This window comes from Lynx canadensis, chromosome D3 (assembly GCF_007474595.2).
Source record: "Lynx canadensis isolate LIC74 chromosome D3, mLynCan4.pri.v2, whole genome shotgun sequence".
NCBI lineage: Eukaryota > Metazoa > Chordata > Mammalia > Carnivora > Felidae > Lynx > Lynx canadensis.
The window spans coordinates 93,363,183-93,507,361 of record NC_044314.2 but is presented as its reverse complement, the minus strand read 5'-3'; the positions used below and the strand labels follow the sequence as shown (position 1 = coordinate 93,507,361).

The 144,179-nt window shown below is 42.3% G+C and overlaps 3 protein-coding genes and 1 pseudogene across 5 annotated transcripts in view; 1 reads left to right on the top strand and 3 right to left on the bottom strand.

The window, feature by feature from the left end:
- The window catches only part of ANHX (anomalous homeobox), a 13,822-nt gene extending 8,861 nt beyond the window's left edge, over positions 1 to 4,961 (bottom strand). For both annotated transcript variants that reach the window (XM_032595308.1, XM_030335686.1), the window contains exons 1-3: positions 4,713 to 4,961; positions 2,333 to 2,460; positions 119 to 242 (exon numbers count right to left, since the gene is read on the bottom strand). In XM_032595308.1, the coding sequence (XP_032451199.1) occupies positions 119 to 242; positions 2,333 to 2,460; positions 4,713 to 4,961 (501 nt within the window). The remainder of the gene's footprint in view (positions 1 to 118; positions 243 to 2,332; positions 2,461 to 4,712) is intronic.
- A 19,659-nt stretch (positions 4,962 to 24,620) lies between these two features.
- On the bottom strand, positions 24,621 to 56,113 carry ZNF268 (zinc finger protein 268). Of its 2 annotated transcripts, XM_030336470.2 has the most exons (6): positions 55,899 to 56,113; positions 55,522 to 55,603; positions 35,795 to 35,968; positions 32,461 to 32,587; positions 32,078 to 32,173; positions 24,621 to 28,023 (listed from the first exon to the last, which is right to left on the bottom strand). In XM_030336470.2, exons 2-6 carry the CDS (start codon positions 55,552 to 55,554, stop codon positions 25,586 to 25,588), a joined length of 2,868 nt encoding a protein of 955 aa, XP_030192330.1. In that variant the 5' UTR covers positions 55,555 to 55,603; positions 55,899 to 56,113; the 3' UTR covers positions 24,621 to 25,585. The 2 variants fall into 2 exon arrangements, with proteins under 2 accessions (XP_030192330.1, XP_030192329.1); XM_030336469.2 differs by having other exon boundaries at positions 55,522 to 56,113.
- A 5,977-nt stretch (positions 56,114 to 62,090) lies between these two features.
- Positions 62,091 to 128,392, bottom strand: ZNF10 (zinc finger protein 10). Its single transcript, XM_032595354.1, has 11 exons — positions 126,958 to 128,392; positions 124,892 to 124,987; positions 110,730 to 111,885; positions 104,222 to 104,328; positions 89,839 to 90,189; positions 84,406 to 85,069; positions 80,466 to 80,541; positions 73,081 to 73,203; positions 70,954 to 71,080; positions 70,443 to 70,538; positions 62,091 to 66,113 (listed from the first exon to the last, which is right to left on the bottom strand). The coding sequence occupies exons 1-11, from the start codon at positions 127,163 to 127,165 to the stop codon at positions 64,648 to 64,650; spliced, it is 4,470 nt and encodes a 1,489-aa protein (XP_032451245.1). The 5' UTR covers positions 127,166 to 128,392; the 3' UTR covers positions 62,091 to 64,647.
- LOC115498867 lies at positions 122,816 to 122,925 on the top strand (annotated as a pseudogene).
- Positions 128,393 to 144,179: the final 15,787 nt, after the last annotated feature.

The window sequence follows — 144,179 nt, the reverse complement described above, 5'->3', positions numbered from 1 at the left end:
CCGGAGGAGGAGAGGGTAAAGGTGTGAGTCATCTAAGGGTGGTGGCGTCGCCTAAGGTCGGGGGGGGGGGGGGGGGCTAAACGGGGGGCTGTCGAGCCTCGATCTCCTGGGTTCTTACCCGCTCAGCCTTGCTGGGGTTGGTGCTCACGCTCGAGGCAAAGTCGTGCAGCTTCCGGCGAACCTCTCTGGGAAAGTTTCGGCTCTTCAGGCCATCAGGGCAGAGGGAGAGGGGTGGTGGGTTTCTGGATAAAGACAGTGAAGTGGTGGTTACAGACACCCGTTCTCCTGGATGCACCTCGTGTGCTCTCAAACACTGCAACCCCAGACATCCTCTCATCTCACTGGCTGCTCCTCCTCTCTAAGCTGCAGAGTCCCAAGCGTCCATCCCCTGAAGAAGGGAGGGGCCCACATTTCACGGCACAACCTCAGAGGGGTGTCACCAGGGTTTCCACTACCGCTCACTGAGATGCCACAGCTGACCAATGGCTGGTAACTACTGAAAGTGGATGATGAAGACATTGAGGTGGGCTATGCTACTCTTTACGGTGTATATACACAAGTTTTTCCAAAAGGAAAAAGTGATATATAAACAAATACTACCTGTGGGGAACACCCAAGGTACCCAAACACCAAATGAACAAATCACCATGGATGTCAAAAATGCATCCCACACATACCAAATGGAGCTCGATCCTTTGCTCTCGAATCTTCCCCCAGTTCTGTGCATCTCAGTGAGAAACCATCATGTTCCAGTCAATCAGACCAAGAGCCCTGGAGTCCAGCTTTATTCTCTTTACCTCCTCCAACACATCTCACTCGTCAGCAAATCCTCCAAAATCTGCCCTGACACAACCTTTTCTACAATCACTCCCAAAGATTCCCAAGAACCTCTTGCCCCTGCTCCTGTACTAACCACCTTTAGGAGACCCTGCCACACTTAGGCAGCGTACCAACCATGATGGCTGTAACCCCAATATCATCCCCTCCTTACACATCTAGGGATTGCTGTCCCAGAGCTCAGGCCTCCAAGCCACGGCTTAGGTGAGCCTGCCTGCAACCTCCAACCCACAGCAAAGAACAAAGGCAGGATAGTCCTCTACTAAGCACATTTCCTGTCTAGTACTCCCCACTCTGACTATGGAATCCACAGTGTTTCCTCATCTACCACCCATTGTCCATACCCAACGTCAGCCCAGGAGAGTAGGGCCCAAGCATTACCCCCAGCACCTCCAATAGCACCCAGCAATCAGGGGCCCCTTCCAAATACTGCATACTGATCCCCAAATCATTTACTTCATTGCACTGGACTCTGGCAGGCCATTAGCACCTATATGGAGGGACATGACTGCTTTCCTGAAGACCCCAAGGCTGATTAACTGCTGGGTTTTGAGGGCATATCTCACTCTTTTGTGGGCACTGGGAAAATAATTCTCTCTGATCCAGAAGGAATCCATCTCTTCTTCCAGTAACCAGGCCAGTAACCAGGCCCTGTGGGACAGGAACCCCCTGTCACTTGGGCTGGCAGGAGCTCAGAGCGAGATCTGCAGCTCCTCCTGGTCAGAGAGGAACACGCAAGATGAAGAACAAAGGCTGTGCAGCCTCAGTGTCTCTCCTGGAAGCCTAGCTTTGCATCTCTCTCATGTGTAACCCTGGGCAAGTTGCTGACCTTTCTGTGCCTCAGTTTCCTCATCTGTGAATGGTGATGACAGTAATAATAATTAGCACTTGTAATGTTTACTTGGTGCTGAGGATGGGCCCAGCATCTCTCACGTGCCAGGCAATCTTCTAAGCACCACACGTATCTCCTCTAATGCTTGCATCACTCTCCTCTTTATTCTCCTTAAAATGTCCTGCAGCCCTAAGGGATGGCACTGAGATCCAGGCCATGGCACCTGCAGAGCCTGTCTGCGAGAATCAGATGACCTAAGACACAGGGCTGGAAATTTCCCAAGGGAGAAGAAGAGGAGAGGAAGAGAGTAAGATCAGGGTGCCCACCTGCTGCCCCCTTCTCTGCAGAGCCCTCCCCAGAAGGCAGCGTCTCCTGCCGCAACTAGAACTCTCTGCCTGGGTTCTGGAAAAGGCTCCCTCTCCTTACCCTGCAAGCATAAATGGGAATGCACCCCTCCCCCAGCTGCGCAGGTAGGTGGAGAGTGTGGCTCAGTGTGGGGCACAATGGCTGACGTAGAGCCTATGATCTTTTGACTACTACCGCTTCTTCTGACTTCTGCATTTATCTCCCTGCCTCTATTTCACCTCGGCCCCCCTGAGGTTTTAGAAGGCACAGCCCTCGGGAGTCCTAGGGAATAAGCACAAAGACAGACCAGCAGTATACCTCTTTCTGCAGCGGAACTTCTGCACTGGGGTCAGCACAGCCACGCCCAGCCGCTTCATGACCAGATGGTAGTGAATGTCGTTCCAGAGCTGGACCAGCTCCTGGCTGCCCCCGGGCACACGGCAACCCTGCCGAGAAAAGCCTGCTGAGACCTGGCTGCCCTGGCCCTGCCTGGAGCACTGCCATCTGACCCGACCTGATCCCTGAGAAGAGCTGCCTGTTGATGTGCCAAGCAATGAGGGCATGAACCCAGCACTCCAATCACCAGCAGGCTCTGTCCCTGGTGGCCCAGCCAGCCACTCAGGTCACGTCAGCCCTTCAACCCTCCCACACAACACATGAGGTGAACACAGCTCTCAGTCACTGCTTACAGATGAAGAGCAGGAAGCAAGGAGAACACAAATGACTGGCCTGGGGCCACACAACACGCAAGAGGCAGAGCCACAGTTAGAACCACATGGGGATTCCAAGGCTTGACCCACATCTTGCATGAAAGACCTTTCTCTCCCACCCAGCAGAGCTGGCCCCTCCAGTGCCCAGCGAGTGCATTCTGAGTCAAGTGGGATGAAGTCCTGGTCTGTGCCCCGTGACAGCTCACTAACCCAGTGGGACTTGATCACATAACCAGACTCTGGAGATGGCCAAGGATACCTGCGGTTGGCCTCCCCCAGAACCCAGCTGCTGTAGTCAGTGTGTGGGGTTCTTGCATTTAACTCCAATGTCCTCAGGACCATCTTGGTAAGGGAGGTGCTGACAATCATTTAGCTTTCTCTCCACAGCATCAGAAAAGCCCACTTTTCTGTGCTGTGACTTTCACTGGCCGAGGGCACAGCCGTCCAGGAATGTATATGGGAAACTTGCTACCTGCAGGATGTGGCCCTGGGCAGGAAACATCCTTTCTTGGCGTGGTGTCCCCATCCTCTCTCTCAGGTCTCAGCTATACATCACCTTCTCAGAGACCTTTCTGGACCATCCAGACTGTGTTTATAATCCCTCTATTGGGAGTTTTTCACTACTGGTGTCACTCACACATTTCATCACTGAAATGCCTTAACAGACACTATTACAACTCTGTGTTTTCCCTTGTTTGTTTACCAGATCCATTTTGACAGATTTGGAAAAACTTAGCCCCTCTTACTTACAGGTGTTATGTTCCGTGCCGTGGGTCCTGTAACAAGCAGAACCAAGGCAGCCCCTCTCTTATGGGGCCTGCAGTGCAGCAAGGGAAGGCAGACAAAATGAATACCAACAAATAATTCTTCTAATTAGGAACTGAGGAAGGAGCTATAGGGTGAACAAGATTCTCCACTGGAGAATAAAGTGGGCACTGCTTAGACAGGGTGACATCGACAGCAGAAACCAGAGAAGAAGAAAGACACCAGGCACACAAAGAGCCAGGCTCCGGCCTCTGGCACAGGCGAGAACACATGCAAAGGTCCCGAGACACAGAAAGATCTCAGGAGTTGTAGGGACAGCAGGAAGCAGCATGGCTACATGAAGGAAGCAGGGGGAGAGTCCAAAAGAGAGACTAAAAAGCAGGCAATCTCAGATGGCAGGCTCCTGAGCCACCTGCAGACTCATGCAGACCACGGCCCATCTGCAGTTTTCAAACTCCCTGTGGCTGCTACAGGAACAAATCAAGGGGACAGGAGGGGACATTAGGGGAGCAACCAGGAGGACCCCACACAGCCTGTGGCAGAAGGAGTGGAAACGGAAAGAACTGGAAAGAAGTGAGGATTTCCAAGGTAAACTCAGCATGAACCAGGCATGAACTGTATCTGGGGGTGAAAGAGGGAAAAGGATGCCTCCAAATCCCTTACATGAAGCCCTTCGAGCCAGATGTACTTTGGAATTCAGAATGTCTCAGATTTTAGGGAGTAACACAGGCATATGCTCCGTAATATGCACCACCCTAGTGTCATCTGGGGCAGGCAGCACGTTAGAATCAAACATACCGGTATTTAGGCAGCAGAATGCACCACGGTCACATTAAGTGGCTACAGACCATAAATGGCTTCACCTCGGTGCAGGTCAGGTCACATCAATGCCAAATGAGTCAGCATCCAAGTATCACCGGAGGAGTGACAACGATACTTTCGGTTTGCGTTCTCGACTGCACACCTGTGGCTCAAGGACCGAAAGCCTGGCTCTGTTTGACCGTCTCACCCCCTGGGAGCCCCGCTCCCCGAGCCAGGACCACCACTCAGAATGGATCTCATAAAGGGACAGCGTTGGCTCAGATTACAAGGTAGCTAGAATCTGTGAAGCAGAGTGGACCATCCTGGCTCCGTTTACAAAAAAATCTCCCCACATCTCCGCTGTGTTCGGGACGGTGGTGGCCATTGAACCTCTCTGCGCCCCCCTCACAGATCCATCCTACCTCCAGCACCCGGCAGGCAGCCTGGTGCTGCTCTTGCTGGTCCAGCACCCGGGCACACACGAAGGCCACGTCCGCATTGTCCAAGAGGTGCAGGCGGAGCTGACTGTCCAACACGGCTGTGACCAAGGGCTGCGCCTGGGCGGGGTCATCCTGGAGGTCTCGGCACAGCCTGCCTGCAAGAGTCACCAGCTCCGCCAGGGGTGGCCCAGCGCCCCCACTCTCCCTCAGCAGCTTCAGGAAGCTCTGCATCCCACGTTGGGTCGGCCCCTCTGCGAACAACACAACAGTCGTCATGATGGCCACATGCCCGCTGCACCTCAATCCTCAACTCTGCGAGGCCCCTCTAGCCACAGGCATTTTTAACATGGTTATGAGAGCTCCCCAGGGGAAGGCAGAGGGGTGTAGATGCCGGCTAGTTTCCTTTCTTTAGTCCTTTGCTGTGCACTAGGTACTGTCACTGCGATGGCGCATCTCATGCCCGCGAACCTTTTGTCTTTGTCCCGTCCACAGGCCCCACCCTGGTCTTCTCCTATCTCCTCCTCTCTGTGTCCCCCACATTCTTCATTTTCTTTTGAATTTTATTTTAGAGAGGGAGGGAGAGAGACCACATGTATGAGCACGGGAAAGGGGCAGAGAGAGAGAATCCCAAACAGGCTCCACACAGCACAGAGCCCGACACAGGGCTGGATCCCACAATCCCGGGATCATGACCTGAAGTCAGACACTCAACCGACTGAGCCCCCGAGGTGCCCCTCCCCTGCTTTCTTATACACAGAAGGTAATGGTGGGGTTTTTTCCCCCTCCGTTTCTGACCTCAATCAGGGCACGGACCATGTGTGTTGGGGTCATTAGAGTTCCCCGTATCTGTGCAATGGATGCCAAGGCCTCTTGAAGCAGTAAGGAGGTACCCTGGGCCAGGGGCTGGGCAGACACTGCTTACACTCTACAAAGAGGAGCCATGGGACCTTCCAGAGGCAGGACTAGCACCATCTGCTTTTTATTTTGATTTTGAAAACAACAACAAAAAAAAGCCAACATATTTGAAAAACACAAAGTTTTAAATATTGTCCTAATCCCACACGTTAAACATATACACAAAGGAGCGAACATCTGCAAGGCCTCCCTGTGCCCAGTCCATCTACTCCGCAACCTCCCCCCGTCGCCCCCCCCACACACACACAGGTAAGCTATGGCAAGTTGGATCGGAAGGCTTTGTGAATTTTCTTTTTTATAAAAATCTCCATATACATACAGCAGTTTTACCAACAGAGACAGATTGCTCGTGATTAATCTCCTGGTCCATATGAACGGACCTGTCAAGTGGCCCACGACGGTAGGGGCCAGGCTTCTTTCCACATCTCTCCACTCCTGGACACTTAGGCAGCATGACAACCCTAACACCTTGGGCTCAGGATTACTCTTCTACCGAACAGACTCACGTAAGCAAGGTTAAAGGGGAGCGCTATGTGGCAGCTGTGTTTTCTGTAGATGCCACCAAACCGCTTTCCACAAATGTGGTGACGACGTGCGTGCCCAGAACTGCAGCCAACAGGCCTGTGTGCGCGCTCCCTGAAGGAGGGTCTAGCAGCAGTTTCTAGTTCTTTCGGCCCAGCACCGCCTCTTGGGTCCTCCTGGCGCCTGGGGCCGCCCACTAGGGGGAAGAGCTCTACGCCACGGCTTCGGGCTTCACCAGATCCTACCTTGGAGCCCAGTGTTTCTCCCCATCGCGAAGGGCAGTAGGCCTCGGATCCCGCGTCCCCCCAGGGAGCCGAGGCTCCGGGGCTTCGGCAGGGACGGTAAGGGGAGGGCTCCTCTCAAGACCCCAGGTTCTTCCGGCGCAAACCCCCGCCCTCCCCTCCCCGCACCGGCTCTAGGAAGAGAGGACAGGAGGCTAAGGGCCAGGCTCCTGCAGGCGGGACCTCGGGCTTCAAGAACAAAGTGTCTTCCTGGGGGGTACCTCCAGGGGACACTGAGGGGACCCGGCCCCGGGCAGGGATGGAGGGGACCCGGGGGGCTGTGGCTCTGCCAGGTGCCCAGACCTGGGCACCCTCCCCGAAGCCTGGCTGAGGCCGCACCCCCACCCCGTACCTTTCGGGGCGTGCTGCTCCCCCGCAAAGGCCGCGATTGCTGCCCAGCGCCCCCACTCTCGGCGCCGCAGGGCCGGCGCAGCGCCCCCCCCCCCCCAGGCAGGCCGCCCGCCCGGCCGCCCCTCCGCCGGGACTCACCGCGCCCGGCCGTCCGCGCCCCACTTCCGCTCCAGCGCACGTGCTCTGCCCACAGGTCCGCGGAAGGCGCGGCTGCGACAAAGTATCGAGGCCGCGGCCAATCCGCGCGAGGGCTCCGCCCGACGACCGCGGGCCTCTGGGCCTGCGCCCCTGCGTGAAGGAGGTCTCCCCTGAGTTCGTGCGGGTTCTCGGTTGGGGGAGGGGGGCGCCGACAAGTTCTGGGGGCCTTGGGCGTTCTGGAAGAACTAGGACTTTCTGGGGGATCACAGGGGCAGTGAAGCCTGGCTCTGCGCGTCCTCAGACGCAGGAAGGAGCGGGACCAGGGTCTTGGGGGTCGTGGGCTGTAGAGAGCCCTGCTCGGCGGTGTAGGGGAAAGGCGCCAGGATCCTCGTGCCCCTGCGGCGGGAGCAGGAGAAAGCTGTGACCTTTGACTGACCCCCACACCAGGCACCCCGTGGCGGAGCCAAAGCCCAGCTGAGGGCGCAGTTCTTGGGGCAGACATTCCCCTCCCGCATCCCCACCCTGACCCCTGCTGGAGGAGGGCACCTTTCAAATCCAGACCCCCCCAGGAGATGAGGTCGAGACAGAGGTCCCTGTAGAGGGTGCGGGGTCTGCGGCGCAGTGAGGGACTCCTGTAGCCGGGCTCCAAGAGCGGCCACCGGGGACAGCCCCTTGCGCCTCCGACCCCGGGATCTCCTGCCGACCTCAACCCAGAGACCTTCCGACCTAGGATGGCCCCGGGCGGGTCATCTAACATTCTCTGACGCCAAAGCTTAAAAGCTTATGCAAAAGACTTTGGCGGGAACATAAACATTTCAGCGTTTGATCGAGTGAAAATCTGGAAACAACCCAAGTGTCTGGTGAAAGATTTGCTAAACAAATCACACTTCAGAAAGAGAACGGGCTCCTGGTAGGTTATTAGTAATTCTGCTGCAGAAGAATGTATATCGGCCTGACCCTGTCATGATACATTGTACAATAAAAAAGGGGTGTTACAAGACAGAGTGAGATGAGCCGATTTGAAAGGTACAAGCATAGAATGATATAGGCCACGTTGTTAAACTCTGCTTGAACGTAGGCATGGAATTACTATTCTACTTCATTATTTTTATTAGGCGTTTTAATTTTCTTTTTACTTACCACGTTTTCTATTTTTTATAAAAAGAAGAGTCTATATTTCCATTTTTAAGGTTCTTTTCAAGGAATGGGAAGAGAAAACAACAGGGTTGTAGGAAGCAGTCCTGACTGACCAAGTACAGATGACCTTTGAACAAAAGGGGGTAAATTACAGGGTCTAAAGGCACCTGAGTGGCTAGGTCAGTTGAGCAGCAAACTCTTGATTTCGGCCCAGGTCATGATTCCAGGGTGGTGGGATGCAGCCCAGCATGGGCTCCAAGGTGAGCATAAAGCCTGCTTAAGATTTTCTCTCTCCCCCGTCCTCCTTCCCCACTCACGTGTGCTCTCTCTCTTCTCTCTCTCTCTCTCTCTCTCTCTCTCAAATAAAGAAACAAATAAATAACTATACAAGTCCATTTATACCTGGATTTTAAAAAAGCAAATACAGTACCTTAAATATATTTTCTCTTCCATATGATTTTCTTAATAATACTTCTAAGAATACAATATAAAATACATATAACATATAAAATATATGTTAATTAGCTATGTCATCAGTAAGGCTTCTGGCCAACAGTAGCTTATTAGTAGTTAAGATTTGGGGAAGTTGAAGTGATGGGGTTCTTGAGCAAACAGCCAAGAAAGAATTCTTGAGACGTCTTTGGTGCAAAAAGGTGATTTTATTAAAGCACAGGAGAGGACCCATGGACAGAAAGTTGCACTGGGGTTGTGAGGAGTGACTGATTATATACTTTTAAGTGAGGGTTAGGGATAGCGTAAGACTCTGCGGAATTTGGAAGCAAGGCTTTCGGGACCTTGAGGGGCGAGCTGCTGTTAAGATGAGGTTACTTTTAGTCTTTGATAAAACAAGAACATTGAGGAAGTAAGGCAGCCATGAGTTCCTCGAGGAAGGTGACGCTCTGCGTATTTCAGGTGTCTGTCATTGGGCTGCAAGCTGCAAGGAGATTTAATTTATGCTACATTTCTCTTGCCTTTGTTTCCCTCATCAAAAGCTCATACATGGATTTCCAACTGCATGTGGCTGGTGTCCCTAACCCCACGTGTTCAAGAGTCAACTGTATAGTGAGGCTGGAGCATCCCTGATATGGGTGAACACAGGGGGAATTAGGGATTTGCTACAGCATACCCTCGCATTTACAGTGAAATCTTGCTGTTAGTGCTGTTAGTCTTTTTCTCTAGGACCCACTAGATGCTCAATGAAAATATTCCTGATTGCTCTCCAATGAATTAAAAAGTCAATGGAGGGGTGCCTGGGTGGCTCAGTCGGTTGAGCTTCCGACTTCGGCTCAGGTCATGATCTCACAGTCTGTGAGTTCAAGCCCCGCGTCGGGCTCTGTGCTGACAGCTCAGAGCCTGGAGCCTGCTTCAGATTCTGTGTCTCCCTCTCTCTGACCCTCCCCTTTCGTGCTCTGTCTCTCTCTGTCTCAAATAAACATTAAAAAAATTTTTTTTAATTTTAAAAAAGTCAGTGGAACCTAAAATGTAAATCTACATTATTGAATTAAATTCAAATGTAATTCAACAAATTACACGATCCTAATTCACTAAAAAACATCAGTTACTTTTTTTGGTTGCCATTTGCTGAACACTCAGTATGTCCCAAGGAAGATATTATTATATGAGCCTCCCACCCCCACACCCGAACTAAGACTATGTTCCCTTGTTACTGATCAGGAAATAGGTCCAGTGAATATTAAAACACCTTCCAGAGGTCCTGCACCAATAACAGACAAGGAAACTTCTGTTCTTAACTTCAGCACATAACTATTTCTAAGCTTTCTAAATCGGGACAAACACTTCATAAGCTGCACTTTTAATAGAGGTTTGATCTCCCAACAAAAGATAGTGCCAAAATGTGGCTGACCTGTGCCCATTGTAAATAAGGACTGCCTCTCTTCCATGCTTTCTAATGTAGATGAAATCATTAGCACATAACACATTCTAAAGAATACTACTCCTTCCAGATTTTCTGTTCTCTCCAAGACACAGGCTACCTGGGGTGGACTCTCAGTTCAATTACTTGACAACTATATGAACTCGGCCAAATTATTGGTCATCTGCACGTTCTTTCATCTTTGGTAATATGGAGATAATAACAGAACCCTTCATGGGATTGAGATAATTAGTCAATATTCAAAAAGTGCTGTCTTCATCATCATCATTTTGTTTCTTATGTATACTATTTATTTTTAACACATTTAAAATCTGGCAAGGTAGTTTCCTGCATATTACTTTTGCTTTTTAGAAAATCTCTGGTGGGGCACTTCACCAGCTCAGTTGGAGGAACATATGACTTGATCTTGGGGTCATGGGTTTGAGGTCCCACACTGGACATGGAGACTTGGGGAAAACCCTGCGGGGAAAAAAGTTTTTGGTGATTCATGCACTTTCCCGTCATGATTCGTTGAACACAATTTTTAAAATCCCTGATCCACAGAAGGCTGGGAGGCAATCTAGATCAGCCTGCTAGGAACCTCTGCTTCACCCTGAAGCCCTCTTCTCTGCAGGGAATATCACCTTCATTACCATGGGTTCCCCTGAGGGGATTCAGGTCCCATTTCTCACTGCCTTCTCAGTGGTCCCAGGGTAAGTACCTCTCGGGAGATCTGTTAGATTTTTTCATGTCTGTTTGCATATTAGATGGTTTGTAGCTGTTGGAGACCAGTCCTTTGGACCCCTTCACTGCGTTCGCACAACTATAGCGAGCTGGTCTCCTGGGAAACATCCTAGGAAGAAGATGCCTGACAGAAAAGAGAGATAGGGGACTTGATGTCCTGGGTAAAATTCTGTAAAGGACTGAGGGAACATAAACAAGAGCTTAAGAGTGGTCATGGAAGTAGGCAGATGTGGATGGGGGACAGGCAACAGGAAAGCAGGACCTCAACTTAAAGCACCGTCCCAGAGGGCATTAGAAATGGCTCCCTGTTCTGCTATGACAGAAACAGTTCAGACTAGCAGCGCTGCTAGAGGGTTGAACCCTTTTCTTTCACAAACTTGATGAGTCTGACAAGATGCACCTCTACATGAAGATCTTCTGATGGGTCAAAGCATTGCAGTGTCCTCTTCTGGGTCATGGTCCAGCACCCCACTCCCAACACCACGATGGCATGCCTCCTTCATGACTCTGGGTTCCAGCTTTAGGGCAATGACTCAGCAGGTGGGGAGACCAACACTCCCTGGAGTCTAGATCTGTAAGTTTTGGGACCTGTTACAGATGCCCACCCAAGAGGGTAACTCACTGGTGTATAGTTACAGAACTGGTAGAAGGGTTGAGGTTAACTCACATCCATCTGATTACAAAGTATGTGGATTTCTTTCTGACATGAACCACTGCCTGTTGGACACAGGCTTTCTGCCACGAGTATGCCCCCTGGGAGCAGAGGGATGTGATGTCTACCAAGCTTACTGAGATGGAGGGTGGGAGAGAAGGAGGGGAGTGTCCGTGTAACCTGCATTCTATCATTACTCAGCAAACTTTCTGATGCTTCTCATACTGCAGGCCTATGCTGGGCACTGACATCAGAAATGAATGTGTATTCCTGCACCTGAGGAATCCATCCCCTCAAAAAAGAGTTGTTGATTGCCTACCCTGAGTAGAGCAGGAAGGAAAAAATGATTTGTGTATTTTTGTTGTTGAAAAACAGGTATAAAAAGATGTTTAACCAAAAGCATTTGCTTAAATTAGCTTAATATTACATGTAAATAGTTGAATGAAAATATAAGTGCAAAACCATGAAAATACATTTTGCCATGGTGAAAATTCTTAATGATTTTGATTCTGTGTTTTTTCTATTGAGAAATGACTTCCATGAAGTGCACAAATCTCAAGGGTATACCTCTGATTTTTTTAATATATGTATATACTTGTGCCGCCATGTCTCCAGCACACTGTGGGGTCTCCTGTGCTCATTTCCAGTCACTATCCCCCCAGAGTAACCACTTTTCTGACTTAAGTCTGCACAGATCAGCCTTGCCTGTTTTTGTACTTCACATAAATAGAAAACCAACACCCAAATCAAGATAGGGCATACTTTAGCATGCTAACAGGCATCATTGGTGCCCATTGGCACCATTGGCATCATTGGGTCAGTATATCCCAAAGACAGTCACCGTTTTGGCTTCCATTGCCACAGGTAAGTTTTGCCTTTTCTTAAACTTCATATAAGTGAAATTGTATAGTATATATTCCTTTGAGTTTGGCTTCTTTTACTTCACAATGTTTTAAGATTCATCCATGCTGTTGCATGTATCAATAGTTCATTACTTCTTTTTTTTTTTTTTTAATTTTTTTTTTCAACGTTTATTTATTTTTGGGACAGAGAGAGACAGAGTATGAACGGGGGAGGGGCAGAGAGAGAGGGAGACACAGAATCGGAAACAGGCTCCAGGCTCTGAGCCATCAGCCCAGAGCCCGATGCGGGGCTCGAACTCACGGACCGCGAGATCATGACCTGGCTGAAGTCGGACGCTCAACCAACTGCGCCACCCAGGCGCCCCAATAGTTCATTACTTCTTACTGTGGTGTAGAATTCTGTGGTTTCATTATACCACAAACTGTTTCTCCCTTCAACTGTTGGAATTTTAAGTGTTTGCAGTTCATATATTATCGATGAGATGCCACAAACATTCTTGTGACATTTCAGAGTGAACACATGCGCTCATTTCCCTTGGGTATACAACCAGGAGAAGAAAAGCTGAGTTATCTTATAGGCGTATGTTTAGTCTTGGAAGAAACTGCCCAACCATTTTCCAAAGAAGCTGTACACATGTACCTTCCCACCAGCTAGGTATGAGGCCAGTTTTTCCACTTCCTTGCCAATACTTGTTGGATGTTGTGAGTCTGATCTATTCTGGAGGGTGTGTGGTGAAATACCACCGCAGTTTGTATTCCCTAATGACTAATGGGGATGAGCATACGTGATGTGCATATGTCTATTTGGTTATCTTTTTGTGACATGCTCAAGTTCTTTGCCCATTTGCCTTCAGTTTTCTTACTGGTTTGTAGCAGTTCTTTATAAAACTTGGAACTATGTTCTTTTCATATGTGTGTAATGAAAATACTTTTTCCCAGCCAGTAGCTCTTCTTTTCATTTTCTTAAAGATGCGTTTAGGAAAAAATGCTTGGTGTAATGCAATCTTTTATGGTTGATACTTTTATATTCTATTTGCTAAATCTGCCTCCTCAAATGCCACATGTCCCCCCACTGTAACCTAGAGGCTCTACTTTCTTCCCTTTACTTTTAGGTATACAACTCATCTGGAAATCATTTTAACTTCTAGAGTGAACTATGTCGTGTCAATTTTTTTTTCCATATGGATATCCAATTGGCCTAGCCCATTTGACCTTTTACTGTATTCCAGTGGCACTTTTCTCTTAAATCAGATGCTGATACAAGTGTGGGTCTGTTTCTGGGTTCTCTGATCTGTTCCACTGGTTTATTTGTCTAGCTTTACACAAAACCATACTATTTTAATCTTGGTGTAAGTCTTGATACTCAGTGTGTACCCTTCAGTGTTCTTCCTCTTTGGGCTATTCTTTACTCTTTGCATTTCCACATAAATTTGATAATCAGTTCATTAATTTTCACAGAAGTATATGTACTAGGACCTTACTTGAGATTGCATTGAATCTATAGACCAATTAGGAAATGTTTGAGAAAAATATTGGGTCTTCTGATCCGTGATTATGAAATAGATCTCAATTTATTGAATTTCATGCAATATTTAGTAGTTTTCTGTGTATAAACTTTTCACACTTCCCTTCAGATTTATGTCTATCACTTAATGTTTTTGATTATGTTGTCAATGGTACTTTTAGTCCCATTTCTGTTTTTGCAATATAGAGAAATACAGTTGTTTTTTATTTTTTTTTTAATTTTTTTTTCAACGTTTATTTATTTTTGGGACAGAGAGAGACAGAGCATGAACGGGGGAGGGGCAGAGAGAGAGGGAGACACAGAATGGGAAACAGGCTCCAGGCTCTGAGCCATCAGCCCAGAGCCCGACGCGGGGCTCGAACTCATGGACCGCGAGATCGTGACCTGGCTGAAGTCGGACGCTTAACCGACTGCGCCACCCAGGCGCCCCTACAGTTGTTTTTTAAATGTTTATTTATTTTTGAGAGAGAGAGCACGAGCAGGGGAGGGGCAGAGAGAGAGGGAGACACAGAATCTGAAGCAGGCTCCAGGCTCTGAGCTGTCAGCACAGAGCCCCACACAGGACTTGAACTCAACAAACTGTGAGATCATGACCTGAGCCAAACTCGGATGCCTAACTGACTGAGCCACCCAGGTGTCCCAGTTGATTTTTTTATATTGGCCTTCTATCTAGCAATTTTGCTAGATTCTCATTAATTCTAACAGTTAATTTTTAGATTATTTTGGATTTTTCTAACTACACAAACATGTTGTTTTTCATTTCTTTCTTTCTAATCTTTACACTTTTTAAAGTTTATATATTTATTTTGAGAGAGAGAACAAGCTGAGGAGGAGCGGAGTGAGACGGGGACAAAGGATCTGAAGCGGCTCTGTGATGACAGCAGAGAGCCCGATGAGGGGCTCAAACTCAAGAACCGTGAGATCAACACCTGAACTGAGATCAACAGTTGGACACTTAACTGACTGAGCCACCCAGGCGCCCCAGTTATCTTTACACTCAAAAAAAAATTTTTTTAATTGCAGGGGCACCTGGCTGGCTCAGTTAAGTGTCCAGCTGTTGATCTCAGCTCAGGTCTTGATCTCAGGATCTTGAGTTCAAGCCCTGCATTGGGCTCCGCTCTGGGCACGCAGCCTACTTAAAAATAAAAATTAAAACAAATATATTGCATTGACTAGGACCACCAATCTTCAATGTTGTCAGTTTTCTATTCTTGTAGGAGAGGAGAAGGCATTAAATATTTCACTATGAAAAGCAATCATGATGTGTTTACATCATGAAGTATTTTGCAGATTTCTTTTGTAGATACCCTTTATCAGATTAAGGAAGTTCCTCTCTAATACTATTTTTAAAACACTGCTATGAACATCTGTTTATCAACTTTCTTTCTACATCTCATACTATTTTTCTCCTTTATTCTGTAAATGTGGTATATTACAGTGGTTGTTTTTTTTTTTTTTTTTGAAAAATTTTTTTTTTACTTTAAAGCATCTTTGCATGGATAGGCTAAACCATACTTGACTGTGATGTAATTTTTATAAGTCACTAGATACAGGCCAGTTTCTGTAGTGTAGTGGTTATCGTGTTTGCCTCACAAAAAAACCAGATACATTCTGCTAATTTTTTGTTTAGGACTTATACATCACTGTTTTTGAGAAAAAGATAGGTCTACAGTTTCATTTCATCCCATGTGTCTGTGGCATCAAAGTTACACTGGTCTCCTAAAAAGTATTGGGAAGTATTCTCTGGAAATTTTTATAGTATTGAAATTATGTCTGCATTAAATGTCAGGAATAATTCACTAGTGAAGTTATCTAGGCCTCAAGCTTTTTTTGTAGAAAGGTTTTAAATTTGGAATTCAATTTCTTCAACAGATTCAGGACTAACTCATTTTACTTCTTTTTGTGTCAGTTTTAAGTTGTGATTTTCAAGGAATTTATCCATATCATCAAAACTATCAAATGTGTTTCCCTATTATATAACCTTCTTTGACTTGCATTTATCTTTTATATTTATTCATTATTTGTTTATTCATGATTCACTATTTATTTTCATGTAAAATCCATTATGATATTCCCATTTTCATTCTGGATATTGGCAGTGTCTCTTTTCTCTTTCTCGCCTTTTCTTTATTGGAAATGAATTTTATCAGTCTTACTAAGGACCAACTTTTGGTGATACATTTTTCTCCCAGTACATTTTTTTTGGTTGTTGTTATTCAATCATTTTCTGCTCTTTGCTATTGCCTTCCTAATCTGGGCTTAATTTGCTTTGCTTTTCTAGCTTCATTAAATAAAGGGCTAGAAAATAAATTTTTAATCTTTTTCTCTTCTAATATGTTCATTTAAAGCTAAACATTTTCCTTTAAATACTGTTTAGCATTGTATTTTGCTATCATTTATGTAAAAGTGTTTCCTATTTCTTCAAATTTCTCAGTCTAAAGTTACTATTTTTTCCATTAATTAGTATCTAGGAGGAAGAGACTTTGAGACTGTAATATTTGTTTCTCATTAAATTTTTGCTCACAAGTTTTAACATCCATTGATAATTCCTGACTGAAACAATCTTTACTATAATGGTTGCCAAATGGTGACTTTCTAATTTCGTCATTTTTTCTACATTTATCAGTTTGAATTCTATTGTCACAAAGAGTTTTCCTCCTTCTTTTCATCCGTTATTTCAGTGCAATGTATTTTTATTGTTGTTGTTTTATTTGGCCCTTTGTTCTTCCAAATGATTTCTTTTGTGATTTAGAAAGTTTTCTATTTTGGGGGGAGGGGGAAATGTTACTTTTATAACTTCTTATGGTGCCCTGAATCTCATTTTTCTCAATCTTTTATAATCAGCCTATCAGTTGAGATAGTATCCTTTGGTTTTCTAGTATCAATGACATTACTTCCCCCATCCCTCTCTCTCCTCTTCCCAAGCTTACTCACATTCTTCCTACTTTATAAGCAAATATATTTATATGGCATTCTTCCATCTTTGCTCAACCCTGATTTAGCTTTCTGTTGAGGGTTTTTGCATCTATGTTCATGACGACCATTTGCAGTTTTGCCTATTTGTAATATCTTCGTCAGGTTTTGTTATCAGTGTAATGCTGACCACATAAAATGGGTTAAGAAGTATTCTTCCTCTTCTATATTCTAGAAGAATTTGTATAGAGCTGGTATTATTTCATCCTGAAATGTTTGGTAGAATTCACCGTGAAATGATATGAGCTTGGATTTTTCTTTGTGGGAAGGTTTTTAACTATAAATTCAATTTCTTTAGTAGTTATAGGGCTATTCAGGTTTACCCATTTATGCATAAGTGACTTTTGATAGTTTGTCTGTCAAGAATTTTAGTCCACCTCCACCAACAGGTACGTGAAAAGATGCTTAACATCATTCATCATTAGGGAAATGCAAATCAAAACTAAAATGAGATATCACGTCACACCTGTCAGAATGGCTAAAATAAAAAACACAAGGGGTGCCTGGGTGGCTCAGTTAAGCAGCTGACTTCGCTCAGGTCATGAACTAGTGGTTCGTGGGTTCAAGCCCCATGTCGGGCTCTGTGCTGACAGCTCAGAGCCTGGAGCCTGCTTCAGATTCTGTCTCTCTCTCTGCCCCTCCCCTGCTCATGCTCTGCCTCTTTCCATCTCTCACAAATAAACGTTAAAAAAAAACAAACACAAGAAACAAGTGTTGGCAAGGATGTGAAGTGAAAGGAGCCCTCTTATTAGTAGGCGTGTGAACTGGTGCAGCCACTGTGGAAAATAGCATAGACGTTCCTCAAAAAATTAAAAATAGAACTACACTGTGATGCAGTAATTATACTACTGGGTATTTGCCCCCAAAATACAAAACAAACAAACAAACAAACACGAAGTCAAAGGGATATATGCACCCCTATGTTTATAGCAGCATTATTTACAATAGCCAAGAAATGGAAGCAGCCAAGTGTCCACTGATAGGTGAATGGATAAAGAAGACATAGCATATACATACAATGGACTATTAGCCATAAAAAAGAATGAAATCTTGCCATTTGCAATGACATGGATAGAGCTAGAGAGTATAATGCTAAGCAAAATAAGTCAGAAAAAGACAAATACCATATGGTTTCACTCATGTGTGTAATTTAAGAAACAAATGAGCAAAGGAGAGAGAGGGAGAGAGGAAGGAAGGGAGGGAGGGAGAGAGAGAGAGACTCTTAACTGTAGAGAACACACTGTTACCTGAAGACAAGTGGATGGGGGGGGGGGGTTGGGCGAAAGAGGTTGATGAGGATTAAGAAGTGTACTTGGCGTGATGAGCACTGGGTGATGTAGGGAGTTGTTGAATCACTATACTGCGTATCTGAAACTACTATAACACCATATGTTAACTACACTGGAATTAAATTTAAAAACAAAAAACAAGGGGCGCCTGGGTGGCGCAGTCGGTTGAGCGTCCGACTTCAGCCAGGTCACGATCTCGCGGTCCGTGAGTTCGAGCCCCGCGTCAGGTTCTGGGCTGATGGCTCGGAGCCTGGAGCCTGTTTCCGATTCTGTGTCTCCCTCTCTCTCTGCCCCTCCCCCGTTCATGCTCTGTCTCTCTCTGTCCCAAAAATAAATAAAAACGTTGAAAAAAAAATTTAAAAACAAAAAACAAAAACAAAAAAAAATAATTTAGTGCATCTCATCACAGTTGTCAGATTTATATGTGTAGTGGTTTTTTGGGGGGAGGGTTACTTCATTGCTTTTTGGTCTTATTTTCATTATTTTATTTGTATTTACTTTCAGCTTATTTTACTGTTCTTTTTCTAGTTTCTTAAGGTAACAGTTTAGGTTATTGATGTGAGATCTTTATTTTTTTCTAATATGAGCATTTAATGTTACAAATCCTCTATAAGCACTGCTTTTTTATCTCACAATTTTTGATTTGCAGTATTTTTTTTGTTCAGTTCAAAAAAAAAATATATATATATATATAATTTTTTTGAGATTTCTCTGGTCCATGGGTTATTTGGAATTGTGTTGCTTAATTTTCAAGTATTTGGATATTTTACGGTTCTTTTTGCTATTGGTTTCTTATTAAATTGCATTATAGTCTGAAGACAATTTGCATGATTTTTTTCTTAAGTTCCAGTTTATGACCAAAGACATGACCCACATTGCTAAATGCTTCATGAACAATTGAAAAGAATGTGTATTCTACTGTTGGATGTTCTAGAAATGCCTATTGGATCCCGTTTGTTGATAGCAGTATTCAGTTAATTTTATAGCCTTGCTGAATTTTGGTCCCCACATTTTGTTACCCAGAAATAAATGTTGGGACACCTGGGTGGTGCAGTTGGTTAAATGTCCAACTCTTGATGTCTCTCAGGTCATGATCTTGCAGTTTGTGAGTTTGAGCCCGCATTGGGCTCCACGTGGAGCCTGCTTTGGATTCTCTCCTTCTCTCTGCCCTTCCCCCACTTGTTCTTGTTCTCTCTCTCTCCCTCCCTCTCTCTCTCAAAATAAATATTTAAAAAGAAAAAAAGGGAAAGAAAGAATTGTTGCAATGCCCAATTACAATGGTGGAGTGTATTTCTCCTTCCAGTAGTTTTTGAATGATTTTGAAGCTTTGATGTGAAATGCGTGCACATTTAGGATTGTCTGGTGGAATTACTTTTTTATCATTATACAATATCCCTCTTTATTTCTGGTGATTTTCTTGGCTCTTAATACATATTTACCTAGAGAAAGGGGTACATATTTTCTAGTGTCAGCTGTGAGATTGGGAAATGGGGTGTAGGTCAGAATCAATTTAATCTGGTATTAAGCTGTGTCTGGGCTTTGTTTCAGCTTCTCATTTAGTGCACAACTGCTTTCAAATATTCTGAGGACAGGATCAGGATATTTTCCTCAGAGAGCCTAGGATCTCAGCATGAGCATATTCTAGACACTTGCTTGTGCTCACAGCCAAGCCGCCAGCTTTCGGTGAACTACTTACCTCCTTGCCTTACTGTCTGACTGCTTTCTGGGTTGCTAAGGTCTCTTTGCTTTCCCATTCTTAGGATTTCCAGGCTCCCAGAGATGTTTCATGCTGCTGCCTAGTCTCTGGGTCCTCTGAGGACAGCAGCCCTGCACTCTGGGAAGGCCTACAAGATCTTGGGAGTCTCTCAGCTCTCCTGACCCTTCTCCAGTCTTTTGTAATAGATTTTAATGCCTGGGGGTGGTTTTCATATATGTGTGTTCTCAGTTCTCTGCCCACCCCTCAGCCTAAAAGTCCGGAGTGCTTCTAATGGATTTCTCTCAACTGTTGCCCTGTCACCTTCCTTCAGATAGTATCTGCCTTCCACTTAAAGGAAAACCCGGGCATCTCAACAGGATTTTTAAAAATTCTTCTCTATCTGGGAATGCAAGCTGGTGCAGCCAGTCTGGAAAACAGTATGGAGGTTCCTCAAAAAACTAAAAATAGAACTACCCTACGAGCCAGCAATTGCACAACTAGGCATTTATCCACAGGATACAGGCGAGCTGTTTCGAAGGGACACATGCACCCCCATGTTTATAGCAGCACTATCAACAATAGCCAAAGTATGGAAAGAACCCAAATGTCCATCGATGGATGAATGGATAAAGAAAATGTGGTATATATACACACCCACAATGGAGTGTTACTCGGCAATCAAAAAGAATGAAATCTTGCCATTTGCAACTACGTGGATGGAACTGGAGGGTATTATGCTAAGTGAAATTAGTCAGAGAAAGACAAAAATCATATGACTTCACTCATATGAGGACTTTAAGAGACAAAACAGATGAACATAAGGGAAGGGAAACAAAAATAATACAAAAACAGGGAGGGGAACAAAACAGAAGAGACTCATAAATATGGAGAACTGAGGGTTACTGGAGGGGTTGTGGGAGGAGGGATGGGCTAAATGGGTAAAGGGCATTAAGGAATCTACTGCTGAGATCATTGTTTCACTATATGCTAACTAATTTGGATGCAAATTTTAAAAAATAAAATTAAAATATTTTTCTCTATCAATATCGCACTTGTCATACTATCTCTGAGGGTTCCAGGAAGACCCATGGGAAAGAGTTGCCCGGATGCTCCTTCGTGGGGGGGGGGGGGGGGGGCACTTTGGGATTCTGGTGTGTCACGCCAGTCCACAGGCAACTGCCTGCTTGTCTTGCTTTCCCTTTTGCTACGTGGGCCCTCTCCTCTTCCTGCAGTTTCACCGAGGATGAGAGCAGAAACTCTCTTTTCTTATAGAAAGTGCTTTCTACTTCCTACTGCCATGCTCACTGGGGTTTGTGCTCTCAGTTTCTAAGATGTCGTAGCTTGCCCAGTCTAACCAGAAGCAGAGCAACACAACTGATACGCATCCAGTAGAGATCCTACTCTATTTGCAACTCTCTGTATTCGCCTGAGGTTTATTTTGGTTTTCCTAAATAGACAACCACACCTCCAAACAATGGAAGTTTTTTTTTTCCTGCCCTCACCCCCAATTCCTTGTTTCCACACATTGGCTAGAATTATCACACACTGTTCAATAAAAGTGATGGCCATTCTTGTAATTTTCTTAATATAATGGCATATATCTACCAATAAGTACATATGTCCAGTTTTGGAACATTCTGTTTCCAAAGTTAAAGGATTTAATTTCCATTCCTAATTTAATAATATTTAAAAATCATCTAGGGTATTACATTCCATCAAATGTGTTATCTACACATACTGAGATAATCACATGGCCTTTCTTTTATCTGGTAGTGTGATTAATTTTATGAAGATTTTCTAAATATTAAATCTCCCAAACATCATAATGTATTTTTATAGGGTGACATTCAGCTGCATATAACAGATCCAACACTCTTCCTACCTAAAAAAGAAAAGGTGGCTTAAACAAGGCAGTTCATGCACCCTTGTGTAAAAGATATTCAGATGTTAGTAGTGTAGAGCTGGTATAGCAGCCCCGTCATTACCAGAAAGCACGGACGCAGGTGGCTTCTGTCCTTGAGATGAATCCAGGTTCCACAATGGATGCTCAATCTCCAACCATCATGTGTGCTGTGTATTAAAGTGGGAAATGATTCCAGAACACTAGGGGGCTTTCCCCATTGTTTTCTTTACAGCCTTTCCATTAGACACTGTCAGCAACCTCTACTTCATTACTCAGAATTTAGTAGCAAGATACTTCACTACAAGAACAATGGAGAAATGTAACTTTTTGGCTGAGCTCATTGTCAGTATGAAAACTACAGTGACTGGGCACCTGGGTCGCTCAGTCAGTTGAGTGGGTCCGGCTCTTGATTTCAGCTCAGGTCATGATCTCACTGGTTCATGGGTTCAGGCCCCGTGTCGGCAGTGCAGAGCCTGCTTGGGATTCTCTCCCTCCCTCTCTCTCTGCCCCTCCCCTGCCTCAATATAAATAAATCAACTTTAAAATAAAAAGGCACAGTGACTCTGTTGGTAATGAAGGGACATTGGGTTCATGACTAGTAGTCTGCTACACGTATTGTCATGGCTTTAAAAAAAAAAAAAACCTCCACATTGTTGAATTAATTTTGCTATTAGATTTAGTACATTTTAACCTATGTTCATAAATACGAATCATGAATTATCCCCCCCCCATGTCGATTTTTTGGAAAAACCATAAAATGCTCGATTATCTTTCCTTGAATTTTCCTGAGAATAATCAGCTATTACTAAAAGTCTGGGGCTGGGGCAGGGTTAGAAGGGCTAGACAGATTTCAAGCCAGAGATTCAATTTTTTACTTTTTCTTATTGTTTGTTGGTTGTAAATCTATTCATTCTGTTAAATTTCATTTATCTGATAGATTTTCTTTTTTTAAAGATTTTATTTTATTATTTTATTTTTTTAATGTTTGAGAGAGAAAGACCGTGAGTGGGGGAGAGGCAGAGAGAGGAAGACATAGAATCCGAAACAGACTCCAGGCTCTGAGCTGTCAGCACAAAGCCCAATGCAGGGCTCGAACCCATGAATCGTGAGATCATGACCTGAGCCAAAGTCAGACACTTAACCAACTGAGCCACCCAGGCACCCCTATTTTATTTTTAAGCAATCTCTACGTGCAACATGGGGTTCAAACTCACAACCCTGTGATCAAGAGTTGCACACTCTACACTGACCAGTTGCCCCAAATTTTCTTTTTAAGATTAAGAACTTAATGTTAGCATTAGCCTTTCCCACAGTATTTGATTTCAACGTTGTTGAAACATTATAATGTTGTCAACATTATATCAACATTTCTACTGGGCAAGGTTGCATGTGGATTTGCATCACACGATACATTCACACAATTCATTATTATGTGTGAATCTTCCTTGGAACATCTATGACAGAACACATACTCATTATATTTTCCAGATTTAGGGAATACACTTGATCAAGTATCTGACATTCTTCCCTCATGCAAACTTTCTCTTCTCTTCTGTGAATCATCCTTCTTTACTCCAGGTATCTTTAGATTGCATCCTGTGTAATGAGCTGAACACAGGAAGGACCAGGCATTCAGAAATCATTAAACACCTCCTTCAAAGGAGGGTAAATGGTGGGATTCCCTCCTCAAGTACAGAGGACAAAGTGGGAGGGGATTCAGGAGTATCTGTGGCTTGAGGGGCGCCTGGGCAGCTCAGTCGGTGGAACGTCCGACGTGATCTCAGGGTTCATGGGTTCAAGCTGCACGTCAGGCTCTGTGCTGACAGCTCAGAGCCTCCAAGCAGGTTAGAACCTGCTTCAGGTTCTGTGGCTCCACCTCTCTCTGCTCCTTTCCTGTGCACACTCTGTCTCTCTCTCAAAATAAGTAAACATTTTTTAAAAATTTAAAAAGAGAAACATCTGTGGTTTGCAATACGCTACTCCTGAAGCGTAGCCGAGATTGCCAGAGTCCCAACCCTCTTCAGGTTAATGTTCATTCACATAAAGAAACTGGAGAGGAAAACTGACCTTGTAAGAAGGAAGCTGGCACAGTGACTTTTCCCCATCCTCACTCTACAGCTACACGTACACACGTACCTCAGACAACTGCAGGCTTGGTTCCAGACTACCATAGTGAAGCAAATGTGGCAATAAACCGAGTCAAATGAAGTTTTGTTTCTTAACGCATATAAAAGCTATATTTACACTACACTGTAGTCTATTAAATGTACAATAGCATTATGTCTAAAAAAAGCAATGTACATACTTTAATTTAAATACATTGCTAAACCATGCTGAGTTTTCAGCAAATCATAATCACTGACCACAGATCACCATAACAAATAATGGCAAGTTTGGAATATTGCAAGAATTAGTGAAATGTGACAGAGACATGAAGTAAGCAAATGCTATTGGAAAAATGAAGCCAATACATTTGCTCAGTGCAGGGTCACCACATGCCTTCAATTTGGGAAACAGCATTGCCTGCGAAGGACAATAAAATGAGGTGTGCCTGAACACATTTCAGCAGTGCCACTAAATGTGTCATTTAAATACGTTAAAAGCACACCAGATAACTCATACAAAGATAAGTGAATTAGAATTTTAAAATGACAATAACTAAAGCTATCCTGGGTAATCTATACAGAAAGAACTAATTAATAATTGCAGGAAAATGTTACCAGAAAACAAAAGCTCAGTTTGCTTTTTGGTACTTTAGGAGTCCATGAGAAATTCAAAGTCTGGAATATCTCAGCCTACTTTGACGATCATGTCAAGTCCTTGGTAGGGCACCTTGAATGATGGCCCCATCAGGACCTCACACACTGTGAGAGATTATCTTAGTGAAAATCAAGATGTTCTAACTAGTGAGGGCAGAATAGATTCCAGCTACACAAACACATCAATTATGCACTATAATAATGTACATAACTAAAGAAGTAGCCACCAGGCCCACTTACAAAAGGTACAAAACAGTAGAAAAGGTTTGTAGTATTGAAATGTATTTTTAATAAATCATATTATTCTAGAAACAAGTTGTATCTCTTACAAAGAATAAGTCCCTGGGCAATGGCATGTATCTAACTTATCTCTCATATGTGACATTCACAAGTGGAATGCCAAACTACACATAACTCCTATAGTAAAAGGAAGATAACATCTAAATATCCCTGTAGGTCTTATGATGTATTTCTGGTTATCCTGATTATATTTATTTACGTTGTAAAAAAAAAGACAAAACAAAACCACTTTATATTCCATTATGAACATGCCTATCATTTATAGTTGAATATTTTCTCCAATATTTTCCTAACAATCTGGAACATCTGGAACATAATTTCCCTTACAATAATTCTTAAATTATCTTCCAAATTAAAATCACAGTGAAGGGAACCTTTCTACTGAGGCTTTACCCCTTCTGACACATCCATAGATCTTCATTCATAATATATTTTTTTAAATAGAAGTTTGTCTTTCCTAGATGAAGAATTTCCCCTAATTTATAGCATGATTTCTCCAAGGTATGATTTTCTGATACCTAAAGAGTGTGCAATTTTGATAATTCTGCCATTGATTGCCTTTACACATTCTGTCATTAAAATCCTACGGTTTAAAATTAATTTCAAAGGAGTGTGCTCCATATTTACTTGCTTTATGAAACTTCCTTTGCAAATTTTATCACAGTAAAAAAATAACTTTCCAAAATTCACTTCATTGATATGGCTCCTCACCTGTACAAACTTTAACAAAGGATGACCTACCGGGCTCACTGAATTCATGACATTCCGTGTGCATTTACTGTTTTTATTTTATATGCAAAAAGCAGCTTTCTGTGGGTGCCCTGCCACATGCTGTGCGTTCATAAGGTTTCTATTCAGTATTAGTTTTTTCTGGTGTACAATGAGATTACTTCAGTTACAGAGTTTCTCTTCTGTATGAATTTGCTGGAGTTTCCTATGAGTTGACTTTTGGAAGAAAGTTTCTTACATTTAATTCATCAATATGTTTTTCATCCGCATGAGTTCTCTGATGCATAATGAGCTGAGACTTCCAACAAAAGGCTTTCCCACATTCAGTGCATTTACAGGGTTTCTCTCCTGTATGAGTCCTCTGGTGTGCACTGAGAATTGACTTCTGAGAGAAGGTTTTTCCACATTCGTTGCATCCATAGGGTTTCTCCCCTGAATGAGTTCTCTGATGTACAATGAGCTGAGATTTCCTAATGAAGGCTTTCTCACATTCACTGCACTCATAGGGTTTCTCTCTTGTGTGCATTCTCTGATGTACAATGAGCCGTAATTTTCCACTGAAGGATTTCTCACACTGACTACATTTATAAGGGCTTTCCCCTGCGTGAGTTCGCTCATGTACAATGAGTAGTGACTTCCAAATGAAGGCCTTCCCACATTGGTTACATTCATGTGGTTTCTCTCCTGAATGAGTTCTCATGTGTATAATGAGGTAGGACTTGCTACTAAAGGCTTTCCCACAGTCACTGCATCCATAAGGTTTTTCCCCTGCATGAGTTCTCTGATGAGAAATGAGCTGATCTTTCCTATTAAAAGCTTTTCCACATTCACTGCATTCATAGGGATTTTCTCCTGTGTGAATTCTCTGATGTACAATGAGCTGTGAATTGAAACTGAAGGATTTTCCACATTCACTGCATTCATGTGGTTTCTCTCCTGTGTGAGTCCTCATGTGTATAATGAGGTAGGACTTGCTCCTGAAGGCTTTTCCACATTCGCTGCATCCGTAGGGTTTCACTCCTGTGTGACTTCTCTGATGCACAATGAGCTGGGACTTCAAACTAAAGGCTTTTCCACACTGATTACATCCATAGGGTTTTACCCCAGTGTGAACCCCCTGATGTACAATGAGCTGTGACTTGAAAGTAAAGGCTTTTCCACATTCACTACAACTGTAGGGTTTCTCCCCTGTATGGGTCCTCTGATGCACAATAAGGTTCGACTTTGTGTTAAAGGCTTTGCTACATTCGCTGCATTCAAAGGGTTTCTCGCCTGTATGAGTTCTCTGATGTATAATGAGCTGTGACTTTAAGCCAAAAGTTTTCCCACAGTCACTGCATTCATAGGGCTTCTCCCCAGCATGGGTTCTCTGGTGTGAAATGAGCTGGTATTTCCGACTGAAGGCTTTCCCACATTCATGGCATTCATATGGACTCTCTCCTGTGTGAATCCGCTGATGTATAACGAGTTGTGAATTAAAACTGAAGGCTTTCCCACAGTCACCGCATTCGTGGAGTTTCTCTCCTGTGTGAGTCCTCATGTGTATAATGAGGTAGGACTTGCTCCTGAAGGCTTTGCCACATTCGCTACATACAAAAGGTTTCATTCCTGTGTGACTTCTCTGATGCACAATGAGCTGTGACTTCAAACTGAAGGCTTTCCCACACTGAATGCACCCATAGGGCTTTACTCCTGTGTGAACCCCCTGATGTACAATGAGCTGCGACTTGAAAGTAAAGGCTTTTCCACACTCAGTACAACCATACGGTTTCTCCCCTGTATGTGTTCTCTGATGTACCATAAGGTTTGACTTTGTATTAAAGGCTTTCTGACATTCACTGCATTCAAAGGGTTTCTCTCCTGTATGAATTCTTTGATGTATAATGAGCTGTGACTTCAAACCAAAAGCCTTACCACATTCATTACAACCATAGGGTTTCTGCCCCGAATGAGTTCTCTGGTGTGAAACGAGCTGGTCTTTTCTACTGAATACTTTTCCACATTCACAGCATTCATAGGGATTCTCACCTGTGTGAATTCTTTGATGTATAACGAGTTGTGAATTGAAACTGAAGGCTTTCCCACATTCACTGCATTCATGGAGTTTCTCTCCTGTGTGAGTTCTCTGATGGACAGTGAGGTAGGATTTGCTGCTAAAGTCCTTCCCACATCCCTTACATTTGTAGGGTTTCTCTTCTGCGTGAGTTCGCTGATGCACTGCAAGGTATGACTTGCTGCTGAAGGCCTTCCCACAAAAACCACATTCAAAGGGTTTTCCACCCACATACACCTGTTGGCATGTGAGTGGTGACTTCTTGTTGACAGTTTTACCAGATTCATTACTTTCACAGTATTTTATTCCAGTAACAGTTTGCTCGTGTTTAGAATGATGGAATGGTTCCCTGTATGCATGAAACTCATTAGGATTCTTTCCAGCAAAACCACTATTGAAATCTATATTATATTTAAAACTCATTCCATGAGTGATGTATTTATGAAGCTTTTGTCCTGAAGAATCATAATTTGTACTAAGAAGACATAGTTTTCCAAATGCAGTACATTCATAGTTTTTTGCCATACTTTCCAGCTTGCCTTGATTTTCCTGATGCCAGTCCATATGATCATCAATTTCCAGGACTTTTTCTAGAAATGAGAAAATAGTTATATGTTAAAAATAATAACACGATCCTGGCAGAACATAAAATCATCTTAAAAATGCCATGTCATGAGATTATACTTTTAGTTTCATATATCGGATCTGAATATAAATAAAACCTCAAGTATAAACGTAATGAAACTCCTGGCCATTGGGGAGAACAATCAAAACTAAAAATGAAGGGGCACCTGGGTGGCTCAGTCAGTTAAATGTCCAACTTCAGCTCAGGTCATGATCTCACGGCTCCTGAGTTTGAGCCTCGCCTTGGGCTCGGTGCTAACTGCTCAGAGCCTGGAGCCTGCTTCGGATTCTGTGTCTCCCTCTCTCTCTCTCTCTCTCTGCCCCTCCCCCACTCGCACTCTGTCTCTCTCAAAAATAAATAAAAATTAAAAAAAAAAAAACTAAAAATGAAGATAGGCATAGAAAACTGACAATGCATACAGATGGTTTTAAGTCTTGAAATTTTGCATAGTGAGTAAAGAAAACAAAATAGGTACAAGGAAAAATAAGGAAAATATAAAGCAGTTGGAAGGGATCTCAGCATTATATTCTTTCAATAAATAATTGGATCAAAATTTAGAATGGCATCTGACTTCTCATTAGCATCACTAGAGGACAAAAAGCAGAGCATTCAGGAGTAAAATATAAACATTTTTGGAGGCACAGGTCTCAAAATTTGTATCACATGCACTCTTTCACAGGAAGGTACGTGAAGAATGCTCTAATAAAACCAATCAAGAAAACAGATGACACAAAACAGATATAGAAAATAAAACCTGAGACTCCAGGATAAAAAATGGTACACCCAGGATATGAGAAAAACTAGGTTATAATGGAGAAAGTCAAAAAGAAGTGATGTCATCAGGAAGAGACTGACAGAATTACTAAATTGGTTGACTGTACCACAGGAATATTTAGACATGTGAAGAAAAGTCTGGGGTTAATGATAAATACATTAATGATGAGAACAGGGAAGACTTGGCAGACAAATAAAACAACTCAAAAGAAAATAAATGATCTATGAACAAAAATTAACACCATTGCGTATTTGCATGATTTACCTGTGAACAGAACTTACATAGTCATAAAGATGTAAGAACTGAAGACCGATCTAACCCAAATGAAGTAACTTTATTAAGACGACTGGGGTATAAGAAGACAGTGTGTGTATCATGGGGAGTATGAAGGAAGGAGGGTGAAAGAGAATTAAATCATTACACTTTTATACTGAAAAATCATTATTAAGGGGGAAAATCAAGATGCACTACAATAGGCTGGTTATTTACAAATATGCAAGCAAGTGGAGCCAAAAGGGATGAAAGTGGCTGAATCTGGGGGAACAGAAAACTGAGAGGGGGCAGGCTGAACAGAATGCTGTTTACAACAAAACAAAAGCCAACGACAGAACGCAGACAGGGAACGAAACACGGGACTAAATCCTCAGGCACAATGACAAATATCTGGAGGCTGAACAGAAGAGAATGGGTAGACCTGATCTAGATGCCAAAATGAGAATCAGATCTGGTCATGTGTTTGGCTAACAGTCTTATCCGTGCAGACTTTCAGAGTTCGTGGACACCGAACCTATCCTAATACACTACCCTTGCAACCCTTCTCTGACTGGCGCCATACCCGTCCTTACCGCTCTTGGTTAGCACAGCTCTGACTTCCTTCCTTTGACTTCCCGAGAAACCTAATGCATTTTTGGTGGGGCATTCTCTTTGCAACAATAATGGCAGAAAATGATATTATGGTTGGTTGTCACAGGGAAAGTTCAAAGAATTCAAGAAACAGGAAACAATACCAGAGCCGATGAATGGAAGACAGAAATTCCTGAGCTTAAATATTACTTAAACGTAACTGAAGATGATTCCTGGCTGTCCCTGGAAGGTAGTCCCTGGAAACTCAACTTGCACCAACAGAATTCAGACACTGAAGCTACAGAAAAACATTCTCCTGAACGACCATCTTGAGTGTAGCCACAGAAGACAACAGCAAGAGAATTATGCTCAGAGAGCAGAACCAAGGACTCGTGAGGCCACTGCCACACCAGGGAGTCCTGGCCCCGACCAGGGTTTCAACGCACTGCAAACCAGGGACTTGTGTGTGGCACTCACTGCAGTGGCTCTGTTTTACCTACTCTGCAATTCTCTGGCTGGTTGAATATGAATAACTTATCTTCAACTGCAAGCCACCAGACCATGAAGAACTACCACCAGGTCTGACTGGGAACAAGGATCCAGGACTTGGGTTAATACAGTATTAGAAGGAAAACAGGGGTGGCGGAATATTTTTGAAGATGGATGTGACTAGAAGCTACCTCTCCAAAGAGGTGGACGAAGGTAGACAGTGCTGCCTACCCAACAATCTTTCCTCCCTTTTCCTGCCTGGCAGAAACCTGATTTTTTCCCCAAACCCATCCTTAAGGCCACGTGCTTCAGTCAGGGAAATGGGGACCTGTCTCCATTGCTACCTCTACCCCTCTCCCCAGAAGGTGAAGCATCATTTAAATGAGTCAACACTGGGACGCCCACTTCCCTTGCCAGAGCCTTCTTCAGACAGGGGCTGTGATAAAAACCTAACCCACGGAGTATGGCAAGTTTGAGGAGATTTCTTGGAATAGGCTTTACCACCTCATAAAAACAGCCCTGTGGAAAAAGCAGTTTTTCTTCTACTGGGGCTAGCATATCTGCAGGCGTTGGCTGGAACTGTAAGAGCCATCTGGTGACCATGGGGAAGATAACCTGGGAAAATGCCGACACACTGAGAATGGCAGGGAACATCCAGACTTTCGGGGATTTACTGAGTCAATCACTTAGCCAACCCTACAGCTGCCCTCCCTCAGGACTTCTTGTGATGTGTACTAATAAATAGCTTCTGCTTAATAGGTCGATTTCGGATTGATGAGAAATTACAGCTGAAACAATCCTAACGATACAAACACCAACGTGATTCATATGGCCCTGCCTGTGACAGATTAAACTCGCGTAGGGAAACATACCTGATAGTAACACGAAGACGAACTAACACAAAAGGACCAAGATGAATCCATTTGATTAATAAATACAATGACCAAAAATGAGATATTGGCCTTGGTGTTGGTGGGAAATGGGAATATGGGAAATTTAAAAGACTTCTCTATAGAGAACCAAAATATTAACAGATTTCAGCAACACTAGTGAAGAAAATGGCACATAAAAGAGATTTAAGCTGACTCCCCAGTGGCCAGAGAAAGAGCTGGAAGCGCAGCAGAATGAATAAACAATCAGAAGGTGAGAAGAAAGTATGATGTAGATACGGAGCAAACCAATGGACAATTCCAGTTCCTGAAAATGAGACTGGGGGGGGACACATGCAGGGAAGATGCCCTATGGACCAACCTCAGTACCAAAAAGCAGATGAAAGACAGACGGGCTGTCAGTTACCAAAAAGAAAAACAGTTTAAATCTTCAGAATGGGTATCTTTTAAAGGTTATAATAAAGAAGAAAAGTAGTGACTATAAAAAGACCCCTTGGACTCAGAAGGAAAAACAAGCGAAGCCAGTAAAGCATGAAAAGAATAAGTGCTTCCCCATGTAGTGTGTGAGTGGGTTCAGTGGGGTGTCACCTGGGTAAGGGGGGAAAGGGGCTCCAGGTGGAGTAACTAATATCCAGGACTGTAGGAATGCACTTAGAAATGACAGTGACAACTTATCCTAATAGATTTCAAGGACAAGGAAGAAGGTTGGGACTGTGGTTGTTGATTTAAAAATATAATTAAAAAAATATAAAAAAGAGATATAAAAATATAATTAAAAAAAAAAGAAAGTAGAAGGGTGTGTGACAGCCACACTGAGTAAGATAAAGAGGAAGCTTGTTTAAATGGATAACAAAATGAGTCTAACTTGGGAAAGTAGAAAAAAGAACAGAAGAGAACGGAAAGGAAATGGAGAAAAAACGGTAACAAATGAGACAAAAGGCACAAACGTGAGTTGTACGTCAATCAGAATTCACATCAACTCTGAGTAAGGAGGAAAAGATCCAAGTATCTTGATCACTCACCTGGATGGCCTTGACTTGGGATTTGGGCCTGCAACATCCACAGTTCTTCTCCTTGCTCCAATTTGAAGATGATATCCGGTTTGGTGTCTTGATAACCTGTGAATGGAAAATCACAGACAACCTGGGCCAAAACTACCACAGACCCTGAAGAATAGGGAAGATTTAGCGTGGAGGCAGCATGTCGAAGCTGCCCTATGCCCACAGCAAAGTGGAGACCGTTCCACTACCATATTCTGATGCCAAAGGGAGACTAAGAAAATCTGGCCTTTAAATATAAGTCTAAAATCACAAGTAATTTCTTTGCAAAAGCCACCCAAGTTTCAGCACCCAAGAAGGGGAAGCTTGGAGATCACACACAGTCCTTACAGGGAGGGAGCGCCTACCCAGGGACACCAGGTGGCTGTAGTTCTCCAACATCACACTCCTGTACAGGTGCTTCTGAGCTGGGTCCAGCAGCCGCCACTCTTCCCAGGTAAAGTCCACAAACACATCCACAAATGACAATGGTCCCTGAAAGAGCACATTCCTATTGAATCTCAAATCATTTTACTGAGCTTGTGGGAAACAACAAGCTGCCTAGAATGTCCATTGTTCATATTCTACTTTGTGAGAAAAGCTAGAATTTATTGAAAGCATCCCTTCGATGTGTATTAAATCACTCAGCCTTTCACTCAACATATGAGAATACCTGGTGCCAGATAACCAGTGAGGTGCAGGTGATATAAACTTGAATGAAACACAACTCTGTGCACAAGAAGTATTCACCACTACATAGGAAAGCAAAGTTAAACATCTGTGGACATATCTGGGAGTCAAAGAAACTAAGATGAACGAACATACAGAGCACAACAGGGGCACAAAGGAGGAAGCTGGCAAAGTCATTTGAAAGTGTCAGGCTGAATCTATAAAAGGGTAATGCTGGGGCAGCCACTGTGAGAGAAGGCATGTCACAACTTAGGTGGAATAAAAGGGGAACAGCTCTAAGGAGCGGCCAGTTTGTGAGGCACATGATCTGAACAAGAAGATACACAGATGGCAATTAAGCATATGATAAGATGTTCAACATCATACATCATTAAAGAATTACAAATTAACAATAAGACGCCATTACACACAATTAGAATGGCTAATATTAAAAAAACTAGTCATAACAACACCAAATTTCATGAAAGATGTGAATATAAACACCCAAGAAGCTTGACAGACACCAACAAATATGAGCTCAAAGAAACCGACGTCGAGACCTATTATAATCCAATTTTCTACAAAGAATCTTGAAAGCATCAAGAAACAATTGGTCCCACACGAGGATCCTCAGTAAGATTATAAGCAGATTTCTCATCAGCACCTTTGAAGACGTGAAGGCAATGACCTGATATATTCAAAGCGCTGAAACAAACCAAATTGTCAACCAAAAACCCTGTATCTGTCAAAACTGACCTTCAAAAGTAGAGGGGGAAATTAAGGCATTCCCAGAAAACAAATGGGAGTTCATTTGTTAGACTTTCCTGACAGAAATGCTCCAGAGAGCAGGTGAAATAAAAGTAGAAAATAACTCGAAACTGTATGAAGAAATAAAGATCTTAATAAAGGTTGATAAATGAATAATTGCAAGAGGCAGTGTTATTTTAACTTCAGTTTGTAACTCCACAGTTTGTTTCCTACATATTATAAGAAACTAATGCATTTAAAATAATTATTAGTGGGGCGCCTGGGTGGCGCAGTCGGTTAGGCGTCCGACTTCAGCCAGGTCACCATCTCGCGCTCTGTGAGTTCGAGCCCCGCGTCAGGCTCTGGGCTGATGGCTCAGAACCTGGAGCCTGTTTCCGATTCTGTGTCTCCCTCTCTCTCTGCCCCTCCCCCGTTCATGCTCTGTCTCTCTCTGTCCCAAAAATAAATAAATGTTGAAAAAAAAAATTCTTTAAAATAATTATTAGTCTGTGCATGGGGTCATGCAGTGCATAAAGATGTAATTCTGTGACATCAATAACCAAAAGGGGTGACGACAGAGCTGTAAAGGAGCAGAGTCCTTGCACAGTAACAAAGTTAAGCTGGTGTAATTTCAAATCAGCTCTGTGCTGACAACTCAGAGCCTGGAGCCTGCTTCAGATTCTGTGTCTTCCTCTCTCTCTCTCTCTCTCTCTCTCTATCTGTCTCTGTCTCTCTCTCTCTCCACCTCTCCTGCTCACCCTCTGTCTCTGTCTTTCAAAAATAAATAAATGTTAAAAAAAAAAGTAAAACAAAACAAAACACCTTGCTCTATGATTGCATAAAGCTGACACAACTCACGTGTGCCTCTTCAGAGTGTGCTCGTGACACCCGTGAAACAGAATCAAGAGTTATGAAAGCAAACCACACACACGGACACCTGACAGATGACAAGGGAGGCAGGCATAGGAAAAAGTCAATCACGTCATGGGCCTGGGACAATGGATAACTCTATGAAAAAATAAATCTTGCCTCCCACCCACACCAAACAAAAATTCATTCGAGATGTATTACAAACCTAAATGTGAAAGGTAAAATAATGAAGAAAATGTCTTCATGAGCTTCAGATAGCAAAAAAAGTACTTAAATTGGACACAAAAAGCACAAGCAATAAAAAATTATGAATCAGAATAAATTAAAATTAGAAATACCTGTTCATCAAGATAGCATTAACAGAATGAAAGGCAAGCAAAAAAAAAAAAAAAAAAAATTGAACAACAGTTCATGCTATTCATACTGAAGTATTTAAAGGAGGCATGATGGTTTCTGAACTATATTAAGAAACGTACCCCAAACAACATGGTTTAATGGATGCATAGAGAGATAAAAACACGGATAATCCGACAAAGCAAGTATGGTAAAATGTTAATGGTAACTTTTAGGTGACGGGAACACAGAAGTTCACTAACATCTTTCAACTTTGCCCTCTGCCTGAAAATTTCTGCAACAAAATACTGGAGGTAAAGGAAGCACCCCGGGTCGGGTAAAATTTGAATATGGATTTGGTATCAAGTTAGTTTTAAACTTTCATGTACGCGGATCACTGGATCTCGTTAAAATGAAGAGGGTTGTGGGGTGTCACATTCTGCATTTCTAACAAGCTTCCAGGATATTAAAAATTCATTTAAACTAAGAAAAAAGAAAATCCAAAAGGCAACAAACTATCAAATATGCATGACAGAAGGTACTCATCCTCTTTAGCCAGGAGGAAATGCAAATTAAACAGATAGATGCCATCATACAATCACCAGAATGACCAAAATCAAAAGAGTAACAATAGAAATTGTTGGCTGAGAAAGTGAGGCAAACGGATGTTCACGCACTGCTCTCCGTAGCAAGAGCTGGTAAATATAATCAAAGTGCTTACTGCAAAATATAACCAATACAGCAAGACACATGTGCACACACCATTAACAAAAATTAAAAACACATACACAGCAATAACAATACATATTTTGTGAATACATATAAGCAAAAGAAATCCACAAAAAACAAAGTAATTTTTAGAGGTGGGGAAGGAGACAGAAATGGAGTTTGGGGAAATCAGACAGTATGTAAATAAAGGTATAGGGACCTTACACAGACCAGTGATGCTAAACAGGGCATGAACTGAGAAGTGACTAACTTAACTCTTTGACCCAAGGATCCCCATCCCTCTCCCAACCAAAAAAAAAAAAAGGAGACAAGTACTATAGAAGAGAAGCGGGAATAAATAAACACACAACTCACCCGAGACTGGGTGGGTTTTGGCTGCTCGTGGGAAATAAACAGCCACTCTAGAACCTGCTCTGTCCTGTGATTCCTATGTCTTTGCCGAGGTGCACCAGGGCCAAGGATGGATTCCTGATCTCGGAACTCTCTGATTCTGTTGCACGAACTCTCTTGCTCCTGGAGAGGCGGAACCTGCGGATGTAACAGCAAACTCGCTTTAATGGCCAGAATTCCCCTAAGCCCCAACCTCGGTCTTTTTGGCTGGTGAACGCACTCACGTGAGGCTAGGCTGGGTGTTCTGTGCTCTGTATTCAGTGTTGCCGTGGGGCAGACACGAGACAAATGCACATGGCAAGCCCAGCACACTGACAAAAGTCCCCTCCCCTCACTCTGCACAGACACCCAGGAACCCTGAAGACGCAGCAAGCACCTAAGAGTTGAAAAATGTCAGGCAGCCACTTCAATGAGAACACAATGCTGGACGCTAAAGACTAACAACTCTGTTGTAGGCCGGGTGTATACAAGCAATAGATTTGGAATGAGCCAGTCTGTTTCAGTCAGAATTTCTTCCCTCACTATTTGGATGCTGATGGACAATTTAGTTAAACTCTCTCACCAGGTTTCACATTTTGTTGTTATAAAAACATTGGGGTACGATAACATCAGGGTATCAATGCAGGTTTTAACCTTCCCCCAACTCCCAATGAACACAGAAGAGACTACCATCATAGTGCAAGAAAAAGCCCAAAGACGTCTACACCAAACAAGGGTCTCCTCACAAATGTTAAGGTATATACACAGATGTGACCCAAGAGCAGAGGCGTAGATCCTAGTGCAGTAAGAGTGAGCAATGAAGGAAGATTCTGATAGGCTACACACTGCACATCCCCAAAGTCACCAATGTGTCCCCCAATGGGAGAGTAATCCCAAAGTCACTAAGTGGCCTGACAGCACTGTGACCACCTAAGAAAGTGGGGATTTGAAAAATAATTGGCAGATAGTCTCTTCCAGGCACACATATTTTTGCTCGAGGGAAAAACAATAAAAATAGTGCCCAGATCAACCCACACAGAAAAATATTCAGGCAGTGAAAGGAACAAGAGAGAGACAGAAAGAAACAGGCAAAGAAGGGGAGGGGAGAGGGGAAGGGGAGACAGGGGAGGGGGGAACATGGGGAAGGGAGTCGGGGGTGGAGGGAAGAGAGGAGAAGAGAGGAGAGATCCAGACTAGAAGGAAAGGAGAGAAAAGGGAGAAAGGCTATTAGATAGTAAAAGAAAAGGGTTCAGATCTTGTTTCAGAAATTAACCACAAAACACAAGATGTACATCTGACAGAAATGCGTGAAAAGACAGGGCATGCTGAACTCGAGGAAGCACAGGGCTAGAGGCAGAAAAAAAGGGCTTCCTGATAAGCCTTAGCACATAAGTATGTGTTTGCTATACTTCCAAAAGAATCACTGAAAAGATGAAGCAGGAACTGTAAAACTGGTGACCCAGGAGGAAGCAAAGAACAGGCCAGAAGGGATGAAGCAAGTCAGTGTCTACTTTTGAATTAGGTAAATATTTTAGAGAATCAAAAAGATGGAGGGCAATCCCCAAATTGCAAGTAAGTGTCAACACGCGCATATGTTTATCACTTTTGGAAACAAAACTACAAGAACATAATTTTTCTAGCTGATCTTAACATGTAGTATTTGGCTGTGTATTCTTTGGATAAAATGAGCTACGAGGACATACTGAACTTCATTCAGTATCCTTGTTAATAATAACAAATTGTAATTTTAAAACCATTTTATGCACACTGTAAGATATGACAGTTATATTGCTATTATTAAGAACCAAGGTATCTGGATTGAACAGACATTTTCATAACATTCCATCATAAAACAATACACATTATTTTCAAATACACACAGAACATTATCCAGAATAGATCACATATTAAGCCACAAAACAAATTTCAACAAAGTCAAAAACATCAAAGTCATACCATGCATGTTTTCTGATGACAACACTATGAAACTAGAAATCAACCACAAGAAAAACCTGGAAAAAACAAATATACACAAGTTAAATCACATACTATTAAAATAATGAATGGGTCATCCAAGAAGCCAAAGAGAAAATTAAAAAATACACAGAGAAAAATGAAAATGAAAACACAATGGTCCAAAATCTTTGGGATACAGCAAAAGCTGTTCTAAGACAGAAGTTGATAGAAATACAGGTCTACCACAAGAAGCAAGAAAAGTCTCAAACAACTGACCTTGTACCCAAAGAACTAGAAAAAGAACAAACAAAACCCAAAACCAGTAGAAGGAAAGAATTATTAGATCAGAAATAAATGAAATAAAACTAAGAACACAAAAGAACAGATCAATGAAACCAGGAACTGGTTCTCTGAAAAGATCAACAAAATCGATAAACCTTTAGCTACACTCTTCAGAAAGGGGTTGGGGGACAGACAGAGACTCAAATAAACAAATCCAGAACAGAAGACAAATAACAACTAACACCACAGAAATACAAAGGACTATGAGAATATTATGAAAAGGTATATGCCAACAAATTGGACAACCTGGAAGAAACAGATAAATCCCTAGAGACATAATAACCTCCCCAAACTGAAAAAGAAACAAATAGAAAATTTGAACAAGACTGATCACCAGTAATGAAATTGAATCACCAATCAAAAAACTCCCAACAGACAAAAGTCTGGGACCAGATGGCTTCACAGGTTAAGTTCTACTGAACATTTAAAGGAGAGTTAGTAGCTATTCTTCTCAAACTATTCCAAAAAACAGAAGAGGAAGGAAAACCTCCAAATTTATCCTATGAGGCCTGCATTACCCTGATCCCAAAACCAGATAAGTACACTACAAAAAAAGGAGACTACAGGCCACTATCTTTGATGAACATAGATGCAAAAATCGTCAACAAAATAACAGCAAACTGAGTCCAACAATACATTAAAAAAATCATTCACCACAATCAAGGGAGATTAATTCCTGAGTTGCCAAGGGTGGTTCAATATTCACAAATCAATCAACATGACAGATCACAACAAGAGAAAGAATAAAAACCATATGATCATTTCACAGATGCAGAAAAAGCATTTCACAAAGTACAACTCATTCATGATAAAAACCCTTAACAAAGTAGGATTAGAGGTAATATACCACAACATAAAAAAGGCTATATACAAAAACCCCACAGAAACATCATACTCAATGGTGAAAAATTGAAAACTTTCCCCCTAAGATCAGGAACAAGACAAGGATGTCCACTCTCACCACTTTAATTCAACATAGTACTCCAAGTCCTAGCCACAGCAATCAGACAAGAAAAAGGAACAAAAGGCATACAAATTGGTAAGGAAGAAGTAAAACTCACTATTTGCAGATGACATGATACTATATAGAGGAAACCCCAATGACTCCACAAAAAAACTACTAGAACCGATAAATGAATTCAATAAGGCTGCAGGCTACAAAATCAATGCACAGAAATCCATTGCATCTTTATACACTAATAATGAAGTAGGAGAAAGAGAAATTAAGAGAACAAACCCATTTACAAATGCACCCAAAATAATAAAATACCTGGGAATAAACTTAATGAAGGAGGTAAAAGACCTGTACCCTGTAAACTATAAAACACTGAGGAAAGAAATTGAAGGGGTACTTGGGTGGCCCAGTCAGTTGAACATCCAACTCTTGATTTTGGCTTAGGTCATGATCCCAGGGTAGGGGGATCAAGCCCCCCCATCTCTCTCTCTTTCTCTCTCTTTCTCCCTCTCCCTCTGTGCCTCTCCCCTGCTCATGCTCACTGTCTCTGAAAGAAAGAAAGAAAGAAAGAAAGAAAGAAAGAAAGAAAGAAAGAAAGAAAGAAAAGAAAGAAATTGAAGATGATACAAACAAATGAAAAGATATCCCATGCTCAGAGACTAGAAGAATAAATACTATTAAAATGTCCATATTACCCAAAGTAATCTACAGATTTAATGCAGTCCTTATCAAAATACCAACACCATGTTTCACAGAACTAGAACAAACAACCCTAAAATTTGTATGAAACCACAAAATATTCCAAATAGCCAAAATAATCATGAAAAGAAAAACACATCTGGAGGTATAATTCGAGATTTCAAGTTATACGACAAAGCTGTATTAATCAAAACAGTATGGTACTGGCACAAAAATAAACACATAGATCAACAGAAGAAGACAGAAAGCCCAGAGACAAACTCACAATTATATGATCAATTAATCTTCAACAAAGCAGGAAAGAATATCCAGTAGGAGAAAGACAGTCTCTTCAACAAATGGCGTTGGGAAAATTGGACAGCAACATGCAAAAGAATGAAACTGGACCACTTTCTTACACCATATACAAAAATAAACTCAAAATGGATTAAAGACCTAAATGTGAGACCTGAAACCGTAAAAATCCTAGAAGAGAACACACAGTAATTCCTCTGATGTCAGCCATCGCAACATTTTTCTCAATATGCCTCCTGCAGCAAGGGAAATATAAACAAAAATAAACTATTAAGACTAAATCAAAATAAAAAGCCCCTACATAGTGAAGTAAACAACAAAACTAAAAGACAGCCTATGGAATGGGAGAAGATACTTGAAAATGACATACCTGATAAAGAATTAGTATCCAAAATACATAAAGAACTTATACAACTCAACACCCAAAAAACAAATAACCTAATTACAAAATGGGCAGAAGACATGAACAGACATTTCTCCCAAGAAGAATACAGATGGCCACAGACACAGGAAAAGATGCTCCACATCACTCATTATCCATGAAATACACATCAAAACTACAATGAGATATCACCTCACATCTGTCAGAATGGCTAAAATCAACAACACAAGAAACAACAAGCGTTCGCAAAGATGTGGACAAAAAGGAACCTTCGTGACTGTTAGTGGGAATGCAAACTTGTTCAGCTACAATGGAAAACACTATGGAGTTTCCTCAAAAAGTGAAAAATAGAATTGCCCTATGATCCAGTAATTGCACTAATGAGTATTTACCCAAAGAATACAAAAAAACTAATTTGAAAGGATATATGCACCCTTATGCAGCATTATCTACAATAGCCAAATTATGGAAGCAGCCCAAGTGTCCACTGACTGATAATGAATGGTTAAAGAAGTTGTGGTACCTACACACATACACTGGAATATTATTCAGCCATTAAAAAGAATGAGATCTTGCCATTTGCAATGACATGGATGGAGCTACAGTGTATTATGCTAAGTAAAATAAGTCAGAGAGAGAGAGACAAATACCGTATGATTTCACTCATAGGATTCAAGAAATAGAACAAAGAAAAAAAAGAGAGAGAAACCAAGAAACAGACTCTTAACTATAGAAAACTGATGGTTACCAGAGGGGGTGGAGGGTGGAGAATGAGTGAACTAGGTGATGGGGATTAAGAGTACACTTGTGATGAGCACTGAGTAATGTACAGAATTGTTCAATCACTACATTGTACACCCAAAACTAATATAACACTGTATGTTAACTACAGAATTAAAATTAAAAACTTAATGAAATTAAAAAAAAAAAGATATCTAGCACAAGACAAAAAATGCAACAGTAAGCTTTTTTTTCAATATATGAAATTTATTGTCAAATTGGTTTCCATACAACACCCAATGCTCATCCCAAAAGGTGCCCTCCTCAATACCCATCACCCACCCTCCCCTCCCTCCCACCCCCCATCAACCCTCAGTTTGTTCTCAGTTTTTAAGAGTCTCTTATGCTTTGGCTCTCTCCCACTCTAACCTCTTTTTTTTTTTTCCTTCCCCTCCCCCATGGGTTTCTGTTAAGTTTCTCAGGATCCACATAAGAGTGAAAACATACGGTATCTGTCTTTCTCTGTATGGCTTATTTCACTTAGCATCACACTCTCCAGTTCCATCCACGTTGCTACAAAGGGCCAGATTTCGTTCTTTCTCATTGCCACGTAGTACTCCATTGTGTATATAAACCACAGTTTCTTTATCCATTCATCAGTTGATGGACATTTAGGCTCGCTCCATAATTTGGCTATGCAACAGTAAGTTTTTTAAAAGCCCTCATACATTGCTGTTGAGAATGTAAAATGGAGCAACCACTTTGTTCCTCAAAATGTTAAACACAGAATTACCGTATTACCCAGCAATTCCATTTCTAGGTATCTGCCCTAGAAAGTTAAAAGCATATGACCATGAAAACACTTGTACGCAAGTGTTTGTCATAATAGTCAAAAAGTGGAAACAACCCGAATGTCCATCAATGGATGCATGGATAAACAAAATGTGGCGTATCTATACAAAAGTTATTCTGCCATAAAAAGGAACTAAGTACTGATAAATGCCACCACATGGATGAATTTTTGTAGAAGTGTCTGACAATTGGCTTTCTTGACTATAATGTAAGTGCCTGACAGTAAGTTTTTCGTTGTCAAGGCATCCATTTCAAAGACATTCACCTTGGACAAACACATTGTGGGCTATATAAACAGGCAAAGAAACAGGCCCTCTCAATGAAGTTCCCATTTCCAAAAGTCCTGAGTGACCTACATAACTACTTGCTTGAATAACCCTGCTTTTCCCTTTCTGTGCTTTTTTTGCTTTGTTTTGTTTCAATTTTTCAATGAAATTCTAGTTGGTTAACATATAGTGTAATATGGGTTTCAGAAGTAGAATTTAGTGATTCGTCACTAACATACAACACCCAGTGTTTGTCACAAGAAGTGCCCTCAATACTCATCACGCATTTAACCCATCCCCCGCCCACCCCCACCCCCAGCCCCAGCAACCCTTAGTTTGTTCTCTATAGTTGAGTCTCCTATGGTTTGCCTCCCTCTTTTTTTCCCTTCCCCTATGTTCATCTGTAATGTTTTTCTTTTTCTTTTTTTAGCGAGAGAGAAAGAGAGAGGGCGAGCATGTGAGTAAGGGAGAGAGAGAGAGGGCAGGGGAGGGAGGGAGGGAGGGAGGGAGGGAGGGAGGGAGGGAGGGAGAGAGAGAGAGAGAGAGAGAGAGCTTAAGCAGGCTCCACCCATAGAGCCCCATGCAGTGCTCGATCCCATGACCCTGGGATCATGACCTGAGCCCAAATAAAGAGTCAAACGCTCAACTGACTGAGCCACCCAGGCACCCCCATCTATAATGTTTCATAAATTCCACATATGAGTGAAATCATATGGTATTTGTTTTTCTCTGACTATTTCTCTTAGCATAATACACTCTAGCTCCATCCACATCATTGCAAATGCCAAGATTTCATTCCTTTTGATTGTTAAGTAATATTCCATTGTGTGTGTGTGTGTACATATATATTCTGTCCTCTGAAAACTATAGAATGCTTATGAAAGAAATTGAAGATGACACAAAGAAATGGAAAAACATTCCATGCTTGTGGATTAGAACAAATATTGTAAAATATCTATTACCCAAAGCAATCTACACATTTAACACAATCCCTATCAAAATGCCACCAGGATTTTTCACAGAGCTAGAACAAACAATCCCAAAATTTGTATGGAACCAGAAAAGACCCCAAATTTCCAAAGCAATCCTGAAAAAGAAAAACAAAGCTATAGGCATCACAATTCCAGACTTCAAGCTGCATTACAAAGCTGTGATCATCAAGACACTATGGTACTGGCACAAGAGCAGACACTCAAATCAACTGAACAGAATAGAAAACCCAGAAATGGAACCACAAATGTATGGCCAACAAAGCAACAAAAAGCAAGCAAAGAAAGAAAGAATATCCAATGGGAAAAAGACAGTCTCTTCAGCAAATGGCATTGGGAAAACCGGACAGCAACATGCAGAAGAATGAACCTGGACCACTTTCTTACATCAGACACAAAAATAACTTCAAAATGCATGAGAGACCTAAATGTGACAGGAAACCATCAAACATCTAGATGAGAACATAGGCAGCAAACTCTTTGATATCATCCATGGCAACTTCTTACTAGATCTGTCTCCGGAGGCAAGGAAAACAAAAGCAAAAATGAACTATTGGGACATCATCAAGATAAATAACTTCTGCACAATGAAGGAAACAGTCGGCAAAACTAAAAGGCAACCTAGGGAATGGGAGAAGATATTTGCAAATGACATGTCTGATAAAGGGTTAATATCCAAAATCTATAAAGAATTTATCAAACTTGACACCTAAAAAATAAATAATCCAGGTAAGAAATGGGTGCCTCGGTGGCTCAGTCAGTTAAGTGCCTGACTTCAGCTCAGGTCATGATCTCACAGTTCGTGAGTTTGGGCCCTACATTGTGTTGACAGCTCAGAGCCTGGAGTCTGCTTTGAATTCTGTGCCTCCCTTTCTCTCTGCCCTCCCCCACTCACGCTCACGCTCACTGGCTCTCTCTCTTTCAAAAATAAACATTAACAAATTTTTTTTAAAGAAATGGGCAGAAGACATGAACAGACACTTTTCCAAAGAAGACATCCATATGGCCAACGGACACAGGAAAAAATGCTCCACATCACTCATCATCGGGGAAATACAAATCCAAACCACAATGAGATACCACCTCACAACTGTCAGAATGGCTAAAATGAGTAATTCGGAGGGGGCCTGGGTTGCTCAGTCGGTTAAGCATCCAACTCTTAATCTCAGCTCAGGTCATGATCTCAGAGTTCATGAGTTCAAGCCCTGAGTCGGGCTCTGCACTGACAGCACAAAGCCTGCTTGTGATTCTCTCTCCCTCTCTCTCTGCCCCTCCCCGCTTGTGCTTGCTCTCTCTCAAAATAAGTAAATAAACATTAAAAACACACACAGGAAACAACAGACTTTGGTAAGGGTATAGAAAAAGGGGAGCCCTCTTGCACTGTTGGTGGGAATGCAAACTGGTGCAGCCACTCTGGAAAACAGTGTGGAGGTTCCTCAAAAACTTAAAAATAGAACCACCCTACAACCCAGCAATTGCACTACTAGGTTATTTGCACAAAGGATACAAAATACTGATTTGAAGGAGTACATGCACCCTTTCTGTGCTTTAATTCCCACCTTTATATTTCATTTTTTAAAATACACTTATTTTTCAGAGAAAGAGAGCACAAACAGGGAAGGGACAGAGAAAGAGGGAGACACAGAATCCGAAGCAGGCTCCAGGCTCCGAGCTGTCAGCACAGAGCCCGACACAGGGCCCAGACCCACGAACCGTGAGATCATGACCTGAACTGAAGTTGGACAGTCAACCAACTGAGCCACCCAGGTGCCCCTTCGCCCTTGTATTTTAAATTCACCAATAAAGAGTGAACCTGCAAAACACGGGCACTCCACCTTCAGCCCCCAAAAAGCAGAACCCCAGGCCTGAGCTCAAGCTTTCCCTTCCCATGCCCTTGCTGTGTGGCATACCACATACACTCCAGGACTTGTGAGTTATAAACCTTGTTTTTTCAAAGTTCCCTGCTGGCTGTTGCTGAGATGCATCTTGCAATCATAGAACTTCAAATGCTGGTCTATCCACAACTCTGATTCCAGTCAGGAAATGTCTGAAGGCTCACCACAGGGGCCCCGGTGAGGGCCACAGGCACTGCTAATCACTACATCACTACCGATGGGCTGGAACCAACACAAAGTAACCTTGAAAACATGCTGAAAGAAAGAAGCCAGATATAAAAGGCCACATATGGTAGAACTATATGAAATGTCCAGAATTGGTAAATTCATAAAAATACAAAGTAGATTCATGGTTGCCAGGGAAAAGGGGAAAAGAGGGAATGGAGAGTGGCTGCAGATGGGGGGACAGAGTTTCTTTTTAGAGTGATGAAAATGTTCTGGAATTAGATACCGGTGATATTTGTACAACTACGAATACTAACAATGACTGCATGGGACACTTTGAGTGAATTTTATGGTCTATAAATCATGCCACAATAAAACGTGTATAAAAAGAAGAGTATTTAACTTCAATGGTTTTTATTAAATTGATGGCTTTGCAAAAATCCTCTCATCCAGGTTTAAATTCACGTTGTTTCAGACACTCATTGTGCTGCACTGAAGCCAGGGCACTCTCACCAACCCCCAGGCAACCGCTGCCCTGCTTTCTCTGGGCATTTCATATAAATGGGGTCATGCTATATATTGTGCATGGCGTGTTTCACTTAGTATCATGCCTTTGAGGTTTATTCGTTATGGCATGTACCAATAGTTTGTCCCCTTTATTGCTGAACAGTATTCCACTTTGTCAATATATCCATCGGTTAACATTTAGATTACAGTTTGGGCTACTAAGAATAATCCTGCCATGAACATTCACATACGAGTCTTTGCGTAAACAATTTTTCCTTTATCTTGGATAAATTCCTAGAAGATGAACTGATGCGTTATACGGTAAGTTTATTTTTAACTTTTTATTTCTTTTTTTTTTTTTAATTTTTTTTTCAACGTTTATTTATTTTTGGGACAGAGAGAGACAGAGCATGAACGGGGGAGGGGCAGAGAGAGAGGGAGACACAGAATCGGAAACAGGCTCCAGGCTCTGAGCCATCAGCCCAGAGCCTGACGCGGGGCTCGAACTCACGGATAGCGAGATCGTGACCTGGCTGAAGTCGGACGCTTAACCGACTGCGCCACCCAGGCGCCCCTAACTTTTTATTTCAAGCAGGATCTACACCCAACGTGGGGCTTGAACTCATGACCCAGAGATCAAGAGTCAGATGCTCTACTGACTGAGGCAGCTAGGAGCCCCTATATTTAACTTTTTAAAGAAATTGCCAAAATCCTTTCAAAGTGACTGTACCACTTTATATTCCCACCAGCAGTCTGTAAAGGTTCTAATTTCTCTAACTTTCATTGTCTGCCTTTCTGCCTACAGCCATTCTAGTGGGTATAGAGTGATCCCTCATCATGATGAAATTTCTATTTCCCTAATGACTAATGATGGTAAGCATCTTTTCATGTCCTTATTTGCCATCTATGCATCTTCTGTGGTGAAATGTCTGCTCAAATCCTTTGCCCATTTTTAAATTGGATTGTCTTCATACTGACTTTATATATTCTGAGTTTACATATTCTGAATACATTCCTGTACTGGACATATGATTTGCAGATATTATCTCAGAGTCTGTGACTTGTCTTTTCATTTGCTGAAAGAAGGGACTTTGAAGTGCAAAAGCTTTTTATTTTGATGTAGCAGTCCAATTTATAACTTCAAAGCACAATCTATATAATAGTTTTCTCTTTTTTTGTAGACTGTGGTAATGGAGGTATAGCTAAGACCTATGGCCTAACCCAAGGTCATAAATATTTTCCTATGTGTTTTCTTCCAGAAGTGGTACAGCATTAGCTCTTACAGGTAAGTCTATTTTCCATTTTGAATTCATTTTTTGGTACTGTGTAAGGTTAAGAGTCAAAGTTCACCTTTTTAAAAAAAATTTTAATTGTGGTAAAATACACATAACATAAAACTTATCTTAACCATTTCTAATGTACAGTTTCGTGGAAGTAAGTACATTCACAGTGTTACATAATCATTACCACCTTCCTCTCCAGAACCCTTCTCATCTGTAAAACTGAAACTGTATCCTCTGAACATAACTCCCCCCTCTCCCCTCCCCCAGCCCCTGACGACCATCACTCTACATTCTGTTCGATTTTGACAACTCTGGGAACCTCACATTAACTAGAATCATGTAATATTTGTCCCTCCATGACTGGCTTATTGCACTAAACACAGTACCCTCAAGGCTCATCCATGTTGCAGCAGGTGTCAGAATTTCCTTTCTTTTTAAGGCTGAATCATGTTCCATGTGCATCTGTATCAGCCCGTGCGTACACACACACACAATTTGGTTTATCCATTTCTCTTTCAGTGAACACTTGAGTTACTTCCACCAAAGAGAGAGTAATTAGCAATTTTTAAAAAGGGAAAACTCTAATTTAAATTGGAAATACCAGTACGAACCATGCTTTTTTTCCTTTCCAAAGATTCCTAAGTCTGCCTAGTGAAACAGCCTAGAAGCAATGACACCCAGGATCAGTTGTGGTCTCGGAGCATATTAACCTACCAAAAGGTATTAGGTTCCCAGGAGGAAAGGTTGATTCCAGATCTGGGACAGGAAATAATCAGATGAGCCTAGGATGTCTTGTTGGGCCCAAAAGTGAGGAAGCCAGACTAACAGACTAACAGAGTCATTTCAAAAGAGCTCAGGACCAAGCTGAAGAGGCTTCCTCTGGCCAAAGCTGGGGCAATGTAACCCTCTAAAAGAATAAGGACTGCAACTGACTGAAACTAACTGAATATATTAAGATTTATGAATTTCTTAATCATACTCAAATTAACAATAAGAAAACCAAACAAAAAACTCCTTGTAGTCAGCAATGCAGGTAACCATGATACAACTCCTGAGGGAACCCTGGGAAAGAATTAAGCATGTACCTGGCCATTCCTTACAAATTCAGGACAAGAGTGAAGCAGCTGTCCTTGACAGTGCTCAAAAGCAGATGGGGGGGGGGGGGCGGGGTACTCTGATGGCTCAGTCAGTTAATCATCCAAATCTTGATATCGGCTCAGGTCATGACTTCATAGTGTGAGGTTGTGGGATCAAGCCCTGCATCAGGCTCCCATGCTGAGCCTGGAGGCTGCCCGGAATTCTCTCCGTCCCGCTCTCTCTTCCCCTTCCCTGCTCGTATGCACTCTCTCTTTCTCTCTCAAAATAAACTTAAAAAAAAAAAAAAAAGCAGATGGGGAAAAAAGCAAAACTATATGCACATCTAGAGTAAGGTACCTTCATCCTGTACCTTAACCTTTTCCTTAAAAGAATTTTTCAAGCACAGTGACCAGCACACAAAATAATGAAACTTTCAGAAAACAAGATGACAGAAACAAAACTAACAAAAGTCAACAAACAACAGAAAGAAACAATCAAAGCCAATGGACACTGGAATCAATGGACACTGACTGTAAAGCAAACATCGTATTATATTCAAGGAGACAAAGGCAAACTTTCCAATTTGGCCAGGAATCAGATGATGATTTAGCAAGCATATCTGAAAAAGAAAAAGAGTTACTAGAAATGGAAAAAATATATTAACCAAAGTGTGTTTAAATTTTTTTTGTTTATTTATTTTTGAGAGACGGAGAGTGAGACAGAGTGAGAGTCGAGGGAGGGGCAGAGAGAGAGGGAGACACAGAATCTGAAGCAGGCTTCAGGTTGTCAGCACAGAGCCCGACATGGGGCTCAAACCCACGAACTGCAAGATCATGACCTGAGCCAAAGTCGGACACTGAACCGACTGAGCCACCCAGGAGCTCTGACCAAAATATGTTTAATAGCAGGTTAGAATGAATTAGTCAAGTGAAAGACAAATTAGAAGAAATTATCCAGAAAGTAGCCATTAAGTGTTTTCTTTAATTTTAAAGCAATAAATTGTATGTATAACTCCCAAACCTCTATGGAAAGGGAAAAGAATAAAGGCAAGACAGAAGAAGAAAAAACAAAAAGTTAGAAAACCCAGATCAAGTACAGCAAATAGAAAGCAAGTAAAATGGTAGATTTAAACCCAACCATATCAGTAATTACATTAATCATAAAGTGTTCCAGTTAAAATAAAAAGATCGACAGATTAAAAACAAGCAGTGAATTTTAAAAAGGCGCATCTAAAATATAAAGATACAAAAGATAAAGCAAGCAACCAAAAGGTGCTCGGACAGCTATATGGACATAAAACAGACTTTAAGGCAAAAAAGAATTCCCGGAAATAAAGGTGATTCCACAATCGTTACAGGCTCAACGCATCAGGAAAATGTACTTTGGAGCTGTCTGGAGGGGACGAGGAGCCTGCTCACGGCCAGCTAAGGAGGGGTGGTTGAATTCAAACCAGCCACCAACTTAAATCATTTCTCCCCTCCAAGCTCCTAACAGCTAAGGACACAGCAACTGGGGTCTTCCTCCACCTGAGCTCCAGGACTGTCCCTGCCACTCCCCTTTTCCCTACTGCTGCCAACACCTGCATGCACAGGCAGCCTTCTCTGAAACCGTACCGTCCCCTCCTTTCACATAGCCAATTCTACAGATCCTTTGAGAGCACACGCTGTCAAACATCACTCTCTGGGCCTCCTTCTGCCTCAGCTCCAATCCCATGGCTGCCCGCACTGCACTCTATTCCCTCTCTGAACTTCCTGGAAGACGTGCGATCTCTGGGGCCAGGGCTGTCTCTGACCTGTATATCCTCATGCCAAATCAGTACCTGGAATATAAACAGGTGTTTAGTAAGGGTTGTCAGTAAGGGTAGTTAGTGAATGAACATTGCCATGTTTTAACCTTTAATTCCCCAAAAGGATCAGTTTGGGGAAAGCTAAAGACATACGGTTCAGTATACACAGGGGCACCAGCCAACCTTTCTCAGAAAGGCCTTTCTGGCAGAATTCCCTTCCCTCCCCCATGCTCCAGCTCACATTAGTTTGGAATCCCCAACTCGCTGCACTACAAACTACGAATATTAGCCTGTCTTGCCGGTGATGGTGGCCGACAGGGGTCCGCGGGAGCAGAGGTCCTGGAGAACCGCGGAGACAAAGTTCACTGGTATAAATAAGTCAACTCCTATTGGAGATAAAGAAATAGAAAACCCTTCCAAGCCCCTAGGAATGGAGACTCACTGGATTCGAATTTGTAATAACATATTTAAAGGGGCGGAGGGCGGGGGAGAGTCAGTGGAAGAAAGGAGCCAAACAAAAGTGAGTGAAAAAACAAAACCTGCCAGTAAGTGCTCAGCAACCTCAGAGGAAAGAAACAGGGATCTAGAGGCTCACAAGGCCTCAGTGAAATGTTACTTCCGATGCTCACCTCCTTTTGCTCTGAATTCATACTCATCAAATAGTCTCCTAGTTACTAAGTATCACCTTGATACCCATAAGACGCCCAGAATATGGGCCCAGGATATATGTCAGGGGAAGGGTCTCTTGCATATTACACACTTTCAGCTTTTAGCCCATCCCTGAGTGAGGTCATCTATGTTTAGAAAGAAACCCAGTTTGGGTGTTGTATGGAAACCAATTTGACAATAAATTTAATATATTTAAATTAAAAAAAAAAAAGAGAGAGAGAGAGAGGGAGGGAGACACAGAATCTGAAGCAGGTTCCAGGATCCTAGCTATCAGCACAGAGCCTGATGCAGGACTCGAACTCATGAGCCTTGAGATCATTACCTGATCCTCACAAGCCATGAGGTCATGACCTGAGCTGAAGTCAGAAGCTTGACCAACTGAGCCACCCAGGCACCCCTGTGATAAATATTTTAAGTAAAATACTAAACCAGAACAAACAAAATGCCTCTAAGATCCAGACTGTAGTAAGATCAAAAGATAGATCTTTTGAAGGTATACTTTCTAGAGTTCTGAGCAGAGCAATCTTACATTAAATTGAGTCTATTACTTTGAAAACTAGCCCATTTAAAATTCTATATATATTTTATCTATATGATATGCAGTCTGACACACTTTTATTTTGAAAAGATATATGAATCGAGGTAGAAGATGATTTTAAGGTACTTCCTGAGGACATCCTTTAATAGGAAAAACAGGTGTAGCTGTAGTAAAAGAATGAAAAATGAGACACAGTAACTTCTGCTTCAATCCTGTAAGAAATCAGCTGTCTCAATGATACCAGTTCATCTGCACCGTGTTTCATATGCAGGCACTATCTCTAGGCAGGTGCCAGGCAGTGGGGGTGCAGGGAAACACAGTCACAGGCGCCCGGCATGCTATGTTTACTGGCAGAAAACAGTACAGGGTCCGCAATGTGGCTCTACTGTAAAGGAAGTACCAAAAATTGTCTAATTTGGACACGCACAATTATGTACTCAAAATAAGTAAAATAATTAAAAGAAGTGTTCTTCTCAAAAAAAAAAAAAAAAAAAAGGAAAGAAAGAAACCCAGTTTCTCTCAATCATTCCCCAGAGACTGGGCCACACCCACCCACTCTGCCCAGGGCACAGCCACATACTTCACTGGTTCCACTTTTGCCATCTTCGGGGTCCGAGGAGCTGAGAAGTAACGCTTCATAGGTAAATAGTAACTCCCGTTAGGGCTCAGAATGCTGGAATCTGTGTCCTGAGAAATTCCCAGCCTACATCCTGAAGCAGTAGAGGACACTGGCCAAGGAAACGGGGATAAAGCCACACAACCTGAGCTCAAATCGTGAGTCGACACTGACCAAGGGTATAACTTGGCTCCTGACTAAAGGCATTAAATCGTAGCTACACAAGACCTAGCACCACGTCTCACACATAGTAAACACTGATTACCAAATTCGGTCGGAATGGCAAAAAAGACAGGACTGCTTAAAGAAAATAAGTCATTCTGAAAAAACGTCAATGGGCTAAATGAAAGCGTCAGGTGGTTCTCAGAAAAGAGGGCTCTACTTTCTTTTTTTTTTTTTTTCTAAATTTTTTTTTTCAACGTTTATTTATTTTTGGGACAGAGAGAGACAGAGCATGAACAGGGGAGGGGCAGAGAGAGAGGGAGACACAGAATCGGAAGCAGGCTCCAGGCTCTGAGCCATCAGCCCAGAGCCTGACGCGGGGCTCGAACTCACGGACCGCGAGATCGTGACCTGGCTGAAGTCGGACGCTTAACTGACTGCGCCACCCAGGCGCCCCTAGAGGGCTCTACTTTCAAACGGCCTCTAGTCTGTCCCGTTTCTCCATCTCTACCCTCCTAGAAAAAACCTCCGCCACCTCTCGTCTGCCGTGACCTAACTGGCCACCCCTTTCCTACCACTGTGTCTACTCCTGCCCATCTGCAACCGTTCTTTACTCAGCAGCAAGAAGGGTCTTTGAAAAACCTACCTATGTCACGTGGACCCCTTTCGTAACACAATAGTTTACCAGCCTGATCTGGACTCTGCCCAGCTCTGTGTCTGCTCCCTTCCCTTCCCCCACATCCCCAGTCACACAGGCCTTCCCTTCCATGTTACAAAAGCACAAGACTTCTCCAACCTCATGACCATCCTCCTGCCACGGCTGACCTGCTCCTGGAACTCAGACCTTGACTTAATGTCACCTCCTTAGCGGGGCCTTCTCCAGTCACCCAATCTTTGACATTACCAGTTTTAATTCTACGTGTAACTCAACTCTGACATCTTCTCTTTACTAGAGTAGTTTCTTCACCGTTTACGTTGTCATCTGCCTCCCTCCACCAGAATGCAAACTCCCCAAGAGCATGGATTCTGTCAGTCTCGTTCAACAGCACATGGCTGGGACCTTGCAGGGAGCCTGGAACATAGTGGGTGCTCAGCAAATACCCAGAGAATGAAAAAATGAGCAAACATTTCAAAAACCGAAGTGTATGGTTTCTATCTATTAGGATGCTCTTTATCTTGAAAGGGTGAATACTGTCACGTTAAGAACTCAGAGCTGGGAGCCTGATTTGCGTGTGTCAAGTGCTTAGACCCACACCTAGGACATAGTAAACACCGTGTAAATGTTAAATAGCAATGTTGGAAAGCTTTCAGACACAAGTCCTCTACATGTTTTAGATTTGTAGCAGTTTTATCTTTTGCCATTGTAAATAGGATATTTTCTTTCACTGTATTCCCTAAATTGGCAAGTATTTATAAGCAGGAAACCTATTTATTTTCAGACTGATTTTGTACCAAGGTATCTCACTGGATTGTCCCCAAGCTCCCACTCTCTTCCCACTCTCTTCCCACTGCAGCGGCACGACTGCCTCAATTCTACATCACCATCCCCATTCCCGTCTCTGCAGCCACCTGCTGTTCCCTTACCTTCTTTCCCTGCTGAACGTGCAGACACACTCACACTCTGTTCTGGAAATATTACCAGCAACACACACCACTACCATCACATTCAATCCAATTTAAACTTTTATGACCTAAGGTCACTTGACCCCCCCGGGACGTCTCTCACGTGACACCCAGTGTTGAGGGTTTTTTTTTAACTCTAAAACACAGGTCTCTTGTTTTCTCTCATCTCTTCTGGGCTCCCTCCCAGTCTCCAGCCCCTCCACTGCTACCTTCCCACGTCAACCCCCTGGGCGTTGTCCTCGTCTGCTCCTCATCCTGACCACTCTCTTTGAGCTAATGTGGCCACACCTAACCAGTGCAACCTGTCCGGATCTTTCTCCTGAGACACACGCTTACTCACCTGCCCTCAACAAGGGGAGAGTCCAATCCATATAAAACAGAAAAGTCCACCCCCCAGCCCCCAAAACAACTCCAACAGTCCTCGCTGACTCAGGGAACGCTACCACTCCCAACCCAGGCCCCCAGAGCAGAATTCCAGCAGCCATCCCTGGCTCTCCTGTCTCCCTCACAACCAGCACCCAACTAGTTACCAAATCCAGATGCTTCTGCCCCCCACTTTTTAAACTAGTCTCTTCTACATATTTTCCTAACTTGCTTATTTACTAATTTATCTTATTGAGGGAGAGTTGATACACAACGCTGCATGAGTTTCAGGTGTACAACAGTCATTCGACAGGTCTGTGTGATGCTGTGCTCACCACAAGCATAGCCACTGTCAGCACACATTATTGTAATACAACTGAGAACATTCCCTACATGCTAGCATAGAGATATACCTTCTATCCCCATGACTCACTTCTGCCTCTTTACCATCTTTCTTCTCAACACTACTAGTTTACTTAAACCCTTGTCTTCTCTTGCCCACTGCAGACTACTCCAACCCAAAGTCCTTTGAGAAATCACTCCAATAAATCTCTCTCCCCAAGAGAATAAAGTCCAAGTTTTTAAGGTGATCTTCAAACCCCTCTATGATCTGGTCCCTGCCTATGGCTCTGGCCTCTTTTTTTTTTTTTTTTTTTTTTTTTGAAAGACGGAAAGAGAAAGAGAGAGAGAGAGCATGCACACATGCGTGAGAGCAGGAGAGGGACAGAGGGAGAGAGTGAAAATCTTAGGCAGGTTTCATGCCCAGCACGGGGCCTGATCTCACAACCATGAGATCATGACCTGAACCGAAATCAAGAGTTAAGACACTTAACCACTGAGCCACCCAGGTGCCCCTGACCTCATTTCTTTATATTTCACCACTACCTGCAAACCCTCAGCAACCCTAAAGTGATCAAAGTTCACCAACATACTAAGTCATTTCAAGCCTCTCAAAGTTGCATGTTGCCTCCTTTTCCTAGGCTGACCTTCAGTCCCTTATTCACATTCACCTTTTAAACCTCAGTTAAGAATCTCTTATTAATCACTGAAGCATTTCTTGGAGTACCCTCACCTCCAAAACTGACCTTCTGCTGTGTCCCCATGCACTTGTGCAGCCTGTTTGAGTACCTATTAACTTGTCATTATGCCTCCAGGTTCTCTTGTCCACCAGCCCCACCAGACCTCTGCTCTCACAAAGCAGGACAACAACTTATCTCTGCACTCTTAGCACCTGACTCTGGGTCCAACAAACACAAGACAATAAAAACTGTTGAATAAGAGAATAAACGAGTGCCGAATTTCTCAAATGAGGCTCAAATACTTTGGATATAAGAGACGAGAGATGATAACCCTTTGTTTAACTCAAATCGCAGGATACAAAATGGGCAGAAAGGAAACTGAAAGTTGTAAAAAGTCTAATGGCCAAGTATTCCCGGACAGTCTAACATCCTCTCAAGGAGGCCCAGCGTCCTGGAAGAGGAGAGGGGAGAGGGAGCTCATGACCAACTCTCACCCTGCTAAAGACGGAGTTCAGGGAGCGCTTTTCAGAAAGGAGAGAAACACCCCTACTCACCCAGATGGCAGCTGTCCGGACCCTGGTGGCCATCCCCACGGTCAGTTCTGTGCGTCCCGCGGGTGGTGGCAGGACCCGAGGGCTGCCCGGAGGAAAAAGAATCGTGAAGGGTCTCCCCGCCCCTCCCACCCTCAAGCAGGGGAGACCCTCCTGCACCCAAAGAGGGAGGGTCCGAGGCCCCGGCACCCGCCCTTCCCGCCGGCGAGACTGCTTGCCCGCGGAGCCACGCGGTTCCCCGCCTCCCACGCGCCCCTTGCCAACACAGCCGCGATCGGACGGCTGTTCCGAGTCCGGGCAGGAGAGAGCCGGGTCACACTGGTCTGCACAGTCCCGCTGCCCGGAAACGTAAGGGACTGGGCGCGTCCGGCTCCACTAACCCCTCCGCGAGCAGCCGTGGGACTCGGGGAAGACTGGCTGCCTCCGCCTCCTGGAGCTGCAGTCAGATTGGCTCTGTCCTCCCTTCTGATTCTGCGGCGGCCGCCCGAGTGCTTCGGCCACGGCCCCCGGGGAAGACGAGGCCAGCCCACTTGGGCTCCGGTCACCACCGAGAAGGGAAACTGACACAGACCCCGAAACAAGGTTCTTGGGGCCGGGGCCCAGCCAACCGCGACCGTAAGGGACGCGCCGGAAATGCGTCAGCGCGACCCCGGGGCAGAGCGAACTACAATTCCCAGCAGCCTCTGCAGGAGGTCCCGCGGCGCGGGGAGGGCTCCGCGCGAGGGCCGCCGGATGGGGGCGCTGCTGCCGAGAACCTCGGGTTCTCGGGTGGGGAGTCGGGGCGCGCTGGCAGCCTTAAGTACCCCCCGAGATTTACAGTAACTCACGGCACCAGCACAGAGGCGGGAGTGGCGTAAGTTGAGGTAAAAATGTTCACAGTTCTCTGCGTTTCCGAAATGCTTATAAAGTCCAAGTTTCTTCTTTAATAACTCAAAAATTCATGGTAACACGTTAACGTGACATTTTCATGAATATTCCTTTTAAAAAAAGTAGTGAGCTGTGGCATTGTTCTACATTTTTCTCCTGCGAGAAATCTTTTAAATGTCCAGCTAAATAGAGAACAGCTGGATTCTCGTGTTTGCTTGCACAATCTGTTGCATGTGTTGTTTTTGTTTTTGTTTTTGTGAAGTATTTAAAGAAAATCCAGCCTCACACAGGTGTGCAGTTGGAAAAGGACAGGGTTGGGGTTTTTTTTGTTTTTTTTTTTTTAATGTTTATTTTGAAGGGGGGGGGGGTCGGGGAGAATCCTAAACAGGCTCCACACAGTCAGTGCAGAGCCCGATGTGGGGCTCGAACTCAGCAACCGTGGGATCATGACCTGACGCAGGGTCGAGTCCGATGCTCAGACTGAGCCACCCAGACGCCCGGAAAAGGACAGGATATTTTAATGCGCTTATCAGATCACTGTGGATACCCTTGGATAGCACAAGCTGAACAAGGGAAACCTTAGTTGCGGTGTGCAGTCTGAAACCACGTTGGTGACTTCACGCTATTACGTTAAAATCTATTTGTCTGTCTTGCACTTTGAATGGATAGTTTCATTCATGCTTTTGTAGCATCATAAATTAGTCACTTGGAAAATATCCACTGATTTATGCAGATCTTCACAATGTTGCCACGTTTCATTTTACAATTTGAAAAATCTTATTCCATAGTATTATAATTGATCTTAAGTATTGGGAAGCTGTGAAATTCACAGTGGCAGTACAAGTTTTCCAAAACTGTTCTATTCACTTGAAAACTCAAACTTTATGTTGGGAAAAAAAAAAAAATACTGTCATTTATTTTCCTTGAAGTGACAAGCTCACTTGGTTGATTTTTGAGAAAATGCCACATCCCTAAGTGTGCCTTGTCTCTCCTTTTCGTCAAGTTAAGCTGTCAGATCAAATAATCACACAAGTGCTTTTTCTAGACAACTGCGGAACTTCAGTACGCAGCACAGAATATTTGTTGCACAGAGACTAAGAAGATATGTGCTCAAGAGTTGCTTTAATAAAATTACTTTTTACTGCTCTACCAAGGACATCCTAAAGTGAAATAAATCCTAGATACATTAAATACTAGATGGAGACAGAAAGACTGAAAAGCTTTACACTGAAATGTAGTTACCATCCTTTGCCCACTGGTCTGTTAAACAATCTGTTATATACTAGTTTCTCATATTCTGTTCATTTTCTTTTTTATATAAATTTCTTAACGTTTTTTATTTTTGAGAGAAAGAGCGCGCGTGTGCATGGGTGCAAGCGGGGGAGGGGCAGAGAGAGAGGAGGACAGAGGACCCAAAACGAGATCAGTAAGTTACCACAGACTTGGTGGCTTAAGCTACAAATGTATCTTACAGTTCTGTAGGTCAGAAGTTTAGCACGGGTCTTACGAGGCTAAAAGTGCAGGGGCGCCTGGGTGGCGCAGTCGGTTAAGCGTCCGACTTCAGCCAGGTCACGATCTCGCGGTCCGTGAGTTCGAGCCCCGCGTCAGGCTATGGGCTGATGGCTCAGAGCCTGGAGCCTGTTTCCGATTCTGTGTCTCCTTCTCTCTCTGCCCCTCCCCCGTTCATGCTCTGTCTCTCTCTGTCCCAAAAAAAATAAATAAACGTTGAAAAAAAAAAATGTAAAAGTGTTGGCAGGGATCCATCCATTTCTGGAGGCTCTTGGGAAAGGACAGGCCACCTGCATTTCTTGGATCGTGGCCCGTTCCCTCCATATTCAAAACCAGCAACAGTTGAATCCTGTTCCCTCTGGCCTCCTCCTGTCTCCCTCTTTCACTTTTTTGTTTAATTTTTTTTGAGAAAGACTGAGAATGCGAGTGGGTTAGGGGCAGAGAAAGCGGGAGACGCAGAATCGGAAGCAGGCTCCAGGCTCTGAGCTGTCAGCACAGAGCCCCATGTGGGGCTCGAACTCACGAGCTGTGAGATCATGACCTGAGCCGAGTCCGTGGCTCAACCGACTGAGCCACCCAGGCGCCCCTCCCCCTTTCACTCTTAAGGATGTATGGGTTACACTGGGCACGTTTGGGGAACGCAGGATTAGCAAACTTCATTCCCTTTTGCCATAAACATAACCTATTCAGAGATTCGAGGATAGGATGTGGACATCTTCCAGGGGCCGTTATTTTGCCTATCACGTATCCATGACTGTCTCCAGCCAAAACTTCGTTCCACCGGTATTGCCCTGCAGTGGGGGCCTGCAAACTTTTTCTGTCAAAGTCCAGTGAATAAGTGTGCTAGTGCTGCCCTGATAAAGTACCACAGAGTGGTTTCAACAACAAATTTATTTTCTCACAGTTCTGGAGGCTGAAAGTCAGAGATCAAGGTGTTGACCAAGTTGGTTTCTCCTAATGCCTCTCTCCTTGGCTTGTAGCAGGTCATTTCCCCGTGTCCTCCCATGGTTGTCCCTCTGTATCTGTGTCCTCCTCTCCTCTCCTGAGGACACCAGTCACATTGGATGAGGACCCACCCTAATATCATTATTTTAATTTAAAATGTTTAAACTTGAAAGACCCCAGTCACATTCTGAGTTATTGGGGATTAGGACTTCAGCATAGGAATTTGGGGGGGGGGGGAGACAACTCATCCCGTAACAATCAGTTAGTAAATGTTTTAGGTTTTGTGTGCCACAGTCTGTCACAACTACTGACCCTTGCCCTTGTAGCACAAGAGCAGCCACGGCCAACATGTACGTGAATGAGCACGGTTGTGCTCTGGTAAAACTGAAATGACAGAAGTAGACAGAAGGCCAGATTTGGTCTATGCCCATTGTTTGCTGACTCCTGGCCAACACTATGCCGGGGCACCCCGTGTTGTTACCCCGTCATTATAGTAAGTATATACCACTTGTTCAGTAGTAGGTAGGTCGAAACCTTTGGCTGTTGTTCTTTAAAACGGTCTGTTATTTTTATTCCTTTGGTCTTGCGTGCACCTTTTAGGCTTCAGTGACCAAGTTCCAAGTAAAACCCTCTGTAATAAATTGTGGTATCTATTAGGATGTTATTTCTACGTGGCAAGCACTGTTGCTTCACCGTCCAGTAACTGTCCTCTCCCGTTCCTCTTTGCTACAAAAGCTCTGTACGTTTAGGTGCTGGTTGGCCATAAGTTTATGGCATTCCCCTTTCTAGATTCAGTGGATGCATGTTTATTTCTTCCAGTCATTCAACAAATATTTATTGAATGACTACAATGAGCTAGCCACTGTATTAGGCCAGAGGCTATATCAGTAATTAAGACAGATCCTTTGGGAAGCATTCATTTTGGCAAGGGAAGACAGATGATTGACAGATAAGAAATACTACTGAAAAATGAAAAGAAGAGGATAAAGGGGACTACCAGTGCCAGAGGGGTGGCTGCAACTTTAGGTAAAGCAGTGTCTTAGTTTCCTAGGTCAGCTGTAACAAACTACCAGAGTGTGGGCTTCAGCAACAGAAATGTATCTCACAGTTCTGGAGGCTAGAGGTCCAAACTCAGGCTGTTGGTAGGGCTGGTTCCTTCCGAGGGGTGTGAGGGAAGCATCTGTTACAGGCCTCTGCCTATTATATACCACTGATACTGGATTAGAGCCTGCACGAATGACTTATTGAACTTGATTACCTCTGTGAAGACCCTTTCTTCAAGTAAGGTCACGTTCTGGTAATGGGGGATGACCTCAACACACGAATTTTGGGAACACAAAATTCAATCCATAAAAGGTAGTCAGGGTAGAGCTCATTTGTAAGGTAATACACCCTACATCTAATCATTTCCCGCAGGTCTGTGATAGAACTTTGTCACTAAAAATAAGTGAAAGATGAATTTCTACTGTGTGCAGTGAAAAGCAGCTGGCCTTTCCAACCTGACGCCACAAATCTATGGCACCTCTGTTGCCTTGCCATCTGTCTCCTAAATCGATCTCATTGTCGGAGTAACTTGCGAACCTCAACCAACAGCTGTTTACACACCATTTCTTTCAACCAATTCTAATTCCCGTTCACCAGCTGCTGAGACACTGGGCACATGGTCAGCTTCCCAGTTATTTAAGGGCTAAGTTAACTAAACCAAACATTTTCACCATCTTGCCTTTCAGGAATGGTAATGCACAGATTAATCAGTGTGTGCTTAATTCATGGATGAATGTTAATACTTTCTCGGGGCACCTGGGTGGCTCCGTCGGTTAAGCTCCCACTCTTAATTTCGGCTCAGGTCATGATCCCACGGTTCGTGGGTTTGAGCTGTGCTATCAGCTTGGGATTCTCTCTTTTGGTTTCTCTCTCTTCCTCTTTCTCTCAAAATAAACGTAAAATTTAAAAAAAAAGACAATACTTTCCAAATCATTATGTGCCTGTAACAATGGTGACTGATTATATCGGGACCTCTCTTAAAATTCCTGTGGTTTCCCCTTACCCTTAGGATAGTGCCAGGATCCTTAACCAGATGTGGAGTCGGCAGGTGGTAGTGGAAACACCACGTGCCGGAGCCAAAGTGATCTGCGCTTGAACCCTGGGTCTTCCTCCACTTACTCTGCAACTTGGGGCAAGTCGCTGTGAACTCAAAACAGAAGTAGGTAGCACACACGAACAGAATTCATGTGAGGATTAAGCGAGACGGGGCATGTAACTTATATGCCACCACTTGTGGCATTTAACAGTAATTTACTTTCTTCCCTTTACATCCTAATTGCCACTCAGTCCCTGCATCATTTTAAGATATGACACAATGATAACATAGGGGGAGACAGAGGACACTGAGTGAGGTCTGAGTGAATTTGTCTCTGAAGGAGATAAATAACAATGGTACTGTGTATTTTTTATATTGAACTGGCTAATTTTGTTAAGATCCTCTACAAAGTGCCAGACATTGTCTTGTTTGAGATCTGCCACACACTTACCAGTTATTTTTCATATGAAACTTCACCATTTACTAGCTATGTAAATGGGGACAGACTACCTAAATTGCCAACCTCTAGTTCCCTTAACCATAGGGGCAATAGTATGTCACTCACAGGGTTATAGACAGAAGTAATCTATTGTATGAAAGGGCTTAGCTTGGCTACCTTGTATCAAGCTGTCTATAAATGAAGATGAGCTACAAAAATCAGCAACTACTACTACTGTTACTATGTGTCACTTGGAGCTGCAGATTTTCTCTGATTTCCCAGAAATTCCTGGTTTGCTGAGTATTTTGAAAAAGTCAATTTTATTGAGATAAAATTTGCATACAACAAACTGGACCCACTTAAAATGTATACTCTGATGAGTTTAACAGACAAGTACAGTCATGGAACCACCACCAGTCAAGATACAGATCATCCCTAATGGTTCCCTTGGGGTCCCGTCTGCTGTCAGTCACTCTCCCATCCCCAGCCAACCACTGGTTTATCTGCTGCCAAGTTCCATGGCTAAGGTTCTAGCAGCTTATTTGTAGACAAAAACTTTGGAAGAGAAAAAATTCCTTTACTGAAGAAACTGTAATATAAAAGTAATTTGTATTTGTTGAAGAGACTTTGGGAAAAAATAGAAAACTACAAAACAAAACAAGAATAAAGAAAAAAAAGAAAGTTAACTGCTCTTAATCTTTTGACAAATTTCCTTAAGAGTTTTAAGCAAGATTCATTTCAGTTATTTACAATTGATTTATTTTTATACATTTCAGTTTACTCCATATTAACAACTATTCATCATGCTTTTTTCAAAACACATGACAACATCAACATTTTTCTTGTCAACAGTTTGCATTAATTTTAATGTCTGTGTAATACTCCATGACACGGATACACTATAACCATTCTGCTATTATACATTTCTATATTGCAAAGTTTGCACTATCGTAAGTAATGTTTTAGTGACCATCCATAGACATTTCTCTCTTCCTACATTCCTTGGTGTGTTAATAACAGTAGTAGTAGCTAACACATTTAGTACTTGTGGGCCAGGCACTGTTTTAAATACTTTATACACATTATCTCACTTAATCCACACAACAACCCTCTGAGGTAGATACTAGAAATAACTCCATTATACAGTTGAGGAAAATTGAGCCATAGGTTATCAGAAACTCTAAGAGGCCCGGTTAAGGGACTACTCTTCGACTCCCATTAAGAACCACTGCTTACCATGAAAACGATTTCTGATAGGAGTACATTATACATGCGAATGATACATATATGCACTGAAGAACGCAGCACTAATTGAGAACCCAGGATCTAGTTCTTGGTCTGACTTCACTCAAAATGTGAGACCAGTGCCAACTCACTTGATCTCAACTGTACAATGAAGATTACACATTAGGTGCTCGCTTCAGCAGCACATATACTAAAATTGGAACGAAGATTACATGTTAGATGGTCTCCTGCTCCTTGTGAAGTCTCGTGACTCTTGACAGTCATTTCTAGATTTTTCCTGGGAGAGAGACATCAAGATCTTTGTCCTCCTGGTCTCAAAAATACTTATCACTCAACAATCAATCATTAAGCATCTAAAATATATTTTGTTTGCTAGAAAATGGCAAATAATGGCTAGTCCTTCACAGAGATCCATTTATAGAATGAAACAGAGAGTTAAAACAGGTTCTCTTTCTGAATCTTTTTTGGGTCATGAACTTACCACAGAATCTGAAGATCAGGCTTCTCTCCCTAGAAGAGAAAACTTCTGTACAAACGAGATGATTTTGCATACAATATTAAAAGTTGTTTACTGATCCTCAGAAGTGAGTCGTTACACCCACTACGGGTAGTGATTTCCTCAGGTTGAGAAGTGCTGATGTAGGTAAGAAGGAAACGTGGCTGGGAAGGAAGTGAGAGCTCCAGGAGCTCTTGCTCGATGGCAAGCAGGTTTAATTCAATGACGCACACCAGAGGTGGGGCAACAACAGTGACACCAGCTACCACAGCTAACAACAATAAAGCACTTAATATACGTCAGGCACTATTCTAAGCTGTTTATATGTTTACTCAGTTAATACTCACCACAGTCCTACAAGGTAAGTAATGTCCCTAATTTACAGAAGAGGCACCGATGTTAGGCAGCATGCCCAAGTTCACCCAGCAAGTTAAGGACAGAGGTGGAATTTCAACTTGGGTAGTGTAGCTCAAGCTTGTGCACTTAGCCACTAAGTTTCCTTTATAAAGATAAAAGACTACCTTGGAAGGAGGGTGGCTTTGAGCAGTGCTGTTTATTTCATGAGCATAGCTGCTCTAAGAATGGCCCAGGTACCTGCTCCCACTCAAAGGGGACCCTCCCTCATGTGCTCAAACACCTAATCTTCTAGGTCTCAAAGTCCAAAGAAACCCTGTGTTTAAATTCCCAGGAGCCTTCAGCACACGGTCTCAAAGAGCACAACTCCATGACCCAAACAACGTAGAATAGGAAACTTGCCAGCAGGTGGTCCTTAAGCATCCTTGATGATAGAATAGAGAAACTGGATATCCTTTTTAATGTTTAAAAATATCTTCAAATAATTATTGGAGTAACATGGAATAAACTATAAAACTCACTCAATCCCATCACCTAACAAATCGATTCTGTTCATTATCCAGAGTTTTTCGATTCTTGCTCACATGCAAATATACTTAAAATAAGCACCATTACTAGTAAATGTGTTCTTTTTCAGCTTTACATTATAAGCATTTTCCCTGCTAACCAAAATGTGGTTTATATCAGACACATAAAAGAGTAGACACTACTAACTGTCCCAGAAGGACAATCAAGTAAAAATATGGCAGGTTATTTCACTGGAATATTATTTTCCACTTTTTTACAATAACTATCAATTTTTTATTCTTTGCAATAGGAACTCTCATTGACTTATCTTTCTGAAGTAGCATTCTGACTGACATCTTTTTGAAGAAGGCAATGAAGCTGGATAATCTCCCACCTACTTAATGGTTCCTTCTCAGATTCTAGCATTTTAAGGCTCGGTCAAGAATGCTCCAAGGACAACTGCTTTTATAGGAACTTGTGGAAAGAAAAGCTGATGTGTTTTTGTACTACAATGAAATCTGTAGGTTATTTCTCCTTCTAGGACCAATTCTCTAGTGCACAAAAGGGTAGTGACAAGATTGAAAGCATTTCTGCACAGATTACATCTACACTGCTTCCCTCCAGAAGGAGTTTCTAATGTAAAACCAAGTTATTGCTCTTTGTAAAGAACTTTCCACATTCGTAATATTAATAAGTATTCTCTCTAATATGATTTGTCTGATATCGAATAAGGTTAGGGCTATTAACAAGCGCTGTCCCACATTGGTTACAAGTTAAGAACTGCTCTCCAGTGTGGGCTATTTGATGTACTATCAACGGAGAGTTCTGGCTGAAGATAATCCCACACTGATTACATTTATAGGTCTCTTCCCCAACATGAACCCTCTGATGCTTAATAAGGTCGTTCTTCCGAATGAAGGCTTTCCCACACTGGCAGCATTCATATGGCTTCTCTCCAGTATGAATTCTCTGATGCACGATGAGGGCAGAACTCTGGCTGAAGGACTTCCCACAGTCGTGGCATTCATATGGTTTCTCTCCAGTGTGCGTCCTCTGATGGGAGAAAAGGTGAGAGCTTCTACTGAAGCATTTTCCACAGTCTTTACACTCAAAGGGCTTCAGTCCTGTGTGAGTCCTGTGGTGCACCACAAGGTGAGACCTCTGGCTATATGACTTCCCACACTCGTTACATTCGTAGGGCCTCACTCTGACATGAGTTCTCTGATGCAGAATGAGATGTGTGCTCTGTCTGAAAGACTTCCCACACTCAGGACATTCATAAGGTTTCTCTCCAGTATGAGTTCTCTGGTGCCTAATGAGCCTGGAGCTGTGAACAAATGACTTCCCACACTGGCTGCACGTGTACAGCTTGTCTCCTGTGTGAGTTCTCTGGTGGGTCACAAGGTGAGAGAACCAGCTGAAGGACTTTCCACACTCTTTACATTCATAGGGTTCCTCACCAGTGTGAGTCTTCTGATGTCCAATGAGGTGAGAACTCCGGCTGAAAGACTTTCCACACTCTTTACATTCATAGGGTTTTTCTCCAGTATGAATAAGCCGGTGCCTGGTAAGATTAGAACGCCAGCTAAAGAATTTTCCACACTCCTTACATTCATATGGTTTCTCCCTATGTATGCCCTTCGATACACCAAGGGATGTACCACCGGTAAGAGAGTTGACAGTATCGGGGCATTTGTAAGACTTATCTCCTGGTTGAGTTCTTGCAAACTGAATAAGATGAATATTTTGACAGAAGGTTTGACCACATTCACTACTATTACTTGCATAGCTTTCCTGATGACCACTAAAAACTAAATTATGTTTTAAACTTTTAGTATGTGAGTCATGTTTGTGGAAATACTCCCTCAGCACTAGTTGAGCAGGAAGAAGACAATTTCCCCCATATTTACTGTTTTCACAGACTCTCTCCTGATTAAGTGCTTTCTTTTGGGTGAATGCCACTTGCCTCAAATGTCTCTCCTGATTTTCCTGATACTTGTCCAACTGGTCTTCACACTTCCAGACTTCTTCTAATGACAAATACCAGAGATCGTTCTTTGGGATTCCTTCCATTTTAATGCCATAGGATTGTTTATCTTTAGAAATGCTCTCACTGGACACTGATGATTTAATTTCAACCGCAGTGTCCAAATCTGAAAGAAATGAGGAACCTTCGTGTAACTAAAAAACCATTAAGGTCCAAACAGTGGGATGTGAAGTATGGAGGCTGCACGAGCTGCTTATACAGCTGCCTTCCTAGTAAGAAAGCAAAGAGGAGAGCAGCAAACAGGAAGGGTGCTGGACTGTGCAGCACAGAAGAGAAGCAGTGAGGCCAAGGGGAAGCCACAGGACTGGGCAGGACACACGGGATCAGGATATTCAGTGCTGGGTGGCAATACGGGAAATCCCTTATGGCACTCCCATGATCTAAACTATTAATGATGTAAGAACCTAACATGTCTACTTGTTGCCAGGCCCTTCCCCTGACATGCCTTCTTCACACTGCAATTTCACATTCCTAAACCACGAGTTCAGCCTTATGCCAGGGAGTGCCTGTTCCTGACACCAACACAGTGCGACACGATAATGTCCAGACGTCTGGCACCAAGAACCTCAGAAAGGCCAAGCAACAGGCTGGAAAAGCAACTGTACACACATTATCCAGCCACAGGCTCTGATTCTAAGCTGTAACACTACTAGTGGTGAATTCAGACAAGTTGTTAAACTTTTCAAACATCACTTTGCTTATCTGTAATCCAAGGAGCGACAGTGAACTGTGGCGTAAGATTGTCATTAAGTACTGTACGGTATGAGTTCATCACAGACCCTGACACACGTGTGGTCAAAGCAATACCACAGTAATCATTATTTACACTATTCTGGTCTTAAAAAAAAAGGGGGCGCCTGGGTGGCTCAGTCGGTTGAGCGTCCGACTTCGGCTCAGGTCATGATCTCACGGCTCGTGAGTTCGAGCCCCGAGTCGGGCTCTGTGCTGACAGCTCAGAGCCTGGAGCCTGCTTCAGACTCTGTGTCTCCCTCTCTCTCTGCCCCTCCCCGCTCATGCTCTCTCTCTCTCTCCCTCTGTCAAAAATAAAAAAAACACTAAAACAACAACAACAACAACAACATTATTCTGGTCTTACATCCTGATTCCTTTGTTTGGAGACATCAAGACTTAACAACTGATAGGACTCACACCACAGGACACTAACTCACAACCTGGCCCCTAACTCATATTCTCCTGGGTTTTTCTGCCCTTTTGTTTGTACTTGTATTACTGCACATTATTTACCCTAGTTAAAAGCCTGTTTCTCAATGCCTTTTAGGTAAAATGTTGGTTCTTAACCTAGAAAAGAAACACCATTAAAGAAATGGTGGAGAGAGAGAACATTAAGCAGGCTTCACATTTGACACAGAGCCCAACACAGGGCTTGATCCCATGACCCTGGGATCATGACCTGAGCCGAAATCAAGTTGGACGCTCAACTGACTAAACCACCCAGGCGCCCCTTAAGTAATCTCTATGCCTAACACGGGGCTCGGACTCACAACCTCTAGATCAACAGTCACATGCTCTACCGACTGAGCCAGCGAGGCTCCCCCCACCCAAAAACACTGTTTACAAAGTACCATCTCTCCCTACACAAGTGAGGTAATATTCTACTCTTATCTGGTGTACGGGTTGAACTGTGTGCCCCAAATAAGATATGTGCCCGTATCTCAGAACGCAACTTGACTTGGAAACAGGATCACTGCACGTGCAGTTAAAATGAAGTAGTACTGGAGCAGGGTGTGCCCCTAATCCAGAGACTGGTGTCCTTACAAGGAGAGAAGAGGGGGCCTGGGTGGCTCAGTTGGGATCTGTGCTGATAGCACAGAGCCTGCTTGAGATTCTCTCACTCTCCCTCTCTCTCAAAATAAATACACTTAAAAAAAAAAAAAGGAGAGGAGATACAGAGACAGACATACAGAGAAGACAGACATGAAGGCAGAGGCTGATTGGAATGATGTGTCTACAAGCCAAGGAACACCTGAGACTACCAGAGCCTCACGAGGCAAGGAAGGATCCTGTCCTCCAGGCGCCAGAGGGCGTGTGGCCCTGCTGACACCTTGATTTCAGACTTCTGACCTTGAGCTCTGAGAAAGCACGCTTGTGTAAACTACCAGTTTGTGGAACTTTATCTTCGCAGCGCCAGGAACTAACAGGCCTGCTGATAATCCCTGTGCCAGGCCCCTAACCGCCTTCTTTGTGGAACCCCCACCAGTCTCCGTTTTCAGTCACTACTTTGTTAGTTACTAGCTTCTCCCTCACCCTGACTTTTCTTTTCTCGTGGTAAAATACACATGACATAAAATTTACCATCTTAACCATTTTTAAGGGTACAGCTCAGGTATGACATACATTTGCATGGTTGTACAGACATCCCCTTGTGTCATCTCCTCTGTGGAATCAAAACTCAGTGCCTCTTAAACAGGAAGCCCCTTCTCCCATCCCACCAGCACCTGGCAGGCACCATCACACTTTCTGTCTTTATGATTTCGACTACTTTAAGTAACCTCATGTAAACTAATCATATTATTTATCTTTTTATGTCTGGCTTCACTTAACATAACATCCTCAAAGATGATCCATGATGTAGTTCGCAGAATTTCCTTCCTTTTTAAGGCTGAATAAATAGCCCATTATGTACGTGTGTGTGTGCGTGTGCGTGTGCACGTGTGTGTGTGCGCGTGTGCACACGTGCATGCGTGCAGCCATGATTTCTGATAAGAAACACACCACCCTTATTCTCCCCTCCCCTCCTTCCAGGGCATCAAAATCCCACAGAGAAGTTTTTCAAACCACAAATGCCAACTGGAAAATTCTAAAATGAACATGTGTGATGCAGACTGGGGGCTGGGTACCAATGGGGAACAGCTGTGAGTGGCATGTTTGAACACATACATGTGATTCTTCCCTTCATTAAAATCCTAAAACTTGTCATATATTACGTAACACAATACTCTAGTGAGTTATATTTAAAATATGTAGCATCCATTCATCATCTCATCATTTGTATTTTTAAAGCCACCACTCATTGTACTTTCTTTCCACTTTGATTATGAAGCTCACATAGCCTGGTAGATTCCCTTAAATTCCATGTGTTTAAGCACATGGAGTTTCAGTATTTCTTTTGACAGCAAATTCTCAATAAAAATCTAAACTGCTGATCTAGTCAGTTAGTTTTAGATAGCAGTCAAGAGACACCTGGGAAAGCTTATAAATGAATGAAGACGTGGATGAAAAAAATAAAGGAAATAATAGAGAAATGAAAAGAAAACAGAGGACAATCTTTCTTCCCACGGCCCCAAAGCAACTGCATGATCAAGTTCTAACACTGTATTAAAGGACTCGCCTTTGAGGCAGAAATTTGAGACAGTCACCTACAAGACCAAATGTAAGAAAACTAAAAAACAGTTTATGATATTTAAAAGTACACTTAGGGGTAGCCAGGTGGCTCAGTCGGTTAAGCGTCCAACTTCAGCTCAGGTCACGATCTCACAGTCTGTGGGTTTGAGCCCCGCGTCAGGCTCTGTGCTGACAGCTCAGAGGCTGGAGCCTGCTTCGCATTCTGTGTCTCCCTCTCTCTCTGACCCTCCCCGCTCACGTGCGCGCGCGCTCTCTCTGTCTCTCTCTCAAAAATGAATAAACATTAAAAAAATCTTTAAGGGGCGCCTGGGTGGCGCAGTCGGTTAAGCGTCCGACTTCAGCCAGGTCACGATCTCGCGGTCCGTGAGTTCGAGCCCCGCGTCGGGCTCTGGGCTGACGGCTCGGAGCCTGGAGCCTGCTTCCGATTCTGTGTCTCCCTCTCTCTCTGCCCCTCCCCCGTTCATGCTGTGTCTCTCTCTGTCCCAAAAATAAATAAATGTTGAAAAAAAAAATTTAAAAAAAAATCTTTAAAGTAAAAAATTAATTAAAAGAATTAAAAGTAAGAATTGAGAAAATACAAAATAAAGAGCTGGAGTACAGTAAGAAAGATGTGTTTTGGGAGCAGCAGTTCTGGAGAAAAAGGAGTTCAGCCAGCAGAACTGGCAAGCCCCTCAGCACACTCAGAAGAGTGGCCAGTGACCAAGCCCCACAGCACGAGGCCATGGGAAGGGGCCACAGGAAAGGGAAAAGACAGGTGAGGATGAAAGAGGAGACTGTGTGACAAATGAGAGCATGGCGACACTAGAATTGGCGTAAGAACCAGGAAAGCAAGACCAACAGGGCTGAAACCAAGTACGTGAACAGAAAGATAATTTTCATGAAGAGTACACGTTTGTCTCTGATGCAAATGACATGTGGCAAGACTACAGAAAGACTGGTCATGGGGAAACAGAAGGTAAATAAACTCAGTCTTCTCCTCGGAAATGAGAACCAGTGACCACTATGCCCAGGGAGTCCAGCCCCTCATGCTCCTCCGGGCCATGACCTGCAACACCTCTTGACTGGTCCTCACCTGGGTGGGTCTCCCGGTGAGTCCCTCTCTCCACCAGCCACGGCTCTTCCCCTTTCTCCAACCGGAGGATCACATCTGGTTTGGGAAGCTGATGCCCTGTGCATGGTGAAAGATAAAGAATTGGGCAAGGGTTGGGAAGCTCTGTCCTGGACACAAAGAGCATCCCAGATTCAGCCCCAACCCCAATCCCTTCTTAGTCCCGGGGGGACTCTCAAAAGTAGACAAGGGGAGGCTACATATATATATATATATATATATATATATATATATATACACACACATATATATATACACACACACACACATATACATATACATATATATATATCCCACACACAAACACAAAAGTAGAAGTGAGTACAAAAGCCCTCTTCTCTGCCCCAAGGAAATCACATCCCTGGCCCCAAGCTCATACTCTGATGTATGTGCTTGACGATCTCCATACCTTTTGATCAATGAAGAACCAAAATCCTCACAGGGGGATAGCTCCGAGAATACAACTTAGTCTTACCCAAGGAAACCAGGTTCTTATAGTTCTCCAGCATCACATCTTTGTACATGATCTGCTGGGCAGTATCCAGCAGCTTCCACTCCTCCCTGGTGAAGTTCACAAGTACATCCTTGAAGGTCACCAGTGCCTACAACATGGAACAAATCTGTATCAAGCCAGATGTATATTTCCGCCCTTCCTTCCTGAGTACAGACAGAAAGAGACTTAGGCAGACAGCACTGGGGTAGGGAAAGAGAATGGGCCAGAATTCATTCCAGAAGTGAGTAGTATTTATTCCGGATTCTGATCAAGTCCTAACAGGAATGGCTATTAGATACCTACTGTCTAAAATCCAGTTCCATGTTATGCTCTAGGTTTAGAAATTGTCAGAACTTGTATTTAAATCAACTCTGTTATGACACCTACAGCAAGGAGCATCGGACACCAAAAGTTAATCTACATTTATATTACGTGAAATAAAGAACCCAATTCAGGGCAGAAAAAAGAGGGACACAGCAGTCTTCAGTTCAAGTATAACTTCATGCTTCAGAGACCAAACTCACCATGTTTTCTGATCTAAAATAATTATCCAAAACATTTTTCCTAAACATTGGGAGGTAGGCATTTTTTTTAATTTTTTATTTATTTTTATTTTATTTTTGAAGTAGAGAGAGAGAGACAGAGCATGAGCTGGGGAGGAGCAGACAGAGAGGGAGACACAGAATTCGAAGCAGGCTCCAGGCTCTATGCTGTTAGCACAGAGCCCAACGTGGGGCTCGAACTCACGAACTGCAAGATCATGACCTGAGCTGAAGTCAGATGCTCAACCGACTGAGCCACCCAGGCGCCTCCATGGTAGGCATTTTTTTTAAATGAAGATTTGACAAAGAAACAATAGACACAGAAGCAAGGCCTTTATTAGCTACATTAAAAAGAAATGCTGACTACACAGAGAAACAACACCTACTTGAAGGAGGATATCTCCTCAAGAACCATGAAGGTCAGAAGACCGTGGAATAATAGCTTTTTAAAAGCTGCAAGAACTGGGGCGCCTGGGTGGCGCAGTCGGTTAAGCGTCCGACTTCAGCCAGGTCACGATCTCGCGGTCTGTGAGTTCGAGCCCCGCGTCGGGCTCTGGGCTGATGGCTCGGAGCCTGGAGTCTGTTTCCGATTCTGTGTCTCCCTCTCTCTCTGCCCCTCCCCCGTTCATGCTCTGTCTCTCTCTGTCCCAAAATAAATAAACGTTGAAAAAAAAAAATTTTTTTAAAAATAAAAAAAATAAAAGCTGCAAGAACTGTCAAGCCAGAATATCCAGTGAAAATACCTTTCGGGAATGACGCAAAATATACTCTCAAGTGAAGTAAAAGAATTTGTCCCCAGCAAACCTGCTGCTCTAAAAGACACGCTAAAAGTAGTTCTTTAAGCAAAAGGGAAATATTGACAGAGAGAAACTTTAAATCCCAGGAATGAAGGATGAAGAACAAAAACGGTAAACATCTGGGTAAATATTACTAGTTTTCCTAACTCCTTCAAAATATGTAGCACAGTGAAAGCAAAACCCACAGCACTCCTCGGTGGGATTTTCCACATACGCAGAGATAGTATGTGTAGGACGCTCCAGGGGAGGAAGCTGAATGAGGCACCAGGGGCCCCGTCTCCCACCCTGGAAGCTCCCAGAGGTTCCATCCCCCAAGCTCCTCATGCCCTGGCTGTGGTCACCCCTGGATAAGTACATAACTTGTGCCTGAGCTCCTTCCGACAGGAGCTCCCCAGGGAGGCATCACGTAGCCAGCTCCACATCTAGGACAACCAGGGCCAGAGAGACCCACCAGGCACGAACACTCCCAGTTCCCACATCATTTTGTGGGGAGGAAGCATGCTGTGGCCTTCATCCCCAGTGTGGATGAAAGCATGTTGTCAGAATCCTCAATATCACCCAGTTGGCTCCCGCCCACATCACTGCTAAACCTCTATTTCTTTTACATGGAAGGAAATAAAACTACATCTACAAACAAGCAAACAAAATAGTGCCAGTCTCCCAGAGAAGAGTGTCCAAGATATAATTTCTCAAGTTCCTAGTCAAAGGACTCCAAAACTCAAGCAGAAAGGGGTTCTCAGTTGGAAAACAAAGAAGGCAGCCCAACTTACATGGGACCGGGCCGTTAACAACTTGGTCTCCATGCCCTCCTTGTTCTTGATGAGGCTTTTTTCAGTAATGAAGATCCTGAGGAGGAGAAGGTAGAAAAAAGAAAGAAACATGAGGAAGGTTTGCTATCATGGGGAGGTTTCATAAACCATCAACCTAGACTCCCTCATACTTGGCTGAGTATAATGCAAACACCCACCACACAAAGAGGAACATCAGAGATAGTCCAAAAACACATCTACAGTGCTGAAATTCCCGGGAGCAGGAAGAAAAGAGCTATGTCAATTGCAGTTTTTCCCCTTAGTCTCTAGAGTTCCACGCAAAATTTCATTTGCAATTTATATGGTTCTACTGCTACAAATTCTCTTTTTTGAGAAAAACAAACCAAAAAACAAAACCCGCCTCGATCTAATATCCTTACTTTACAGATAAGAAAACAAGCGTTTTCTCCAGCTGATCACAGGAGGGAAGTCAGAGATTGGAAGCACAAGAACCCTGGGATGGGACACTACTGGCCTGCAGGTGGAGACTGCCACACAGCAAGGAGTGTGGGCGGCCTCAGGGAGCTACGAGCAGCACCCAGCCGACAGCCAGTCCTAGGACAGCGTGCAGTCACAAGTAACCGCGTTCTGCCGACAATCAGAGCCTCCAAATGAGAACCCAGGCCAGCCAACACCTTGACAGCAGCTGTTGGGATACCGGAGCAGAAAACCCAGCCAGAGTGTGTCAGACTTCCACCTACAGAACTGTGAGCTAGTACATGGGTGCTGTTTGAAGCTACCAAGTCTGAGATAATCTGTTACACAGCACTAGAAATCTAATACACGGTCAATTATCTTTTAAAGTCACGTAAACAGTAAGGAAAAAATATTATATATTTACCTACGTAGTTACCATTGCCAGTGCTTTTCATTCTTTCCAGTAGATCCAGATTTCCATTTGGTTTCATTTCCTTTCTCCCTGAAGGACATCTTTTAACATTTCCTGCAATGTGGGTCTGCTGGTAATAAATTCTTTCAGCTTTTTAAATCTGAGAATGTCTTCATTTTGCTTTTTTTTTTTTTTTTCAAAACAGCTTTACTGAGACATAATTCACATACCATACAATTCATCCACTCAAAGTACACAATCACAATGGTTTTTGGTAATTACATTATTCATCTTTAAAATTCTAGTAAAAAAATTAACAAAATTTGCTTATTATTGCTAAGTGTACAATTCAGTGGCATTAATTACATTCACAATATTGTACAACCCTCACTAAGAATTCTAAACTTTCTAATCACCCAATGGAAACTCTGAAACATTAAGCAAACTCCCTATTCCTCAGACTCTGATAACCTACTGTCTCTCTGAATTTACCAATTCTAGATAATCATATAAATAGATTCATACAATATCTGTCCTTTTGTGTCTAGCTTACTTGACTCAGCATAATGTCTTCAAGGTTCATCCATGCTGTGGCATGAATCAGACCTTCACTCCTTATAATGGCCAGGTAATATTCCAGTGTATGGACAGACCATGTTGTTTACCCCATCGTCTGTTGATGGACCCTTGGGTTGTTTCCATCTAGTGGGTCTTGTGAATGGTGCTGCTGTGAACACTGGTGTACAAGTACCTGCTTGAGTCCCTGCTTTCAATCCCTTCGGGTCTGTAGCTAGGAGCAGAATTGTTGGGTCATATGGTAATTGTGTGCTGAGCTCCCTGAGGACCCACAAAACTTTTCCACAGTAGTAGCGTCCTTTCAGTCACACCAGCAACATCCAAGGTTCCAGTTTCCCCACGCTTGCCAAAACTTGTTATTCCATTTTTTAGATTATTACAGCAATCCTAGTTGGTTTGAAGTGATATTTCATTGTAGTTTTGATATGCATTATTTTCACGTACTTAGTGGCCATCGGACAAGTGTCTTTTCAAGTCCTTTGCCCATTTTTAAATTAGTTAAGTTTGTGAGTTGTAGTTCTTTGTACATTCTACATATGAGCATGTATACATACACAAATATGTTTACGTATTCTGTGTATATTAAACCCTTATCAGATGTATAATTTCCAAATAGTTTCTCCCATTCTGTTGGTGGTCTTGTCTTTGTGGTTGAAATGTATTTTTGCTGAATATAGAATTCTAAGTAGAGTTATTTTTCCTTTCAGTGCTTTACATAAATAGCTCCATTCCTAATGCTCCAGGAATTACAGGAGTTTTCCAGCCCAGCCCGTAGGAACAGTATTCCCCATGCAAATATCAGGACTATTCCCTCCAACCCTTTAGAGGATTCCTTCCCTGTCCTTGGGGAGTTTCCTCACACATGTGCTGCTCTGTGCTCTCGAGTCCTTGTGGGAGGCCCTCTGCAGACCTCTCCTCTCTGCTGGTCTGTCCTATGAACTACAGCTGCTTTGCTCTCCCCAGATTCTCAGCTCCGTCCTTGGCTCAGGAAGTCTGCTGGACTCCACCTCAGCTCCTCCTTCCTCTACTGGAAACTGGAAACCCTCTCAAAGGCAATAAACTGGGCAATCAGAAGGCTTACCTCGTTGCTTTTCCATCTCCCAAGGATGAGTGTCCTTTGTCATCTGATATCCAGATAGACCGACTGTTTCGTGTATTTTGTCTGTCTCTTTATTGTTGTTGCTGTTGTACGGGCAAGACCGTAAATCTACCCCACTCCCACCCCCCCACCCCCACCCCCGTCACTCCAGCATGGCCAGACACAGAAGTCTATAAACATTGCGTGTTTAAGTTGTTTTAAATTTAGACTGTATTTTTAATTTCCACCTTTTGAATACTGGGCTTATTTTCCGTATGTTTGTATTTACAGTTCTTTTGAACTTTTCATTCCTATTGTTTTCCCCCTTTGTCTTCTGGAGATCTTAAGGATTTCCTCGCAGTTCTATGCAAATTTATGTGAATAAAAGCAACATGGTTTCTGCCCTGCCATACCATTAAAACGGTTCTCACCCACAACATCTGTTACAGAGGACACTGTTGGCCTCTGGAATGTTCTTGAAGCTCTTTATTTACTTTGCCTCCTTCACCACCTCGCTTCCCTCTGTATATCTTGGTTCTTAGTCTCCTCTAATGATTTCAAAAATTATGATGAACTTTAATGTAGGTTTCCCTTTGTTGCGTCCTCAGCCTTTCTTGGTGTCCATTTTCAGTGACGCCCTAGGCACTATCAGGACACAGAATATCTACTTGTTTTATCCTGTCTCTCCCACTGCATGGCACACAACAGACCTAAGTGTTTCAGCTAGAATGAACAGATCACTCTGTCTTCTATCCCAACCTTGTTCCTCAACCCCAAGTGCATATTTCAAACTGTGCTCCAAAACTTACTAAGTGGCTTCTTAACCTCTCATGGAGCTTACTTTTCATGTCAGATGAATAAAGGCTGAAATAACCAGGGATGTTAAACTACATAAGAAATCACTTTATGGAAGCAAGAGAATGGTTTTCACATATTTAGAGGTCCTGTGGAACAGGGATATTTGAGTTGCTCCAGAGGGCAGAATTAGGAATAATGTGCAGAGTCACAAAAAAGTCAGTTACAAGTCAATATAATAAGACACTGTTAATCATATGACACCTGGAAATAGATCAGATTGCCTAAGGAAACAGGAAATTTCTGGCCACCAATAAATTTTCAATCAGATCTTAATTAAAAAAAAAAAAGCAACTACAGTACAGCCTCTACATAGATCTATCTAAGATCCATTCCAGTGACTCTCCCATTTTATGATTATATAAAATTTAAAAAGTTTATAGTTAATCTCATTTCATCCTAATTTCCCTTAACCTCCACTTCTGATAACTTACTCTAACCTTTGTCTAAACCAGTGGTTTTCGACCCTAACTGAATACTGGGATTGCCAAGTATATTTATAAATTATGACACCAGCATCCCATGCCGTCCTTCTCTGAGAGATTCTGACTTAATTGCCTGCAAAGGGGCCAGGGTTTTGTTTATTTTAAATAATTTCCTTGGTGATTCTAATGTGCAACCAAGGTTGAGAACCACTGATTTGAGCCATTATTTAATCTACTTAATTCAAACCTATTTGAGCTAATTAATTAAATCCTACCACTTCTTAGGGATAACCAGATTCTTTAATCAGTCACCAGATACACAAAGTATCTTTCTATGCAACTGGCCAAAACTGATCCCCAAAAGGGATACTGGGATGAGTTTTAATTTATGTTCAGCGGAACTGCTGGTAAGTTGATGACTATCTTGGTGTTACAGATTTGGATCTTCTTCTGTCGTTTTAATATATCATTAGTGAACACTTACTCCGTGCCTGGCTCTGTACAAGGCCCAGGGGATAAAAACACGAATTAAGTATTTCTTCCTGACATCAAGCAGCTGAGTCTAGCAGAAGAAACTGAAACGGACACCCAGAGTTCACTATGATTACTGCTCTGATAACAGCATGGCCAAGGGGTCACGGACCACCTGGTGGGTTCAAGGCTGAGTCAGAGAGACAGGCAGACAAAGGAGGGTGGGGAATTGTGTGAACAAAGGCAGAGTCTGAGACAACGCACACTGGGAAGGGCAGAGAGGAGCCAGAAAGGAGCCCAGAAACACATGGCCAGACCTAGGTCACAAAAGGACAAAAATGCCATTTTCAGACTCTCTCCTATGTGTTTTAAGCCCAGAAATGATACTAGATTTGCACCTTAAAAATGCCTCGTCTGGGGCGCCTGGGTGGCGCAGTCGGTTAAGCGTCCGACTTCAGCCAGGTCACGATCTCGCGGTCCGTGAGTTCGAGCCCCGCGTCGGGCTCTGGGCTGATGGCTCAGAGCCTGGAGCCTGTTTCCGATTCTGTGTCTCCCTCTCTCTCTGCCCTTCCCCCGTTCATGCTGTGTCTCTCTCTGTCCCAAAAATAAATAAACGTTGAAAAAAAAAATTAAAAAAAAAAAATGCCTCGTCTGCATTTGGGATAGTTCTGTGACGGACTGGAGGAAGATGTAACAGCAGCAAAGGAAACAGGAAGGAGGCTAATATCATAGTACAGAGGATGGGAACACAAATTAGGGCTGTTGAGGGTAGAAACGCAAAGCAGGCAGATTTTGGAAAGACTGCTACATCCTGGAAATCAAATGGGTACAGATGTGAAGACAGGTTAGGGGTTAGAGGAGACTCCCAGTTTCCTGGGTGACTGACAGAACAACAACGTATCAGGAGGAGGCACTACAGGACGGAGGGGACCGTGTGTATTTGTGTGTCTGTTTAAAGAAAGGCAAACTGCCGTGTGCAGCGCCTCATCTGGACGTGTCTGGAGTTCTGGAAGCTAACTACCCCACATTCTCCTACAAATGGTCCCTGAGAGCTCCTTTGGAGGGTCTAGCAGCGAGCGCAGCTATTCATATACCCTTGACTGAAAGTCCTCCTGTATTGGGGAAGGTCGTCCTCTCTGACCAAGCGCACAGCTTTGGGAGGGACGCACATGGAGTGGGGGAGGAAGGGGACACCCGCCTAGAAAACCAGATCAGCCGAATCAACACTGGCGATCGATGGGCTGACCGATGTCACAGCCAGATCACCCTCACATCCTCATGGCATTGGTTTTAAACACAGAAAATGGGCCAGAGAAACGACATTTAGGAAGATACATTTAGATGTGAGGGTTATCCAGCTGTATCATCTGCCTTCCACATTTCTGTTCTGTCTGTATCTATCCAAACTAATCAGCTCTATTCTCAAGACTCGGGGGAGTGAGGGGTGGCCTTTTGTCACAGATTTGAGAGTGACTGTGTTCTTCTGCTATGAGATAAAGATGAAGTAGGCAAATGGACAGGAGTCTGAGAGAGATCAGACATTCCTATCAACAACCCTATGACATAATTCCTATAAAGCCCAGTAAGAAACAGTAAGACTTAATAAAGCTAGCTCAGGGTATTATCAGATGACACCATGGCAATACATAAAGTCAACCAAAGATAACACGAGAAGTACGATAAAGTGTAAAACCAGGATAGACTATGGGGAAAAATCACATTTAGGAAGCAAACAGGAGAGAAAGAAAGACCCACTAATGAATGAGAAGATCCAGAAGAGAGGCATATCCAAAGCCAGAAGAATTTCAAGGAGGGCAGACTTAAAACAAGAGTTCAGATAAGCTAAGGCCTGGATTCTAACGTGCTGGATCGGTTAGATAAGGGTTCAGCAACGATTTGGGGGAGCGGTCTCAACTTACTGCTGGAGGCAGAGACACATTCCACAAAAGGAATGAACAGCTTGGAGGTGAAGAAAGGAGATAAAAGGCACAGCTGGAAGAGGTGCTGGGGACCGGAGAGCAAGGAAGTGACAAAGAAGCAGGCTGGAGCCAGAGCAGAGAGGAGGGCAAGGGGCAGAGTCAGAAATTCTGACGGAGGCATCAGGGCCGACAGCCAGGAAGCTGGCGACACCGTCTCTCTCTGTGCCTTTCTTCTGTGGTCACGTCTCCCTGACACCCGCCTTCTGCCCCCTTATTCCAATGGACCTCTGTGATTATACTGGGCCCCCCTGAACAATCCAGGGTACTCTCCCCATCTTAAGGTCCTTAGCTGAGTCACATCGGCAAATTCCCTTCTGCCATATAAGGCAACACATCCACCATAAGGTTCTGGTTCTTTGGGGAGTGATTTTTCTGCCAACCGCCGGGGCAGAGATCAGCTGCAAGGAGCTCTGAGTATGAACCAGAGGCTATGAAAGCTACTATCCAGGCACAAGAGGCTCTGCGGCACATCTCTGATCAAGCAACTGAGCATACGGGACTCACAACGATCTACATTCCGGGCCCTGACTACGTTGCGGCTTGAACTCCTGCTGCACTCATCCCACGCTCTCTAAGCGTCATTTAAATGCCCCCTTTTCTGACAAGCCTTTCTGTTGTCTGAGAAAGAATAACTTCCCTAAGCAGTAACCATGGAACACTCCAGCACTTCACTCTGCCTTAAGCTACCACTACTCACTTGTCCACATCCCTTCGGAGACAAGGAACCACTTCAGAATTGGGATAATCTCATTCACAATCTCAGAAAGAGACTGGCACAGTGCCTTGAACTTTGTATTTGTTCCACTGGGGTTTGTCAAATTCTTAAGCACCCACAAAAATAACACATCTGGGGGCGCCTGGGTGGCGCAGTCGGTTAAGCGTCCGACTTCAGCCAGGTCACGATCTCACGGTCCGTGAGTTCGAGCCCCGCGTCGGGCTCTGGGCTGACGGCTCGGAGCCTGGAGCCTGTTTCCGATTCTGTGTCTCCCTCTCTCTCTGCCCCTCCCCCGTTCATGCTCTGTCTCTCTCTGTCCCAAAAATAAATAAATGTTGAAGAAAAAAAAAAAAAAAAAAGATAACACATCTGTTTCCCAAGGTGTCTGCCCTCCAGTCTCCATTTTAAGCCCCAGTACCTGAGGGCCAGTGCCCAGAGACAGGCAAGACGTTGACAGGGACAGCATTTCAATCGGGCATATGGAGTATATGCTTCTGAACAAAAGCAAACAGAATCTCTTTAGATTCTGAGTAAGTACATCAGGACTTAGCACGTGCAAAGGGCAAGGAATGATTAGCAAAAGAACCCAGCAGCCACGGTTAGAGCTCTGGGACCAGAAAAGATGGCAAGGACCATGCGTCTGTGAAAACTCAGCAAACGTATACTTTCATTTTGTGCATTTTACCTAAATTTTACATCAAAAGAAAAAGCTATACAAATACTGAATTCTAGTTAATAACGTGCATGCATTCTTAAGTATTTAGGGGAAGAATACTGATGTCGGCAACCTACACTGAGATGCATTAAAAAAAAAGATGGGGACTGACGAAGAAACAGATGTATGTTAAAATAAGAATAATAAAATGTTAATGGTAGAGTCGGGGGGGGTTACAAGTACTCACTGTAAACTGCTTCTAATTCAGCTGTATGTTCAAAAGTTTTCATAATGAAATGTGAGAAACGTAAGAATGAGACAACAGATATTGTGGGGAAAGAGGCAAAAACAATGCTCTTGGTGTTGGTTCTGTGCCAGATACACATACAGCCTATGCCACACCCAGTCCTGACCTTGCTTCCTTCCCAGAAGATACAAAATATGCTGATGTGATAGGAAACTTCAGTCTGATGTGAGACATCCTATACGGTGACTGAAGACCAAAGTGTATTGTAAGCAAAACAGACATACTACGATATTAAACTTCTTTTTCCTTAAAATACAAATTCTTTTTTTTTTTTTTTAAACGTTTATTTATTTTTGGGACAGAGAGAGAGACAGAGCATGAACGGGCAAGGGGCAGAGAGAGAGGGAGACACAGAATCGGAAACAGGCTCCAGGCTCTGAGCCATCAGCCCAGAGCCCGACGCGGGGCTCGAACTCACGGACCGCGAGATCGTGACCTGGCTGAAGTCGGACGCTTAACCGACTGTGCCACCCAGGCGCCCCAAAATACAAATTCTTAAAACCTGTAAGTTTTTTAAACTATGTTACTAAGCCTTCAGTGTTTAAATTATGTCATGAAAACCAAGGTAACCCACCATTTCTAGGAGTATCTCTTTTTAACAGAAACATTTTCTCATCAAATTATGAAAAGGAACGAGCTTTAAAAAAAAAAGGAGCACCTGGGTGGCTCAGTCGGTTAAGCGTCTGACTTCGGCTCAGGTCATGATCTCACAATTTGTGGGTTCAGGCCCCATGTTGGGCTCTGGGCTGACAGCCCAGACCCTGGAGCCTGCTTTAGACTCTGTGTCTCCCTCTCTCTCTGCTCCCCCACCTCCTGGCTCAAGCTCTTTCTGTCTCTCAAAAATAAATAAACACTAAAAAAAAAAAAATTTTTTTTTTAAAGAAAAGAAATGAGCTACTTCCATAACATTCCCCCATAATTGGGGGATGGGAAGGGGAAAAAATATTTCTTTTTTTTTTTAATTTTTATAATGTTTGTTTATTTTTGAGAGAGGGAGTGGGGAGAGACAGAGAGGGGAGACACAGAATCCGAGGCAGGCTCCAGGCTCTGATCTGTCAGCACAGAGCCCGACACGGAGCTCAAACCCACCGAACGCAAGATCATGACCTGAGCCAAAGTCGGACGCTTAACCAACTGAGCCACCCAGGCGCCCCGGGGAAAAAATACTTTCAAACAGAGAGGGAGGCAAACCCATAAGAGACTCTTACATACAGAGAACAAACTGAGGGTTGATGCAGGTGGCAGGGGAGGGGGAAAGTGGGTGATGGGCATTGAGGAGGGCACTTGTTGGGATGAGCACTGGGTGTTGTATGTAAGCGATTAATCATGGGTATCTACCCCTGAAACCAAGAGCACACTGTGTATGTTAGCTAACTTGACAATAAATTATATTTAAAAAAATTTTTAGTTAAAAATTGAAAGAAAAAGATGATATAAAGAACAAAGTGCATAGGGATTCTTGAAAAAAAAATCCCAGTTTTATTTCCTAGAAAAATGAATTTAATAAAAAAACAGAACTGTTCTCATTTCTATTCATCCTTTATTCTTATTTTCTATCTAGTAGTAAGGTGTTAAAGTTTTTCACATAGCTGAGGTATATTTCTAGTTAAAAGTAATATTAGATACTTTATTCCTATTATGAGTAGACTTTCTTTCATAAACGCATGTGTTAGCTTGTTACTGAAGACAGTAAAGAATCTATTCACTTACCTATTTCCTTTTCAGTCACTTTACTAAAAACTCATTGATGTTAACTGAATCTCTTCTACGCAGGGGGGGGGGGACAAATAATAAGAATAATTTTGTAATCTCTTTTCCAAAAAATATACCTTGTATATTGTCCTAAGTAGAATTTTGAGACAATGTTAATATAAAATACTGAACAGACTTCCTTCTTCATCTGTATCTCAAATCCCTGCCCTATGACTGGCACATGCTCAGAGCTCAAGAAATGTGTACTGAGAGAAGGAATGACAGCACAAGGGAACAATTTTCAAGAATACGCATGAACGTGTGAAATTCACCCTCCAGGAGGCTTTGCAAGACGATCTTAATGCAACAGAAGAGAAGTAAATTAGGTCACAGAGAAAAGTTAGTGTAGGGCTGAGTTAGTTTAAAAGGGGTGAGGACGAGTTGTGCTATTTAACTGTCTAGACAGTTAACTACAGTCGACATCGCCAACCTGACACATTTGTAGCTAGCATTCTGGATGCCATCTCGTCTTCCCTTGTACTTTAAAAGCAAGGTATATTCTGCTATTACCAGAATTGAAATGCTCCACCTTCTCCATAGACTTTGGGTGGGATCTAAGTAACGTTGATGTTAACCTTACCTTTGACATCATACTAGATGTTAGATGATATGCATCATTTTGATTGGCTTAACAACTCTAGTGTCAAGGGAAAATAAAATAATTAAAACTAGGTTAAACACATAGGCACCTCCAGTTAATCTACTTGATTAAAAAAAAACTACACAAGTTAGGGGCGAGTGGCTGGCTCTGCTGGTAGAGTGTGCAACTCTTAACCTCTGGGTCTGAGTTCAAGCCTCACACTGGGTGTGAAGCCTACTTAAAAATAAAATAGGGACGCCTGGGTGGCTCAGTCAGTTAAGCCTCCGACTCCCACTCCCGGTTTTGGCTCAGGTCATGATCTCCCAGTTTGTGAGTCCGAGCCCCGCATCAGGCCAATGCTGGCAGTAAGAGGTAAAAACGTGTTTTTAACTTAGTATTTCTAGACTAGATCAAGAAACAGAAACTTATCCAGCCCTTTCTACAGACTGGATATTAAAGCAGACCTACTTCTCCAAGAAGCAAGTAGCCTATAACTCTGATAATATCCACAAATAGAATCCAATAGTGTACATGTTTTAAAAACAGTACAACCACGTTGGATTTCTCCCAGGAACGTGAGGCTCTTACTGCTAAGAAATGTCCTCCTCTAACAAAAACAGCATGATCATTTTCAGCAAATGCTAGAAAAAGCCAAATGCAAAATTTAAACCTGCAGCCCTAGCTGGAAAAAGAGAAGCAGGACCAAAAGACACCGCATTCTGAACCACTGAGAATATGTGGTTCAAACCTACCACCAGCACCACACAACACAAACACCAAACGCTAGGGGGTATTGTCATCATTCTTGCAAAGCAGCAATGTGCGCTATTGATGCTGCGACGTGAATTCAAGAATCACCCGCCACGGGGAAAAGTCATCCACGCAAGGGGTAAAAATCAGTTGGGAAGAAAACTTACAATGAAATCACCGGCCACCCCGAGCGCTGAGGTTAACAAGCAACAACACGACGGGCCCGACTGCGAAGCAAACACACACGCGCCGCCGCCTGCGCGTGTACCTGCAGCGAGCACCGGGAGGCGCGGTGGGCGAGGCGATCCCGTCACAATGGCAGCAGCCACGGCGAATCAATGACGAGCCAGGCCTCCGCGAGCAGGCGACGCGACCGCGGCGAGGCGCGCACGGGCCGCCCGGGCGGCGGCCGGCTCTCCGCGCGGGGCTCCTCGCTGCCGGCCGCGGGCTCGCGCTCACGCCCCCGGCCCGCCGCGCCCTGGGACCCCCGTCCCTTCACGCACACTCCGCAGCCCCGGGCGTCACACACACGCCCCCGTCCACGCACGCACGCGCGGCAGCCTTGACCAGAAGTCCAGAATCCCTCCACTGGGCAGGGAGGGGCGGCGCGGCGCGGGGGCTCTTGGGAAATGTAGTCTCGGCCCCTCGGCTTCTTGGGGCCGTCGGCCGCCGGAGCTCCGCTCGCTGCTCTCCAGACGCCGCCGTCCGCCCGGCGCGCGCTCTCCGCTCCCTTCTCGCGGCGGCCGGGCGGGTCCGACTCCGAGAAGCAGGTACCGCGAGGACAGGGGAGCGCGTGGGAGCGCGCGGAGCTGAGGAGGCGCGGCCTGTGAGAGGCGACGTGGGGAGGGGCCGCTCCCGCGCCGCGCGCTCTTCCAGGCTCGGTGAGCGGCCGGGGCCTCGCCCGGCCGGAGGGCGGGGAAACGAGGGTGGGAGGGCGCGGAGCCGCGCGCGGTGCCAGGACGGCGGTGGAGCCGGGGGCTGCCGGTTCGGGAGTGGGCGTTGGGATGTACCGGTGACCTCATCCGCGAGCTCTTCCTGGGTCTGCCCTAACCTTCGTCTGCTCGTGGGTCGCGGCCCAGGAATGATGTCTCCGTTCTCCCCGGCAACCCTTAAATTCAAAGGGACTCGAGGGGCGCCCCGGTGGCTCCGTGGGTTGGGCGTGCGACCCCTGATTTCTGCTCAGGTCTCGAGCTCACCCATGGGATTCTCTCTCCCTCCCTCTCTATCCCTTCTCCATTTGGGCGCGCGCTCTCTCTCAAAATAAATAACCTTTTTTAAAAAAGGATTTGAGGGGCGCCTGGGTGGCACAGTCGGTTAAGCGTCCGACTTCGGCCAGGTCACGATCTCGCGGTCCGTGAGTTCGAGCCCCGCGTCGGGCTCTGGGCTGATGGCTCGGAGCCTGGAGCCTGCTTCCGATTCTGTGTCTCCCTCTCTCTCTGCCCCTCCCCCGTTCATGCTCTGTCTCTCTCTGTCTCAAAAATAAATAAATGTTAAAAAAAAATTTTTTTAAAGGATTTGAAATTGTATGAACCTTTATTTGGTCCATGAGTCAAAGAAATAACTTTAAAAACTGGTAACAAGTAGGGGAGAGGGGGAAATGGGTGATGGGCACTGGGTGTTGTATGTAAGCCATGAACCACGGGAATCTAGCCCAAAAACCAAGAGCACACTTTACACACTGTATTTTGGCCAAATTGATAATAAATTATATGAAAAAAATAAAATTCTAAATGAATAAATAATTGGACAAAGGAAAAAAGTAGAAAATAATAAAAAAAACTGATAACGGAGGGACGCCTGCGAGGCTCAGTTGGTTGAGCATCTGACTTCGGCTCAGGTCAGATCTCAGTTTGTGGGTTCGAACCCCATTGTGCTGACAGCTCAGAGCCTGGAACCTGCTTTAGATTCCGTGTCTCCCTCCCTCTCTGCCCCTACCCCGCTCACCTCTCTCTTTCTCAAAAATGAAGAAACATTTAAAAAAATAATAAAAACATCCTGATAACAGAAAAGTTTGAACACTGCCTACATATTTGATAATAAGCAATTACTGCTAATTTTGTGGGTGTGACAGTATCCTGGTCATCTTATTCAGAGATAAATTCCGGGGGTCCCTGGCTGGCTCAGTCCAGTATGCAACTTTTGATGTGGTGGTGAATTCAAACACCAGGAGGGGCATAGAGCTTTCTCTCTTTTTTTTTTTTAAGTTTATTTATCTATTTTGAGAGAGACAGAGACAGCGTGAGTAGGGGAGGAGCAGAGAGAGAAAGAGAGAGAGAAAGAGAATCCCAAATAGGCTCTGCGCTGTTAGCGCAGAGCTGGATGTGGGGCTCAAACTCACGAAAGCTCAAACTCATGAGATTATGACCTGAGCCAAAACCCAGAGTTGGACACTTAACCGACTGAGCTACCCAGGCACCCCTGGGCATAGAGCTTTCTTAAAACACATACACACACACACACACACACATACACACACACACACACACACACACACACACACACACTCCCTCTCTCTCTCTCTCCCCTATACAGATATACAGCGATAAATTCTGAAATACTTAAAAATAATATAACGTCCTCAGATCTGCTTCAAGATACAGTGGGTACAAGAGTGTTCAGTAGCTGTTATAGTAACAACCGTAGTTTTTCTGCTTGTCAGTAATTCTTGCAAATGTGCAAACAGTGATTAATGTTCTTTTATCACGTTAGTAAACAGCTGTATTCAATTTGTTAATATTTTACTTGCATTTTAATCTTCTTGTTCTATCTGTGGTGTTTACATGTGGGGGTCTCACCCTACCAGATGGGTCCCCAAATGTGGGGCCACCATGAAGCGGAAGCTGGTGGCGGTGGGTGAAAAGAATTCACCCGAAACAGAATGAGGGAGATCGACTGCCTGAGCGCACCTCAAGGGAGCGGCGCTCCCTGTCAAGGGCAGGACAGCAGAGGGGAGGCCGTCTGCACAGGGCCGTGGGTGGGAGCTGTTTTAAAGGGGGAAGATGAGGTGGCAGGTATGGCCATGCATGGAAGTTTCCCTTTTTGGTAACTGCCTGGTTGTAAGTAGCCCCTTGGTCAGTTAGGGCCTGAAATGTCTGTCTGTATTCAGCCAGGTGGTCCCTGTGGCCCTTTCTACGTCCCATCTCTCAAGATTGCCTCAATGTGGCCTCTACAGTCTCCTTGCTAGACTGTCTCCTGTACTGTACCAGAAAGATTTCACAAGTCTCATGAATAATTTGGGAAGTATAGATTTTTTTCTTTCTATTTTGTGAGATAGTTTTTCCATTGTAAGTTTTGGGCTCAAAATCCTTAGGGGTAGATATTTGACATCTGATTCTTTTTTTTTTTTTTTTTTTTTTTTTTTTTTTTTTTTTTTGAGAGAGAGAAAGAGAGAGCACATATGCAGGAGGGGCAGAGAGAGAGAAAGAGAATCCCAAACAGGCTCCATCTTGTCAGCACAGAGCCCGACAAGGGGTTCAGTCTCAGGAACTGTGAGATCATGACCCGAGCCGAAATCGAGAGTCTGACACTTAACTGACTGAGCCACCCAGGCACTCCCAATTTTTTTTTAAATGGTAGTTGATGGATTTAAGTTTTCTAGTTCTTAGTCAATTTGGACACTTAGGTTTTCTAGAAAATTGTTCATCTCATCTGAATTTTCAAGTTTGTTGGCATAAAGTTGTTTATACTAATATTTTACAGTGATTTTTTTGGAGATTTTAAAAATAACTGCTTTTTAGTGATACTTAAAAATCATTGCTATAATTGTAGCCATTTCTTCCTTTTTGAGTTTAATATTTTTCTGGGCCATCCTTTTTTTTATGGATTAGTCCTGCATTATATATATCTATGTTAATCTTTTCAAAGAAGTGGATTTTGATAGTTTTTGTGTTTGGTTTTATGTCTTTGCATTTTGGTTTTCTGTACAGTAACTTACTCTGTCTTTTTAAATTTACTTTGTTGCTGTTTTTCTACTTCTTGATTTGGTTGACTAATTCATGTATTTTCTCTGAAATTTATTTACTTTTTAAGAAATATATATATACATTTTTTTTTAAATCTATTCTGTTGGGGTGCCTGAGTGGCTCAGTCGGTTGAGCATCCCACTCGTGATTTCTGCTCAGGTCATGATCCTAGGGTCATGGGATGGAGCCCTGCATAGGGTTCTCCACTGAGTGTGGAGCCTGCTTAACGTTCTCTCCCTCTCCCTCTCCCCCTTTCCCTGATCATGTGTGCATGTGCTCGCTCTCTCTCTCAAAAGCAATGAACAAATAAATAGATATCTAATATGTTAAAAAGGCTCATAATAAAAACAGAGGTCCCTGCTTCTTCTCAATGGCAACCACTTTCAAATTTTTAAGCTGTTTGCACGTATTTAAACTGTCTTCAGTATTTTTTTAATTTTTTTTTATTTTAACGTTTATTTATTTTTGAGACAGAGACACAGCATAAGCAGGGGAGGGGCAGAGAGAGAGGGAGACACAGAATCTGAAACAGGCTCTAGGCTCTGAGCTGTCAGCACAGAGCCCGATGCGGGGCTCGAACTCACGGACCGCGAGATCATGACCCGAGCCGGAGTCAGACGCTTAACCGACTGAGCCACCCAGGCGCCCCTAAACTGTCTTCAGTATTTTTTAAGTTCATCAATTTGAGACATTTTTCCATTTCTTACTGCATTAAATGAGAACCTTATGTCCATCCTTCCTACATTCTTAAACCATAATGCAATTATATTGCAAGTGTTATAATGTAGTTTTCTCACAAATTTTGGTTCTATCCATGTGCAGCACTTTCATTGTAATAACTGTATAAATACAGTTATTTATATGGTTTAGTGCTGAACCATAATAAGTTTCTTTCTTGTGCAAATTCTGCTCTTCCTATTTTTAGTAATTGCCTTTCTTATTCATTTTCTTTGTTTTCACTAAGTCCATGTAAAATGCCTCTCAGTTCTGTTTTCCTCAAGGTCAAACCTGTCATACAGCCTTACCATTTTTCTGAGGAGCCTTCGAGCCTCCTGAAGTCTGACAGATCCGTTACTCTCCAGGCATATATAACCCTCCTGGCATTGTGAGACGTCCCTTTACACTTATGTATTCCCTCAGCTCATCTCTGTTTTGGATTTATTTCCTGGAAGCTTTTTTTCCTTTTTGGTAGATTATAATCTTATTACCTTCTGGAAAAAGAGCCTATATGAGCTAAGTTGTTTATAACTACAAAATACTTTATCTCGTCCTCATATTTGTTTGGTATTTTGGCCTTCTGTATAAGTCCTGGAAAGGCAATTATTTTCCTTAAGAATTTTTCTTTTCATTTAAAACAGGGAATACTTGGGGCGCCTGGGTGGCGCAGTCGGTTAAGTGTCCGACTTCAGCCAGGTCACGATCTCGCGGTCCGTGAGTTCGAGCCCCGCGTCGGGCTCTGGGCTGATGGCTCAGAGCCTGGAGCCTGTTTCCGATTCTGTGTCTCCCTCTCTCTCTGCCCCTCCCCCGTTCATGCTCTGTCTCTCTCTGTCCCAAAAATAAATAAACGTTAAAAAAATAAAATAAAATAAATAAAACAGGGAATACTTTTTTCAAACCCATCAGAGAAATGGACAGCTTGGGTCTCATTGTGTTTTAAAGCATAGGTCAGTAATTGTATATGAAATTAACTGATCAGAGCACAACTTTTCAATGTGTAGAACAGAATAAGCTTCCCTGTAAAAGCAGCACGTTTGTGGCTTTTTTAACTTTAGTATTCTTCTTCACCCTCTCCTTCGACAGAATCCACACCAACCTCCTCATAATCCCTCTCAAGGACAGCCAAGTCCTCGTAGGCCTCAGAACACTCTCCTCCCTCCATGCCCTCACCCACATACCAGTGAACAAAGGCACGCTTGGCATACATCAGGCCAAACTTGTGGTCCAGGTGAGCCCAGGCCTCAGCAATGGCTGTGGTGTTGCTCACCGTGCACACAGTTCGCTGTACTTTGGCCAGGTCTCTACCAGATACCACAGTGGGAGGGTGGTAATTAATGCCAACTTTGAAGCCAGTAGGGCACCAGTCCACAAATGGCACGGTATGCTTGGTCTTGCTGGTGGCAGTGGCAGCATTGACCTCTTTGGGAACCACGTGGCCACAGTACAACAGGCAGCAAGCCATGTATTTACCATGGCAAGGGTCACATTTCACTGTCTGCTTGGCTGGCTCAAAACTGTTCATGGTAGGGGCGCCTGGGTGGCTCAGGTAAGTGTCCACCTTCGGCTCAGGTCATGATCTTGCGGTTTGTGAGTTCGAGCCCTGCATCGGGCTCTGTGCTGACGGCTCAGAGCCTGGAGCCTGCTTCAGATTCTGTGTGTCCCTCTCTCTCTGTCCCTCCCCCTTTCATGCTCTGTCTCCCTCTGTCTCAAAAATAAATAAATGTTAAAAAAAAAAAAATGAACAGTGTTACCATTGAAAAGTCATGCCTGTTACTGATTTGTATGTAACCTGTTTATCATCTCTTGGAACTTTTAGATCATCTTATTTTTGGTATTCAAAGCTTTCATGATGATATGTTTAGTTCCAGTCTTTAAGAAATTGCCCGTTTCAATGCGTCAGTGCTTAGATATTTCACTGTTTTTAGGAATTTCTCCTGTATTTGTTTCTCTCTTCCTCCTGTTTTTTTCTCTCTGGAACTCTGAATAATCTGGTGTTGAACCTTTGAAATTGATCATATCATTTTCTTACATTTTCTTTCTCACTGCTTATCTCTTTTGGGAGGTCTGCTTGCTGGAAAAATTCCTCAGCTTTATCTTTAAACCTTTTTACCTGTTTTTGGTTTCTGTTATAATTTTAAATTTCTTAAGATCTCTTAATTTGTGATTTTATATGTAAATAATAACCCATACATCCTATTAATGTTTTATGAATAAAATCTCTCTGATGATTTTTAGATTTATATTATGAAAATTTCAGAACATAAAAAAAGTGTAATGATGGGGCACCTGGGTGGCTCAGACTGTTGAGAATCTGACTCTTGATTTCATCTTAGGTCACGATCTCAAGATTCATGAGATTGAACCCCACATTGGGTCTATGCTGACAGTGTGGAGCCTACTTGTGATTCTGTCTCTCCCTCAGCCTGTCTCTCTCTCAAAATAAATGAATATTAAAAAAAAAAAAGATAATGAACACCCTGGTATCCATCACTATTTTGAAGCAGACCTTTTACACGATATATTGTAAATATTTCAGAATCTATCTCCAATAAGAACTCCTTTAAAAGTTAAAACAATTGGGGCACCTGGGTGGCTCAGTAGGTTAAGCATCCAACTTTGGCTTAGGTCATCATCTTGCAGTTCATGGGTTCAAGCCCTGCATTGGGCTCTGTGCTGACAGCTCAGAGCCTGGAGCCTGCTTTGGATTCTGTGTCTCCTCTCTCTCCCCCTCTCTCTGGAAATATGTGAAGTAGAATTTACGCTTTTCTCAAAAAATAGTCATTTGTCTTGACAGCATTTTGATAACTAGTGCATCCTTTTCCCCCATGATTTACACTGCTGCCTTTATCATGTACGAAACGGCCAGCTACACATCAACCTGTTTCTAAAGTTACTGTTTTACTTTTTATTATTGCCTCCTTATTATTATGTTTAAGTTACTAGAGATTTATAACACATTTTGAAATATAGTAGGGGCAAAGCACTATTTTAATAATTGCCTTGTTATTCATGTAGCTTTGTTTTCCTATAAAACCTTAAAAAATCAGATGCTCATTTCAAGAAGTCCCTGTTGAATATATAGATTAATGAAAATACAATTCAATTCTGGTCAGAGAAAAATTGAAACCAATATAATATTGGATCCATGATCATGATGAATGTCTCCATTTATTCAAATATTTTTTTCCTGTTTGTCCCTAAAGTCATTTAGTTTTTCTTATTAGTTCTGTAACTAGAAAAGAAATGAAACTTGGGGAATTAAGGAGCAAGTCCAGAGTACAATTCTTAACTTAAAAAGCTTTAACCAGAAGGCAAAGTAAGTTCCTTTTTTGAACAGGAAACATAACTTTCTAATTTTGTTTTGCTCCTGAAAGAAGGGTATGGATGGGGGATGGGGGGGGGGGTGGGAGGACCTCCTTCACAAAACCTTAATTGCTGTGGACTCATTCAGCTTATTCGATAAATATTTGTTGAGTGTCTGACATATGCTGGAAAATGTTCTAGGTACTTGGAATACAGGAATCAACAAATCAGATGGAAATCTATTTCTATATGGTTTACCCCAAAGAGACAGACCTTTCTGGTTTTAAGGACATAGAATCTACCTGTCAAAGATATTTGTCTAAATAAAAATGCCAACTTATCAAACTCAACACCCAAAAAACAAATAATCCAGTGAAGAAATGGGCAAAAGACATGAATAGACACTTCTCCAGAGAAGACATCCAGATGGCCAACCAACACATGAAAAAATGCTCAACTTCACTCATCATCAGAGAAATACAAATGAAAACCACAAAGAGATACCACCTTACACCTGTCAGAATGGCTAACGTTAACAACTCAGGCAACAACAGATGTTGGCGAGGATGCGAAGAAAGAGGATCTCTTTTGCACTGCTTTTGAAATGCAATCTGGTGCAGCCACTCTGGAAAACAGTATGGAGGTTCCTCAAAAAACTAAAAATAGAACTACCCTATGACAATTGCACTACTAGGTATTTATCCAAGGGATACAGGTGTGCTGTTTCAAAGGGACACATGTACCCCAATGTTTATAGCAGCACTATCAACAATAGCCAAAGTATGGAAAGAGTCCAAATGTCCATCGATGGATGAATGGATAAAGAAGATGTGGTATATATATATGTATATATATATATATATATATACACACACACACACACACACACACACACACACACACACACAATGGAGAATTACTCAGCAATCAAAAAGAATAAAATCTTCCCATTTGCAACTACGTGGATGGAAATGGAGGGTATTATGCTAAGTGAAATTAGTCAGAGAAAGACAAATATCATATGACTTCACTCATATGAGGACTTGAAGAGACAAAACAGGTGAACATAAGGGAAGGGAAACAAAAATAATATAAAAACGGGGAGGGGAACAAAACAGAAGAGACTCATAAATATGGAGAATAAACAGGGTTACTGGAGGGGTTGTGGGAGGGGGAATGGGCTAAATGGGTAAGGGGCACTAAGGAATCTACTCCTGAAATCATTGTTGCACTGTATGCTAACTACTTTGGATGAAAATTTTAAAAAATAAAATAAAATAAAATAAAATAAAATAAAATAAAATAAAATAAAAATAAATGCCAATTCTGTATTTTTTCCCATTAAAACTTAACTCTATTGTATTGAGATGGGGGCTCTCACTTGGAGGTTATCATCAAATCTTCAAAAAGTGAGACTTGTAAAAATATTAACCTAATAAATTATTGCATGATTTCTTGTGATCCTTAAAGTCTCTCTAAGCACTAATTTTTTGTATACACACTGTTTTTTTTTTAATTTATTTTAAAGCTATTGTAAAAATTATTTAGGAAAGTGTTATACCATCTAATTAACATTGTTATGACCTTCTTCCCAACATTTGGATCATGGTTTGTGCTTCTTTGTAGATCCCATTCAATTTCTAGATAGAATAAATTATCATGAGAAAATACAGACTTTGGGAAGAGAGACTGAATTGGAGGTAAACAAATGAACATTTGTTTCAAAGTCACATATCTACCTTTAACAACTTTAATAAAATTCCTGAGTAGAGTAGCAGCCACATCATCAGTGTTGTTGATCGTGTGTTATTCAGTTAAAAACATCAAGTGCTATGTAGAAAAGTAAGCCTACCTAAAATAGTTGTGTTTAACAGGAAAATTATTTTTCCATTTCAGAAGGTAACTAAAAAGTACACACAAAATTAAACAACCATGCTTCTTTTAGCTGGTTCTCTTTAGTTTTAATCTTTTTTCTTTTAATAATGCATGCTCCTGGGGCACCTGAGTAGCTCAGTCAGTTGAGTGTCTGACTCTTGATTTTGGCTCAAGTCATGATCTTGTGGCTCGGGGGATCGAGCCCCTTATTAGACTCTGTGCTGACAGCACAGAGCCTGCCTGGGATTCTCTTTCCCTCTCTCTGCCCCTCCCCTGTTCTTTCTCTCTCTCTCTTGAAAGAAATGGAAAAACTTTAAAAAAATAATAATAATGCATGCTTCTCCCACCCATTACTGACAAATAGTCTCCAGGAGAAACCAGATGACTCCAGGAGAAACCAGAGAAACCACGATGACTATTTTGCATGTGACTACAAATCCTAGTAAAGATTTTAAGGGCACCTGGGTGGCTCAGTTAGTTGAGCATCTCTCTGTGTCTCAAAAATAAATAAAAACATTAAAAAAAAAAAAAAAAGATTTTAAGCTGGCCAAACCCTGCTGGGGTAGTGGAGGGGGGTCTACAATTTTTCTTTTTACCTTGCCAGCTATGGAGCCCTGTTTCCACCTTTCTTCTTTCACCTGAACCTGCCTCTTCGGCTGCAGGGAGGATACCCAGTGAAATGTATCCATGCTGTGGTTGGATCAGAGAAACAAGAAATATCCTGATCTCTCTGCTCTGTTGTGCAAGCAGATATCACTTTTAGACTCTCAAGATGGCAGCCATTAACCTGTCCTCCATAAGGGCTCTGTCGACACAGGACTCTATTTCTATGTGAGAAACACTGAGGAAGAAAGGATGATGGCTTGATTTCCCACAACGTGGTTACAGGGACCAGTGACCTTTAAGGATGTGGCTGGGGAGTTCACCCAGGGGTGGATGATGCTTGATTCTGCTCAGAGAAGAATTTACAGAGATGTGATGTTGGGAAGCTATATAAATCTTATCTCAGTGGAATATCAATTACAGAAGCCTACTGTGATCTCCCTGTTGGGTAAAGAAGAGATAAGAACTATGAGAAAGAGGGGCGCCTGGGTGGCTCAGTCAGTTGAGCATCTGACTTTGGCTCAGGTCATGATCTCGCAGCTCGTGGGTTCAAGCCCCGTATCAGACTCTGTGCTGACAGCTCAGAGCCTGGAGCCTGCTTGGGATTCTGTGTTTCCCTCTCTCTCTACCCCTCCTCCACTCGTGCTCTGTCTCTCTCTGTCTCAAAAAAAAAAAAAAATAAAAATAAAAAAAAAAATATATATATATATATATATATATATATATATATAGACTATGACAAAGCGAATTCTCCAAGGCACCTATCCAGTCTAGTAAATTCAACTTAAAAGACTCCACTCAAAGACTCCACTTTGTAAGGAAAAATCCTCCAGTGCAGTGAAAATGATAAGATTCATAATGGATGATTGGTCTTCCACATTAACTGAAGACCAAGAATTCCATAAGACCAGAAAACAGTGCAAGATCCCAGGGAGAAATATGAGGCAAGTGATCCAAAAGAAAACAGCATCTCGGGAGAGATTCTATGACCATCATGAATTAGAGGAAAACTCTGAACTTAAATCAAAACTTGTTGTTTTCAAGAGAGTCTCCACTAAACATTGCCATAAATGCTACTTAGTATTGAGTGTTTGAAGTATAATTCAATCTGGGGTGGCTGGGTGGCTCAGTCAGTTAAGCATCTGACTTCAGCTCAGATCATGATCTCATGGTTTGTGAGATCAAGCCCCGCATTGGACTCGGTGCTGACAGCTCAGAGCCTGGAGCCTGCTTCGAATTTTGTGTCTCATTGTCTCTCTGCCCCTCCCCCACTTGTGCTCTGTCTCTATCTCTCAAAAATAAATGTGAAAAAAAATTTTTTAAAAGAACGTAATTCAATCTTGGGGTGCCTGGGTGGCTCAGTCAGGTAAACGTCCGACTTAGGCTCAGGTCATAATTTCATGGTTCATGGGTTTGAGCCCTGCATCAGGCTCTGTGCTCAGAGCCTGGAGCCTGTTTCAGATTCTGTATGTCTCTCTCTCTCTCCGCCCCTCACCTGCTCATGCTTTGTCTCTCAAAATAAATAAATGTTTTTTAAAAAAATCAATCTTAAACAATTACAAGAAACTGGGAATCTCTGTGAAAGTCATACATATGATAGAGCTCTGTGACACCTTGGAAAAAACTCAAACAGCACAAAAAGAGTATGCATGTTTCAAATATGGCATACACTTCAAACATAATAATATGCTTCCTATATATAACAATTTAATCCCTATGAATGTAATAAAAGCAAGGCTTTTTGTCATTATCCATACCTTAGGCAACAAGAGCAAACTCCTAGTGAAAAGAAATATCATGTAATCAATGTGGGAAAGCATTCAAAAGAAATTCTAATCTTATTTTGCACAAGAAAAGTCACATGGGTGTATGAGTATAATCAATGTGGAAAAGCATTCAGTCAGAAAACATATGTTAAGGTTCATGTGAGAACTCACACCAGAGAGAAACCTTATGAATGTAATCATTGTGGAAAATCCTTTGACACAAGTTATATAGTGCACAAGAGAATGCACACTAGGGAGAAACTATGAATGCAGTGGCTGTGGAAAAGCCTTTACAACAAGCTCGCACCTTAAAGTTCACAAGAAAATACACACTCAAGAGAATCTCTATGAATCCAATGACTGTGGGAACGTTTTTAGGGTTTCTCATCCCTTAGGATACATGTGAGAACTCATACTAGAGAGAAATCCTATCAATGTAACGAATGTGGGAAGACCTTCAGTGTTTCCTCTTGCCTTAGGAGACACACGAGAACTCACACTGGTGAAAAACCCTATGAATGTATTCAATGTGGAAAAGCCTTCAGCTGGAGTTGTTCACTTACTATGCACAAGAGAATTCATACTGGGAGAGAGACTCTATAAATGTTATGAATGTAGAATTGCTTTTTTCATTGTCTTAAAGTGAACTCCAACTCATTGTTACAGTGTTTGTTATCCAAAATAAGCATGTAAAACTATATAGTCCTCTAAAACACCTCTTCAGCAATGTAATACATTTTGGTCTGTGTTAGTTTAATTCTAAATGTATAAATGTATCACAACTTTTTGAATCTTTATGGGTTTAGAATTATGCTTTTTAAAATATGATTTGAAGTTTGCAGTTATCTTCTTAATGATTTCTAAGTTAATTGCATTATATTTAGAGTAGCTGGAGTATCTGATACTACTTTATTGGTATTTTCTTTCTGGCCTGTTGTGGCAGATACTGTTACTAGTCAGTCAGACATCCATCTCATCTTTTCCTACTGATAACCCTATTTTGGCTCACACTAGCAATATGTCCAGTTATAAAACTCCTCGCAGTCTCCTTGCAGCCAAGTGTAGCCATTTTCCTCATCTTGAGAATCAAAACTAGTATCACTGAAAACAGACCTATGTAGCTTTTTCTCTTTGCCTTTTGCACTTCACCTTTTATACCTTCTCCATTGTTTTCCCTTCGAGTTTTCCATTCCTAGAGCTGAAAGAGCCATCTGTGGCCTTGAGAATGATAGCCATGGCCTAAGGATGGTATAAAAGAAGGAGATCCTGGTTCCTCAGAGACCTATTTAAATAGCTGTACCAGCAGTATACTGCTTGTATTTGGATATTTTTATATGAGAAAAGTAAGCTTATTGATTAAAAAAAAAAAAAAATATATATATATATATATATATATATATATATATATATATATATATACAGTCAACAGAGTAACCTTGTTTTTTAAAAAGAAAAAAGACCACACACAAAAAAGAAAAAGGTCACAGAGGTATGTAGAGTTAAATATTTTATGTTTGATGCATGTGTTTGGATAGGAACATAGGGAAGGGAGGAATAGAAGAATATTTACAGAACTCTTGTGCTTAGGCTAGAAATGATGATGGAACCAAGGTCACTGAACCAAGTGATCAGAGAAGCAGGGAATCCCAAACATTTCAGTATTAGTAATCAAGTTTTCAGAGAAAGGGGACGTTACAATTTTAATTGCTGAATGAAGCCCGTGAGATTTTGCTAGTTGGTCCTATAAAAACTGACTAGCTTGGCTCTAATATATTAAGAAACAAAATATAGAGGAGTCTATGATGGAAGAAAGAGGCAGTAGCTGCAGTTTTTGTCATGTTAACTTTATAGAGTTTGAGACATCCAGATGAACAGGCTGCACTTCTGGACCAGAGGAGGTGTCCAGGATGAAGATACAATTTTAGCAACATCAGTAGATAGACTACAGTAGGTCTTGTGGAGGCAACTAACATTGCAGAGAGAAAGTGGATGGTGTGAGAAGAGAATGTCTGCTACTGACCATGAAGACCTGCTCTATTTAAAGGTAGGCTGAATAAAGGAGTCTTAGTAGGTAAGAGGAAAACCAGAAAGACTGGAGTTTTGCCAAACCAAGACAAACCAGTGTCTCAAGAAGGAAGGTAAAGTCAGTTCTTCTAAATGCTCTTTAGAGGTCAGATTAGATGATGAAGTCTTAAAAAGTGAACATATCATAGAGCAACATGAGGAATACTGTTAACCTTAGTTGGAAATAATACATTAAGGAGGGATGGTAGGTTGGGTAGGTTTAGTAATCAATAAAGGACAAATAAGTAAAGACTGAATATAGACAAGTGTGAATAGGACAAAGTGTAGTAATTACAGAAAGATGTGGCCAAGGCAAAAGATTTTTTTTTTAATTTATTTTGAGAGAGTGCACGTGCACAACTGGAGGAGAGGCAGAGGATGAGAGAGCGAGAATCCCAAGCAGGCTCCACATTGTCATTGCGGAGCCTGACGCGAGGCTTGAACCCACAAACTGGGAGGTCATGAGCCAAAATCAAGAGATGGGCGCTTAATCTACTGAACCATCCATGCGTCCATGGCAAAAGATTTTTAAAGTAATGGGAAACTAGAACATGTTTAAGTCCTAACGTAATATACCCAGTTTGGAGAGATTAAATATGCAGATGTAAGAAGAGAGATAGTCAATCACACAAAGTTCCTGAGAGGGGGTTGCAGGTGTCTGGAGCACAGAGAGATGTATTAATGTTACCTCGAAGAAGATACTTCCACCATCAAAGGAAGGGAGGAGTGGGTGGGCTGGTTTTAATTTCTGCTTATTTACTTATAGCTAAGTTAATGGAGCTGCCCTCAGAGCATCTGAAGTGTAAAGTGTTCTTTGGTTTTTTTAAGAGTTACTTTCTGAATGAAGGAAAACTTCCAGATTTATTCTATGAGGCCAGAATTACCCCCAAACCCAAAACCAGATAAAGACTCCACTAAAAACAAGAACTACAGCCAATATCCTTAATGAATATGGATGCAAAAATTCTCAATAAAATACTAGCAAGTCAAATCCAACAATATATTTAAAAAATCACTCACCACAATCAAGAGGAATTTACTCCTGGGTTGCAAGCATGGTTCAATATTCGCAAGTCAATCAACATGATACACATTAATTTAAAAAAAGGATGAGAGCCATATGATCATTTCAATAGATGCAGAAAAAGCATTTGACAAAGTACAGCATCCATTCATGATAAAAAAAAAAAAAACAACTTAACGAAGCAGGTTTAGAAGAACATACCTCAACATAATAAAGGCCATATATTAACCCACAGCCAATACCATCCTCAATGGGGAAAGGCAGAGCTTTTCCACTACGATCAGAAACAACACAAGGATGTCCACTCTCACTACTGTTAAATAACAGTAACATAACATAGTACTGGAATTTGTAGCCTCAGTAATCAGACAATGAAAAGGAATAAAAGGCATCCAAATAGGCAAGAAACAAGTCAAACTTTCACTCTTTGCAGATGACCTGAAACCCATAGAGAAAACCTGAAAGACTCCACCAAAAACCTACTAGAACTGATACCTGATCTCAGTAAAGTCACAGGATATAAAATCAGTGTACAGAAATCCATTGCATTTATATACCAATAATGATGTGGCAGAGAGAGAAATTAAGGAATCCCATTTACAATTGCACCAAAACCAATAAGATACATAGGAATAAACCTAACCAAAGAGGTGAAAGACATGTATTATGAAAACTATAAAACACTAATGAAAGAAATTGAAGATGACACAAAGGCTCATGGGTAGGAAGAACAAATATTGTTAAAATGTCAATACTACCCAAAGCAATCTACATATTTAACACAATGCCTATCAAAATACCAACAGTTTTCACAGAGCTAGAACAAACAATCCTAAAATGTGTATGGAACCGCAAAAAAACCGTGCATAGCCAAAGCAATCTTTTTTTTTTTTTTCCTGAAGTTTATTTGAGAGACAGAGTGAGTGAGTGAGTGGGGAGAGGCAGCGAGCGAGGGAGAGAGAATCCCAAGCAGGCTCCTCGCCATTAGCACAGAGCCCGATGCGGGGCTCTATCTCAAGAACCAGGAGATCATGACCTGAGCCGAAATCAAGTCCGATGCTTGCTTAACTGATTGAGCCACCCAGGTACCCCACATAGCCAAAGCAATCTTGAAAAACAAAAGCAAAGCTGAAGGCCTCACAGTCAGGCACCCCAGTATGTGTAGTTAATTTTTCATTCTTAACAACTGCTTAGTATTTATATATACCTATACATCTGTACATCCATATGTACATCCATATGGATGTACTGTATTCAGTCATTTCCCCTCCAGATATTTTATAATAAACAACACTGCCATGAACAATATTGTTTATGTATCTTGCTTTCCCTTAACCTGTTCTTCATACTGTTCCCAGGGTGACCCATCAAAGGACTAATCACATTGTATTACATTTCACTTTTAAGTCTTCCACTGGCTTTTCCTCCATTAAGATAAATTCCTTTTACATGACCTTCCACACTCAAACTCTTAGCTGTCTTTCTGGGCTGCCTTCCTTGCTACACCCATCTTTGCACTCTCTCTCTGGACCTTAACCTGGCCTGTTCACCCTTGGTTCTGAACCCTCTGTCTGCTTTAACACACTGATCAGACACAGTGTTGCCTGTTTAAATACATATCTTGCCTTCTAAACCGTAAGCTTTGGTAAGGGGAGAACTTTGTCTCAGTTTTTCACTGTTTTACTCCTAGTACTTGGCCCATAGTAGGTATTGATTTAAACATTTAAAACTTTTCAGTGCAGGGGCACCTGAATGGCTCAGTCAGTTAAGCATTATCAGCTCAAGTCGTTATCTCACAGTTCATGAGATCAAGCCCCATGTCTGGCTCTGTGCTGACAGCACAAAGCCTGCTTGAGATTCTCGCTTTCTGCCCCTCCCCCGTTCATGCTCTCTCAAATAGACTTTAAAAAAACTTTTCAATGCATTGTATGCCTTTTCTTGTTTACTTAGTATTTCAGTGGAGGCCTAGGTTAAAACAAGGGCTGGGTTTTAAGGGATTGTATAAGGCAAAATTTGCATGTATCAAAATGTCTGTTTTCTAAGCACTGGAGTCCCACTCAGCATAGCAAGATATCCCACCATGACAGGCATGTCAAGAGAACTTCAGTTTAATGGATATGTATTCCTATTCTCTCCTCTCCCAGCCCCTCAGCCCTCTTCCTTCACCTCACAGCCTGCCTCCTCTGTCACACACTCATGTAATTTATTTTGCAGTCAGTGTTCGTATGCTGCTACATTGTGTATTAAAAGGAATGAAATGCCCCAGCATTGTTGAGGGTGCAGTATTCTTCAGGTTGTTGATGGCAGCATAAATTAATACAACTTTTCTGGAGGACAGATAAGCAATATGTGCCCAAAACAAGAATATTCATAACTCCTAACCTAGCAATTTTTTTTCTGAGCTTTTATGAAAGAGCTCTTCATTGAAGCTTGTATAAGTAACATTTGTCATCTCAGTTTCAAGCTCTAGTGAAAAACTGGAAAATTCCTAAATTTCTAATAGCATCTAGTTGGGTTTTACATCACCATGTATGTCCATAAAATGGGACAAAATGCACTTATTAAAATGTAGTTTTATATTTATTGGTGTGGGGATGTATTCAATATACTGTGACTTTCAAAAATACAATTACAGATATCAGAATATGATCATGTTAAAATATATAAGTATGTATGTATGTATGTGTGTGCATTAAAAATATCCTGGAAATTGAGCACTGGGTGTTGTATGGAAACCAATTTGTCAATAAATTTCATATATATTAAATAAATAAATAAATAAATAAATAAATAAATAAATAAATAAATCCTGGAAAGACATACGCTGAAATGTTATCAGTAGTTATTTCTGAGTAACAATTTTTTTTTTAATTGAAGTATAGTTGACATACAATGCTATATTAGCTTCAGGTCTACAGCACAGTGATTCAACCATTCTGTATATTATGCTGTGTGCTCATCATAAATGTAGTTACATCCGTCCCCATACATTATTATAGTATTATTGACTATATTCCTCATCCTGTACTTTTTTTAGAGAGAGAGGGAGAGAGAGAGCATGAGCAGGGGAGAGGGACAGAGGGAGAGGAAGCGAGAGAAAATGTGGGCTTGACCCCATGACCCCAGGACCATGACCCAAGCCAAAATCAAGAGTCACACACTCAACTGACTGAGCCATCCAAGCACCTCTTATGCTGTACGTCTTATCCCTAGGACTTTTTTATTTTATAACTGGAAGTTTGCATCTATTTTGCCCACTTCCTCAACCCCCTGCTCTCTCGCAACCACCACTTTATTTACTGTATTTATGATTCTAGTTCTTATATTTTTTGGATTACACATACAAGTGAAATAACATGGAATTTACCTGTGACTTTTTTCACTTAGCATAATAGTCTCTTGGTCCATCCATATTGTTTCAAATGGTAAGATCTCATTTCTGAGTAATATTCCATTGTAGGTATATAGCACATATTTATCCATTCACCTGTCCATGGACACTTGAGTTGTTTCCATATCTTGGCTATTGTAAAAAATGCTGCAATATACATGTAGATGCATATATCTTTTCAAACTCGTGTTTTCATTTTTCTTTGGGTAGATCCCCAGTAGAATTACTGCATCATGTGGTATTTCTATTTTTACTTTCTTGAGGAACCTCCACACTATTTACCACAGTGGTTGCACCAATTTACATTACCACTATCAGTGCATGAAAGTTCTCTTTTCTCCACATCCTCACCAACACTAGTTATTTCTTGTCTTTTCAGTACTATTTTGACAGGTGTAAGGTGGTATCTCATTTTGGTTTTGACTTGCATTTCCCTGATGATTAGTGATGTTGAGTATCTTTTCATATGTCTGTTAGCCATCTGTATACCTTTGGAAAAACGTTTACTCAGGTTCTCTGCCCATTTTTAAATTAGATTATTCAACTTCTTTAGCATTGAGTTGAACAAGTTCTTTATATATCTTGGCTATTAACCCCTTATTGGACATACTGAATGTAAATATCTTCTTTCATTCACTAGGTCGCCTTTTCATTTTGTTGATTTCCTTTGCTGTTCAAAAGCTTTTTATTCTGGTATAGTACCGATAGTCTATTTCTGCTTTTGTTTCCCTTTCCTAAGGAGACATGTCTAGCAAATGTCGCCAAGGCAAATGGCCAAGAGATTATTGCCTATGTTTCCTTTTAAGAGTTTTAAGATTTCAGGTCTCACATTTTAAGTCTTTGAGTTTATTTTTGTGTATCATGCAAGAAAGTGGTCATTTCCCCAAGAGCACTTATTGAGATGTCTTTTCTCCATTATATATTCTTCCCTCCTTTGTCATAGATTAATTGACCATATAGGCGAGGGCTTATTTCTGGCTCTCTGTACTGTTCCATTGATCCACGTATTCCTTGATCTGTCTTATTAGTGGTTATTTCTGAGTCATAATTTTATTTTACTTGTCTGTTCTCTAGTCCATGTAGTAAACAGAACTAAGTTTTCTGTTCTTTTTAGGTGAACAATTCCATCATGAACTAATTTCCAAAAGCATGATTATAATGTCTTCAAAGTCATACATAGATTTGCTTAGACTGTTATTGGATATCAATTCTATCCATTTTTGAAGTATCAGATAATTTTTTTTTTTACATTTTTAAACTGTCTTTACTATCTCCCAACTTTTTAAAAGCAAACCTTTTGAAAAAGCATGTTTTAAAGTATTGCTTAAGAGTGTGGGCTCTTTTTAGACTTCATCTAAGTGGACTTTGAGGCTAAATTCAAAGCAGAGGGAAACAAGTAAGATGGTGGGATAAGAATAAGGGCACCTGTGTTAGATAAGGCAGTCAAGAAAGGTCCCCAGGTGACCATCAGCCGGAATCTGAAGGAAAGGTAGTAGTCCTCCTTGGCGGGGCGGGGGGAACAGGAGAGCTTTCTGAATAGAACAACAAGAGTCAAAGTCGTCATTCAGACCATGGCATACTTTTCCTCTCTTTCTCTCCCCTCCCCTGTCTCTGTTTCAGTATTTTTGTTATTGATTCACCTTCCAGTTTACTATCTCTAGTTATGTATTCAACTTGTGTTTAGTCCATCTATTCAATTCTTAATTTCAGATATGGTGTTTTCAATTCTAGAATAGCCACTTGCCTTTTTTATAGATTCTTCTTACTAGTTGAAATTGTTTTTTCTTCCATTCTTTCCTGTATTTTAACATATTAACCATACATCAAAATCCTTGTCTAAAACCCCCAATATCTAGGCACCTGTATGTCTGCTTCTCTCGTCTGTTTTGTCTCTTATTGATTACAGGCATACCTCAGAGATACTGTGGATTCAGTTCCAGACCACTACAGTAAAGCACAATATCACAAGAAAGCAAGTCAAATGATTTTTTTTTGTTTCCCAGTGCATATGTTATGTTTACTCTTCAGTCTATAAAGTGTGCTATATTGTTAATTTCTATTAAAAAAAAAAAAACCCACACACCTTAGTTTTTAAAATACTTTATTGCTAAAAAAAAAAAAAATGCCAACCACCACTTGGGCCTTCAGTGACTCATAACCTTTTTGCTGGTATTGGATCTTGCCTTGCTGTTGATGGCTGCTGACTGATCAGGGTGGTCGTTGCTGAAGGCTGGGGTGGCTGTGGCAATTTCTTAAGATAAAGAAGTTTGACCCATCAATTGACTCTTCCTTTCAAGAATGATTTCTCTATAGCATATGATGCTGTTTGATAGCTTTATACCCAGAGTAGAATTTCCTTCAAAATTAGAGTCAGCGCTCTCAAATCCTGCCACTGCTTTGTCAACTAAGTTTATGTAATAATTTAAATCCTTTGTCATTTCAACAATCTTCACGGCATCTTCACCAAGACTAGATCCCATCTCAAGGAACCACCTTCTTTGCTCATTGATAACAAGCAACTCCTCATCTGTTAAAATTTTATCATGAGATTGCAGCAATTCAATATAATATTAACGAAAAATAAATATTATGAGAATCACCAAAATGTGACACAAAGACATACAGTGGGCAAATACTGTTGGAAAAATGGCACAGATAGAATTGTTCAACACAGGGTCGCCACAAACCTTCAATTTGTTTAAAAAAAAAAAAAAAGTATCTGCAAAGCACACTAAAATGAAGTATATCTATATATGTTCCTGTCCTTCACATGCCTAGTAATTTGTTTTTTAATTGTGTACCAGACATCATGTTTAAAAGAACCACAGGGGCTCTAGGTTACATTACCTTCTACCAGAGAGTTTCTCCTTTCCTCTGTTTGAGGTGCTAATCACCTCAGTCCCATAAGTTTGAGCTGGCTCAGAGCTACACTGCATTTTTAATAAGCCTCATGTTAGCCTTGTTTAGCCTTTGTATTTTAGGCAGGACTCTCCTAAAGCTTTTAAATCCGAGGGCTTGGTAGGTCCTCGTCTCCTTAACCTCCTACCTCATGCAGCTTCAAATTTTCACAGATGGCTTGAGGAGAAGACTGGCTACTTATTTTGGGCAGTCGCCCGTCTCTAGTGGGCTTCTCATTCCTAAGTACCACAGACACTGCAGATACTTCACTCTTTCAGCTTTTATTCTAGCCACTCAGAGTTCTGCACAGCCCTAAAATTCAGCAAATGTCCCAGGAGAGGGAACCAGCTGTGTGCACTTGAAGCTTCTCAAGTTGCTAATCTGCCACGTCACCTTCAAATGACCACAAAAACTTGAGATTTCCCTCTGGAATTTTGGTCCATTTAGTCATCATTGCTTCCACAGTTCAAATATGCCTTTAAAAAATATGATTTTTGAGGGGCACCTGGGTGGCTCGGTCGGTTGAGCACCTGACTCTTAATTTCAGCACAGGTCATGATCTCATGTTTGGTGGGATCAAGCCCCACATCAGGCTCCGTGTTGGGAGCACAAAGCCTGCTTGGGATTCTCTCTCTCTTTCTGCCCCTACTCCGTTCACACTCTCAAATAAATACACATTTAAAAAACAACAAAAAACTACTAAAGGGGCGCCTGGGCTCAGTTGGTTAAACATCCGACTTTGGCTCAGGTCATGATCTCACGGTTTGTGGGTTCAAGCCCTGCATTGGGCTCTGTGTTGACAGTGTGGACCCTGCTTGGAATTCTCTCCCTCTCTCTCTGCCCTTCCCCGGCTCGCATTTTCGCTCTCAAAAATAAACATTAAAGGGGCGCCTGGGTGGCGCAGTCGGTTAAGTGTCCGACTTCAGCCAGGTCACGATCTCGCGGTCCGGGAGTTCGAGCCCCGCGTCGGGCTCTGGGCTGATGGCTCAGAGCCTGGAGCCTGTTTCCGATTCTGTGTCTCCCTCTCTCTCGGCCCCTCCCCCGTTCATGCTCTGTCTCTCTCTGTCCCAAAAATAAATAAACGTTGAAAAAAAAATTTTATATAAAAATAAATAAATAAATAAATAAACATTAAAAAAAAACTAGTAAAAATATATTTGTATCTTATCTGCTTTATCTGGTTGTTGCCACAATACTTCATCCTATTTGAAAGTAGACTTGTTGAAAACATTAGAAGTAGCAGTGGAATCCAACCTGATAGTAACATCACATTCATTTGAAGAGAGAACAGTAAAAACTGGTACACATTCTACACTCACAACAGCACGACAGCTGCATCTAGGAGTTGCCAGATGTGGACAGTCATTCAGCTGTAGACCTAGCTTGACAGTATACAATATAATTATTCCGAAGGTAAAGTCAGCTCAGGAAGATTTCCCACAGTAATTATACAGGAGTCATATTCCAGAAGATACCATGTGTTATGTGAATGACTACCCAATGTGCTCTTCTATAAAGGATAGACCTATTCATTTGGAGTATGATGCTTTTATACTATATGGATAACTGAACAAAGGACAACAGAATAATGAAAATACTGTGTCTCTCAGTTCAAATAATGGTTGCATTCCTGAGCATGTTTCACTAAACTTTACACATCTCGAATATGCAATCCTAAGAAAATCGTGTCTGAAATACAAACTACTACATAGATCAAAATGCTTTAGCTGGGGATCACCTGGTTGACTCAGTCAGTTAAGCACCCAACTCCTGATTTTGGCTCCGGTCATGATCCCAGGATCATGGGATAGAGCCCCACATTGAGCCCCGTGTTGAGCTCTGCACTGGGCACAGAGCCTGCTTAGGATTCTCTCTCCCTCTCCCCTTTCCTTGCTCATTCTCTCTCCCTCTCTCTCTCTCTCTCTCTCTCAAAAAAAAAAAAAAAAGCGTTCAAGCTGGATGTTTACCCCCTCATGTGTATTGAGATGGTCATACTATAGCTCACCATTGTTTCTGTCTCAAGCATACAAATAGGAACTGAAATAATATTATGTTCTACAAGTGACCTAAAATGCAGTATCGGGGTGTCTGGGTGGCTCAGTCGGTTAAGCGTCCGACTTCAGCTCAGGTCACGATCTCACAGTTTGTGGGTTCGAGCCCTGCGTCGGGTCCTGTGCAGACAGCTCAAAGCCTGGAGCCTGCTTCAGATGCTGTGTCTCCCTCTCTCTCTGCCTCTCCCCCGCTCATGCTCTGTCTCTCTCAAAAAGAAACATTACAAAAAATAAAGTGCAATATCATCCGTACATTTTTCTCCTACTGTTTGCTGTTATATCTTAGTGTGTCTGGCTATTTTTGCAGAATTTCTCCTTGAAAAACAGGCAACTTTCTTTTTTGGGCTTCCGCTACCATTGGAAAGCACTACAGCTTACAAAAAGTGATTATGTTAAATATGGAAAGATGGAACAGATTTGTGTGCTAAAATTGAGAAAGAAAGCAACTATGAACCTTGCCAGCACCTTCTTGCTATGACAAAACATACTGTATAACAGAATTCCCACAAACCATTCACTTTCTTTCTTACTTAGTAGTGTCTTGACACCTCTTATTGTATAATCTAGAAACTACGTATTTAAATTTAATTAAAAATAATGGCATAGTTCTTATTTTCTGAAATATCTCAACCACAAATTGAGAATACCTTTAGGATGAGTTACATAGTTCAGGATGATGTTGCATGAAGGGAATTTTATGGGCAAATTGTTATTTTTGAAAGAATGATTCAGGCAATTTGGTAAGCTGGGCCACTACCTGCAAAGGTGCTCCCTGCCTGGTTGCCCCACCCTTACCTGATCAGAGGCCTCTTATCATTTTTTCTCCATCATTCTTTGATTCTTTCCCTTGCTCCAGTAAGGAGGTCACATTTGATTTAGAAACAGAGAGTCCTGCTTACAAGAGGGAAAAAATAGATACTTCAAAATATTATGGTTCCTCCTAGATCCAGACCCAATCTCTTAATATAAAGGCAGAAAAGCTATTACAAGAAAAGCAAAAGCAGAAGGAAACAAGCAAGCCACTTCCCACTTGTACCAATTTTAATTCATTCTCTCAAGAATATGGAGAAGGAATCCAGGTGGGCAATTTAAAGCCCACTCCCTATTTCCTAAAGAGAAAGCAAAGATACCTAAGTTCAGGTTCTAAATTTGCAGGAATAGTAACCTTGGATGAGGTTCCCATAGTTGTCAGTCATTATGTTCCAACATAACTTCTGCTCAGGGTCCAATCAGCCCCTTCCTCCTGAGACAAGTCTATGGCCACGTCTCAATGTTACAAACCTCTAAAATGATAAGTACATTTGGGGCGCCTGGGTGGCTCAGTTGGTTGAGCTTCCGACTTCAGCTCAGGTCACGATCTCACCGTCTGTGAGTTCCAGCCCTGCGTCGGGCTCTGTGCTGACAGCTCAGAGCCTGGAGCCTGCTTCGGATTCTGTGTCTCCCTCTCTCTCTAACCCTCCCCGCTCATGCTCTGTCTCTCGGCCTCAAAAATAAAATAAAACATTAAAAAAAATTAAAATGATAAATACATTTTTGTTCACCAAAGACCCCCATATGGTGCTAGGAAAATAATGCCAGGCACACCAAAGGAAAGGGAGGATTTGTACCACGGAGTTGTTCTGGTAGAGATTGAGGCTTGGAGAAAATTATTAGGCAGCAGCGATGTATGTCACAAGGAGTAGGAGAGAAAAATGCCAGCCTCTCACTTTGTGAAAGATTTACCCATACATGAAAAAAACAGACTTAAATAAGGCACTTATTCAAGTGCTAAGTTGCATATTATCTATATTAAATGCAAGGTAAGTTCTTAAAAGGAGACAGACAGATGCTTGAAAGATACACCTTTAACTGGGACATTAAAAAATGGGCAAGGTGTACATGGAGAGTGAAAACATCATCTGATTTATTTTGACAAATACGTGCTTACAAAAGAAATGTTCCTACTGTAAATGGAACAAGAGGAAAAGTACCTTGGCATTTTCCTGTGACACACCTTATTTACATTTATTTCAGACTAAAACAGGTCTAGTCATATTCAAGGATAAACATGAATTAGCATAACCTTAAATCTAAATTGTCTCACAGTTAAAGCCATAATATATTAAAAAGGTTTCAGTAATCATGTATGTTTCAACAAAAGCGCATTACTCTTGTTAGTGATATCGATATTGTGGTAGTTGCATTTTCACAATCACAAATGTGTGGAAAAAACTCTGCAAGTACTAGATTAATTAACTAGAAAATAAAATATTTATTCATAGCTTTTTGAATTTGCTTTAAAGCAAAAATCACCTCACCCCCAAAAAAAGAAGAAAAAAAAGAGAAAAAAAAAAAAAACCTCCCACAGATTCCCTTCAGTATGACTTCTCAGAACTCTTAAGATTTTGCCACACTCATTACAATGGTAGTTTTTCCCCCAGTATAATTCTGTAGTTTGATATAATGCAGAAAGTCACCCTATATTCAGTTCATTTATAGTGTTGTGTTTTCTCTTTAGAAGAGTATTTTAAAACCTAATAAATACTGCATGGTACAAAAAACACTCCTGAATCATTGTGTTTGCATGACTTTGCTTCATTATGAATTTTCTGATGTCCAAGAAAAAGTGCAATCTTACCCACACATTCTGCCCTGTTTGAGCCGACAGATGCAGAATTAGGGCCAATTTCTAATTAAAAGCTTTCTCACATCTATTGGCCACGTATCCTTGTCTGGTAGGAAGTTACAAATGTAGAGTAAGGGAATCTCACCAAATGAAGGCTTCTCAGTATTGACTGATTTCATCTTCTGATATTACAAAAAGAATGCAAAGCTATTAATGGCTTTCCCACATATTCCTAGGTTATTTTTTCTCCAGGATGTTGAATCAAGTATGACCCATTTTTCTTCACATTGAACATATTCACATAAGGCTTCTTTCCAAGAATCCTTTGAAGTCAAAGTTAAGGCATTAACTGTTTGCTTTTCTTAATCCATATTCTTATGTTTTCTCTATAGCGTGAATTTCTTTGTGTTCAGTAAGGAACGAGTGATAATTAAATGAATTCTCATATTCATAAGGGTTCTCTAGAGTGTGTGTTCTCTGATGTTTGGCAAGGTTTGAGCTCCAGCTGAAGGACTTATTGCAAAACTTACATACATAGGGCTTCTCCCCAGTGTGAGTTATCTGATGTAGAATGAGGGAAAAGCTCCGGCTAAAGGTTTTATCACATTCAGTACACGCATAGGGCTTTTCTCCAGTATGAATTTTCATATGTTGCATAAGGGATGCATGCCATGTGAAAACTTTACCACAGTCATCGCATTCATAGAGCTTTTCTCCAGCATGAATTCTCTGATGTTTAATAAGGAATGAGTGGCATCGGAAGGCTTTCCTACACTCATTACATTCATAGGGGGTTTTGGTAGTATGGATGCTCTGATGCCGAGTAAGGTGTGAAGAACGGCGAAATGCCTTCCCACATTCAATGCATTCATAAGGTTTCTCTCCGGTATGTGTAATCTGATGGCGAATGAGTTCTGAGCCACTGCTAAAGGCTTTCCCACATTTCCTACATATATACTGTTTCTTCCCTATATGAATTCTCTGATGTCGAGTGAGGTTTGAGGCACGGCTAAAGGCCTTTCCACATTCAGTACATTCATAGGGTTTCTCCCCAGTATGTGTTCTCTGGTGTTCAATGAGGAATGAGAGATAACTGAACGTTTTATTACAGTCCTTACACTCATGGGGTTTCTTTCCAGTATGTATCATCTGATGTTTCACAAGGTTTGAGATCTGGCTAAAGGTTTTGCCACATTCCTTACATACGTATGGTTTCTCTCCAGTATGAGTTCTCTGATGTAGCACAAGGGAAAAGCGCCGACTGAAAGTCTTCCCACATTCATGACATCCATGGGGCCTCTCCATGGTATTGATACTCGTGTGCTGAGACAGGGCTCCCTGATGAGACACTGTTCCTTGCCGGATACACCCCTGATTTCCTTGCATCTGAGTATCTTCCTCGAATTTCCAGCCTCCTTTAAAACTGGAATATTCAGGGCCGTGGCTTAGAATTCTTTCCACTACCAAACACTGGGGTAAGTCATCTTCATAAATGACATTTTTTTGAGAAAACTCTTTGACCTCACGATTTGGTTCTGAAAATGAAAAAACAAAGCAGTTGTTTCTCTTTTTTTCTGTGTTGAGTAAGATAAAGCCACTCCTCACTTTTTTAATGAGAGATTTTTTAAAAAGGCATCTCAGCAGTGCATAGCTTTCACAGTTTTTGTAGTTCTCGTGGAGACTGAAATCAGAACAGTAAGCCCAGAAATTCAGAACATATCAGAGGGGAGATGTAGGTAAATAACAAGAAAAGCTAAGCAGAAGTAAATGAAGAGGGAGGATAAAACAGAACACGAAGATAAATAATTGGGAAGGATGGGTTTTAGTCCTCAGCTCCACTTAAACTTTATCTGAGGCCAAAATGACTTGAGAAAGACAATTTCATAATGCTGCTAATAAACCACAAATGTTCCTCACGTCCCACAAAGACATCACACTCTGTTTACTTAATGCCTTTGGAACACCTTACAGTAACTTATTCTAAATGACCAAATAAGTAAAAGGTACCTCTGACAATGACGGTCTATGACCCTCACTCTAACTCTACTTTCCAAACTGACAGCTGACACTCTACTTTGGTGTAACAGTGTCTTTCCATCAGATGCTTTTGATAGACAAACATAGGCCCCGATTTTCTCCAGGCTAACTTTATCATTTTGGGGGGGAAACAGAAACTATAATATGAATAATATGAAGACTTTTTAAAAAATATATTCACTCATATCCTAATTCTTAGGAAATATGTAGGAGTAAAAGGCCATGATGTATGCAACTTATTCTCAGATGTTTCAAGAAAAAAAGCATATACCAAAGGATAAAACAAACAAGGTAAAATGTCCGCAGTAGGTAAATTTCAGTAACAAGCTTGTGGTTATTCTTTATACTATTCTTGCAAGCTTTCTGGAAGTTTAAAATTATATCCAAAAACACATTAAAAACTTCATTTTCCTCTAAAACACACTGTGACATTTATTTTGTTTGAGGGGGTGCTATCTTCTATTATCACTGACCATAAGCTTCTAGGAAATATAAATAGATCTATTGCTTTAATACATATCTGAACAAAGGATCAAGATCTATATTTATAGGGTAGGCATGTAAAAATGAAAGATTAGGATACAGGAAAGAGTGAAATAACAGCTAAGAAAATGATCTCAATAAAGCAAAAAAAAATTTTTTAATGCTTATTTATTTTTGAGAGACAGAGAGAGAGCACAAGCAGCGTGGGACAAAGAGAGAGGGAGACAGAGAATCCGAAACAGGCTCCAGGCTCTGAGCTGTCAGACAGAGTCCGACACGGGGCTTGAACCTGCGAGATCATGTCCTGAGCTGAAGTCGGATGTTTAATCAACTAAGCCACCCAGGCGCCCCAATAAAGGGAAAATCTCACATTACTTTCCTGACTCCTCTATAAACCAATCTCATATCTACTGAGCACCTCAGTAAGAGCCCTGGGGATATAAACTGAATAATTCTTTTCATGAGCTGAGAAATTAAATAGGGAGATAAAGAAGACACAGAAGAAAACAATTAATAATGTAAGAAAGGAGTAAATTCATTATATTTAGAATAAAAATTGTATAAAAGATCAGAAACAACACATAAAAATCACTGCAACAGATAAACAAAGGCTTCATTCAGGAAATTAGTTGGGAACTGAAATATATTATAAGTCAGGTGAACCTAGATATTTCATGATATTAGAAAAAGCCATTGATGTTAACTGCACAGAGTTAGTATATTATCTGCCATATGGTTTCCCAGACCATTGAGAGTCAAAAGCACAACCAAGAAAATTAGGTACAAGACATAAATAGAACGCTAATTATATATTCCTCACCCCCCTCTTCCTTCACTCAACATCACCTCCCCTTCTTCCATCACCTACTATGCCCACACGCTTTTTGGTAATTCCCAAATGGATCTGCTATAACAAAGCACTTACACTTATTAAAAGCCTAAAGAGATACAAAGATTCATTCTTAATGTAACAAAGGGTTCCTATGATAAATCAAAACCTAATATGCTCAAAGCAAAAAATTTTAGATGCATTGACTCTCTTCTCATGAAAAAAAAATCCTCTATCACGTTACTTAAGATCATTGAGGAAGTACTTCACGTACTACAATGCTGACAGAAAAAAAATCCACCAACCTAGAATTGTGTACCCTACAAAATTATACTTCAAAGGTGAAGGAGAAATAAAGATTTTCTGAGACAAAAACTGAGGAAACATACCATCAGGAGACATGCCTTGCAAGATCCAACACCCATTCATTAAAAAAAAACAAAAAAACAAAAACTCAACAAATTAGGAATAGAGTGGAATTTCCTCAAGCTATAAAGAACACCAAAAAATCTACAGGTAATGTCAGACTTAATGGTGAAAAATCTGAAGCTTTCCTGCTAAATATGAACACAGGAAGGATGTCCCTTCTCAGCACTGCTTTTCAATGCCATGATGGAATTCTTAGTTAATGTAAAAAGACATGAAAAGGGGGTGCCTGGGTGGATCAGTCAGTTAGGCGTCTGACTTCAGCTCAGGTCACAATCTCGTGGTTCATGAGTTCAAGCCCCATGTCAGGCCCTGTGCTGACAGCTCGGAGCCTGGAGCCTGCTTCCAATGCTGTGTCTCCCTCTCTCTCTTCCCCTCCCTGGCTCATGCTCTGTTGGTCTCTCTCTCTCTCTCTAAAATAAACACTAAAAAAAAAAAAAACAAAACAACGAGGGGAACCTAGGTGGCTCAGTCGGTTGAGCGTCCGACTTCGGCTCAGGTCATGATCTCATGGTTTGTGAGTTCGAGCCCCGCATCGAGCTCTGTGCTGACAGCTCAGAGCGTGGAGCCTGTTTCAGATTCTGTGTCTCCCTCTCTCTCTGCTCCTCCCCCACTCGTGTGCTCGCTCTCTCTCTCTCTCTCTCTCTCTCTCTCAAAAACAAACATTAAAAAAAAAGACATAAAAAGTAAATAAAAGGTATACAGATTGGCAAGGAAGAAATAAAACTTTTTTTTGGCAGATATCAGTATTATCTATGCAGAGATTCCAAAAACCAAAAACCTGGAATAAGTAATTATAACAAGGTTGCAGGATATAAAGTCAATGTACAAAAGTCAGTCTTTCCCATATACCAGCAATGAACAAATGCAGTATGAAACTGAGACATTACTATTTGTATTAGCATACCAAAAAAAATGAAATACTTAGGTATAAACCCAATAGAACATGTACCAGATTTGTATGAGGAAAACTACAAAACTCTGATGAAAGATATGAAATAAGAAGTAACAGGAGAGACAGAAATATTCCACATTCATAAGAAGCCTCAATATTGTCAAGATGTCAATTCTTACCTGTGGGAAATAAGCTTAGGAATCCCCTGGGCTTACACCAATGGGTTACAAAGGCATAAAGAAGGACAAAGCCATAAGATGCTCACACCCGAGTTTGGGTAATAAGATCAGAACCCCAGAACAGGGAGGTGCAAAGGCACCCCAGAATAGAGAGGGAGGGGCAAAGGCACCCGAGAACAGCGAGGGGGTGCAGAGCCCCCAGAATAGAGAGGGAGGGGAAAAGGCCCCAGAATAGGGAGGTGCAAAGGTACCAATATAGAACAGAGGTATGTGAAATAAACAAGATTAGGCATTCAGGGCAGAAGTGCCCCCCAATTTAGTACTATAGCAGAAAGGAGGGAAGGACCAAGTTAGATAAACAGGTAAATTGGGCTATAGACGCTACTCTGCGCTGCAGGCAAAGTTGCCCTGAGCGGAGATGGTTAACAAAAGAAAAGGTGCCTTGTCAACCCTGAGGTTACTCGCCCTACCTGTCTCATCCCCTAGGCTGAGATAAACAGAGGTGGTGCCCCATGTCCACTGTAAACAACCTTCCGCCCCGCCGCCCGGCACCAGGATTTTGTTTTGTATTAACCCAAACACCTAACCCCAAATATCTTCAAGACCCCCTTTCCGCCACGTCCATGAGTTAATGTTCACAGATTCATTGTCACTTTGTGCACATCTGTCACCATGTTAGCCTTCTGATCCCAATAAAAACGGGGCAAAGACCCTTATTCAGTGCTCTTGTCTATTCCCAGACATTAGCCATCTCTCGCCTTAATCCTGTATCCCGCTCCTTTGCTAGACAAGAGAGAACTTTAGACTTAGAGTCTACAACACTTACCAACCTGATCTACAGACTCAATGAAATCCCAGAAAGCAATTTTACAGATCTCAACAAACTTATTCTAAAGTTTATATTGAGAAGCAAAAGACCTAGAATACCTAACAGAGTATTTAAGGGAAAGAACAAAGTCGGAGGACTGATACTACCTAACCTGAAGACTTACTCTAAACTTATAGTAATGAAGACAGTTTGGTTCTAGAGAAAGACAAGTAGATCAATGGAACAGAGTAGAGAACTCAGAAATAGACCAGAATAATTATAGTCAACTGATCTTTGACAAAGGAGCAAAGACATCTTTTCAACAATGGGTCCTGGAACAACTATGCATCCATATGCATTAAAATGAATTAAGACACAGACCTTACACTCTTGACCAAAATTAACTCAAAATGGTCATAGACCTAAATGCAATACACAAAACTATAAAACTCCTAGAAGATAACACGGGGAAACCTAGATGACCTTAGATATGGCAATGGCTTTTTAGATACAACAACCAAAAGCATGATCTATGAAAGTAATTGATAAGCTGGATGGACTTCATTAAAATAAGAAACTTATGCTCTGCAAAAACCAGCGTCAAGAGAATGGGAAGACAAGCTGCAAACTGGGATAAAATATGTGCAAAAGACGTATCTGTTTAGACCTAGCATCCAAAATATACAAAGAACTCTTAAAACTCAATGAGAAAATGAACGATACAATTTTAAATTGGACAAAAGACCCAAATAGACACTGCACCAAAGAAGATACACAGGTGGCAAGTAAGAATATGGGAAGATATTCGACATCATGTTATGAGAGAATTCTAAATTAAAATGAGATACCAGTACACACTTATTAGAATGGCCAAAATCCAATCCACTAACATCAAATGCTAGCAAAGATGTGAAGCAACAGGAACTATCATTCATTGCTGGTGGGGATGCAAAATGGTAGAACCACTTTGGAAAATAGTTTGGCAGTTTCTTAACCAAACATACTCTCACCACATGATTCAACAATTGCACTCTTTGGTATCTTCCCAAATTAATTCAAAAGTTATGTTCACACAAAAGCCTGCATATGAATGTTTATACCAGTTTTCTTTAAAATTGCCAAAACTTGGAAGCCACCAAGATATCCTTCAGTAGGAGAATGCAAAAGTAAACTGTACTTCATCCAGACAATAGAACGTTATTCGGCACTAAAAAGACACAAACTGGGGCGCCTGGGTGGCTCGGTCGGTTAAGCATCCGACTTCGGCTCAGGTCATGATCTCACGGTCCGTGGGTTCGAGCCCCGCGTCGGGCTCTGTGCTGACAGCTCAGAGCCTGGAGCCTGTTTCAGATTCTGTGTCTCCCTCTCTCTGCCCCTCCCCTGTTCACGCTCTGTCTCTCTCTGTCTCAAAAATAAATAAACGTTAAAAAAAAAAAATTAAAAAAAAAAAAAAGACACAAACTGTTGAACCATGAAAAGGTATAAAGGAACTTTACATGCACAATGTTGAGTGAAAGAAGCCAATGTGAAAACGCTAAGTACTGTATGATTCCAACCATATGACACACTGGAAAAGGCAAAACCATGGAGATAATAAAAAGATCAGTGTTTGCCAGGGGTTTCAGGGCGGGGTGGGGGGAGAGGAACACGCAGATCGTGAAGGATTTTTAGGAAAGTAAAAGTATTCTGTACGCTATTAAAATGGTGGACACATGTCATTCATTATACATTTGTCAAAACCCTCAGAATACACACACCACCACGAATGAACTCTAATGTGAACTATGGACTTTGTGTGATGATGTGTCAATCTAGGTTCATCAGTTGTAACAAATGTACTATTGTGATATGAGTTTGTGGTATGGGATGTCCACAGTGTCAGAAGTTGTGGTGGGGGTGGAGTATATAGGAACTCTTTGTACCTTCCACTTAATTTTGACGTGAACCTAAAACTACTTTTTAAGAAGTTTATTAATTAAAAAAAAGCATTACAGTATTTATAGCAAAGAAAGGTTTAGGGTATTTTTATTGCTACAATAAAGACTGAGGGATATAAATATACAAATTCACTAGCATTCCTGCAGAAAAGCAATATGACTTGTAAAAAAAGAAACTAGGTAAAGCTGCTTAAGAATAAGTTCAACAACATACAGGGAATGCAGGGAGTTTACACGGAAGATTCAAAATTTTAAGAAGCTGTGAAAATAACTCCCATATATGTACTTTAGCTCAGTATCGGCATCTGGGAGCTTGTTAAAAATACAAATTTGGGGGGCACCTCGGTTAAGCCAATTAAGCGTATGACTCCTGGTTTCGGTTAAGGTCAGGATCTCACGGTTTCGTGAGTTTGAGCCCCACATCAGGCTCTGCACTGGCAGCACAGAGCCTGCTTGGATTCTCTCTCTCCCTCTCTCTCTACCCCTCCCCTACTCGCACTCTCTCTCTCTCTCTCTCTCTCAAAATAAATAAACTTAAAAAAATGCAAATTCTTGGGGCGCCTGCATGACTCAGTTAAGCATCTGACTCTTGATTTCAGCTCAGGTCATGATCTCATGGTTTGTTGAGATTGAGCCCTGTGTCACTGTCCTCGTGGAGCCTGCTTAGGATTCTCTCAGCCTCTCCCCCACTCATGCTCTCTCACGTGTTCCCTCTCTCAAAATAAATTAAAAAAATAAAAAATGCAGATTCTTGGGTTCTAAACCAAATGTAATGACTTAGATTTTTCCAGAGTAGGGTCTGAAATATGTGCTTTAAAACTCTCAAAATGACTGAAATTTGAGAAGCACTGTGATCTCTTTAAGCTCCAGAATGATACCCAGTTACCTACTGAACTGATATATTCAAGTATCCCACAAAGCCCCAAAACTCAGTCACAAATTGACAGTCTTTCCTTCCCCTTCACTTTTTTTTTTCCCCCAGCAACGCCATGGAGAGTGCTGTCAACTACGTTTCCTCAGGCTTCTCCAGGTCCCTTTGAGTCCACTTCCTTAGTTTGTTACCAACCTGCGTTCCTCCACTCATTCCCTGGACCCCTCCATACTTCATGTGATGATTACATCTGGCCGAGGTCACGGCAACACCTCTTAAATGAGAGCTGTTTCCTAGTCTTGCTTCCGACAAACCTGTTTTCCAAATGTTAGCTAAGATAAAATGCTCGCCTGCCTAAAATCTTTTAATGACTCCCTAATAGGGAGGAGCTCTAGGTTCATTAACATGGCTTGTAAAGCGCCTGCACGATCAGGATCTGACCGATGTTTTCCCTAACCATCCTTAATCCCCACCATTTTCCTCCTTTTACTTTACTTTATACTCCTGTTCAATCTAGACTGAACTTCCTATTCTCATTTTATTAGTATCCTCTTTCTACATGCTATAACTTTGCTTTTTTTTTCCACTTACAAAACACAAGATGAATGGTTCCAGTCATGTAAAGATGGAGTTCGTGCACTCTGACCTGTCTCTCCTACTGCATGTAGGTAAACGCTGTGCACAGAATGCACATCTAAGAGCCCTAAAAAGTAAAGGGTAGCAAGGTGATTAGAGAAGGAAATCAGACCTTAAAGTAACAGTGAACTGGTGGTGAGTTTCTTAGGTTTTTTTCCCCCTCCAAACTCTCCAGGCTTAAAGCCAAAGGCAGCATGAAACCAGGAACTGGGCAGTAGGTATGAGGAAAAAGAGCTCCCAGAGAAGCCTCTATTTCTGGTCTGAGGAATGGGAAAGAGGGTCTATACTAGTCAGAGAGAAATCTTATCTTTTGTCTGTTCATTTCCCATTCCTGCCTAACCCCAAGGCATCTAGCAGCAGTGGTGGCCATACAGGCTCTTAAAACTCTACGAAAGGAGTTTTCTCTCTCAGCAGAAAAATCCGTGTTCCCAAGAGCACAGGGATCCCACCCATTTTTATTCTTTTTCTCCCTGTCTCCTTGTTACTCAGCTGCAGAGGCAGACACAGTTGCAGGAAATACAGAGCAGAGGGGAAACTAAAGGTCTGCCTTTCTACCCAGAAGACTTGAAAGAGGGGGGCCTGGGAGCCAAAACGTGTAGGAGAGGTAGCTCAGGAAAGTGCTCCCGTAAAGTTGTGTATGAAATCCTGGGCTCATCCCTGAGTTGCACGTGCATGGATCTGACCCTGCATCACATACTAGAAACTGTGAAAACGGAAACAAAGGGGAACAAACCACGCAAGTTCGGAAAGGCCAGTAGGAGGTGCACATGCAAGACAAGTACAACAGACCCACAAAGCCTTTAAAGACAGGGCTGTCCCGGAGCCGCATACATAGGAGAGAGGTTAGAACTGATGGCTTCAAACTTGCTTAAATAAAATTAACATCTCAATGTGACTTAAACAAGACCCAAAGTCTTAAAATATCAAAATGAATACATTACAATGAAAGTTACAGGACATACAGAGAAACAGAAACGTTTCATTATCCTGCAGGGCAGGACAACCAGCACACACTTGTGACGCATTTATGTATGGACAGTGCACTTAAAAAAAATACTAGGGGCACCTGGATTGGCTCAGTCAGTTAAGCAACTGCCTCTTGATTTTGGCTCAGGTCATGATCTCACAGTCATGGGATCGAGCTCTGCATCGGGCTCAGTGTGGAGGCTGGAGCCTGCTGGCAACTCACCCGCTCTCCCTCTCTCTGTCCCTGCCCCGCAGTGTGTGCTCGCTCACACACGTTCTCCCCCCCAAAAATTTAAAAACTTATATGAATAAATAATTTTAAAAATACTAGGCAAAACTGTTCTTTTGGTATGAAAAATGACATTTTGCTCATGTAGGAAATGTCCCATTTATTCATCGATAGTGAAGTACTGTAGAGTGAAATGTTGAGATGTCTATAATTTACTTTTTTTATTATTAAAAAAATTTTTTTTTAATGTAATTTCTTTTGAAAGAGAGAGAGACAGCATAAGCAGGAAAGGGGCAGAGAGAGAATCCTAAGCAGGCTCCATGCTGACAGCACACAGCCCGACGCAGGGCTCAAACCCACAAACCATGAGGTCATGACCTGAGCCGAAATCAAGAGTCAGACGCTTAACTGACTGAGCCACCCAGGTGCCCCTGTAATTTACTTTTAAATTATTCAGCAAAAAAAGGGTGCCGTAAGGCAAATACAGTAAAATGTTATCCATTATTAAATCCATGACTAAGACTGAATAGATGTATGCAAGGATAGAAAAAGAGAGATTCACTAAAGAACAGAGAACCCAGAAACATACACAAAAAATGGTATTTAAGTTATGACAAACTGAAGACAACAAAAGGAAAGGACAGACACATCAGTGTATGGTGCTATGAGAACTGGATCTGCTCACAGAAGGGATCAAAACTGACGAGTAACTCACATGACGCACAAGAATAAGCTCAAAATAGGCTATGGACCTAAATGTGAATGGCATAAAGACCAGGCTTTTTAAGAGAAAATACAGGAAGATGTCTTCATTATGACCTCATGGTAAGAAACAGTTTCTTAAACAGTCCAACCATAAAGGGGAAGATTGGTAAATCTGACCACACTAAAATTAAGAATTTCCATTCATCGGGGCGCCTGGGTGGCGCAGTCGGTTAAGCGTCCGACTTCAGCCAGGTCACGATCTCGCGGTCCGGGAGTTCGAGCCCCGCGTCGGGCTCTGGGCTGATGGCTCAGAGCCTGGAGCCTGTTTCCGATTCTGTGTTTCCCTCTCTCTCTGCCCGTCCCCCGTTCATGCTCTGTCTCTCTCTGTCCCAAAAATAAATAAACGTTGAAAAAAAAAAATTAAAAAAAAAAAAAAAGAATTTCCATTCATCAAAAAAAGTTATTAAGGGGGAAAGTAGGTCACATGTGAGAGAAGATATTTGCAGTGAGTGACAATAATTAGCAAAGAATCTGAATCTGAGATATGTAACTTCTACAAATCGGTAAGAAAAAGGTAAGTCATCCAATACATGAGCAAAAACCTTCAAGAGGCACTTCACAAATGACGGTATCTAAATATCCCATAAACACACAGAATGGTGCTCAACCACATTAGTAATCAGAGAAATGCAAGTTTATGACAGGCGGGGACACTCACCACTATCCTAACGAGGAGGACACAGAAATGCAAGCTTAAGCCACAAGCTACCACTGCACACTATTCTGAGAGTTGAATATTATGGTGCCTAACTTTTGGGCATTGGTGAGTTTGGGGAACAAGAGGACCCCACGTACGTACGGTGTTTGTGAGAACGTAAGTCAGTAAAAGCACTGTGGAAAACATTTTGGCATTATCTAATAATGTGAAGGAGGGTCACTGTCCTCTGACCTAGCAATTCCAGCCCTAAATATCACCCCAGGAAACCCGTGCCAGGATACAGGGACAATAGTAACACTGCCTGCGACAGCCCTAAAACACAAACAACCCAAGAAGGCCTCAATAATAGAATAAATGGGGGAAGGCTTAGCTGTACAATGAAACGACCTCTAGGGTAATATGCAAAATGCATAAATCTTAAAAGTACTTTTCAGAAGCAAATCACAACATATACATTATGAACCCCTCTATGTAAAGTTCACAAACATACAAACCTAAACTATAGTGATTACAGACACAAACAGATGACAAAGCTATAAAGAAAACTAAGTTACTCCCATTAAAGAGAAGGCTGCCTTTGAGTGGGGGCAGGAGTGAACACTCAGAAAGTTCTTAGGGACCTGGCAGTGTTCTATTTACTGACCTGAGTGGTGGTTACATGGGTGTCTTAGTAATTGGTTAAGCTGCAGATTTATGTTTTATGCATTATTTCTGTGTGATATTTCACCTTTCAAAAATGTACTGGACTGCAGCCAATTAAGCCAACCGTGCTGTCTCCCCATGGGGCCTGGTGTGCAGCCTCCTCAGTCGTATATGCAGCCTGTTGCTTCTGTGAGTTGCCTTAGAGGAGGCAGTCCTTTCCAGTGGACCTTCATGTCTGACCTCATGCTATCCCCAATCTGGGCTCCAGACAGGCACGTGGGGGGACCTTTGGAAAGCCCCAGGGCACCATGGCCAGGGTCCGCACAGGCCAAATCATGTCCATCCATACCAAGCTGCAGAATAAGGAGCATGTGATTGGCACCGTACACAGGGCCAAGTTCAAGTTCCCTGCTGCCGGAAGAGCCACATCTCCAAGAAGTGGGGCTTCACTAACTCTAATGCGCATGAATTTGAAGATATGATGACTGAAAAAACAGTTCATCCCAAATAACTATGGGGTCAAATACATCCCTAATCGTGGCCCCCTGGACACATGGCAAGCCCTGTGTTCATGAGAACCTCAGCACCACTGCCCCCCACCTTTGTGCCACCAATAAATCCTACTCTGTTTGAAAAAAAAAAAAAAAGGGAGACAGAGGTACTAGAATGAACACACAAAAACTGGACAAGCTGTATTAAGGTAACGGAGGGGCACTTCACCCCTCGGGAGAGCATTAGACTCTCGATCCTTGACGTCATGAGTTCAAGCCCCACACCGGGCACAGAGATGGGTGGAAGCGAGGGAGGGAGGAAGTAGTGGGACTAGCGGCAATTTTTCCCTCCCTTCCCCTGTACACAGTTTTATTGGTTTTATTATTTTTACATGTACAAGAGGACACTGTTCTTCAGCTCATACTTAAATGAAGAACTCTCCCTGCATTTGCTCCACTCATGACTTCAGCCCACATCAGTACCTTCCACACCCTCCTGGAAGTCTGCAGCACATGCAATTAACCACCGCTCTCCCGACAGATGGAGCTCAGTGTTCCTGACACCTGCTCCTGCTCCCTCACCAGTCCTTCCAAGCTGCTGCTTCCGGCACACGGAGGCAGTCTCCGGTTATCTCAGTGGAAGGTCAGTGTACCTCCAGGAGAGGTTCGTTTCAGAATCAACGAAAGAACTTACAGAACCCTGCGTAAATAAAGAATTTAGGCTCCACAGATCTTCAAGTCTACTCTCCATAGACTCTTCCAGGGCAGGGCACGGCCATTTGTTTTTAAAGAGCTTCACCAGCCATTCTACTGTCAACTGAAGGTGAAGGTTTTCAGGCACTGCTCAATCTCAGGGCTTCAATTTTTGCTTCTGAGTGTTAAAATTCCCACATCTACATCTCCAACTTGAACTGTTTTCCGTGATCTATTCCAACAGCCTCTGCATCTCTTCACTTGGAAATACCATCATCTACTCACACCAAGCACATCTCCTTACTAATTCAGCACTTACTCTCCAAAACTGATCTCTTTCCTGTCTTTTCTGCTTCTATTACTACTATCCCTATCCAAATCATCTAGGCCTAAACAAATAGGAATTCGTTTTTCCTCACTGCTGAACTGACAATTTGAGGACATCTAATGAAATTATTTATAGACCTATTATATCTCACTAGACTATAATTTCTTTGGTGGTTATTATACTTTTTTATATTTTCTACTCTCTGTAGCACCTAAGAGAAAGTCTTTTAAATAAACATTAAAGGAATGTGTGAGTGAACGAATAAAGCCATCAGGTAACCAAAAAGCAAAGAATCAGTCTTTCCAAGGTGGCTAACTGGAACAGTAGTACACAGAAAAAATATATACCTTTTAACGTAGGCAACAGAAACAGAGGTCAATTTCAAGAAAGACAGGGAGAAGAATTCAAAAAGAATTGAAATCCAGAGCCCAGACAGAGCTAACGATGGAAAGAAAGCACACATCTATTTGTAAGAAAGCGGGGAAAGCATAAGATGAGAACTAAAGGCAGACTGGTAAGTGGGTGTGAACGCGGTTCCTTATGGAGCTGTGTGGGCAAGACTTCATAGTCTCCATACCTCTGCTATCTTTAAGGGAAAACTTTCCAACCAACATACAAAAAAGTATTGCATTCTCATTGATTAGTTGGGTTGTTATTAACTTACTCACCTGAAAACAGATTTCTTCTCACACCTCTTTTCTCCAACCAGGGCTCTTTCCCTTGCTCCAATAAGGAAACCACATATGGCTTAGAAATGTTAAGACCTGCTTGCAGAAAAGGAAATAAATTCAAAATCAGTCCTTCAGTCCCTAGAAGAGGAGCCATTAAAAGAAATGCCAAGGGTGCCTGGGTAGCTCAGTCAGTTAAGCATCCGACTTCAGCTCAGGTCATGATCTCACAGTTCATGGGTTCGAGCCCAGCGTCAGGCTCTGTGCTGGCAGCTGGGAGCCTGGAACCTGTTTCGGATTGTCTCTCTTTGTCTCTCTCTCTCTCTCTCTCTCTGCCCCTTGCCTGTTCATGCTAACACGCACTCTCTCTCTCAAAAATAAATAAATATTTTTTTAAAAATTAAAAAAAAAATTTTTTTTTTCAACGTTTATTTATTTTTGGGACAGAGAGAGACAGAGCATGAACGGGGGAGGGGCAGAGAGAGAGGGAGACACAGAATCGGAAACAGGCTCCAGGCTCTGAGCCATCAGCCCAGAGCCCGACGCGGGGCTGGAACTCACGGACCGCGAGATCGTGACCTGGCCGAAGTCGGACGCTTAACCGACTGCGCCACCCAGGCGCCCCTAAAAAATTTTTTAAAGAAATACCAGATGTAGGAGCACCTGGCTGGCTCAGTTGGTAGGGCATGCAACTCTTGATCTTAGGGTTGTGAGTTTGAGCCCCACACTACATGTAGAAATTACTTAAAAATAAAATCTTTAGGGGCGCCTGGGTGGTTCAGTTGGTTGAGCAGCTGACTTCAGCTCAGGTCATGATCTCATGGTCCATGAGTTCGAGCCCTGCGTCGGGCTCTGTGCTGACAGCTCAGAGCCTGGAGCCTGTTTCAGATTCTGTGTCTCCCTCTCTCTGACCCTCCCCCATTCATGCTCTGTCTCTCTCTGTCTCAAAAATAAACAAACGTGGGGCGCCTGGGTGGCGCAGTCGGTTAAGCGTCCGACTTCGGCCAGGTCACGATCTCGCGGTCCGTGAGTTCGAGCCCCGCGTCGGGCTCTGGGCTGATGGCTCGGAGCCTGGAGCCTGTTTCCGATTCTGTGTCTCCCTCTCTCTCTGCCCCTCCCCCGTTCATGCTCTGTCTCTCTCTGTCCCAAAAATAAATAAACGTTGAAAAAAAATTTTTTTTAAATAAATAAATAAAATAAACAAACGTTAAAAAAGAATTAAAAATAAAAAATAAAAATAAAATAAAATCTTTAGGGGCACCTAGGTGGCTCAGTCAGTTAAGTGTCTGTGTCAGGCTCTGCGCTAACAGCATGGATTGCATGGGATTCTCTCTCTCCCTCTCTCTCTGCCCTTCCCCCGCTCACTTACTCTCTCTCAAAATAAATAAATGTTAAAAATAAATAAGTAAAATTTTTCGAAAAAGAAATATCTTGGGGCGCCTGGGTGGCTCAGTCGGTTGAGCGTCCGACTTCGGCTCAGGTCATGATCTCACAGTCTGTGAGTTCGAGCCCCGCAACGGGCTCTGTGCTGACGGCTCAGAGCCTGGAGCCTGTTTCCGATTCTGTGTCTCTCTCTCTGCCCCTTCCCTGCTCATGTTCTGTCTCTCTCTGTCTCAAAAATAAACAAAAACATTAAGAAAAAAAAAGAAAAAGAAAAAGAAATATCTACCAGATGTAAACATGAACGCTTAGGATTCAGTGCTTATAATCCATCTTAAAAAGTTAAAAAAGAGGGCCATCTGGTGGCTCAGTCAGTTGAGCGCCCAACTCTTGATTTCAGCTCAGGTCAAGATCCCAGCCTTGTGGGATCAAGCTCCACATCAGGCTCCTTGCTGAACGTGAAGCCTGTTTAGGATTCTCTCCCTCCTTCTCCCTCTGCCCCTCCCCACTCACACACTCCCTCTCCCTCTCTCTCCCTAAAATAATGAATGAATGAATGTAAAAAACAAACAAAAAGAAAACTAACATACCTCCCTTGGGAATATTAAGTCAGAAAACCAAGATTTACAACAGCCGTCCCCAAGTTTAAATTCTGACTTAGAGGAGATAAGAAGGAATACACTTACCCAGCGAAACCAGGTGGCTGTAGTTCTCCAACATCACATGTCTGTACAAATCTCTTTGAGTAGGCTGAAGCCATTCCCACTCCTCCTGGGAGAAGTCTATGGCCACATCTCTGAATGTCACTGACCCCTGAAATGATATACAGATATCTGCACAACCAGCACCCATGCTCCCAAAGGCCCTGATTAGGAGTGAAATGAGTCTCACCATGGAGAGTAGACAGTGTATGCATAGAGTAGCAAATGGGGGTTTTCAGAATTCTAATTAGTAAGAGCCTAGCTGTTTTGTTTTATTGCATAAGTGGAGAAAAGGAAAAAAATAAATACAATTTGTCCTGACATAATTTACCATTTTGTGAAAGATAAAGGATTATACACATGAACAACATGGATTTCTGCCTTTTGTTGTTCAAGTTCTTAGAATCTTAGAACACTTAATGAATAACAAAGACAGTCCCTTTGTATTCAGTAGGCAGTGTATATTTTCCTTGATAGCAGCCTATTTTAATGAGATCCGGCAAGAATATCTTCATGGTAACAACCGGCTACAGCAGACAGCAGCAGTACCTTTAAAAAGGGGCATGCACTCAAGTGCAACACGGTTACCGCCATTCCTGAAAAAAGGGCTATGAAACTTACCCGGGATGTAAGCAGTGTCACAGAACAAGGATACGCAGTAAGAAAGACTACCCAAGGAAGACGTGTCCCCCATCCCAGAATGGAACCAAAAGCTTTCCCCTCAGGGTTAGGAGTAATAATGTGCCCCACTTCACGGCCTGCTTTTGCACTGCTTCAGTAACCCACAGAACCATTAAGCATGAGCAGAAATTTTAAAAGGGGTCAAACTAGTAAGAGCTCCAGATGCATGGCAGTTGTATCTTACAGTTAAAAAAAAAAAAAAAGTTTTAAGCGATAAAGGTTACTGACTAGTAAAGGAAGCTATTTTCTCAACAACGGAATCTGCAGCACAGATGGAAACTGGACTCCCCAGCAAATTTGGGAGAGCATCTGGATTTGGAGACAAGCATGAGACAATGTATGTAGGGCAGAGAAGTAGAACTAAAAACAGGAACTAAATCAAACAGTTGGCCTTCTTACCCCCACCTCTGTGAAACAACTGCCAGAGATTTTGTTTGCCCCAGCTGAACCCCCCACACCCAGGATGGGTCACGCATCAGAGTCACTTGGGAGTGACTGTTGAACTGCACACCCAGAGTTTCTGGTTCAGAAGGTATGGGAAGGGAGTTCATGACTATACGTTTCTAGTAAGTTCTCACGTGATGCTGATACTGCTGGTCCAGGAATTCCACTTTGAGACCACTGACACAGGTGCTGAAAGTACATGCTTAATTAGAATATGATTGGGGCAGTCGGGTGGCTCAGCCGGTTAAGGATCTGACTCCCGATTTGCGCTCAGGTCATGATCTCACGGTTCCTGGGATGGAGCCCCACTTCTGACTCTGCGCTGACAACGAGGAGCCTGCTTGGGATTTCCTCTCTCCCTCTCTCAAAAATAAACTTTAATATGTACGACTGAGAAAGGGGTAGCTGGAGCGAGGGACAGAGTAAAGCACTCCGAGAAAGAAGTGACCTAACACACCCGCCCCCTCCCCCGCCGGCTCCCGACCTTCCCCCAGGTCCGAAACCCGCCCACAACCGGACAACGCGTTCCCGTCAACCTTCCCACGTCCCCTCAGGTCCAGGTGCCCGAAGGGGAGGGCCAGAGCAGGGCGCTTCCGGAGAAAGCAAGCCTCTGTCCCCCAGTCCTGAAGCACACAGATGCCCTGGGAAAGAAAAAAGGAAGCAGCTCACCTGAGACATGGCTCGCGGCGGGACCGAGGAGCGCAGGGGGAAACGGCACAGCTGGCAGCGAGAAAAGGCAGCCCTGAGCGCGCGGGCCGTCCCGGAGCGACCGGGCCCCACCGGCTGCGGACTCCCACCGCGGCACAACCACCCACCCACCCTTCCTCGTCACCCAGAGGACCGGGGCCGCCAAAGGGAGTCCCTCCCAGCCACGGTGTGGGATCCGGGGAGCCTAGACCCGACCCGCACCCCGGCACCGCCTCCTGTAACGGGGTCACAGGACGGCGCGTTTCCTCTGCGCCTTTAGCCGGGAGGGGGGGACGAGGCGTTCTCGAGCTGCAGGTGGCCTTCGGCTCGGGCCACCTGGAGGGGATCTCGGACAGAGGGGGCTGCTTTAAGTATCTTGGGCCCAAGCGAGCCAGACTTTCGGATCCGCGTCCCGGGAGGGACTCTACCCGCCACAGCCTCTCTCACCAGACCCCGCGACCAGGCCGGGCCGCGGACGACTACACTTCCCAGGACCCACCGCGGCCGCGGGGCCAGGGCAGAGGCGCTCCCATCACCCACCACCAATGCCCGAACGCCCCGCGCCTGCGCACACAGCGCCAGAGCCCGCGGGCCTCGGAAGGCTACACTGCCGAAGACCTACCGCGGCCTCCCCCGCGAGGGCTGAGGCGCTCCCCTCACGCACTACTACTGCCAGAATGCCAGGCACCTGCGTACGCAGCGCCAGAGCCAGGGGGCCTGGGACGACGACACTTCCTAGGACTACACTGTGGCCCACACACTACAACTCCCAGAATGCCCCGAGACCATTCCAAAATCCCGGTGGCCTCAACTACGACTCCCATAATGCTCCACGTCCCGAGCCTGACACCAAGACTCCACCCTCAGACCTGCTACGAAACCCAAACGGACTGCGGGCCCGGAACTTCCGCGACAAACCACCAGCGTCGGCAGCTGTAGTAAACGGAATTCCCGCGTGAAGGGCTGAGATTCTAAGAGACTCTCGCGCCAGGGCAGCGATGGCTCCCGTCGGCCGAGCCCGGACGCTGCATCCTTCGGACGTGACAGGAGAACGCAGCCCCGGGGTGGCCCGGCTCCTCCTCCCAGGTTCTGACCTGCCCCGACGCCCTTCGGAAAGAGGAGCTGGAGTAGCTGAACTGCCAGAACGACCTAGGGGCTCCTTTCCTCCCTACGCCGTGCAGGATGCTGTCGTGGCCGCGTAGGGAAGGTTTTGGGGCGCAAGCCAGACACCGCCCTGCCCTTAAAGAGCTCGGGGCCCCAGGGGGAGGGAGGCGGGAGGAGGAACTAGACACTGAAAAGAGTCGGCCCATTGAATCCGGGAGCATTGTTCCAGGTGGAGGGAATAGTTTGTGTAAGACTTAAAGGCAAGAAAAAAATGAAGTCCATTATTTAAAAAAAAAAAAAAAAAGAAGGAAGAACTCCACTGGCTGATGGTTACAGAGGGAGAGGTTGGGGGGAATGGGCAAAATAGGTGAAGTGGGAGTCACAGATTTACAGTTATGGAGGAAGTCATGGGAATAAAAGGTACAATATAGGAAATATAGTCAATGGTACTTTAATAAGGTTGTATGGTGACAGCTACACTTGAACATATAGAGTTGTTGAATCACTGTGTTCTACACTTGAAACTAACATTGTCAATTATACTTTAATTAAAAAAAAATTATTTTGTGGGGATGGGGAAAACCTGGGTGGCCCAGTCGGTTAAGTGTGAGATTCTTGATCTCAGGGTGGTGAGTTCAAGCCCCACACTGGGCCCCGCGCTGGGCGTTAAGCCTTCCTTTAAAAAAAAATACATATATATATTTTTTAGTTCACTGGCCTGGTGAAAGAGGGCAAAAGAGAAGTAGTAAGAAAAGAAATGAGACTGAAAAAGTAAGCAAGTCATTATGGGGGAACTTGCGTATTTTGCAATGAGAAGACACTGAAGAAGTTTAAGGAATGGTATGATCATCATTTGCACTCTAGTGCCTAGTGTTAAGGGTGAATTGAAGGGAAGGAAAATTTGAGCCAGGATGGCCAACGAAGGCAATAATTTTGTGTGTTCTGGGGATAGTGATCTGATCTAGTGCATGGGAATTAGAGAAAACTGATGCAAGAAACTTTACGTAAGCTTTGCGCCAAACGTGGGGCTTGAACTCACAACCCTGAAATGAGAGAGCCACATGCTCTATGGACTGAGCCAGCCAGGCACCCTCAAGAAACAATTTAAAGGAAGAATCTAAGGGACCTGGTAATTAATTGGATATGATAGGAGAAAAGGAAGAGATAGCTTTCTTGCTTGGGTTAAATGTTCCCGGAAGTTCATTCCTTAAAGCCTCCTCTACCACTATGTTACCCACTCTCATGATTTAGATTTCAATTTCATTTATATGACTTGCCCAGATCTTTTGGCTAATCATTTTATTTCACACAAAATGATGAAAATAGGAAAAGAAACAAATTTAGAAGAAATGGATTTGCTTGGGGATACGTTGAAATTGACATGTGTCTGTTTAATCTCATCTAGTAATCTTGTCCAAACGATTTTCACCTGGAATCTTGCTCTGACTTAACCACATCCATTTCTCCAAATCTCTTCTTCACACAAAAGTTAGCCTAATATTTAAAAGGCAGTTCCAAACATATTCTCTAGATTAACATAATTTGATGCTTTTTGATTGCGCTGAGGTAAAGCAAAAGTCCTTAACATGGTCCACAAGAGTGCACGATCTCACCCCTGCCTTTTCAAGCTCTTATATTACTTTCCTCCTCTCTGTGCATTGTTTCCCCAAATGCCATGTACCTCACAACCTTTGAGCATGTTAATTCCCTCCACCTGAAAAGGCTACCTATCTTTTCACACCATCACTTCACTAGTTCATTCCTATTTCTTTTCTTTTTTTTTAAGTTGATTTATTTTGGGGCGGGGGGGGGGGAGTGGCAGAGAGGGAGGGAGAAAGAATCCCAAGCAGGCTCTGCATTGTCAGAATGGAGCCTGATGCAGGGCTCAAACACATTAACCATGAGATCATGACCGGAGCTGAAATCAAGAGTCAGACACTTAACTGACTGATCCACCCAGGTGCCACTTCATTTGTTCATTTCAACTCATCCTTCATAATTCAACTCAAGCAACTCTTACTCAAAGGAGTGTTCTGTGATCCTATTGTGATCTCTGAGCAATGTCCCTTTGATTCTAAACTCACTGAAATCTTTTTTTAATTTACATCCAAGTTAGTTAGCATATCATAACAATGATTTCAGGAGTAGAATCCAGCGATTCAGCCTCTACGTATAACACCCAGTGTTCATCCAAACAAGTATTCTCCTTTATGCCCCTTGCCCATTTAGCCCATGCCCCCATCCACAACCCCTCTAGCAACCCTCAGTTTGTTCTCTATATTTAAGAGTCTTGTGTTTTGTCCCTCTCCCTGTTTTGTATTCATCCCTTCCCTTATATTCATCTATTTTGTATTCTAAATTCCACATGAGTGAAGTCATATTTGTCTTCGACTAGTTTCACTTAGCATAATACACTCTAGTTCCATCCATGTTGTTGCAAAAGGCAAGATTTCATTCTTTTTGGTTGCTGAGTAATAACTCCATTATGTATATCTATACCATATCTTCCTTATCCATTCATCTGTCAATGGACATTTGGGCTCTTTCCATAATTTGGCTATTGTAGATAGCACTACTATAAACATTGGGGTGCATGTGCCCATTCAAAACAACACACCTGTATCGTTTGGATAAATACCTAGTAGTGCAATTGCTGGGTCATATGGTAGTTCCATTTTTAATTTTTTGAAAAACCTCCATACTGTTTTCCAGAGTAGCTGCACCAGTTTGCATTACCACCAGGAATGCAAAAGAACTCCTCTTTCTTCACATCTTTGCCAACGTCTGTCATTGCCTGAGTTTACTTTTAGCCATTCTGACAGTGGTGATGTAGTATCTCATTGTGGTTTTGATTTGTATTTCCCTGGTGATGAGTGATGTTGAACGTCTTTTCATGTGTCGGCCATCTGGATGTCTTCTTTGGAAAAGTGTCTATTCATGTCTTTTGCCCATTTCTTCGCTGGATTATTTAGTTTTTGGGGGGTGTTGAGTTTGATAAGTTCTTTATAGATTTTGGTTACTAACCCTTTATCTGATATATGCAAATATCTTCTCCCATTCCGTTGGTTGCCTTTTAGTTTTCCTGATTGTTTCCTTTGCCATGCAGAAGCTTTTTATCTTGATGAGGTCCTAATAGTTCATTTTTGCTTTTGTTTCCCTTGCCTCTGGAGATGTGTTAAGAAGTTGTTGTGCCCAAGGTCAAAGAAGTTTTTGCCTGATTTCTCCTTGAGGATTTTGATGGCTTCCTGTCTTATGTTTAGGTCTTTCATCCATTTTGAGTTTATTTTTGGGTATGGTGTAAGAAAGTGGTCCAGGTTCATTCTTCTGCATGTCGCTGTCCTGTTTTCCCAACACCATTTGCTGAAGACGCTGTCTTTATTCCACTGGATGTTCTTTCCTGCTTTGTCAAAGATTAGTTGGCCACACATTTATGGGTCCATTTCTGGATTCTCTATTCTGCTCCACTGATCTGAGTGTCTGTTTTTGTGCCAGTACCATACTGTCTTAATGATTACAGCTTTATAATACATCTTGAAATCTGGAATTGTGATACCTCCAGCTTTGGTTTTCTTTTTTGGGATTGCTTTGGTAATTTAGGGTCTTTTTTGGTTCCATAAAAATTTTAGGGTTATTTGTTCTTTTTTTTTTTTTTTTAATTTTTTTTTTCAACGTTTATTTATTTTTGGGACAGAGAGAGACAGAGCATGAATGGGGGAGGGGCAGAGAGAGAGGGAGACACAGAATCGGAAACGGGCTCCAGGCTCTGAGCCATCAGCCCAGAGCCCGATGCGGGGCTCGAACCCACGGACCGCGAGATCGTGACCTGGCTGAAGTCGGACGCCTAACCGACTGCGCCACCCAGGCGCCCCTAGGGTTATTTGTTCTAGCTCTGTGAAGACTGCTGGTGTTATTTTGATAGGGATTACATTGAATATGTAGATTGCTTTGGGTAGTATTGACATTTTAACAATATTTGTTCTTCCAGTCCATAAGCATAGAATATTTTTCCATTTTTTGTGTCTTCTTCAATTTCTTTCATAAGCTTTCTATAGTTTTCAGTGTAAAGATTTTTTTTTACCTCTTTGGTTAGGTTTATTCCTAGGTATTTTATGGGTTTTGGTGCAACTGTAAATGGGATTGGTCACTTTATTTCTCTTTCTGCTGCTTCGTTATTGGTGTATAGAAATGCAACCGATTTCTGGGCATTGATTTTATATCCTGCAACTTTGCTGAATTCATGGATCAGTTCTAGCAGTTTTTGGTCAAATCATTTGGGTTTTCCATATAGAGTTATCATGTCACCTGCAAAGAGTGGAAGTTTGGCTTCCTCTTTGCTGATTTGGATGCCTTTTTATTTCCTTATGTTGTCTGATTGCTGAGGCTAGGACTCCCAATACTTTGTTGAATAACAGTGGTGAGAGTAGACATCCCTGACGTGCTCCTGATCTTAGGGGGAAAGCTCTCAGTTTTTCCCCATTGAAGATGATATTAGCGGTGGGTCTTTCATATAGGGCTTTTATGATCCTGAGATATTTTATGATCCTTCTATCCCTACTTTCTTGAGGGTTTTTATCAAGAAAGGATGCTGTATTTTGTCAAATGCTTTCTCTGCATCTATTGAGAGGATCGTGTAGTTCTTGTCCTTTCTTTTAATGTGATGTATCACATTGATTGATTTGCTGATATTGAACCAGCCGTGCATCCCCAATATAAATCCCACTTGATCATGGTGAAGAATTATTTTAATGTGTTGTTAGATCCAGTTGGCTAGTATCTTGTTGAGAATTTATGCATCCGTGTTCATCAGGGAAATTGGTCTATACTTCTCCTTTTTAGTGGGGTCTTTGTCTGGTTTTGGAATCAAGGTAATGCTGGCTTCATTAAATGAGTTTAGACATTTTCCTTCCGTTTCTACTTTTTGGAACAGCTTCAAAAGAATAGACATTAACTATTCTTTAAATTTTTGGTAGTATTCCCCTGAAAAGCCATCCAGCACTGGACTCTTATTTTGGGGGAAATTTTTTATTAAGAATTCAATTTCTTTACTGGTTATGAGTCTGTTCAATTCTTCCTGTTTCACTTTTGGTAGTTTATATATTTCTAGGAATTTGTCCATTTCTTCCATATTGCTTAATTTCTTGGCATATAATTGCTCATAATATTCTCTTATTATTGTCTGTATTTCTGCAGTGTTGTTTGTGATCTATCCTCTTTCATTCTTGATTTTATTTATTTGGGTTTGTTTGTTTGTTTTTTTTTTTTTTTTTGTTTTTTTTTTTGTCAAACTGGCTAAGAGTTTACCAATTTTGTTAATTCTTTCCAAGAACCAGCTCCTGGGTTCATCTATCTGTTCTGTTTGTTTTATTTCAATATCATTGATTTCTGCTCTAATCTTTATTATTTCCCGCCTTTCTACTGGGTCTGGGGTTTTGTTTGATGTTCTTTTTCCAGCTCTTTAAGGTATAAGGTTAGGTTGTGTATCTGAGACCTTTCTTTCTTCTTTAGAAAGGCCTGGATTGCTATATACTTCCCTCACGACCACCTTTGCTGTATGCCAGAGGTTTTGGGCTGTGGTGTTATCATTTTCGTTGGCCTCCATGTGCCTTTTAATTCCCTCTTTAACTTCTTGGTTAACCAATTCATTCTTTAATAGGATGTTTTTTAGTCTCCAGGTATTCGTTGTCTTTCCAAATTTTTTTTTTTGTGTGTGGCTGATTTGAAGTTTCATAGCATTGTGGTCTGAAAATATGCACATATGCTCTCAATCTTTTTGTACTTGTTGAGGGCTTATTTGTGCACCAGTATGTGATCTGTTCTGGAGAATGTTCCATGTGCACTCGAGAAGATTATATATAATGCCCTTCTTTATCTCTTGTTACAGTCTTTATTTTAAAAGCTAGATTGTCTGACATAAGTATGTCTACTCCGGCTTTCTGTGACCATTAGCATAATAGATGGTTCTCCATCCCCTTACTTTCAATCTGAAGGTGTCTTTAGGTCTAAAATGGGTCTCTTGTAACAGTATATAGATGGATTTCGTTTTCTTATCTGTTCTGTTACCCTATGTCTTTTGGTTGGAGCATTTAGTCCATTGATGTTTAGAGTGAGTACTGAAAGATACGAATTTATTGTCATTGTGTTCCCTGTAGAGTTGGAGTTTCTGGTGCTGTTCCCTGGTCCTTTCTAGTCTTTGTTGCTTTTGGTCTTTTTTGTTTTGTTTCATCTTTTCTTCCCTTAGAGAGTCCCCCTTAAAAACTCTTGCAGGGCTGATTTAGTGGTCACAAACTCCTTTAGTTTCTGTCTGTCTGAGAAACTCTTTATCTCTCCTTCTATTTTCAGTGACACAGTTGCTGAATAAAGAATTCTTGACTGCATATTTTTCTGATTCAGCACATTGAATATATCCTGCCACTCTTTTCCAGCCTGCCAAGTTTCTGTGGATAGGTCTGCTGCAAACTTGAACTGTCTTCCTTTGTAGGTTACAGACTTTTTTTCCCCTTGCTGCTTTCATAATTCTTCCCTTGTCTGTGTATTTTGTGAATTTGACTATGATATGCCTTGTTGATGGTTGGTTTTTGTTGAATCTAAAGGGAGTTCTCTGTGCTCTTGGATTTTGATGTCTGTGTCTTTCCCCAGGTTGGGAATGTTTTCTTCTATGATTTGCTCACATAAACCTTCTACCCCTTTTTCTCTCTCTTCATCTTCTGGGACTCCTGTAATTCAGATGTTACTCATTTTTAATGAGTCACTGAGTTGTCTGATTCTTACATAGTGCTCTTTTGCCTAATTTTCCCTCTTTTCTGCTTCACATTCTGCATAATTTAGTCTTCTGTATCGCTAATCCACTGCTCTGCTTCATCCATACTTGCCGCCATGGTATACATTTGAGATTGCATCTCAGTTATGGCATTTTTAATTTAGTCCTGACTAGATTTTACTTCTTTTTTTTTTTTTTTTTTTTTTTTTTTTTTTTGAGACAGAGAGAGACAGAGCATGAACGGGGGAGGGGCAGAGAGAGAGGGAGACACAGAATCGGAAACAGGCTCCAGGCTCTGAGCCATCAGCCCAGAGCCTGACGCGGGGCACGAACCCACGGACCGCGAGATCGTGACCTGAGCTGAAGCCGGACGCTCAACCGACTGAGCCACCCAGGCGCCCCAAGATTTTACTTCTTTTATCTCCACAGGAAGGGATGCTATTCTTTTTTCAACCCTATTCTTTTTTTTTTTTTTAATTTTTTTTTTCAACGTTTATTTTTGGGACAGAGAGAGACAGAGCATGAACAGGGGAGGAGCAGAGAGAGAGAGAGAGACAGAATCGGAAACAGGCTCCAGGCTCTGAGCCATCAGCCCAGAGCCCGACGCGGGGCTCGAACTCACGGACCGCGAGATCGTGACCTGGCTGAAGTTGGACGCTTAACCGACTGCGCCACCCAGGCGCCCCTCAACCCTATTCTTATTATCGTGATTCTAAAGTCTAGTTCAGACATCCTGTTTATATATGTGTTGATTAAGTCCCTGCCTTTCATTTCTTCCTGTTCTTTTGGCGTGAATACCTTTGTTTTGTCATTTTGGAGGATGAAAAAGAATTAATAAAATACAAATTAAAAAATAAAAACCAACACAAAAAATCAATTAAAGGAAGCTAGGTCCTAGGTGTGTTTTGGTCTGGTTGTTGAAAAGAAGCTTGATAGAATAAAGGAAAAAAGGGAAAGTAAAAAGAAAATGTTTAAAAATTAAAATAAATGTATACAATAAAATAGAATAAAATGAAGTAAAATAGAATTTAAAAATTTACAAAAAATAAAAAATACAGTAAAAATTAATTTTTTTTAAATTTTTTATAAAAACGGGAAATAGGGGCACCTGGGTGGCTCTGTTGGTTAAAGTGACCAATTTCAGCTCAGGTCATGATCTCACAGCTCATGAATTCAAGCTTCCTGTTGGGCTCTGTGCTGATAGCTCAGAGCCTGGAGCCTGCTTCAGATTCTGTGTCTCCCACTCTCTCTGCCCTCTCCTGCTCGTTCTCTGTCTCCGTCTCTTAAAAATAAATAAATGTTAAAAATATTTTTTTAAACGGAAAATAAAATTTTTTTTCTGAATCCAAGAAAAGAAAAAAATGAAAAAAAAAAAAAAACCACCTAAAAACCCAAATAGATGGAGCAGCAAACCAAATGAAATCCGAATGTAACTACATCCAGTTTCCTAGAAATCAAACTATGATGCACTCTATAGTCCATACATTAAGCAGGCAGAGAGACTTATGGTGATTCTCTAGGGCTTGGTTGGTACAGTTGGATGGGCCTTGGCAAAAGGCTCTGTTCTCCACTACATGGCGCTGCTTAGCTTACTGGGGTGGAACTGTGTGGGGCACGTGGGTGTCTATGCACATGCATGGTAGAGGTGAAAATGGTGTCACCTAGCTTCCCAATCTCTGGCACAGGAACTCTGCACTCACCCACCAGCCATCAGACACCCCTTCTTTGTTTCTGGTTTCTGTCCAGTCTCCACTTCTACACTGTCCATGTCCAAGCCATCAGCCTACCAGCAGCACTGCCCTCCTGAGTTTTATCTCAGATGGGGCTCTGTTTCCAAACCCCTCTCTTCTGAGGGCCTGCCACTTGGACCTGCTCTGACCCTCTGAGGGAGGGTCTCACTGGGCAATGGTCAGGTGCCAGCTTGTCCCCAGAAAACTCACTGAATTCTATACTTACTCTCTCTAGCATTTGCCTAATTTGCTTGTTTACAAATATATGTATTTATGTGTGTACTTTGTTAATAATTGTCAACCTCACTAGTATGAATCTAGAGACTATTTTGCTTATTATTATCTCTATACCATATTGCTGGCACAGAGTGAGGGCCCAATGTGTATTTATTGACTGAATGACAAGTGGCTATTACCAAATTTAATTTTTGTCATATAGTGACTTAAGATATCTTATTGTAAATTTGCTTTTTGTGAGAATAAGCAACTCTGTTTATTGACTAGTTCTTATTTACCTTCTGTGAAATACTTATTCATATCTTTTGTCCATTTTCCTATTAGAATCTCTGCTTTTATCATTGATTTATAAGAGCTCTTTGCGATTTTATGCCTTTATATGTATGTTACAGATAAAGCATATTCTTACAAGCCATTACTTCTCATTTCCCTTTGTGTGTAATGTGTGTGTTTGCGTGCATGCTGTACTTTGAAGTTTTTATGCAGTAAAATCTATTCATTTCCTTTTTGGCTATTGAATTTCTCTTGTTTAGAAAGGATGTGTACATTCTAAGTTTTAAAATATATCGTAGGGGCACTTGGGTGGCTTAGTTGATTAAGCATCCAACTTCAGCTCAGGTCACGATCCCGTGGTTTGTGAGTTTGAGCCCCGTGTTGGGCTCTGTGCTGACAACTCAGAGCCTAGATCCTGCTTCAGATTCTGTGTCTCCCTCTCTCTCTGCTCCTCCACCACTCACTCTGTCTCTCTCATAAATATTTAAAAATATAAGTATATTAAATAAATAAAATAAAGCACTACCTACAGAGGAAAAAGTGAGTGACAGGGGAGTTCTCATCTGAGAAGTGGAGGCCAGAAGGAGGTGGCATATTTTTCACATGCTAGGGAAAAAATAATAATTGTAAACCCTTAATTCTGTATCTAGCAAAAATACTCTTCAGATGAAGGGGAAATAAAGACCTCCATATGATGAAGGTGAAGGAAAGTTAATAATCTGTCACCAGCTGCCCTTAACTTAGAGGCTGGCCAGAGGGAGTCCTCCAACTGTAAAAGAAATTATAACAAGGGTTAGAACTTATAAAGACAGTGGCGTGGGTAAAAATAGGGATAAATGTAATGGACTGTCCTCATGAGTTTGATAGTTGAAACAAAAATATAACACTGGAGCACCTAGGTGGCTCAGGCAGTTAAGTATCCAACTCTTGATTTTAGTTCAGGTCACAATCTCATGTTCCTGGGACCAAGCCCGGTGTCGGGCTCTGTACTACAGTATGGAGCCTGCTTGGGATTCTCTTTCTTCCCCTCTCTGTGTCCCTCCTCTGCTCTCACCTCGCCTAACTTTTTTTTCCCCTTCCCCTCCCCCATGGCCTCTGTTAAGTTTCTCAAGATCCACATATGAGTGAAAACATATGGTATTTGTCTTTCTCTGACTTATTTCACTTAGCGTAATACCCTCCAGTTCCATCCACGTTGCTGCAAATGGCCAGATCTCATTCTTTCTCATTGCCAAGTAGTATTCCATTGTATTTATAAACCACACCTTCTTTATCCATTCGTCAGTTGATGGACATTTAGCCTCTTTCCATAATTTGGCTATTGTTGAAAGTGCTGCTATAAACATTGGGGTACATGTGCCCCTATGCATGAGCACTCCTGTATCCCTTGAGTAAATTCCTAGCAGTGCTAATTGCTGGGTCATAGGGTAGTTCTATTTTTAATTTTCTGAGGAACCTCCACAGTTTCCCAGGGAAGGGGCACCAGTTTGCATTGCCATATCTCTCCTTATTAAATTGAATTAACCTCCTGAGAGCAGAAACCTTTTCTGTCTTGTTCAGACCTTTACCCCATTGCCTAGAATAGTGGTACATGACAGGTAGTACATGGTGTATAAAGGCTCATAAAATATTTTTGAATTAAGTGAATTAATATATCCTATTAGCATCATTTTGTAAATGTGCACATTTTCATTGTATAGATTTATCACAAATTAGAGTAAAAGACTTAAATCCTAAAACTAGACAACAGAAGATAATTTTATATCCTATAACGTTAAATTTTACACAGTGAAATTTATGTTTTTTTAATAATGTTTATCTTATTTTTGAGAGAGAAAGAGGGAGAGACAGAGAGAGGTAGACAGAGAATAAGCAGGCTCCGTGCTCTCAGAGCAGTGCCTGATATGGGGTTCAAACTCACAAACTGTGAGATCATAACCTGAGCCAAAGTCAGATGCAGAACCAACTGAACCACGGTTCAGGTTTTAAAAACACATCCTCAGGATGTGTTTCTAAAACCTTTTTCATCCATATTATAAATATTCATATATTTATATATGATGTTTTGTTTCTTATATGCAATTACAAAATTATCCCTTCTGTAATTTATGTTTTTTAGTGTGATGTAAGGATGCAATGCTATTATTTTGTCCAAAATTTTTGGTTGTGGGCCCTAATAACATATATTGAATAAAACATCCTTTTAATTTTTTTAAGTTTATTTTGTTTGAGAGACAGAGAGGCAGAGAGAGAGAGGAGACAGAGAATCCCAAGCTCAGCACTGTCACCAAAGAGCCCAACGCAGTGATCAAACCCACGGAACCACAAGATCATGACCTGAGGTGAAACCAAGAATCAGACATTTAACTGAGCCACCTAGGTGCCCCAATCCTGCTTTTAATTTTAAAGTCAAATTCTGGGGTGCCTGGGTGGCTCAGTCGGCTAAGCGGCCAACTCTTGATTTCTGCTCAGGTCATGATCTCATGGTTTGTGAGTTCAAGCCCTGCAGTCGGCCTGCTTCTCTCCCTCTCTCTGTCCCTCCCCCACTCACTTGCTTGCTCTCGCGCTCTCAAAAATAAATAAATGTTAAAAAAAGTTTTTTTAAAAGTCAAATTTCTTCAGTGGCCCGAGATTACTTAGGGACAAACAATAACACATCTGTTCAAAAAGGCTCCCAGATTCTGCCACACAAAGCTCTTCTGAATGTATTTCTCAAACATTTTTAAGAACAGGAATATATAAATATATACCCCTCAGAATTCTCCTTTTATTGACTCTTTTTTTTTTTTTTTTTTTTTTTTTTCCTTTTCGTTAACCCTCAATCTGTAGCATCAGCAGCACGGCTTAGAAGACAAACCAAACATTCCTTAAACAGATCTTATGCACATTGGTATACAAAGTTTTCTGAACATATGTTTTCATTTTCCATGGGTAGAGTCTTAGGAGTAGAATTCCTGAATCTTATGGTACGTATATATTTACCAGTTTTTTTAATTATTTTTTATTGACGTATAGTTGACACAAAATGTTAACATTTCAGGTATACAACATAGTGATTGATAAGTCCACACATTGTGCTTGCTCATCACACGTGTAGCTGCCATCTGTCACCATACAACTGTATGATTAACTTTTAAGAAATTGCCACACTGTCTTCCAAAGTGCTTGTATTGTTTTATATTCCATGTTTGGCTATTCTGGTGAATGTAGTGGAAAGACTCAGCATTATTCTTCATGGCCAAAATATGAAACGATTTGTACGTCCATCAGCAGGTGAGTGGATGGACAAACTCTGGTATATCCATACAATGGTATTTCCATACAATGGAAAGCTGAGCAATAAAAAAACAACAAAAACAAAACTACTGATGCACAAAAAACATGCACAAATCCCAAAAACATTAGACTGAGAGAAGCCAGATACGAAGGGTTACTTATTGTACAATCCCAATCATATGAAATTCTAGAACAGATAAAAAGAATCTAGTGTCAGAAGAGAGATCAGCGGTTAAGGTCAGCAGTGGAAGTGAAATTTGTGAAGAGGTACAAGGGAACATTTTAAAGTGATGGAAATGAAATAATCTACAAGTTGGTAGGAAGCGGTACTCACGTTGGCCTAAACATTTTTACCAAAACTCATGGAAGTTCAACTCTATGTGAAAAGTAGATACATTTTATTGTCTAAATTTTATCAAAATTTAGTCCTAAAATGTGGTTCTGAAGAATGAATGAAAATGGAAAGACCTGGGGCACGTGGGTGACTCAGCTGATTGAGCATCCGACTTCAGCTCAGGTCATGATCTCATGGTCCGTGGGTTCGAGCCCCGTGTCAGGCTCTGTGCTGACAGCTCGGAGCCTAAAGCCTGCTTCAGATTCCGTGTCTCCCTCTATCTCTGCCCCTGCCCCGCTCGTGCTCTGTCTCTGTCTCTCAAAAATAAACATTAAAAAAATTTTTTTAAGAAAATGTAAAGACTAAAATTTGTTAAAGGAACATTAACATGGGCCTCTTTGACGCTGGAAGGGATCATGGAACACACTTGGAAATTTGACTCCGATCTTGGGTGGTTTGTAAAGCTCCCAATTTTGAGTGGCGCCTAGAGCAAGAGAGCTCTGCAGCAGGCACAGGACTGGTGCGAGGTACCCTGTAGGTTAACTCACATGGTGCAGAAGGTCTGTTAGAAGTATCCAAGGCAGTTAAGGATGCTGTCTGCAGTCTACTTCAATCTCTGATAGAGCTGCAGAGCCCTCTAGGGTTCTGTTGCAAAGCCATGATTTCTGTGGCAGAGAAATATTCTCCATTTGAAAAGCAGATTCTGGGGGCCTGGATGGCTCAGTAGGTTGAATGTCTGACTCTTGATTTCGGCTCAGGTCATGATCCCAGGGTCATGGTATCAAGCCCCATGTCGGGCTCTGTGCTGAGTGTGGAGCCTGCTTGGGATTCTCTCCCTATCCCGCTTCCTCCCTCTCCTTCTAAGATAAATCTTTTTAAAAAGAAGAAAAGTGGGGCACTGGGGTGGCTCCGTTGGTTGAGCACCTGACTTCAGCTCAGGTCTTGATCTCACAGTTTATGGGTTCAAGCACAGTGTCAGGCTCTGTGCTGTCAGCTTGGAGCCAGCTTTGGATTCTGTCTCTCTTTCTCTGCCCTTCCCCACTACCTCTCTCTTTCTCTCTCTCAAAATAAACATTAAAAATTTTCTTTTAAAAAAGAAAAAAAACGGAAAGCAAGAGGGGCACCTGGGTGGCTCAGCTGGCGGAGCATCTGACTTTGGCTCAGAGCCAAAAGTCTGACCTCACAGTTCGTGAGTTAGAGCCCTGCACTGGGCTCGCTGCTGTCAGCAGAGAGCCTGCTTCAGATCCCCCCCCCTCTCTCTGCCCTTCACCACATGCTCTCTCGGTCTCTCTTAAGCAGGGATGGCCTCACCTACCGTCACATTACCAATGATTGCCTCCAGAGGCCTTTGTGCTTCCCATACCCACAACTCTGGGCTCTGCAGGGTTAGAAGTCTTGATCTGTAAGGAGAACACGCTTTTCACCAAGACAGAGCAAGTTTCCTACTTAACTGCAAGCTCCAGGTACGCCGTGGGCATTGTGCTCCTTGTGTCCAGGGACCAGCAGGGCAGACGAGGAGTCGCTCTTTTTCAGGGGTACTTGATGCACGAGGAGGATGCAGTGCTGCTTACACAACAGGGTGGGGAGGAAGGAATGGATTCAGGTGATCCACTTAGGGGCTTCTTGCGACTTTCTTACCCAGTCGTGAAGGTACATGCACAGATACGGCAACTTGGTCTGAGGG

Bases quoted from the DNA above. Each gene is read 5' to 3' on its own strand.
- ZNF268 (XM_030336469.2), bottom strand. From the start codon at position 55,554: ATGGCCACCAGGGTCCGGACAGCTGCCATCTGG. The intron at 35,969-55,521 runs GTGAGTAGGGGT...TTACATCCGCAG, and splicing joins TCCGGACAGCTGCCATCTGG to GTTCCGCCTCTCCAGGAGCA. The intron at 32,588-35,794 runs GTGAGTTGTGTG...GTGCTCTTTCAG, and splicing joins CAAAACCCACCCAGTCTCGG to GGACCATTGTCATTTGTGGA.
- ZNF10 (XM_032595354.1), bottom strand. From the start codon at position 127,165: ATGGTGAGACTCATTTCACTCCTAATCAGGGCCTTTGGGAGCATGGGT. The intron at 90,190-104,221 runs GTGCCCTTATTC...TGGTTCCCAAAG, and splicing joins GACTGCCTTATCTAACACAG to AGGTCAATGCTGCCACTGCC. The intron at 80,542-84,405 runs GTGACGGGATCG...GCTTTTGTTCAG, and splicing joins TCGCCGTGGCTGCTGCCATT to AAGCATATACTCCATATGCC.